Source organism: Orcinus orca, chromosome 8, assembly GCF_937001465.1.
Source record: "Orcinus orca chromosome 8, mOrcOrc1.1, whole genome shotgun sequence".
Classification (NCBI taxonomy): Eukaryota; Metazoa; Chordata; class Mammalia; order Artiodactyla; family Delphinidae; genus Orcinus; species Orcinus orca.
The window spans coordinates 20,374,965-20,519,143 of NC_064566.1; the positions used below are offsets into that span (position 1 = coordinate 20,374,965).

General features: G+C 34.9%; 3 long non-coding RNA genes across 3 annotated transcripts; 2 read left to right on the forward strand and 1 right to left on the reverse strand.

The window, feature by feature from the left end:
* The first annotated feature begins 7,531 nt into the window (after positions 1-7,531).
* On the forward strand, positions 7,532-36,889 carry LOC125965118 (uncharacterized). Its single transcript, XR_007478650.1, has 3 exons — positions 7,532-7,627; positions 23,809-24,017; positions 36,817-36,889. It is a non-coding gene; the product is annotated as an uncharacterized LOC125965118 (long non-coding RNA).
* A 5,414-nt stretch (positions 36,890-42,303) lies between these two features.
* Positions 42,304-88,485, forward strand: LOC125965117 (uncharacterized). The gene is made up of 3 exons (XR_007478649.1): positions 42,304-42,388; positions 44,133-44,168; positions 88,148-88,485. It is a non-coding gene; the product is annotated as an uncharacterized LOC125965117 (long non-coding RNA).
* On the reverse strand, positions 69,197-109,920 carry LOC125965116 (uncharacterized). The gene is made up of 3 exons (XR_007478648.1): positions 109,839-109,920; positions 89,161-89,213; positions 69,197-71,857 (listed from the first exon to the last, which is right to left on the reverse strand). It is a non-coding gene; the product is annotated as an uncharacterized LOC125965116 (long non-coding RNA).
* Between the last annotated feature and the right edge of the window lie 34,259 nt (positions 109,921-144,179).

A 144,179-nucleotide genomic window follows, 5' to 3' on the forward strand; every position in this document is an offset into this window, starting at 1 on the left:
ATGCTCCAAAAAATTTAGCATATTCTCACAATATGCTCACAATACATTTAAAATTTCCAAGATGCATTCCAAAACCAGTTGATATACAAAGAATCAGGAACATCTAGCTGCTCAAATAAATCTAATCAATTGATTAAATCTATGTTCTTAAAGGAAAAGTCAGTACCCAATGATGATCCAGATGTTTGAATTATCAGATAAACTCTTTAAAGTAGCTATTATAACTATGCTTTATAAGGTAAAGTTGAACACCCTTGAAATAAATGGAAAGATAAAAGCTGAAAAGATATTATGCAATGAATAGGTATTATACAAGAGGACAAAATGGGAATTTTATAACTGAAACTACAACATATGAAACACATCTAGGGAGCTCAAAAGCAGAATGAAGATGGCATAAAAGAAAGATAAATCAATAAAAATATCCAATCCGAGGAGCAGGGAAAAAAATGAAAAACATTAAACAAGCCACAAGGATGTGTGGAATAATATCAAAAGATATAACATTTGTGTCACTTTAGTCCCTGAAGGAGAGGAGAAAGAGATCGATACAGAAAAAATATTTGAAGAAATGATGGTTGAAAAAAACCCCAGATTGGTATAAGACCTACATTAAAGATTCCAGAAACTAAGAAAACCCATAAGAGGATAAAGTCGAAATCACACCAAGATATATCAAACTAAAACATCAGAAAACCAAAGGTTAAGACAAAGATCTTTTGACCATCCACAGGAAAAAATGTTATAAACAGGAATAATGAGTGAATAAATAAGGATTTTACACCAGAAACTATAAAAGAAGACAATAGGGCAATATCTTTAAAGTCCTGAAAGAAAAAAAAAGTCAACACATTCTATACCAAGTGAATATGAACTTCAGGAATGAAGAAAAAAAAAAAGAGGCATTCTTGGATGAAAGAAAACTAAAAGAATCTGTCACCAGTGTGCCTGCTTTAAAATAAAAGAGTTCTGGCTGAAGGGAAATGATAACAGAGGGAAATATATATTTTTATGAATGAAAGATGAGCAATTCACCATGAATATAAAAGACTGGATAAATAGAAAAGACTGTCTTAATCTTCTTAAATTCTTTAAAATATGTATGACTATTGAAAGCAAAAAATATAACATTTTCTGGTGGGCTTCAAGATATTAAAAATAGTATATATGAAAACTAAAACTAAACAGAGAGGATAAAGTGATTGATACGACAGTAAAGTGTCTACATTTTCTTTGAAGTGGTAAATGATAACACTAAGTAGAGTATAAATTAGGTGTGTATAATGTAATCCTTAGAGTAACAACTTAAAAGAAAATACAAAAACATGAAGCAAAAAGTAAATAGGTATATTAAATTTGGAATAGTAATGAAATTTAAATAGCCCCAAAGAAGGAACAGAGGATGAACAGCATGGGAAGGTCAAACAGAAAAATAACAAAATGGTAGACCTAAGTTTGCACTTTATCAGTTAAGTACATAAAATATAAGTGAGCTAACTGCTAACACAAGCAATGGGAAGAGTATGCAAATTTGCCATTATACTGAAAATTTTAGCACTCCTTTCTCTACAGTTGATAGAAAAAGTAGACATAAAATCAATAATAAAATAGACCTAAATAATACTATCAACTAACTTTTATTATGTGACATTTTAAAACATTTAACCAAACAAACATTGAATACATGTTATTTTCAAAGGCACACAAAACATTCACCAAGGTCAATCATATAATAGCCATAAAATAATCCCAGAAAATTAAAAACAAATTGAAGTCAATTAAATTTTGTACTCTTACCATAATCAAATTTAACTAGAAATAAATAATAGGAAAATACCTCTGAAATTCCCAAATAGGACATTAAACACATTTCTAAATAACATATGGGTCAAAGAGGAGTGCCAGGAGAAACCAGAAAATATTTTGAATTGAATGTAAATATATCATATCAAAATTTGTGAGATGCAGCTAAAGCAGAGCTTAGGGAGAAATTTTTTTCACTAAATGTTTACATCAGAAAAGAAGAAAGGTCTCAAATCAATATTCTAAGTTTGTACCTAAAAAGAAAAATATATTTTAAAAAATGAATTAAAGGTAAAGCAAGGAGACTATAGAAAATAATAAATATAAGAACATAAATAATAAAATTGAAAATAGAAAAACAATAGAGAAAAATAAATAAAACCAGAAGTACGTTCTAATGAAAGATCAACAAAATTGATACAGCTCTATCCAAACTAACCAAGGAAAAGAATGGAAAGAAAATTACCAATATCTGGAATGCAAGAATTGATATAACTACAGACACTGAAAACTTTGAAAAGATAATTTAAAAAATATATCCATAAATTTTTTAAAAACTGATGAAATGTACCAATTTCATGACAGGCATAAAGTACTAAATCTCTCTCTTTTTTAAAGTAATCTGAAGAGCTGTTTGAATGTGCATTCCCCTCATGAGATATGATGTGCAACATCTTTTCATATGTTTATTTCCATTCTCTATGTTCTTCTTTGGTGAGGCATGGACTTTATACATTTTAGGTGTATACATCTTTATAATTTTATATTCTCTTTACTACCTCATACCTTTATCAATATATAATACCCTATTCATATATTTATGTGATTATTAATATAACCACCCCATATTTCTTATGGATACTATTAAGATAATGTATAATCTGCTATTTGCTTACTTTCAGCCTATCTGTATCCTTATATTTTAAGTGATCCTTATGGGTGGTCCTTATTATGTTAGGACTTGTGTTTTGTTTATTTGTTTGAGTGTTTGATCATGTTTTTTTGTTTTATTTGGTTTATGTCTTTGGCTTTTAATTAACATTTTAAGTACCTTTATAATGCAATTACTGATAAAGTTAGTTTTCTAGTACACTTCTAGTACACTGTTTGTGTGTGTACAAACAACAATTATGTGTTTCATCATTTTTTATTGTTGTTTGCTTAATATTTCTTTAAGCCAGTATTTTTAGTATTATATTTTAATACTTACTGTGACTTTTTCAATATGCCTTTTAATTTATATTTTTTGTGGCCACTCTAGAGATTTTAAAAAATCATTAATTCATCATAGTCCATTTTGCATTATTTTTATATCACTTCAGGAAGAATGTAAGGAACTTACAATAAGTATACTTTCATTTACAACTTGGCTCCTCTTTATGTATTATTTAAATTTATTTTATTTCTACATATGTTAAGCACCCTGATCTATGTTAATTATATTTGCTCCAAAATTTCAATAGTCTTTTAAAGGAGATGTTTATACTTGTCTTTCATATTTAGCCAGTTTTTCCCTTTTCTGGCTCTTCATATTTTTTCTTACAGATTCAGTCTTTCACTAAGAGATAATTCAGTCTTTCATTAAGGGATAATTAGGGACTTCCTTGTCAGTCCAGTGGTTAAAACTCTGCACTCCCAGTGCAGGGGGGCATAGGTTTGATCCCTGGTTGGGAAACTAAGATGCCACATTCTGTGTCCTAAATAAATAAATAGCCATAAGCAAAAAAAAGGTTCTCTACTATTTCTTATATCATGGGTCTGCTCAACTTTAGTTTGCCTGACAATATCTTTCTTTTGTCTTTAATATTGTAGAATATTTTTACTTGATAATTAAAGGTAACTTTTATTTTTTCTTTCTAATATTTTAAAGACTGCTGCCTTGCTTACAATGTTTCTGGGAGAAGTCAGCCTTATTTTTTATTGCTGTCCCCTTCAAACATGGGTTTGAACTGTGTGGGTTCCCTTACAAGTGAATTTTCTTCAGTAAATACAGGACTAAGCGATCCACAGTTGGTTGAATCAATAGATGTGGAACTGTGGACACTGAGGGCCCACTATGGGACTTGAGCATCTGTGGTTTTTGGTATTTCTGGTGGGTCCTGGAACCAATCCCCCAGGGATATTGAAGGACAACTGAATTATTCTTTGAATATTTTAAATAGTTGTATCTTTATCTATGGTTTTCAGTGATTTGACTGTGATGTGCTTAGATGTTTTCTTGGTAATTATTCTGCTTGCAATTTGCTGAGCTTCTTGGAGCTGTTGATTGATATCTTTAATTGTTTTGGGAAATTCGTGGCCATTATGTTTCAAATTTTTCTTCTTTCACTCTGTTCTTCTGAGATTTCAGTTACGTGTGTTTTTGACCATGCAAAACTTTACCAACACATCTCTGTCTCTGATATTCTTTTCTTCTTCTTCTTCTCCTTCTCCTCCTATTATTCTCTCTTCAATCTGGGCAATTTCCATTGACTTGTTCTCAGTCAGACCTTACTTGTTCTTTGTCATTTCTGTTATTAATTTCATCCAATTTAATTCTTCATTATAGTTATTTTATTTTTCAGTCCTAGAAATTTGGTTTACAGTTTCATTTTTCTGCTTTATTACTTCATCTTTCCATCCACATTTCTCCATCCTTTGATTTAAACCACCTAACATATTTAAATAGAGTCTTTGTTTTCTAAATTCAACATGAGCCATTTGAAGATGTGGTCTACTGATAATTGATGGCATTTTTTTTTATTATGATCTACATTTTCCTGCTTCTTTGCACATCTCACAGTTTTTTGTATTTTGTACTAGACATTTTATATGCAAAGAACAGTAGGGACTGAAGCAGATAATAATTTTCCCTCAGAAAGAACTTGTTCTTTTCATTGTCAGGCAGCAAGGGTGAGGATTTGTTTACTTCCTCCTTCTAATCAGAATTTGAAGTGGCTCAGACCTCAATTAGAACTTTAATTATTATTAATTCCCTGATGATTTACAATATCTTATGGGTGGTTTCAGGCCATTTCCTCCAGCCAGGCTGTGGGATGTACGTACTATGAGACTCAGGATCTTTTGCTGTTTTCCATCCTACTTCCCCAAATTCCCCTTTCTCCTCTTACTCAGCAAAAGTCCCATGGCAAAAATTAGGAAGTGCAGAGAAAACTAGCCCTATGGTTTAGACACTTCTGGATTCAGGTCTTTCACGCTAGTCCACATGTGACCATTTTTCATTCAGCTGATTTCTCCTAATTGCAGCAAGATTTACTTGCCTGGGATAAACTTACTTTTCCAATGTTTCATGCCCCAGACCCAGTAAGCCCTCCAGATTTTAATGTGGCCTCTCATCTCTGCTTGCCTAGTAACAGTTTGTCCTTCTCTGGAATTTGATTATTTGCTTCAACAGCTTTTCTCTATCTACCCTTTTTTTCTTTTCTCTTTTTCGTTAATTCATTTGTTCATTCGTTCCTTCCTTCCTCCCTCCCTCCCTTCCTTCATTTCTCTCTCTCTCTCCCCCCACTTCTTTCTTTATGATATTTCAGTTTATCTGGTATTCACTTAATTTTACAGCTGGTAATACATACTGGTATTTTGCAATCTTTTGTAAGCTATCTAGAAGGGACAATGTCAAAATCACTTTGATTTTAAAGTTCATTATTTCTACTCTGTAAATATATGCCTTTTCAGTGAACACGGTGCTTACAGAAGTTCTATTTGTTACCTAACCAGTGGAGTAAGCAGGTATTTTTTTGTATCTATACATTCATACAGTTACTTATTCTTGGAAATATTTATTTACTATCCTATATCCCAAAGTCCTCTTTTAGGTATTGAAAATGCAATAGTAATCAAATCAAAGGTAAAACAAAACAACAATCACAGTGAACAAAATGTTAAAAAAGAAAAAAGAAAACAACAGCAAAATGCCAACACAGTGGGTGATTGGTAAAATGCTGTTGATTTGGGATACTGAGTTAGCTACCTCATCCTTCTGAAAAATGCATCCTGTAGCATCTATTTATTTACATATTGTTTCTTTCCTTTATTAGACTTAAAATTTAACCAGATTAATATCTTTGTTAGTTTCAATAAACATTTTATCTTTGCTGCTTTGAGGGCCATTATGCTTTCTGTATACTAGCAATCAAATCATTGTGTAAATATTTGCTGGATGAATGAATTTAGTCAGGGTTGAAACCAAACAACTGGGAGTTTATAATTAAAAAAAAAACTGAATGCAAATAGTCTTAAATAAATGTAATGAGAGTGGATGCAATAGTATTGTAAAAAATGTGTTGATATAATGTGTAATTTAGAGTGTGACATCTGTAGTCTGATTGCCTCAGTTTTAAGACCAGTTCTACCACTTATTACCTTTGTTATTTGGGTAAGCTACTTAATATTCATGTACCTCAGTTTCTTCATCTATATTTGAAAAAATTATATACCTTTTCTCTATGTTGTTATAAGCAATGATTGATGTTTGTGAAGTGTTTAGAAGCGCACCTGGCATTAAATAAGCACAATATGTGTTTGCTATTTGTAGTAGTAGTAGTAGTAGTAGTAGTAGCAGTAGTAGTGTTTCTAAATATTATGCTACTTTTCTATTGCTGCTTGGAAAATTATCACAAACTTAGTGGCTTTAAATAATACCCAATTTATTGGTTCACAGTTCTGTAGATCAAAGGTCTCAGTAGTGTTACTGGTTTCTCTGCTTAGGAGTTCAGAAGGTCAAAATCAAAGTGTTGGTCAGGCTGGGTTTTTATTGGAAGCTCTCGACTCTGAGGAAGGATCTGCTATGAAGCCTATTCAGAGTATTGACAGACTTTAATTACTTATCTTTGTAGGATTGAAGCCCTAATACTTTGCTGGGACTGCTCTCGGATGCTATAAGCTATTCTCAGATCCTTGCCTCATGACCTCCTCAGCAAAGGAAATTTTCCATCCCATCAAATCCCTCATGCTTGAAATCTGTCTTTCTCTTCTGTAACCAGCCAGAGAATACTCTGTTTTTAAAAGACTCGTGAATAGATTAAATCTACCCAGGTAACCTCTATGTCTTAAGGTTAACTAAGCAACATTAATTACATTTGCAAAATCCCTTTTGCTGTGTAACATGACATAATCACGGTTATAATATCATGGGGGCCATCTTAGAATTCTGCCTGTCTATTCTCACACCAGGCATCTCACAAAAAGGCTTACTCAGATATTTCAGTTAGAGAATTGACTGTAGTAACGACTATCCAACCTACCCCCCCAACCCTTGTTGTACTTGTTCCTTTAGCCCAAGTGGAGAGTTGGCAGAGATGAAATGACCTTTTTTAGGGAGTGGAATGTTTGTAAGGAAAACTTATTGTTTCCCTTTACTCACACTACCATTCTTCAGAGATTACGTAAGACTTCCACGGGCTTACTTAGTGAAGTTTGAATTGGTGCTCTCCCCATGGTCAGACTAATGAGCATCCTTCATTTGATAGTTGGCTAAGCTACTAGAACTGCAGTAAACTGAGGATGCTGGGGGTCTAGGGAAATGGGCTGCAGAGATGGCTGAGATCAGAGGTGAACTGCTTGTGAATCAGCCAGCAGTTCTGCTGTTGGGTTGGGCAAACATATAAGCATTTCTGGCCCAGTAAAATCTTGTATAAATATTTTCCCATATCTAGGTATTGCCACAGCTTGTGACTAAACATCAAAGAAATTTTTGTTGCTTGGTAGAATTGAAATATATTCCTGGTAAATCAAACCCAACTCTCTCAACAATAAAAGAATTTTACTGACCAAAGCAAGTTAATGATTACAAGATACCATGTGAAGAGCCACACAGGACACAGAGGTAGATAAAACTTGGTTGCAATCCCTTAAAGTATTAGATTAAGCCTGTGAAAATAATAAGTGACCTGTCAATAATTCAGATACTTTAATGAACAATATGCAATGACTATAAAATTAGGTGTAATTATAGTATATACCATTAAAGTGTAGATGAGAGGAGTTAGTAGGTGCATCAGGCTAGAGAACATTTCATTGGAAATGTTAATTCTTAGAATTTTATAGTTTTCTCAAGCATTGATTAGAATGGAGGATATTACATTACAGCCTTATATACAGTTGGCGTTCGGTAATATTTAATGATATAGTTGATTTACTTCTATGTGCCCAGAAGCAAAGAGTTGTGTGTTGTTTAAAAAAAAAAAAAATCAGGATTAGGCAGTGAAAGAGAATAGCAATTTGCCTGAAGTGGATGATTTCTATTTGAATATAGGAATGAGTCTATACCCTTAGCAGTATAAGAGTAGGAAAGGCAGGAAGATCAGATCCGGCAGAGGCTGTAGAAGACCATGAGTGCCAGGCACCAAGATTAGATATAGATAATTCATAGACAAAGTGAGAGGAATAGGGAAGTGGGAAGGATGAAACTTTTTGACCAGGGAATTGAAGTTTGGATCAAAGTACAGGATAATAAATCTCTTTGTGAACCCATATGGTGTAATACAGAGGGAAGAAATGAAAGTATATTCAGAGAGAAGAGTATTTAAACTGATTATGTATTAGGTATAAAATAGTAAAAGTGATCCTCATTTATTAGGAAAGGAAGTTCATTGCTTAATCAAAGAATATTATCCTCATCCTAAGATCCCCATAAGAATGCTTGTAAAATAATTGACTTAGAGATTTAAATGCAGCACGTGCACACGTTTTAGCATAAACTTGTTTTTTGTATGCAGGGCTACCCAATCGAACTTGCTGTAACTAAAAATGTTCTGTATCTGCACCGTCCAATAGTGTGGCAGTCACAAGCCACATGTGAGTTTTTAGCACATAAAAGATGGCTAATGTAACTATATACCTGCATTTTACATTTTATTTAAATTTAAGTAATTTAGAGTTACATATAAGTGCCACGTGTGTTTTGTGGCTACCCTGTTGAGCAGCACAGGTTGAAAATAAAACATATAAACTCATAAGTCCTAATTCTGAAACTTATTTTTTTAGGGTAAAAAATTAATAGGTGGACTAAGAAAAGATGCAGGTGGCTTCTAAATTTCAGAATACTCAAATCTAATGAGCTAGAAAGCATGAATTATTTCCTGATTTATAATAGGTATTGTGGATTTGGTATTAACATTACCTGCCACTTTGCTGTACTAGAGTTTTTGGCTCATAGCTTCATTTTTTCCCCAGTGTCACCAGGCCTTTCTTACTTGAGAACCCCATATTGTCCTGAAACTGGTAGCATAAGGATTTCTCTTATACCTAGATTTAAGTCCAGCTGCAACTTTCAGATGCCTAGTCCAGCGGTCCCCAACCTTTTTGGCACCAGGGACCGGTTTCCTGGAAGACAGTTTTCCTACCAACCGGTGGCGGAGGCGGGGGTGGGGAGTGGTGGGGGCGGGATGGTTCAGGGGGTGATGTGAGCAATGGGAGCGGCAGATGAAGCTTCACTCGGTCGCCGCTCACCTCCTGCTGTGCGGCCCGGCTTCTAACAGGCCGCGCACTGGAACCGGTCCACAGCCCAGTGGTTGGGGACCCCTGGCCTAGTCCATCAATATTTGGCAACATTATTTAATTCTTGCTTTTATTTCCGCAGTTGAAAATCTTTCCCAGAAATCAAACTCAGAAACATGTTCTCTTACTTTGTCAGTGTTAAAAGAGATTGCTGGATTTCTGAATTGCTTCTCCAACTTTTTGGCTACATCCCTCACTGTTACCTTTTTCACAGTATATATTCCCCATGGAGATGCCAACATGCTGCTGATGATTATTTTTTATTAAAAAACTTAAAGAATTTCTTAACTGTTTATAAATTAGTAGTGATAAAAATAGTCATCTTAGCAGCAGCAGCAACAATGCGGAAAACGAATGCATCAACAGCAAGTTTTGCTTTGGATTTTCAGTTCCCAGCATGCAAAATGAAACTTTCATACAGTGTTTTAAATTTCCATTATACATCAGAAAATCCTGGATAAATGTTTCTAGCTCCCTAATGAGTGAGCAGGCCTTGAACTAGTAGATTGATTTCAATGGCATACTTTTTTTTAATCGATGTCTGGGGTCTTTCACTACTTTTTAACATCTAAAACCCTATGCTCAGTTTAACAACTTTCCCAAAGGAGGTATCAAGTTGTCTCATAGGTTTAAAAATATGGCACAGATGACATAAATAATATATAAAAGGACCTCTTAGTGAGACGATGTGGGAAGAGGGAGAAAAAGTAACGAGTAAAATATTATATATAGAATATGTTAGCATTCTCAGCATCTTCACTGAAATACTCTCTTAGTTTATCCACCAAGCTAAGGGCAATGCTTTGAAGGGTACAGCACAGGTGTCATATCCTTCTCTGAGGCATTTTTTTTGTTTGTGAGACAAAAACATAACAAGTTGGGAAGTAAAATATATCCGAATACTCCCACACGTCTACATTAAGGCCATAATAAATTCATGTGGCAAGAATTTTTCTCAAATTTTAAAGCTCTATTTTTTCCTTCCTTTTTCATATGTAAACACATCCATTTAGTTATTCAACACAATCAGCAAATATTCGTTGAACAATTACCAAATGCCAGGCACAGTGCTAGACATTGGGATGTACCAGTAAACAAAACTGACAAAAATCTCTGACCTTTAAAGTTCACATTCTAGTGGATTCCAAATATTTTCATTAAGAATGTTTGGAAATATTAATTTCTCAGTTCATGGAGTTTTTAACTTTCTAAATGTATAAAGTTTGGAGAACAGAAAAAGATGGCCATTTAACTCTTCCCTCTCTGTAATTAAATATGGTTCGCCCTGAGATCTTTGAGAAGTTAAAATGAACATTTTTAGTTGGATAACCATGTGTTAGTATGAGAGACACTGTGGGTTACCTACCTAACAACTACCGTCCTCACTTTCTTCATTTACAGAATCCCGTATTTGGTGGCCATGCAAGCTCTCCCAGGGAATAAATTGGGATTGATATTAGAAAATCAAAGTGGTCTCATTTTTCTCTCCAGTGTTTTATTTAGGAATGGACATGTGACACATTTCTGTTCAGTTCCATATAATGGAAATCTGCTCAGATGTTTCTTTGAAAAGTTGATATAAAATATTAGTTTCAGGTTTACAATGTAGTGATTCAACATTTTTAGACATTATACTCCATTTAAAGTTATTACAAAATAATGGCTATATTTCCCCTGTGCTGCACATATATATCCTTGTGACTTATTTATTTTTATACATAGAAGTTTGTATCTTTTGACCCCCCTACCCTTATCTTTCTCCTCCTTGCTTCCCTCTCCCCACTGATAACCACTAGTTTGTTCTCTTTGTCTGTGAGTCTATTTCTGCTTTGTTATATTTATTAGTTTGTTTTATATTTTAAATTCCACATATAAGTGATAACCTAGGGTGTTTGTCTTTCTCTGCCTAACTTATTTTACTTAGCAAAATGCCCTCCAAGTCCACCCATGTTGCTGTAAAGGGCAAAATTTCATTCTTTTTTTATGGCTGAGTACGGTATTCCAGTGTGTGTGCGCACACGTGTGTGTGTGAGTGTGTGTATGCAAACATACATATGTACCACATCTTCTTTATCCATCTGTTGATGGATACTTAGGCTACTTTCATACTTCGCTGTTGTAAAAAAATGCTGCTATGGACATTGGGGTGCATATATCTTTTTAAATTAGTGGTTTTGTTTTCTTCCGATATATACCCAGGAGTGGAATTGCTAGTTCTATTTTTAGTTTTTTGAGGAACCTCCATATTGTTTTCCACAACGGCTGGCTGCGCCAATTTACATTCCCACCAACAGTGTACAATGTCTCCCTTCTCTTCACATCCTCGCCAACATTTGTTATTTGTAGACTTTTGAATGATAGTCATTCTGACAGCTGTGAGACTTTGATGTGCATTTCTCTGATGATTAGCAATGTTAAGCATCTTTTCATGTGCCTGTTGACCATCTGTATATCTTCTTCAGAAAAAAATGTCTATTCAGGTCTTCTGCCCATTTTTTAATCAAGTTGTTTTATTAATATTGAGTTGTATGAGCTGTTTATGTATTTTGGATATTAACCCCTTATTGGTCATAGCACTTGCAAGTATTTTCTCTCCTATTCTGTAGATTGTTTTTTCATTTGCCGTGCTCAATGTGTTTTCTATTTTCAGTATATTTCCTCATGAGTAGGCTCTGCCATTTTAAAGGAGTACCTAGTGGATATTTCTGAAGGTCATAAGAACTCAGACCAACACAATTCTATAAATTCTCATATGTATTCTCCTACACCCATAGACGTAGTGGGTTTTGGGGGGGGCGTTTTTGTACTCACCAGAAATTTAGAATGCGTAAGGAATTTTCTCGATTTCACTGATTGACTTTTGTGCCCCTTACCCAGGTTTCTATTCATTATGGGCAGAAACATTCCTTTATTTGGGGATGTGAGCATATGCTGTATTACATTAGTTTATAGGGTCCATTCAAGAACCTCCTTTCACTTCTCTCTGATCCCCAGCAGATGACTCCTGATCTTAGGATGGTCTTACTGCCCATGTTCTCAAGTTTGTCAGGCTTTTCTACCATCAAGTTTTGAAAGTATCATTTTCAAGTTGCTGTTTCTTTTGCTATCTTAGTTGGTCTATTACTTTTTTCTGGAAAATTTTGTGTCAATTCAAAAACTCTACTTTTGCCCTCACCACACATCTGAAAGGCTTATGCATTTTTTTTAAAGTGTAGAAAATTCAGGAGGATGCTATGTGATTACTTTTGGAGAAAGTAAGAAAGCTGAGAAGTCAGAAGAATAATATCTATCAGCTTAGTGTGTCTGAGAGTGAATGGGCAAAGGTGAGCACAAGAATATTCTGGTTACTGAGAAAAAGGAATACAAAAATGTCTGAATAACTGACAGCTATGAAAAGAAAGAAAAAGAAATGGTTGGGATGGTCCTCAGAGACAATGAAGTTTCCCCAAGGGTGTAACTGTAAGCATAGCCTTTCTCCAGTAAACATGGAGATTGACCTTAACATTGGTCTAGTATTTTTAAACCATGATCTAAGTCATATAATACTATAAATTTATTTTTTGTTGCTGTTTAATTTCATTAAGGTCTCTGTGCCTACATGAAAGCATTAGTTTGAAAACAGTTTCTCTTCAATCTAACTAGGGTTTTGTGTTTAATGATTTTGTTTGAAGAATCCTGAGCACTTTTGTCAATGGCCAGTTCAGTGATTGAGAGAGAAAGGCAATTTTTCACAGATTAGACTTAGATACTGATTTTATTTACCAGCCCTTACTACCTTGTTCAATTTTTCACTAATTTGATATTTATTGCTTTCATCTCACTTGTCTAAGAGTTGCCAAGAAATTTCCCAGAAAATGATGTCTATTTCTCACCTAGTGAACCTTTCCTTCTGTAAGCATAATGGGAAATTATGTGCATACATTTTGTTGCACCATGTGAGACTGAACAGAAGTAAAATTTTTTTGTAATGGATTCTTTCTCTTCCTCCTTGCTTGTGGTATTTCCCTTGCCAGGAAGTTTGTGAAGGAGAGAGTGAAAATGACAGAAGTAGCAGCTTCTCCCATTGCAGCATATGCCTTCAAGTCATCCTCCTGCCAAAGGGTCTGGAACCAAACTAGCTCTTCTTACTGTACTAGAGTGACCTCAACATCTCCAAGCATGGTGTTGGTGCCTTACATCAGCTGATCTCCTGCATAGAAATGTCTGGTCAAAAGCAGAGAAAGAAATGCACATGACCAAAAAAATAATCAGAAGTAAAATCCAAATGTTATTACTGTAATGTTAGATGGAGTCTCATACATAACCACAAAATGAGCCCAACGCGCACATTGGATGGCTAAATTTTATTTGAGCACAGTGGCTATGTTCCAAATGATTTCCTAAATTCAAAGGGAATCACAGCCAGACTCCTTGAATTTTCTCAAGCATTCCAATTTCAATCATGAGCTAGTTTAGCTGGAAGTTAGATTCTTCCCACCTTCACTAGAAAACTTCTTGGCTACAATTTTAGACATTCTGGCCAAAACTTAAGCTAGGTAGGCAAAGTTAAGTTTCTTCTATGGTTATATTATCATCTTTGTCACTTATTACCACTACTTGAATTTGCTGATGAAAATCATATGACTGATATTAAAAATGAATTTGAGGTATTTTTCTTATTCATTTTATTATTTATTCTTTCAATAATTTGTTTTCAGTGAGTTCTAAAGTAAACAACTATTTAGAGTTCAAGAACTGAGTTCCTCCAATTAATCTCAGTTTAGGTGCTTGTTAACTTTGTTTTAACAGACTTGTTAAGAGATTCTTTTCGAAAGAGATGATGCCACTAAGATGAATGAAAATATCACACCCACAGACAAAACAGTTTACACACATATATCATAACTTTTCCTTCACATACATTTCAAAAAATTACTTTTCTGAATAACAGAAATGTATCCACTTGGGGTAAGAAATTTTTAAATTATCTTTTAAATTTTAATCATTATAAGTGAAAAAAATCACTCAAAATTATTTCATACATTTTCCTGTATTCTTTATCACAGAAAATAAGCCTATATTTCACATTTTTTGGCATTAACAATGTTAGCACCATGCACATCAGTTATCATTAAAATAATATACTTGAAACTTTTTAGGCACTAAGTTTGAAATGCTTACCTCTTCGTTATGTAACAACGTTGAATATTCCAGACTGCTAAACTGAATGAGTAGTTATATGTGTTAATAAGTTGAGGGTAAAACCATTGCTGTTCAGTTGCCTGAGTTATCACTGTGCTGGATCTAGTGATCCCCTACCGTGAGTAGATTCAGGAGATTTAATAGAGATTTTTGCTGTTGCACTTTGGCTACTAATAGGGATTTCTACATCCTAGTTTCAAGCTAGATATTTGACACTATGCATGAAATACTAGGGAATATACAAATGACTACAGTGATGGTTGTTGTTTTTATTCTTCACTTTTTATTTTTGCCTAAATTATGTCTTAACCGTCTTGTAAGTGAAAGAGTAAGCATGATGGGAAGGGAACATTGGACTTGCCCCCAGGACAGGAAGTCAGGGGAACTGAGAAAAGATTTTAAAAGTTTCCTTTAGGAAGAGAATGCTGTGATTACTGACTTTGGGAGGTTAAGAATTCCAAGACCAAGATAAGTTGACCTTTCAGAACTCATCAATAAAATTACACAGGTGTCTCTTAATGACACTACCAAGAGGCATAGTATTTTGTAGTCTTAGTGGCAATGGACTGTGTCATATTTATTTCTGTAATGCCAATGTTTAGCACAAAGTCTAGCACAAACAATACCTTCACTTAATGACTGGAGAATGAATGGGGCATTATTTATTCATATTGAAGCTAGTGTTGTAACAGAATTCTCGCTAGTGGAATGTAGCTGTACTGTGACCTAGAAATCAATGATGTGCTCTGAGCAGACTAGCTTCCAAGTGGCAGAACCAAAGAAAGGGCCAAGGTGTATATTTCCTGGGCCTGGGAGCTCAGTGGAAGGACAGAACTCTGTTGGGACTCCCGGCTGAGGCTATGTAGAACCGTTTGTCTGCCACTATCCACTGCCTTAACACCTGTACTCTTTGGGAAGAAAAACACTGTTTTTACAACACAGGTGGGAAAGCATAATTTCTCTAGTGGCCTGAAAGTTCTGTTTGAAAAAAACTGTAGGTCTGGAAACTTTCCTGTTGGATGAAAGAGAAAAAAGGCCACACAGCAAGTTAGAGAGAATAATGGGAACTATCTAACAAACAAAGAAAGTGGCATCCTAGGAGATAGTCATTTCAGAGGATTGCATTTATACTCTTTGAGTGCCAGAAAGTTGCATTTTAATCCGCAAACAACTAACTTCTCTGTTGTAAAATAGAATATAAAAGTAATTAGATAAACCAACAAAGACTTGGGGTTTCCATATAGTAAAAAAGAGTTGTTCAATAAATGAGTGAGAGAGGGATCAATGCATACCTCTCTTTATAGATGCTAGGGCCATAAAACAAAACAGAAATGGGATACTGCACCTAAAATGCTGTTTTCTATGATTCCATATATTGGTGCTCACTATGCTAAAGGTAAATCAAGAATATTCACAATATTGGCCATTCTATTTTATAAGCAGCCAAGTGTTATCTCATAGATACACTATCTCATTTAATCATCAAAATATTCTAATATTGTTATTACAATATTAGATAATATCATTTCAGTTTTTAGATTAGGGAACTGAGTCCCAAGGAATATATGTCACTGTAACTATGATGTTTATAAAGACAAAGGATGTGTTTTCCATTTCCATCAGTCATCCCCAGCACATGGCATGTTTTTTAGTCCCTGGAAGGCACTTAGAAGATATTTATTAAATGGGTGGATAGATATTTATTAAATGGGTGGATAAAAAAACAAACTTTCCCAGATGATTATGTTCGATTCAAACATATGTCTTTAATTCCCCAGTATGCATTTCTAACAGAAAGAAAGAAAGTGATTTTCTTGGTTTGTGAAAACAACTCTATTTAGAGAGAAACTTGATAAAATTAATATACACATCCTCCAGGAGGGACCTTTTTTTTTCTACCAAGGGTTTGAGGCAGATTACTGAGGTTCAGCCTCCTGTCTACATACTTACTAGTTAGAGAAACATGTTCATATAATCCCTTTTTGGATTTTCTTTCATTCAGTCATTCAATCATTCATCAATTATTTATTGAGGGCTTCCTATGTGCCAGACACTCTTCCTAGCACTAGGGATACGGTGGTGAATAAGAGTCCCTGTCCTTAAATGACTCACATTCCATACTCTATGTACTCTGACCTCTTAGAGATGTCATTCAATATAAATTCATGAATGTTACTTAATTGTAAGAACTTCATTTTCCTCATTTACAGAAGAAATGGTAATACCTTCTCACAAGGTTGTTATGCAGATAATATATAAAATGTGTAAGAAACTATATAAATTGAAACAACAATGGCAATTGAATTTTTAAAGTTTACAGATGGTCGTCTCAAACATTATCTTGTTAAATTTTCGACTAATAAGATTATGATAATATCAAGATTATGAAACAATATGGTCAGGCACACCACAGTTGGAGTCCTTCCATTGATATTATTAGCTATTTGACCTTGAGATATATATTAACCTTATTGACAAAAGTTTCTTCATCTGCCAAGGGAAAATTTCATTCTACTTTGCAAGGTTGTTATGAAGATTATTGATAATCTATGCAAATTGCCTACTCACTGAACAGTAACTATTATAAGTGCTCAAAAATGATAGAAGTTACAATTACATTGAGCAATGAGAATTCTCATACTTTACTAGTCAGAATATAATTTAGTACAACTATTTTGGAAAAGTGTTTGGCAGAATCTTTTAAACATGAATATATGCATTTCTCATAGCATAGAAATTCTACTGTACACATGTTCACCAGAAGATATGTCCCAGGATGATTTTGTTAGCATTAATCATGATAGCCCAAACCTGGAAACTGCCTTAATTACCATCATCAGTTGAGTAGCTATTCACACAGTGGAATGGAATTCAACAATAATATCAATGAATCTCAGAAACACAATGTTGAGTGAAAGAAGCCACACTTAAAAGAGTACATACTCTATAATGCCATTAAGATAAGCTACAAAAACATGTTAAATTATGGTTTCAGAAATCAAAATTGCGGTTACCCTTAATAGGCTCTGGTAGTATAGTGATTGGAAGGGAACATGGAGAGGGCATTTAGGGTTCTAGAAAAATTGTTTCTTTTTTTGGGGTCCTGTTTTACAGAAGTATGTTCATTTTTATGAAAACTTAGTTGTCTACCAGTGCACTTTTCTGCATGTATATTTTACTTTAATAGAAAGTGAAAAATAGCAAGTATATTCAGTAAATATCAATACTTACTTTTTAATATTAAGAATATGAAACATTCATACACAATCTAAAGATTTTTTAGAACATTTTTAATCAATTTATTTTTATTCTAGCTAAAATTCTAGAGTAAACATCTAGATGTAGGAGACACTCATCTCTCACACACTTGAAGTCTCCTTCAGTTTATTTTTCCAGGCAAATCTGTAACAAGTGCCTTCTAAATCCAAAGTACTATGTCACAAGATCTTCTGAGACAAGGATGCCATTGCTTGACATGACATGAATGCCAACTACCCTGTATACAATTGAGCTTTTTAAAAAGTACATGGGAGAAACTATTACCAGCACCACAATAGACCTTTTTTAAAATTCTATCTCTTGCCAATTTTTCAGAAGAGCAAACAAATAAAAATCATTCATCACATACTGCACTTGCTATATTTATGACCACTGGTATTTCTAGTTCTTTGTAGACAAAAATGTACATAGCAGCAACAAGTAATTTTCAGTATTCTATTTTAAGATATTCAATATTATCAGCCCCAATTGGAGTCCAACTCACATGTTATGGACTGAACGTTTGTGTCCCCTTTAAATTTTTATATTGAAGCACTCCCCCCAACACTCACCCACCCCATGGTACTGTGTTTAGAGGTGGGACCTCTAAGGAAGAAATTAAGGTTAAATGATATCTTAAGAGTAGGGCCCAGGGCTTCCCTGGTGGTGCAGTGGTTGAGAGTCCGCCTGCCGATGCAGGGGACACGGGTTCGTGCCCCGGTCCAGGAAGATCCCACATGCCGCGGAGCGGCTGGGCCCGTGAGCCATGGCCGCTGAACCTGCGCGTCCGGAACCTGTGCTCCGCAATGGGAGAGGCCACAACAGTGAGAGGCCCGTGTACCACAAAAAAAAAAAAAAAAAGAGTGGGGCCCAGATCCAATAAGATTGAGTCCTTGAAGAAAAGACATCATAGTCCTTGCTTAATTTCTCTCTATCATGTGAGGACAAAGCCAGAAGGTGGCCATCTACAAGTGAGGAAGAGAGCTCTCACCAGAAACCAACATTGGCTAGCACCTTGATCCTGGACTTTCCAGTATCCAAAACTACGAGAAATAAATTTCTATTTTTTAAGCCACCCAGTCTAATATTTTGTTATGGCAGTCCAAGCTGACTGAAACACCACAGAAATGAGTTTTGACTGTCAGGTGCAAATGAAAGAGAGAGAGAGAAAGAGAAAGACAGTAAGAGAGAAAGAGAGAGAAAAAGAAAAAAAGGAAGGAAGGTAGGTCACTGAGAGTCTCTGAAATAGGTCATATTAAATGCCAGCCAAGGGTCTTCCCCAGTGCCACAGTGGTTAAGAATCCACCTGCCAATGCAGGGGACACGGGTTCAAGCCCGGGTCCAGGAAGATCGCACATGCCGCGGAGCAGCTAAGCCCGTGCACCACAACTACTGAGCCTGCACTCTAGAGCCCATGACCACAACTACTGAGCCCATGTGCCACAACTACTGAAGCCTGTGTGCCTAGATCCCGTGCTCCACAACAAGAGAAGCCACTGCAATGAGAAGCCCGCACACCCCAACGAAGAGTAGCCCTCGCTCACCACAACTAGAGAAAGCCCGCGTCCAGTGATGAAGACCCAATGCAGCCAAAAAATAAACAAATGAATAAAAATTTTAAATAAATGCCAACAAATATTTTCGAAGTTTTCAACTATAAAAATAATAATAATAATGCTACACTACTTAGTTCAGAGGGATATTGTAATGATAAAAATAAGTATTGTAAGAAAAATATTCCACAATTTAAAATGTTATTCCTAACATATGTCAGATACTGTGGAATAAAAACATGAATGAAGAATTGTCACTAATATAACTTCCAATCTAAAACAAGAGACTGAAACATACCAATACAATTTCTACATTTTCTATATGTCTAATAAAAAACTGGATTTCTAATAGAGACATATTGGAATATAATATGTGGGACATTCTCATCCAAGTCTGAAGGTAATTGTATAACAATAGTTATCTGAAAGGAAGTCAGAACATAGCAGGGCACTAGATATTTCCTATAGGCTAGGTACCAGCTTCACTCACACAAGAATTTATGAAATAGCTATTTCCTCTTTCCTTTGACGAGAAAACTTAGGCTTAGAGAGCTTACGTATTTCTATCATGTTACAAAGTTGGCAATCAAACCAAAGTTGGTCTGTTTATAACTTGTTTGCTCTTAATTCAGCCAAAAGGAATCTAGGACCTCAGAGGAAGAAAAGTGAGACTATAACAAGATAATTCAAAAAAACCAAATTTATGTACTACGATGAGTAATTTTATATAAAATAAATATGTTTAAGGCTCCAAATAGTATAAGAGAAACTCCTAGGTCTGTTTGGGAAGCTCAAGCTTTGTACATTATTTCTTTGTTTGCTAACACAGTGAAACCAAAATGAGAACCAGAATAACATTATGCAGGAATGTATAAATTTAAAGAGCCCATTATTTGAACTCAGCAAAAATTAATAATGCTGCTTGGATGAATATCATCTTATGTTTCCTTTAAAAATATCGTAATCCACTTGATCAAAAAATGTCATGAACTTTATATAGTTTTTGTGACTGGCTTACAATCAGGTATGAACTTTTACCTCTACTAACAAAGACAAAAGCTATTTTCTTTCAGAGTGTTATGGGGTTGATACTGACCTTTTATGGTGTGGGAAAACAAATGCATAAGGATAGAAATGTCAATATACTGATTAATTTTTTAAGCCAAAACTGACATGGGAACTTTCATACCATGGTGATAATTTCTGTCTTAAATTAACCAGGGTGAATTAACTAAATCCCCACAGCTAGGCATTTTTGCACTCTAATTTTGGAAAGACATAGGTCACAGGAAGAAAACAAAATACCATCAATTCAGTTAACTTCTTGAAGATGATACAGGCATCTCAAATGTATGTATGGAGCATAAACTTAGTCAGTAGCTCCTAAGTGGTGTCACTAAAATTGTCAAACATTTGAAATCTGCAAAAAAACAATAGTAGGTTTCTTTTCAATGAATGGCTAGTCATATTATAGATTATCCTTCCAGGGTTTCTGATATTAATACGGCCTGAAACTTTCATTGTCATTGAGCTATTTTACAACTTTGTAAGTTGTAGAAATTTGTAGTAATACAAAATTTTCTTGTCCATATGAATGCAAAAAAATTGTGTCTGGTGGAATGCCGTTGATCATTATCTTGTGGTTATTGGCTAGTTTTGCACTCTGTGTAAATTCATTTCAGCATTCCATATTGCCTATATATGTGTGGTTCTTTAAATTCTCCTTTGAACCCATCGTAGCATCTTACTGAATCTCATTTTACTTAAAGGAGTAAATCAAATAATTAACATATGTCGATTTTATATTTATACGGGAGCCATAATTTTACCATTTGAAACAAATTTTCCTTTAATAGCTTGAATTCCTCTTCAGCCACTGATGGTGCTAATCCATGGTGTAATTAATTAACCTTTAGGCCCAGGTTCCTAATCAATAAAATGGATATTAAAAAACCACCCTCACAGGGTTGATAAGAACTTTAAATGAGGTAGGTACAGTGCTTAGCACAGTGCCTGTTACCTACTTGTCACTCAAGAGTTAGTTTCCTTTATTTCCTTATATACCAAACAACTAATTTTGTACCAGACAACTAACTTTAGTTGTTTGGGATGTAAAAGATGCTCAATATCTATTTATATTTTTATTGCTGATGAAGAGAAGTAGGGAAAATTTGAAATTTTTGAAGGCGATAAAAGAAATAAACGTACATGGGTAAAAGGGTGGAGTGAGTGGTTAATATAGATTTCACATAACCTACTAGGCATTTTAGAGGCCAAAGCCACCAATCATTCGAGACTTCTCTATTTCCCTCCCCAGCCTCAGTTCACAAACATAAGCACATAGCTCTTTCTTATCCAAAATAAAAATGGTCTGGAAAGTATGAGTCATATTCAGTTTTTCTTTTTTGCAGTGATATAATACTACAGAAAATATTTCTGAATAGAAATGATCTTTTTTTTTTTTTTTTTTTTTGTGGTATGCGGGCCTCTCACTGTTGTGGCCTCTCCCGTTGCGGAGCACAGGCTCCGGACACACAGGCTCAGTGGCCATGGCTCACAGGCCTAGCCGCTCCGCGGCATGTGGGATCTTCCCGGTCCGGGGCACGAACCCATGTGCCCTGCATCGGCAGGCGGACTCTCAACCACTGCGCCACTAGGGAAGCCCTTTTTTTTTAGTTTTTACAAAGATTATATATACATTGAATATGCCAGAGTAACATAAACCAGAAGATATTAAGCATAAGTAGCCATAGGGCTGGAAGAGCCTGGAGCACATGAAGACACTTTTAGAACATAAGTGCCAAAGATATGTCCCAATTAGATTGTAAAGTGTCTAATATTTCACAAATCATGAACGCTAGAGATGGGAAAACTAGCCCTTCAATATGGACTACACCAATAGGGCAGTTCTGTTCCTCCACAACCTTTCCTGAAGAATTAAGTCCTGGTTGTGAATTATTAATTAAAATTTAACCTGATTCTTTTTCCAGTCATTAATAGAAAGTGCTAGAATTATCTAGGTATTTATCTGGAAAATCAGTACTATGAAAAAAATATATCAACAAATGCAAAAATAAATAAGTGGGAGTACATCAAACTAAAATGCTTCTGTATAGCAAAGGCAACCTATGGAATGGGAGAAAATGTTTGCAAATTGTATATCTTATAAGTGGTTAATATCCAAAATACACAGATAATTCTTACAACTCAATAACAAAAAATCAAACAATACAATTAAAAAATGGGAAGTGAATCTGAATAAACATTTTTTCCAAACAAGACATGCAGATGCCTAACAGGCACGTGAAATAATGCTCAACATTACTAATCATCAAGGAAATGTAAACCAAAACCATGATGAGATGTCACCTCATATCTCTTGGAATGGTTATTATCAAAAATGAAAGACATAACAAGTGCTGGCAAGGAATGTGGAGAAAAGGGAATCCTTGTGCACTGTTGGTGGGAATATAAATTGGTGCAGCCACAATGGAAAACATTATGGAGGTCCTTTAAAAATTAAAAATAGAACTACCATATGATCCAGCAGTTCTACTTCTGGGTATTTATCAAAAGAAAATGAAAACACTAACTCAAAAATATATATGCACCCCCATGTTCGTTGAAGCATGATTTACGATAGCCAAGATATGGAAATAACCTAAGTGTCCAGCAGTGAATGAATGGTTAAATACAAACACAATGGAATATTATTCAGCCATAAAAAGAAGGAACTCTTGCTGTTTGCAGCTACATGAATGGACCTTAAAAGCATTATGCTTAGTGAAATAAGTATACAGAGAAAGACAAATATTATATGATTTCACTTGTATGTGGAATATAAAAAAATTCTGATAGATACAGAGAACAGATTGGTGGTTGCCAAAGGTGGGGTGATAATGATTGGGTAAAAATGGGTGAAGGAGGTCAAAAGGTACAGACTTCCAGTTATAAAATAAGTAAGTACTTGGGATGTATATAGCATGGTGACTATAATTAATAATACTGTATTGTTTGAAAGTTGCTAAGAGAGTAGATCTTAAAAATTCTGATCACTAGAAAAAAAATTATAACTATGTGCTAATGAACGTTAACGAAACTTATTGTGGTAATCATTTTGTGATGTATACATTTGTCAAATCATTATGTTGCATACCTGAAACTAATATAATGTTAAATGTCAGTTATATCTCAAAAAAAGTATTTAATCTTAAAAATACATATAGTCAATGAGTATTTGCTGCAAACACATCTGTTCTAGGCATATGCAAATACATACATACATACATTCATTACCTCACAGTGTAGTCAGTCTTCTTGGCAAGGCAGAGATGTAAACAAATACTTGTTGCATACTGTAATGCCAACAACAGAGATATACCAGGTATAAGGAGAGAAGAGTGGATGAATGGTTATTTTTCTAAAGGATGGAATAATTCTGGGAAGAAGTGACCTAGAATTAGAGAGCTGGAGAATGCAGACATTTTCCTTTCAAAATCTTTTCCTTTTCTTTAAGCAACTGTATGCCAATAAAATGGACAACCTGGAAGAAATGGACAAATTCTTAGAAAAGCACAACCTTGCGAGACTGAAGCAGGAAGAAATAGAAAATATAAACAGACCAATCACAAGCACTGAAATTGAGACTGTGATTAAAAATCTTCCAACAAACAAAAGCCCAGGACCTGATGGCTTCACAGGAGAATCCTTTTCTTTATTCAAAAGGTAAGTATAGTGTTCCTCTGGCTTCTTGTTAGAAAAATATAATCTTAATTTAACAGGAGCTCTTCTCAAATCTCTTGGGAAAAATTTCTTGTGGGGTCAGCAAACACCAAGGTTAAAATTTTGCAAAAAAGCATTTCAAAGTAGCCCCCATTCAGAAAAAAAGTTATTAGGAAGTACTCTTAGAGATTTTTTTTTTCCCTTCAAATTTTCGTCTCAAGAAAATTAGCAAACAAAAGAAGCAGCAGATAACTGAGTTCAGCTGTAAATGTTAATTAATTTATGACTTTTACCCTTGTCTCTGGCATGTTAAAAAGCTCTGATGTATGAATTCAGTTACAGGTAAAAGGAAACTTGTTATGTAGCCTTTAGTAATAGGAAAATTGTAGACACCAATGGAGAACTTAGTGCATTTAACATCTAAATCAGGCACTTTAAATACCCTTAGTGCATTTGACATCTAAATCAGGCACTTTAAATACCCATTTCTCTATATAAGAATCATTTTCCGTAATAATCATGAAGTGCAATGAATAATAACCACAAAAGAAACTGAGAAAGTGAAAATTTTCTTTATTGGGTGTCATATATACGTGTGCCTGTAAAACAAAGAAATGAAATAAAATTAACAGTACAAAAGAAAACATCATTTTTAACATTCGATATTTTAAATTAGTAAACTTTGTTTTTTAGAGCAGTTGTAGTTTCACAGCAAAATTGAGTGGCAAGTACAGGGAGTTCTCATATAGCCCCTGATCCTACACAGGTATAACCACACCACAGGGGTACATCTGTTATACTCCATGAACCTATATTGACACATCATCATCCAAATTCTGTAGTTCACATCAGCATTTTTTTTGGTGTTGTATATTCTATGAGTTTTGACAAATGTATGACATGTATCCACCATTACAGTGTCACACAGAATAGTTTCACTGCCCTAAAAATCTTCTGTGCTGTTCATCTCCTCTCCCCACTAACTCATTGCAACCACAGCTCTTTTTACTGTTTCCATAGTTTCACCTTTTCTAGAATGTCATATAGTTAGAATCATGTAGTACACAGTCTTTTCAGATTGGTTTCTTTCACTTTAGTAATATGCATTTAAGTTTTCTCCATATCTCTCATGCCTTGAAAGCTCATTTATTTTTAGCACTGAGTAGTATTCCATTAGATGAATCTATAAAGTTTATTTATCAGTTCACCTGCCAAAGGACACCTTTGTTGCTTCCAAATATTGGTGATTATGAATAATGCTATTATAAACATTGCCATACAGCTTTTTGTGTGGATGTATGTCTTCAACTCTTGGGTAAATACCAAAGAGTATGATTGCTATATCGTATAGTAATATACATAGTAAAATACAGTTTTGTAACAAGCTGCCAGACTCTCTTCCAAAGTGGCTGTACCTAATTCCCACCAGCATGAATGAGAATTATTCCACATCCTAGCCAGCATTTGGTATTGTTAGTATTTTGGATTTTGGCCATTCCAGTATGTGTGTATCGGTATCTCATTGTTTTAATTTGCAAATGCCTAATGATATACTAACATCTTTTCATATGCTTATTTGCCATTTGTATACTTTCTTTGGTGAGGTGTCTGTTAAGCTCTTTTGCCCATTTTTTAATCAGCTTGTTCATTTTCTTATTGTTGAATTTTTAGAGATCTTTGTATGTTTTAGATAACAGGCCTTTATCAGATGTGTCTTTTGCAAGTATTTTCTCCCAGTTCGTTGCTTGTCTTTCTTCTCATACTCTTGACATTGTGTTTTGCAGAGCAGAAAATTTTAATTTTAATGAAGTCCAGCTTATCTATCATTTCTATCATGGATTTGCCTTCAGTGTTTTATTTAAACAGTCATAGCTAGACCTAAGATAATGTAAGTTGTCCCCTTTGTAATTTTCTAGAAGTTCTATATTTAGGTTTATGGTCCATTTTGAGTTAGATTTTGTGAAGTGTATAAGGTCTATATTTAGATTCTTTTTTTTTTTTCCTGTAGATATTCAATTGTTCTAGCACTATTTGTTTAAAAGACTATCTTTTCTCCATTTTATTCCCGTTGCTCCTTTGTCAAAGATCAGTTGGCTTTATTTATGTGGGTCTATTTCTGGGATAGTTTTTTTAATACCTACCTAAGATTTTGAACTTTGATCTCTTGACTGTAGTCTTGTATAATAATACTATATGAAATACTTATCTGGTAATAACTGGATTTTAATAAAACTAAAATAATTTCAATAGATAAAATTTTGGAAGTCAGTAAATGTACCATTGATGTAACATTTAATTTTCTTAATTCATTCTTCAGTTTTAAACTAATCAAAACATTGAAAAAAATTTCTACTTTATTTCATCTTTAAATGTTTTCAAATTCAGTAAGCTATGTCATTTATAAACTAAAATTCTAATAATATTTCAGTTTTAGCAAATAAAATACAGGATACCCAATTGAATTTGAATTTCTGACAAATAAAAAATATTTTCTTTTTAGTATGTCTCAAATATTGAAAGGGAAGTATTTATATTAAAAAAAAATCACTGTTTAACCAAATTCAAATTTAACAGGCCATTCTGTATTCTAAGCTCTTAGACACTTACCAAACAAAAATATTTCACCTTACTCTTCACATTTCATTTAAGTGTTTTACTTTTTTCACAAATAAAGACACCAAGTATTAGCATAGAATGGCAGAATTGATGTGAGTCAAGTTCTAATGCTTCATCTTCAAAATCATTGTATTATCACTGTTTATTCTAAATATCTTATTTAAACACAGAGATATGTAGAATCATGATGTTAGAGATATATAATGTGCCCAAAGTGAGCTTGAAAAACTTGACAATTGCAATCTTATTCTCAAAAGAAATGAGACTTTCTTGACACATGCCTGAGCCTGCATGTGTCAAGGAGTCAACTGAATAAAAAAGTGTTTGAAGTTAACTTTTACGTTGAGTTTAATTTTTGCTAAAGGATGTGTTTGAAGTTAACTTTTATGTTGAGTTTAATTTTTGCTAAAGGATAAGTAATAAAACTGTAGCTAAAATGTAGCTCACATATATATTACTGACATTCAACCTCAGTGTAACCAGAGCCATTGTTTTGAACTTAGACCAGGGAAACTCCAGACCCCCTTATCCCTCTAGTGTTTTTTTTTTGTTTCTTTTTTTAACACTGACATTGTTTAGATTACCAGTGCATTATATAGATTGATAAACCGCTGTTTAGATTGTTACCAGGGAATAATCAAAATCACAGCAACTTTTACTCAGTTTTATTGTTGTTTTTAAGTACTGTATAGATAACCACCACTTTAGTCATTCTACACAAAGTGGACATTCTCAGCTGACCCTCCCACCACTCTAACTTTCGAAGGTCACTGACCAAGACCTTATACTTGTATCATTTTTTTCAAATCTATCTGTGGAAGAATGGATCTATTAAATAATATCCTCAGCTTTGGCAATGTTCTTTGAAGCTTTCCTGTTCTGGGATGAGTAATGAGGGATTTGGAACTCTTTGGTTGGTTCACTGCGGTGCAAATTGTGATTTGAAAACAATGTGGATAACATGATAATACCCTGTTTGAAAAGCCCACTTGAAATTTGTGATTTTTTTTTTCCTGTGGCTAACCCACCCTCTCCTTTCCATCTTTGATTAAAATCTTAGCACTCTTTTAACGTTCTCGCATAGCATCTTCATTATGGTTTTATCATCTAGAGTTGGAAGATTGCATTTAGATTGATGTAAATTCTTCCTTGGAGGTCATAGTCTCTAGAAATTTATAAAATTGTAGTGCTGAGAACATTTAAATATTACAGGCTCGGTTCTGTGGAAATGGATAAAGATTACCCAAATTAGAACAAGCAAATGCTGTTTATTCACAGCTTGCTATATATAGCAAGGAAGTCAGCCACCATCACCTATGTTTGACAGACTTATAGGCAGACAGGGGAGTATAAAAGTTTTATAGGAGAAAAAAGAGAAGGCTTAAGGTATGCCCTGATTGGAAGTGGTTGCCATGAGGAAGCTGGAGGTGGGCTGACTAGAGACAAGACACCCTATGGGGTTGGTTAAAGAAGCATATTTGTCTTTCTCTGGTTAGTTCTCAGTTGGAAGAGGAGGCAGAAATTAGGGAAACTGGTAGTTGGCTAAGTTCTGACAGTTTGGAGTCAACTGCTATTCAGATTATGGTTTGGCATCCTTACAAATTGTTGCAGATTGTGGGTCAGAGTTCTATTTTTATATACCGTCTGGCCGTTATTCATTTGTACATCAGTTTCTCCCTTGTCTTTGTCTGTTTCTACAGATGAAGAAACTGAGACTCTCAAGAGCAATGTTACTTAGGATTTATAGAGAGCCTTCCTTCTCAGTTTGTGTGTTTGTTTCATTTATCACTTAGTTTTTTTTATCCAGTTCTAAACTTAAGAACACATCTAGGCTAAACAAGAGAGACAACGTCTCTACTATCATGAAACTCACATTCTTTTCACACAAATAAATATGTAATGTAATATAAGGTAGTTTCATCTTCTCAACCACACCTCACTATGCCGTGTCTCAGATACGTTCATTGTTTTCTGTAATATTTTCTCAGAAAAAAGAGAATAATCATATGTTGTTGACAGGTTTTTAACTGTACAGTATTAAAGGCAGCTGTGTGTCTATTCAATTAGAGCCTCATATCTGTCATTGCTCTTCCCCAGAAGTGAATTAAACATTAACATCAGCTGCTGAGGAAATGTGCTCACATAGGCACTTCTATTCTTCACCTGTATTGCTTTTTAAGTGTATCAAATGGAAACACTCAGGGAAATGAATTTGTTGCCTTGCCAGATCTTTTGGCATATAAACTCATAAGATGATACTGATATCTTGGCTGTAAACTAAGCAGAATAAAAATGTCTCTAAGATAGGTTTTTCATCCTTGAGATTTTGAAGTGCATGTGTTTGATGAAGCTACCTTGTCTTTATAGAATGTGGGTGAAAATGGAGTCAAAGATGTTTTTGTGGGGAAGCTACTTTTTTTTCCTACAAACCTGAGAAAATCACAGCATGGGTTAATTGGGGGGCTATGAATGCTTTAAAGGCAATATTAGAAAAAATTAGAAAACAGCTATGGAGGCACATTTGTCCATAATGGCGAGTGGTGCTGATTTGCTGAATAAAGTAGAGCAGTGGTTATTAAACTCCATTGTGAGTCAGAATCGTCTTCGAATTCAGTAGGTCCAGAGCAGGGTTCTAAACTGCATTTATAACATGTCAACAGGCAGTGCTGGTAATACTTTTGCTGCTGGACTGGGAACCAAATGTTGAGAACCATTAGAGTAGAGGACTCATTGTGCATTATATTCCTGTCTGCCTTGAAAGTCCCACCATTCATAATTGGTCAAGTAGCTTAAACCAGTTTAGGATTGGATGAGGTAAAGTACAGGCCCTAAGGATGAGATCAATTTCTTTGGCTTGACATTGCGAAAGAAACAGGATTTTGCCTTGTGTGGAAAATTAAATTTTCAAAAGTTAGTATTTAGAATAAATGTGCTTTTGAGGTGAAAACCAAGACTGTTTTCTTACTAAAGAGATTTAACACTGTATTTATAGAGGTGGAATTAATAAACAAAGCCATAGAGGTCTTAAACGTTAGATTAATGTCCATAAGCCTAACGGGTTCATTTTATAGCTCGAGTATATCCAAATTCTTATAACATTTAAACAAATAAACTTTCCATGTTAAGCATATTGTAACAAATGTGATTTCTAAAATAAATGTCTTTTACCAATTGTGTGGGTAATAGAAGATTAAAACAAACTCTTGAGAGTTCAAATGGTAATCTCAATAAACTGTTGCATATCTCAAAGAGTTTCATTCCATTACTTAAGAAACATTGAAAGAATTGTGAACATGATTACAAGGTGGGGATATAAATTTTAACTCAAATAAAACCTTTGGCCAATCTAATTAATAGTCTTCATTTCCTGAGCCCCTGAGACAATTGGAATATAGATATTACCCAAGCATCTCATCTCCATTTTAGTAGTATAAATTTCCAAGTCCTTTCCTCAATAAGACTATCCATTTTCAAAATTAAATACCATTGTGACTTTTGGTTTCTATTTTCTTATAATTTCACCCAAAGATAAATAACTTGTAGACTTATGTTTATTTATTTATAATCAAGTATAAAGTAAATATAAGTGACCAGATTGAATTCAATTTCTTAGCCCGTTTTACATTGTTGGTTCTTTTTATCAAGTTTTATTCAGTAAAGAGGACTTTTCTGAATCTCAAAATTTCCACAACCTGAGGATCACTCATTTGTGAAAACCAGTAGATTATTAGCTTCATGAAAATTTCAGTGCACTGGGGGAAGAATGTGTTCCACAGCTCTGGGTGTAAAAAACAGTCATATTTTTTAAGGGTTCTGAAGTGAAAAGTGACTCTATATACTTATCGTAGAGGATTCTGATAAATTCAATCTTATTCATGCTGTGTATAGCCCTTACACTTAACTACAGTGCCACAAACACATGGAGAGCTTTCATGTTGCCTGAGTGAAAACAGATTAAGAAACTCTAAACATCCACCTTATCTTCCCAACTGGATACTCATTAGACCAATCCAAGCCTCCAGTCAAAGTCAGCCTTCTGTAGCTCTGTGTTCAAGTGCTGGCCTGAGCTTCTTTCCGTGGCTCTAGGGAACAAGCCTCCTGTTTAGATTCTTAGCATCTCTATTTCTCTACAGCAGACATCCTGAGCCTCTCTGGGTACCCTCTGGAAATGGGTTACAGCTGAAATCACCCCCCAACACAATAATTTCTTCTACTACTATCATAGGGAAGCAATCTCTATACTGTGGTGACTTTAGTCCGCACACTTAATAGATAGCAAATGTACATTTTAAATGGTTTGGTTCTGAATCTCAGCATGTTCATTTTCCAAAAGGAGAACTTATTAGAGCCTTGCTTGTTTGCTTTCTGGTTCGGTGAGGTTAATAAGAAACGGGGGTGATGAGGAAGGGAAATATGAAACTTTTTCCATTATTCCTTGTGTGTGTGTGTGTGTGTGTGTGTGTGTGTGTGTGTGTGTGTGTGTGTGTGTACTACAGCCTAATGGAAGGGAGGGAGGAGGAAAGAAAGAAAGAAAAGAAAAGAAAGGAAAGAAGAAAGGAAAAAAGAGGTATAAAGACTAAGTTATTCTACTGAAGGTCTTCTATCTCCCTCTCCTAAAATAAAAGCAGCTTCCCGTATCAAATAACTTTTTGATAGAAGAGTTTCCTTTTGAAGGGACCTGAGGGAGATATTCACTAATTGAGCAGTTTTTCCACAATAACTCATAGCTAGAGGCCTTTATTCTTCACTTAAATTCAAAGTTTCTGTCCTTTTCAACAAATACAAATACGTCGTAAGAAGTGGGACTCCCCAGGAACCTGTATTGGAAGACAAGTGTTTCCTGCATCTCAATACTGTGCTACACAGTTCACTGTAACCACACAATTATTTACAATCTTATTTTTGAAATGGCTGAAAAGATGAAAGAAAATATGCTCACCCTGCTATTTGGTATTTTTTAAATGATTATTATGTGTTTTTTTTTCCTTAAGGTACAAAATTCTAGGGTATTTTCCTGATCAGTGAAAATACAGGCATTATCCCTAACAGATAATACATTTATCTTATCTTCTATCCAGAAATATCAGTATGATTAATAGAAATTTCACAAACTTTTGTCTAAAACTGAGGTGATCTTTTTGGGTATAAACCTGATATCCAGACACTTGGCATTCAATTCTCTTTAAAATTCTTACCTTTTAAGAATTTCTGTTTTTTCTGAAGTTATACCCAATTACACTGAGAGCTTAGCAAAGTGTTTGGCATGTTTTGTAAAGGAACATAACATTTTATGAATGAAAAATTAAATAAATAACCCTGTGTTCAGCTAAACTGAGCCATCTTCTGTATCCCAAACCTATACTCTCACTTCATGGTTTCTAGATAGAACAGCCGTTATTGGTTATTTGAAATAATTTGCTTTATGTTTGTCTTCTCTGATTGATTGTAACTTCACAAGGGCACACCTGCATCTGTCTTCTTTACTATAGTGTCATCAGAGCCCCAAAGATAGCTGATGTTCAGTAACCATTGAATAAATGCACATTGGCTGATTCATTAACTGAATGAATGAATAAATGAATGAAATGAGCAAATAAAATAATGAAAAGGAGAATACCAGGGAATAGGACTGAACAGGTAATTAGAGCACAGGTTATTGTAAGTCTAATATGTCTTGCTTTACCCTTCACCCAGTGTTTCTAGACAATTGGAAAATGAGCAAAAAGAGATGAGCATGTCTTGTTACTCTCAGAGGTAAGATGAAGAAGTGGATAAGGGAAAAAGCAAAGGTCAAAATCACAGAGGTGATACTGACTTTGCATTTTCCTGACACATTTTAATATAATTTCTCTCACCCTACTCTCTTTTGCCAATACAGATCCTTTTCATTCTTCCATGCTCTCCTCAATCTTGTTTTCCTAGAGTGGTTCATCCAGTCACTTGTGGTCTTCACCCAGTTGAGACTTTTCCAGCATTTATCATGTGATCTAGTTTCCTGTCAGAAAACATGTACTTCTTTGAAAAAAGTCTTGAATATATCCTTTTATCTTCTCATGTATTCATGCTTCATCTCTCCAACTCAGTCATAAGCTCTTTAGAATTAATTTTGATTTGACAGCTTTCTAAGACTTCACTCAATCAACAGCCCACCTCTTCTTCAGGTGGGTCTGAACAAGGAACAAAACATAACAGAAAGTTAATGTAAAGGCCATTATATAATGATGATACTGATATGGAGTCCAATTTGTCAGGAGTCTGGTCAAGATAAGATTTATAGAATGGAGGAGCAGAGAAAAACTCCTTTGTTGAGAGTCATCCTCCCAAAAGAATGGAACTGTTGCAGTTGAGATGAACATGTCCGCTCTCCAGATTTACAATGCAGATATATTTTTCACATTTCCTTAAGGAGTAATGATCAAAGGATGGAGAGAATCCAGGAATGCATCTAGAGAAACTCCTTATGGAAACAAGAAGTACATAAAAGTGTTTTATATAACACTTAGCTATACAGATGGTCCCCGACTCAGGATGGTTTGACTTACATTTTTTTTAACTTTATTATGGTGCAAAAGCAATAGGAATTCTGTAGAAACGGTGCTTTGAATTTTAAATGTTGATTTTTCCCAGGCTAGCGATATGTGACCACATGCTCAGCCACATGATCATAAGGGTAAACAACTGATACACTTAAAGCCATTATTTACCCATACAACCATTCTGTTTTTCCACTTTCAGTACAGGGTTCAATAAACTACAGGAGATATTCAACATTTTACCGTAAAATAGACTTTGTGTTAGATGATTTTGTCCAACTCTAGGCTAATGTAAGTGTACTGAGCACTGTTAAGTTAGGCAAGGGTAAGCTATGATGTTTGGTGTATGAAATGCATTTTTGACTATTTTCAGTTTACCGTGGGTATATCAGGATGTAACCCCACCATAAGCTGAGGAAGATCTGTACTTTGTTTAGTTGATCTCATCATCTTCTTAAATGGCACTTATTTAAATATGAATCACATACTTCTTACAATTTAGTCCCTCCCTTTTGTTTCAGTCTTGCATATCTTTTATTCAAATTCTCCACTTTAATATCTAGTGGGCATCTTAAATCAAAGAACTCTTAATTTCTGTTTTCACTGCCCCAAGCTTCTCCTCCATGGTCTTTCTCATATCTTTAAAGTGTAGCTCCATCATCTAACCTCTTGAGCAAACCTCAAATCCTGAGGGATACACATAAACCCTCCTGTTCTTTTAGCCTTCGTATTTCATCAGTCACTGAGTTCTTATGGTTCTTCTTTTAACTTATATTAAAATTATGTTGTTTTTAAATTTGCATTTCCACTAGCCATTGTTCTCTGAAAGTTTCTGTATTATCACCATACTTATTTTATTCATATCACAATCTAATCACAGTCTGAATTACCCTATGCATTTATTGCTTTTTTTTTCTCTTTTGATCTCCCTGACTAGAATTTCAGTTTCATACTGGCAGTGTCTTCCTCGATTTCTACATTGCTCTATCCCTTGTACCTTGATCAGTGCCTGACACCTAGTAAGTACTCTGTATATACTTGGCACATGACTGTAAATAGTTATTTCATATTGAATAAATATATATATTATATATTATTTCATAGAAAAATTAAATATAAAGTTATATAACAGATATTTGCATTTAAACGTGAGTTAGTAACTATTTTAGGAATGATTTTATACACATTTTTGTCTGATATGACCCATTACTTTTATTATCATTAAAAAGGGTGTAAATACATCTTCTTTTAAAGAAATTCAAAATAAAACTAAAAATTAATTTTTTTTAAAGCTTGGGAGATTTTTACTCAAATTGTGGTTAATTTCCTACCATATACGTGGTTATGAGGAACATTGATGTATACTAATTCAATCCAGAACAAAAAAGTAGATAGGAGAGTAAGTGATTTTCTAGATCTGCACTTACACTAATTACTGTCTTTTTTATTTATATCTCTTCTTAGATTCTGTTAATTCCCCTTCTACTGAGCCACTAAGCAAATATCCTTACACACTGAGAAGGATATTCTTCTATGTGCCTAATACCAAAAAATACTTCTAACTTTCTCCCTTCCATTTTGAGGCAACTCTCCCTTACCCTCCAAATAAAACCTTTCTAAATGCTAGGTTTTTTATCCTAAAGGTTCAGGCTCTATATTTTGACCTTTTGAAGTCTCCATCAATTCTATTAAGTGTATAGTTTTTTTCTCCCAATACACACTAGCACTTGTTATTCTATCTCAAACTGTATAAAATATGTTTACTTATTTTCTCTATTGTAAACATTATGTCATCATGAAAAGACAATATGGAGAGTTAAACAAGTGCAGGGAATCTGTAATCACATATACAGTTGACCCTTGAACTATCAATACATGAGTTTGAACTGTGCAGGTGCACTTATACACGGATGATTTTCAATCGTAAATGCTACAGTACTACACTGTCCATGTTTGGTTGAAACTGTGGATGCAGAGGAACCATAGGTACAGAAGGCCAACTATAAATTTTATGGGGATTAGCCCCTGTGTTCATCTGGTCATGACTATACACATCACTGAGTACACTATATTCAACTCTACAAGAAGAATTCTATGAATATTTCTTAGAATGCATTTTGAATTTCACCTACCCATAATTGATGAGATGAAATAATCAAATATTTATCATAAGTTTAGCCAACAGAGGTGGCTCTTTTTATGTGTCAATCTTACTGAGCTAGGGGGTACCGAAATATTTGACCAAACAGTAAGCTGAATATTTCTGTGACAGTATTTTTAGATGTGATTTCCATTTGAATTAGTAGACTGAATAAAACATTGTCCTCCCTAATGAGCATGAACCTCATCTAATCAATTGAAGTCCTGAATAGAACAAAAAGGCTGAGTAAGAGGGAGCTTCTCCTGCCTGACTGCAAGAGCTGGGAAGTAGGTCCTCTCTGGCTTTTGGACTTGGACTAAATAATCAGCTCTTCTTGGGTCTCAAACCTGTGGGCTTTCAGGTCAGAGCTTAACACCATTGGTTCTCCTGGTTCTAAAGACTGTGGACTCAGACTGGAACTATACTACGAGCTCTTCTGAACCTCCATTTTGCCAACTGCAGATCTAGGAACTTTTCAGCCTCCATAATAACATCAGCTAATTCCTTATAATAAATTTCTTATAGATAGACAAATGAATAGGGAGATAGATAGATACATACATACATACATCCTCTTGGTTCTGTTTTCTGTTTCTTGGGAGAAACTTGACTAAAACACCAAATGTTTCAAATAATTTAATTTATTAACTAGGAATTGAGAAAATACAATCAATTCTTTGTTATACAGAATGTGGGAGCATGAAGACTCAATTTGATGTCTAGCTTCTACTATTTTTTTTTTTTTGAGGCAAGGAATACAACTTTATTCGGAAAGCCAGCAGACCGAGAAGATGGCAGACTAGCATCTCTGAAAAACCATCTTATCTGGGTCTGGATGCCAGTTTCTTTTATAGAATCAGAGAAGGAGAGGCGGTGAGGAAGTCAAGTAAAAAGGCAGAATAGAGAGGAAGAGGCAGTGAGGAAGTAAAGTAAAAGGGCCATCAGTCTTGCAAAACATCTCATGGAATGACCAACCTCCGTGAGGGAATGTGTTAATTTCTTTTTTCTTGCTTTTAACTCTGTGTTATCTGAGAGTAAGATTTCTCTGAGGCTAAATCTTTCATTTCTGAAATGTACATTGAAATTCCTTGCCTATATCACAATATTGTTAGGTTAAGAAGTTAAGATATTTGAGATTTTATGATATACTTAAAAATCAGCCTTAATATTAAATAGTTAAAACATGCAAAGGCAATAAAAGTTTTTAATTTTAGAACAATCATAAACTTATTTGTATTCCTTTTTTTGATGATTATTTAACTCTGAGGTAATTGATTGTGATAAATCATTGTTATGGAATTTTCTATTAGACCTGTGAGTAGGTAGCTTCTAACACTATCCCTATTTCACTTAAACCTAAATGTCAATGAATATAAGTAGAATTAAAAGCAATAATCTCTTAAATAAAAACCCAGTTGATCTTATCTCTACAAGAGAGTGAAGGCATCCTTTTTTCTTAAGAACAAAGTCTTGAGGGAAAGACTAAAATCTAGCTTTTATTCCTTTCTTTTAGGCCCATACCTTTTTTATGGACTAATGATCTCAAAGGGAAACAAGACAAGGGAACAGAAAACAACAGTTTTTTTCTAAAGAACTAGAACAGAGGTCTGCGGGCCGAATCTAGATTTTACCTGTTTTTTTACGGCCTCTGAGCTAAGATTTTTTTTTTTTTAAAACAGGTGAATGTTTAAAATCAGTTTGATCACAAAGAATACTAACTTTAAAGAACAATTAAGCAAAATATTTTTCAAAAATTGTTCAATTCTTCTCATTATTGGACTTTTTTTACAACAAAAAATGTACAATTATAAATACTTTGAATTCCATCAATTACAAAAATAGTGGAAATTTGTTTTCTCTCTTGTTATATAAGTACCTACATAGTATCTTAGATTTTACATCCTGGCTCACAAAGCCTGTAATATTTACTGCAACTATGTACAAAAAAATTTGCCTCCTCTTAGACTAGGGCAATTAGTCAAATTCATTTATTTCACTTACTGTTTTCTTCTGACATCAAGCTATATCAAGTTGGAAGGCCACTGCTTCTCTGAATTTCCAAACACAGGAAGAGAGTGGGTGACTTCTTCCAAAGAAAAGAGGCACTGGAACCTCTATTTGACCAAACAAAACTCAAGGGATAACAAAGTCTCCAAAGGAAGTAGCTTCCAAATGAGAAAAATCCGACTAGACCAGGAATCCAAAGAGATTTAATCTAAGGAGAATGTACCATTTAAGATCTTTCTCTTCACCCTGGTTTTGTCAGCCTTTACTACCATCTCCGATAGTATCTCTTGGGAGCCAATTTATCCCTGACTCATATCAACGACTGTCAGAACTATAACAAGAACATGAAGGAGTCAGAGAGGAGCTTCTCCTAGTTAGTTACTAGCACAGATTCATAAATTATAAATATCATAAAGTTCATGTACTTTCATCTAGCAACCACATTTTTGAGAATTTATAACAAGGAAATAATTTCAGAGGATAAAATTTTATGTGCAGATAAATATTGGAATACATATATAATTGCCAAAAAAACCCAGAATAATTCAAATGTCTAACAGTAATAAAATGTTTGAATTAAGGTAATTCTGATAGAATTTTATTTAGCTATTCAATTTGCAGTTATGAGGACTACCCCCCAAAATTAAACTTTATGATTTGATGTTGTTAAGTGGAAAACAAAACTGAAGATAAAGTGATATTGAAGTCATATATTCCATATATAGGTTACAGTAGAAAAGGTACTATGGAAGGGACTTCCCTGGTGGTGCAGTGGTTAAGAATCCGCCTGCCAATGCAGGGGACATGGGTTCCAGCCCTGGTCCGGGAAGATCCCACATGCCGCAGAGCAGCTAAGCCTGTGCACCACAACTACTGAGCCTGTGCTCTAGAGCCCGTGAGCCACAACTACTGAGCCCATGTGCCACAACTACTGAGCCCGCGAGCCACAACTACTGAAGCTGACGTGCCTAGAGCCCATGCTCTGCAACAAGAGAAGCCACCACAGTAAGTCCGCGTACCACAACAGAGAGTAGACCCTGCTCGCCACAACTAGAGAAGGCCCATGAGCAGCAATGAAGACCTAACACAGCCAAAAATTTAAAAAAAGATAAATTTTTTTAAAAGATACTATGGAAGTAAAGTAACTTTATTTTAGAGAGGTAGATTTTGTTAAAGTAGGGTTAGTTCTTTAAATTTCAAAATTTCATTAATGGTACATTAAAGTAACCTTAAAATAACAAAATATTATTAAACCTTAAAAGTAACAAAAGCTGATTAAAACCTACATCTTTCACGAAATTTGTAAATTTCCTTGTATTTCTGAGACAGGCAAAGAGGAGAGTTACTGCCAAACTGAGACAGCTAAGCAGCCAGAGGCACCATGAGAAAAAAAAAAGGAAAGAAAAGAAAAGAAAACTGCAGGGATAGCTTGCTGTATCTGATTTATTTAAGAACAACTCAAAGGATTTGATGGCTTACAGTGGTTTTAGTAATAGTCTGGTGAAAGTGAAGGCATGACTGTAAAACAGAAATCCTAAGAACACACCAAGATGAACTCTAAGGAATGACAGATCCTGATGCTGAGGAGCAAGTCTTTTTGAAGAGTTCAATGGCCCAAAATGTAGTAGGAACGGAAAAACACCACCACCACAACCGCCACCCAAGGCATAGCAGCTGTTTACCTTAATGTACTCTGAGTGTCAAACGGTGAGTTTCAGATAATATGTTGTACTTCTGGGGATGTGTGAGTCCACTGAGTAATGTTCTTAACTTGAGAATATGCCAGTGGGCATTACAGAGATTTATCCAGATCTGTGTTCTTAGGCTTGATACACTTAAGCATACTAACAGTAGATAGCATTTGCTTACAGATATATTTTTACCTTTTATAAATGTATTGGTTTCAGAAAGCCCCAGGCCTACGAAATAGAAGGATTTCCTGGTGAAACTGCATTAAATGGTAGGACAACTCTGTAAAATGTTAAGCAATGGCCTTAGCAAGTTTTCCTGCTAAAAAAAAAAATAAAAGCCCTTATGAGTAATAGCATACATAAACTAATTTCATCAATTTCATCATTTAAAAATCCTGTCACTTTTGTTCTTTCTCATGTGTGCCATATATACGTATACACACGTATATGTATAAACATATACAGAAACATACATATACATGTTTATATATAAGAGAGAAATGTTAGATTGATTCCAGTGAGTCTGGAATCCATTGATCAATATCCTTAGTGTTTCAGAATCATAAATTGAACAAAAAACTATGTGTTACAAGAGAGTGTGAATGGGTTGTTAGATACCATCTCCCTCTTAAAACTTGGTGGATTAAATGGCCTCAAATTCTAGAGGGCGTGAGCTCTTTCTTTTCCCCATGCCCCTACCTGAAATTCAGATATTATCTAAAAACAAAGCAAATGAGTATCTGAATTGTGACTCAAGCATTTTTTTCCCTTCCTCCTTCAGTTCCTCTGCATCTCTCAATTATTAGACTCCTAGCATCAGGCTTTGTATTCTTCTGCATAGTGTGCATTCACAGTAGGAAAACCTCTAAAAATGTTGAGTTTGGGGCTTCCCTGGTGGCGCAGTGGTTGAGAGTCCGCCTGTCGATGCAGGGGACACGGGTTCGTACCCCGTTCTGGGAAGATCCCACATGCCGCGGAGCGGCTGGGCCCGTGAGCCATGGCCGCTGAGCCTGCGCGTCCGGAGCCTGTGCTCCACAACGGGAGAGGCCACAACAGTGAGAGGCCCGCGTACTGCAAAAAAAAAAAAATGTTGAGTTTCTACCAAGAGATGATCTACTAATTTCCCCTTAATGCTAGCTATCTATAAACAACAATTGATATGATATTCTTTTGCCTATATTGCAGTATCCTCCCCTATAAGATCCAGGGACAGATGGAGAAAGGGATTTTTGTGAGTGAGTCTGTTCAGTTGTAGCTTGTGTTTAAACACCCATGAAATAATATGATGAAGTCAAGAAGGGAAGGAATAATTGCTTTCAAATATGAACAGTCTCTTTTACTGTACTTTGAATTAATTGTGGCATTAGGATAAATGATGAATTGATTGAAAAAATTAAAGTGAGTTAGTATGATTCTTGAAGGTGAATATATCCCACTTGAATTGCAGCCTTAATGGTTAGATATGTGTAATTTACATAAAATGTTATTTATGTATCTATATGTATTATATATATTATTTATCACATAAAAATATTTGGTGTTTATATTCCTTTCTCTCCAATAGTTAAAATATAATTTCTGCTATGTATAATGATCAGAAACTTGATTTAGCTGATTGATAAGCTATTTAAAACAATACACTATCATCCTCTGTACTTTTATGGGAAAAATAAGTAATATTGGAAATAGAATACGATCTTCTGAATCATATCATTTTATTTTTTTCACTGGTGATTCTGAGTATACTGTATTGCTGGATAGTTCTCTACAATATGTTTATTTTTTCTACAATTGATGGGCAAGGGACTATTTTCAATTTTTGGCAATTAGAAAAAAATGTTTATATGAACATTTTAATTTTTGTTTTCTTGGGTACACTTGTGTGAGTTTCTTGAGGTGGTATGCCTAGGAGTGTATTTTTCTGGGTATCTTCAGCTTCGTTAAATAATGTCGAAGGGTTGCATGTCTGCTTGTAGAATGTTAGAATTTCCACTGTTCTCTATCCTTACTAACACTTGACATAATCAGGTTTTTAATGCTAGCCAACAGTAATTAATCAATTAATCAATGTTAATTTTAATTTCCTTTTCTCTGATTCCTCACAAGATTAGGCACCGTTTGATTTTTCTCTTTTGTGAAATATCTTTCAATGATTTTTTACCCTTTTCTTTAACTGTGGTTTCTGTTTATGCATAGTGATTTGTGAGAAGTCTCTATATGGTCTGTTTAAAAGTCCTGTGTTTTTTCATGTGTTATTTCCTCAAACTATGTCTTGCTTTTTCACATCCAGTATATACTTTGAAAGATAAACTCTATGAATTTTAATATACGTAAATATAATAATCATTTCTTTAAAACTTTACCTGAACTGATAACATGAAAATATTTTCTTGTATTTCAGAAGCTTTATTGTTTAAAATTTTTGTATAGGTCTCTGTTCCTTCTGGAATTGATTCTCATGTGTGGCATGAGGTAGCAATCCTATTTCATTTTCTTTTCCTTTTTTTTTTGGTGTGGGTACCAATTGTATCAATTTTGTGGAAAATACGTTCTTTGTCCAAGTGCTCTACCATGCTGCATGTCAAAAATCATTGTCTATATGTGTGTGGATATGCTTCTTGTTTCTGTATGCTATACCATTGGGCTATTTCTGTTTTTTCTTTTCTTTTTTTCTGGTTTCAGTGCAGTTGCTCCTAATTAAAATTTTAAAGGGTAGAAAAACACGAAGGATAAAAAGAAGAGTCACCAATAACCACTACTAATATCTGAGATATATCTTTTTTTAACTCCCATGTATATATTCATAATTTTTTCTTCTATAACAATTTTTTTCTTCTATAATTTTTTTCTTCTATAAAAAATTATAGTTTACATAATTTAAACTGCTTTTAAATTTACAGTAATTATCTTAATTTTCTCCTGTCATTAAATAGTTTTCTAAGTCATAATTTGTTACATTGGATACATTCTCACATAGAGGGTACCATCATTTATTTAACTAATTCCTAATTAATGACATTTTCGCTTGCTCTGCAATTTTGATTGTTGAGCCTTACTAAAACCTTTTGAGGCAGGCAGTGGGTATATTTCTATTATTATTATTTTACTGATGAGAAAATTGAGGTTCATTCAGTAAGGTGTCTTACCAAATGTCACACATTTAGGATGAGGCTGAGCTAAATTTCAGACTCTAAAACCATTCCATTTACCATCTTCTGCCTCTCATAATGAACACTAATTATCTTCGTGTTGCAGATGTAGATTCATGAAGTGTCAACTAATAGAAATTAAATCCTGGTCAGAATCCCACTCGAGAACAGTATTTCCTGTGTTTATCAACTCCTTGTTGTCATCAGCCACCCAAACTAAGTAGGAGCCAATCCATAGGTCAGCGTCAGCTTCATTTTTATTCTTGACGAGACATGTCTAGTCATTTTTTGTGTCTGACATTAGAATCCCTGCATAGAAATAATTTGCATAACTTTAATTTTGCCCCCCATTTAATCCATCACACACTGAGTCACTTGATATTTCCACTGATCAACCTGTGAAATTTGTCAACTTTATCTCTGATTTACAGCGGATTCTGCTAATAATAAATGTCATTGCTGAATGTATTCTAACTTTTCTAGAGCTGCATGATCAAAGCAAGTGTTATTTTCTTTTTTAATCAGTGCTTTTTTGTTAGATGAGCACAGAAAACACTGGGTATGAAAGTATCCAACAGCATATGCTACAAAAACCAGTAGTTTGATGAATGCTGAGAGAGATGGTACCATATTATTCTCTTATTACAACTGCATGTTGGTCTTACCCAGGCCTCATATACATCCTTTTGTGACTGACTTTCCTGGGGAAGATAACATCAACTTTGAACTTCTTCCTGTGGTCATTCAGGAAATATTTTATAAGTAGATGTCATGTCAATCAAATAGACACCTTTTGTTGCTTACAAAGGGGTTTAAACAGCATGCAATAATAATGTATAACATTTAATATGTAATATATTTAGTATATGAGTATATAACTTAATAGTTATGCTCTTCAAATGAAAGAGAAATGGAAAAAGCCTCAAACAAGCAACAGTTGATTAAATATCATTAGCAGACATTAGGGCCAATTACCTCTTGAAAACCAGCAATTAAAAAAGAAAGAATTTTACATTTATCTTGTGTGTCCTATATGAAACTGTTTTTCAGTTGATGAAGGAAGGAATTCCAGCTGGTAAATGTGGAAAGAATGATAAAATTAGAAAATCCCTATCATGAAATATGGATTGTTTATTTCAGCTAGCAGTCATCAATGAATGACACCAACAATAGAGGGATAGCTGTCACTCCCTCAACCCACTGAACATTTGTAGTGTCACTAAATCAGTGCTACCAGATATTGTGGGCTTCCTGAAGGAAAACAGCAAGAAGCACACAGAAACAACTACAGTAGCCTTGTCAAAGTCAGAGTCTAGATCTAATCAAGCTTCTTGATTTAACTATCACAGGAAATACTGAGGATAGAAGAACAAGTTTGAATAAAAGTGCAAAGAGGCAAAAAGACAAATTCAGAAGGCATAACATTCCACAGGAAATTTTAAGTCAGTGGCATAAAGAGCAAGAGGAGGTTCTAGATTTAAAAGGATTTAAGAGACATGTAGCTACAAGTTATAATAGATGGATTTTGTTTGGATAGTGAATCAGGCAAACTTACTGTAAATGTACTTTTCTGAAGCACTTGCGAAAATGTTTTTATGTACTGGGTATTATTTGATAGCAGAGAATTTGCATTAATTCTCTGGGGACTATATTAGGATGGTTATATAAAAAATGTCCATATTTTCAGAAATGTGTAATGACTGAATGTAGGAGTAAAATGACATGATCAAGATAGAATCCTTCCATCTTTTTTTGTTGTCCATCTTAAAAATGTAGGAGGATCACACACAGTATCTAAACCTCTGCATCTGGTGGTGGCTTAGCAAACTTCCACCAACATTCCATTGGCCAGGACTTTGTCATGTGGTCCTCAAGCACTCTACAAAGGAAGATGGAAAGTGTAGTTTTCTTGAATGCCAAAGAAAATCAATAAAATGTTAAATATATATCATTATCTCTACCACTTCCTTTTTTCCTTATAGGTAAACTTATCTTTTTCCACAGAACAGGGCATTACTGTAAGTATTAACACGTTAGCTAATTTACACTGTGTTTACTATAGATCTAGCCCTCTAAGTTCCTTCATATGGATTAACTCATTAATTCATACCCACACCTATTTTAAGACAAGAACAATTAGCTTAAAAATGTGCTGCAGTTAGGGATTAAACTAGGATGTGAAATCAGTCTGATTTCTTCCTAATACCTATGCTAGGATAATATATTAGCATGTTGCAATATGCTTCTTTTTAAAAGAATTATACTTTTTAAACCTAACCTTTACAATTAAAATCTATTAATCTAATCAAGATTCTCAACCGAAGCCCTGAATTTTGGTTTCTACACTAATGTATAAAGGAACATATTATCCTTTATAACATAACTCTTACTGAGGGGTAATCTTGAAGTAAAGGTCTCAGACATCAGAGTAAGACAAACTTTGGTTTGAAGCCTTGCTTCATCACTTATTACAAGTGACTCAATTTCTTGAGCCTTTAAAAAAAAAATCTATAAAGGGGATAATAAGAGCCATCTTATAAGGCAGCTGTGACAATTAAGTGTAACGTAAGCCAAGTAAATGTTTCCAAGGTAAATGAGAAACAGATTCATTATAATAAGTTCAATTTATATTTAATTTGAAATACACAATATTAAGTATGCATTGTGTTATTCATTCCTCATAAGAAACTCTAAGAAATAACTACAGAAACTATTATGATTTGCATAAGTTAGATAAGAAAACCAGGTCTCTCGGGGCATAAATTATTTCTTTATGATGACACAGCTATAAAGGTTGGGCATGGGGGTCACTCTGTTTTAACTTCTATTGCAGTGTATCTCCTTTTCCACAATATATCCTTGTCCAGTTCTTTCTTGCACATTTTCTTATGAAAAGTAAAATCTCCAGCTCTTCTCATGTACCTGAAATAGTACCTAGAGAACCTAAGTGCACTGAAAACTGCTAGGGAGTCTTTTATTAGCTAAGTAGGTACTCAAAAGAACCTGGTCAATATCCACTAAAGCTACAGTATAAAAGGAGAAACTAAAAACATAATAACTGTAGATGCTCAATCAGAGTCTCTTGGAGTTAATAGATGTCAAACCACAAAGAAGTTTTAACAACCTGAAATCAATCAGCATTCTAAGAACTTTAGGCCAGTGTTTGAATCAGGATATATAATGCATCTGAGAATACTGATAAACTATTATTGGGACAGATTTAATTATTTTAATGAAACAAAAACTCTTTTAACAGAGTTTTCATATATACATATATATGCATGTTATAGTGTGTGTATATATTTATATATAGTTTTTTTTCTTTCTGAAAACTTCCAATCTAATCGCATGTGATTCTAAAACTTGATAACATTTATTGAGCGCTTCCTATCTGAAAAGCACTTTCCAAGTTGATAATTTAATTGTCAGAACAATTTTATGGGGGTTGTTTTCATTTTACATATAAACATATTTAGAATAGTCAGGTGACTTGAAGTCATACAGCTCATTGGTAGTGAATGCAGAACTTAAACCAGATCTGAAGCCAAAGACCTAGGTCTCTACCACCAAAATATAAGATCTTGTTTTGAAAAACTATTTCTGAAAAAAAATAGTTTAAAGAATAAATATATTTTTTAAATGGTTAAAAATTCTACATTTATGACCAGGTGCAAAAATTGCACAGTCGTGTGTACCATGGCAGCTTAGATGATCTGAGTGTCTTTTGAGTTTGAGACTGTATTGGATGTATGTTTCCATATTGATCAATTCCAATAGTAAAAAGAGTTGCAAGATTTTTTTTTTCAGTATAATGTGCTATAGTTTGAAACTTCTCCAGGGTAAAATACTGTGATTTTAACATTACACTTAGAACTATGATAAACATTTAAAGTTATTAGGAAATATTTCCACTTTTTTAAGCTACTATCTAAATTTTTATTCTTCTAATTTATCTTTCTGAGAATTTTATTTTATTGTAAAAGAATTGTAAAATTGTATTTTATTCTTTGGCCATGCTGCGTGCCTTGCAGGATCTTAGTTCCCCAACCAGGGATTGTATCCGCGCCCTCAGCAGTGAAAGTGTGGAGTCCTAACGACGGGACTGCCAGGGAATTCCCAGTTTATCTTTCTGAGAATTTTAAAACCTGACTTGGTTGTACCTGCATGAACTGATGGTATTATAATGCTTGTTGCTGATGTGAATTTGGAAATTTCATTCTTTATCTGGATGATGCACCTTTAAGCTGTCTACTTTGACTAGCCTCTATTGTTTTATAACTCACATTTGGTTTAGTTTGGTTTTCAGTGTCTCACAGAGAAGTTCACTACTTCTTATAAATATCAACACAGTTGTTCAGCCTGATATTTCATAGGTCATTACTGAATCTGACTTTCCAAAATAGAATAAGACCAACAGTCTCAGGACTTGTTTCCTTTGTTTTCTTTGGTAAATAATTTATTTGGTCCCCTCAGTCCATCCACTCCAAATGCCCTTGCTTCACCCTCATAATCGTCTGTGAATACCCTATAATTCTGTTGTACCTTCTAGTCCATTACCTCTCAGGCTTAAAAATTAAATGTGAAACTCTGAAGTTTTATGCATAGATATTCTTTTCGTATTACTGAGTTATGTAATTATTTCATGAGGTTTTACATGTCTTTAAAACTTGAGTGGGAGCAAGGACCATGTCTAAATACCTACTGGTATTAGTAATTCCAGTTCCCTGAATGTTAATTAACACAATTTAGACATTTGGTAGAAGACTCGCCTGATGGCAGGAGAAAGTAAGAGAAATTAATCCATTTTATCTTTGTGCAAAAATTCTACTTAATTAAAATAACATTATCTTAAATGATTATAAAATATTAAGGATGCCAATAATTTTGATATAATAGAAAATCTAAACAAGCTACTTATAAGTGATCAGTAGGCTAATATCCTAAAATTTATAGAGTCATATTCTAAATAATAAAATGTAATACTTTGTTGAATATCTACTCTATCTACTACAGATACTCAAATGGAGAGACTTAGTATACATACTCCTAATAGCTCTGATCTTCATAGCATTTTGCAAGGAGGATATTGTTGATTTTTAATGGTGTTATGCCTGTTTTTCTGAGAAAGTATTTCCATTCAAGATGACCCTCACTTCACTTTGATATTCCTGGTGATATGAGGCACAGTGCCTAATACAAAATAAGACAGTAGATTAGTAGTTCTCAAACTTTGTTTTGCCTTAAAAAAAATCACATGCTCTATTGATTAAGAAGGAAATTCCCAGAAACTCAGTGGTTTTTGTGAGATGCCCATATTCCCATTTTTAAACACATGGTACAGGTAACTTTGAAATTCAAGCTCCATGGACCATACTTTGAGAAATGTTATAATTTACTGCAAAGCCTTGGTTATAATATTATTTAATAAATTGGCAATGAAGTTTGATAAATAATTCCTATGTTTTGAAGAAGATACAAAATTCTAAAAAGAAAAAACGCTTAAAAGGTAAAATACAATGATTATTTAAAAGAAGCAAGAGAAAGTCCTGGCAGAAAATGGGAAGGATGCCATTCAGCAGCAGTATAGTGGTTGGCGTTAAACCATCATATTTATTCCACTACAGTAATTGTCAGCATTTTCTTTTATAGTATTTTTTCCCTGATAGAAGAAAGCCCTGGGTGTTAGTCACAGCCACAGAGCCAGCGGGTGCCATCCTTGGGAGCAAGCTGCCTGGCAGCATCAGTGTCAGTCAAGAATGATGTCCCCGCAGTTCCTGCAAAAGGTCAAAAAGAGAAAAGTGACAGTGACTCAGGTTGAGAATGGGAGGATGTGTTGTGTCATGCTCCAAAGAGCCTTATCCCTGAGGTGACAGGTAATGAGAGAGCATCATTCATGGTGTCTTACCAAGCCCTCAATGTGGATTAGCTTTAACCATAAGGAAGACCTGAGCAGAGAAAAGACATTGAACCATTTCCTGCTGAAGAGTATTTTAAGAAGCAGTTTTCTTAAATACAGAATATATCTTAATTTTCGTCTTGGCCTCTCAGAGAAAACAATTCTGATGTTGTTGTATCTATTCCGTTCATGTTGTTGTATCTATTCCGTTCTTTCTTCTCATGTTGTGTTGGCAAGGTATGATTCTTCTCGACCTGAGGTGGCCTCTTCAAACATAGGTGATAGAATTCTGACAAGGCAAGACTAGACTATTTTTAAATAGTCTAAGAACTGCAAAGCAACCCCAGTTTCTGCTAAAATATCAAAATGGCTCCAAGAAATGTTGGAAAATCTGTGATGCTTGCTTTGAGCATCCCTCTCTTTGACGACCTTGCTAGAAGCCTTCTTTGTCTGGCTGCCCGCTGACTCCACTGGAGCCAGAGACCCCCTGCTAAGGCCCAAACATACTATGTTCCCTGCTCGGTTCAGGTAATTTGAATAGCCACTCATTAAACATCAGCTGTAAGCCAGGCATCAGCTATAAGAATTAAATAAGACAGACACTGTGGCCTCAGGAAACATATTTTAGAGGGAGATACAAGCATCTGAACATACAATAAACTGCACTTTAAATCCTCTGATAGCAGAAAATACACAGTGTTCTGATTACTAAAGGAAGAATCTCTGCCATTAATGCTTTTTAGAATAAAAATTATAGGAAAACTAAGTCCAAGTTGGCTTAAGTAAAGAGGAACTTACTGAATCACATAAGAGAAAGTCCAAAAGTGGGGCTGGTTTTAGGCATGGCTTTGTAAGAAAGTCGGATAATATAGTAGGAATATAATTCTCTCTGTAATGTGACTTGACTTCACTTGTGTTGCCTCTGATTTTAAAATGGACATCGCTCATGGCAACAAAAAGGCTTCCAGTAGCTACAGAGCTATCTCCTTTCAGCTACAAATAGTTTAATAAGGTGAAAACATTTTTATCCCAGCATTACAAGAAGGAGTTTTGATATTCATGCTGTTTAGAATGATTTAATCAGTTACCCACATTTGAATCAATCACTGAGAATGTGTTGCATTGGTTGACTTTGGGTGCATCATATGTGCCTGTCCTCAAACTGGGGATAGGTTCACAGAAAGATCTTGTAGACTGAAAAGGTGCTGTTACACTCCTGAACAGAAAGTATGGATGTTGGCATTAAATTCTGAAATGATCACAGCACAGGCGTCTAACTCAGCCTATGAAGTTTCAGAACAGGGGAAGACAGCTATGTTTTATTTTCAGGCAGGAAGGAATTGACTACTCTATAAGAACAAACCACCCCCCAAATCTCAGTGGCTTAAAAAATACTATATTTCTTGCTTACACAACACCTATTATGGTGTTCTGATGAATTCTCCAGAGCAGTGGTATATCCTGAGGTTGCTCAGATTCTAGTCTGCATTGATTTTATTGAAGCTCCATTGCAATATATGCTTTCACAAGAGGGCTGGAAAGTGTGGAACTGTCAATTAAAAGCCCCATTTAATCACCACTAAATAAATATGTCATTTCTGTCCACAACATATTGAACAGAGTTGAAAACATGCTACACAGAGATGTGTAATCCTCCCATATCAGACATTTCCAGAATCTGCTTATAATCCATTGACCAGAGCTAGTTGCATGGCCTCATGTAACTACAAGGGGATGCAGAGTGGTAAAGTCTTCTCCTATGCCCAGAAGGAAAGGAAAACTAGACATGAGTGATCATTTGAAGCCACTGCAACAGTCTAGAGTCATCCAGGTGAGGGGACAGCAGGAACAGAGACATGGAGATTGAAACAGTGTAATGAGTTCTGGGAACAGCACAAATTCTGGCATTTTTGAAATGAAAAAAACACAGAGAATGTGGAAGAAGAGGCTAGAAGGTTGTACTTTTATTGTGTTTTATTGTGCTTCACTTTATTGTGCTTTGCAGATACTGTGTTTCTTATAAATTGAAGGCTTGTGGCAACTCTGCGTTGAGGAAGTCTGTTGGCGAAAGTTTTTCAACAGGGTTTGCTCACTTAGTGTCTCTGTGTTACATTTTGGTAATTCTCACAATATTTCAAACTTTTTGATTATTATTGTAGTTATGGTTGTCTGTGGTCAGTGGTCTTTGATGTCACTATTGTACTTGTTTTGGGGTGCCACAAACCACGCCCTTATAAGATGGCACACTTAATAAATATTGTGTGTATTCCGACTGCTCCACCGACTGGCTGTCCCCCCATCTCTCTCCCTCTCCTTGGGCATCCTTATTCCCTGAGACACAACAAAAAATATTGTGATTAGGCCAATTAATAACCCTACAGTGGCCTCTAAGTATTCAAATGAAAGGAAGAGTCACACATCTCTCACTTTAATTCGAAAGCTAGAAATGATTACGCTTAGTGAGGAAGGCATGGTGAAAACCAAGATAGGCTGAAAGTTAGGCCCCTTGCACAAGCAATTAGCAAAGTCTTGAATGCGAAGGAAAAGTGCTTGAAGAAAATTAAAAGTGCTATTCCACTGAACACACAAATGATTAGAGAGCAAAACAGCCTTATTGCTTATATGGAAAAAGTTTTATTGGCCCTCTGATTCTGGGGTCCATATTAGGATCCAGCATAGTCTTTATCATTTCGTTAGATGTATCATTTCATTTGCTGGATAACTATAGTTTCCATTCTGTCAGTCAGGCACATGAATCAGGATTACAATTCATTTTAAAATGTTAAAAAGGTGAAAATTCAGAGATAAATGCTAAGAATGAAAGGTCACATTTGATTATGTTTTGAACTTGCTGCAAATTTTGTTGAGGAATTAAAATTTACTCACAGAGAATAAACTTTTTTAAAGGACCGCTCATCCACTAAAGAAGATTCAGAATATTTAGCTTTCTAGAAGAATGAAGGAAGTTAACAGGGAAAAGAAATGTAGGGAGAAGTAGAGGAGGTTTTGTAAAAATTTTGCTAAAAGTGAAAAGTCTTCTGGAAACCTTTTTTGGCTGATGTCTAAGTTGGGACAATGGGTATCAAATGTGTACAAATCATTTACTTCTTTGGGTTTGTGTTTTCACATTTACACATGAAAGGTATAGGAATGGACCATTTCTAACAGGGATTTATGAAGGCATATATTTTCCTTTCCAAGTTTAATATTTATTGAGCACTAACAATATTTTGGTTTGGTTTGGCTCTGAGTTTACCTGGTTAACATCTCCAGCTATGGTTTGATTTGAAAGAAATTTTCACCAAACCTCTGAATGACCCCCTCCTTGCTGACTGAGTGTGGTCAGTATTTGGATGTCTTTAGAAGGGATGTTTGTATAACTTGACTATGTTCTAGGGCTTCACTAGGCTTGGTTTCTGCATGGAGTCATTACAAAATTTCACATTCTGATAAACAAACAAAAAAAAAATCACAAGGTACTTCTTATCATTATTTGTCTCTTTAAGAGCATTAAAGTGTATATTAGCAAACCAGAGTAAGAATTCTTAAAAATCTTGTTTTTCAAACCCAGGTCTGCCATAATCCATGGTTGCTCCAGAGATTCCCCCACAAAACCCCTCTAGTGTGGTCTGACTTTTCTCTTTCTTTATTCCCCCATGCATGCTACAGCTGCACCATCTCTCTGATAGAATGGCTACTGGTAGCCTCACTCCTGCCTACTGATGGTGCCTGGCTACTCCAGGATGGCTCTACCATTCTTACCCTGTTCCTCATGGACAGCAATGCAGAGGACCTCCTGAGATGAAGCACTTTAATTTATTTCTCTCTTGAGATGTTCTTGGTGAGAATTTCTGATGACAAGAAAAGAGACACAATCTCCATCTCACTCGTGGGTTCCTCTAGTGAGTGGTAGATCCTCTTCCTGCTTTTCGTTTTGTATTACTGGGATAGTAGCCATTTCCTTTGAACAGTTCTGGGAGCATAGTCAAGCTTAGACTGGCTGGTTCTATTAGATAATCCCTCATAAACTTGCAAAAGGAAGAAAGGAAACTTGTCAGTGAAAAAGTTTAATTCCTGCTCACTTAGCAAGCAATGACTAAGGCAAGTGAGGAAAGATGGTATATTATGCCATTCATAGTTTAATTATTTGTCACTTCCACAGTTGAAATCGTCATAAGATTATCTTGCATTCCCCCAATTCTGGGGAGTACAGGTTTCATTATCAAATTTGTCCCACCTCTGCTGTTTCTTTAACGGGCCAGAAAATGAGCAATTGAGAAGTCAAAGTTATCTTGTTAGTTCCCCTTTGTTCACACTGGTAGCAGACTATAAATCTAAGATCTGGGTAAAACTCCATCCTCAGAATTGGAGAACCCATTTATGCTTCCTGCTGGGACCTCACTTTGGGAGATCTACCTTCAAAAACAATTGAGATATTGTTGTTTATATGTCTCCCTATCCAAATCTGTCCCAGTGATTAAGATGTAAGATTAAGTGTGGTCCTGGTCTCCTTGTTTTTCTTCTTTGTTCTCATACATTCACAAACAAGTGCAATTCATCTGTCCCTCCAGTGTTACCTTTCCTTTCTTTTTAAATTAAAGCAAGATTGTATAGCAAACCTTGCTATGGAGAGCTTCTGCATGGACCTAACCTGATTCCCATTCATCAAACTGTTTTTTCTCTCACCTTACAAAAATTATTATCTTATTATTTTTTTCCAATTTGAACTAGACAGAAAGAACAGTTTTTCTTTTCCTGCTTATCTATAAACTTAACACATAAATGTTAAATGAATTCTGCTGAGCCAAATATATCTCCTATGAAGTGAGTCCACATGGAAATGGAAACCATTATGTCATTATGTCTTTGAGTCCATGGATGACTTTTGTAGGCTTCCACTTACATAGTGGGCCATATAAGCTTCAAAGAATTTCTAATGCTGAATTATGCTAATAGAAAATTTTAACTACAGTTGAAAAGCATTTTCCTTGACTTTTGGCACTGTTACTTTCTGTACATCTCTCTAGAAACTATGGTCGATGGAGCTCTCCAAACCATTTTTGTGAAGGTGTAATACATGCCAAAATACTGCTCCCTTCAGTCCTTAGGGAGGGCAGGTAAACTCTGAGGTCGCTTTTAGCTAAAAGCAACCTTGTTGCTTCAGGCTGAAGCAACCTTATGAAGCAGATTGATAACTGTCTTCTCATACCTTTATATCCTGTGCCTGGGAAACACTTTGTGCACATGACTCATAGCCTTATTCCTTTCAGTGAAGCTTTCTCTGACCATCCCATATAAATTAACTCCTCATGCCCGTATGTCCTAATGTCCATACTCTGCTTTATTATTTGGCATTACATTTGTGACACACGAGACTTGGTTATATCATTTTTTTCCCCCTACTAGAATATACATTCAGAAGACATGGGCTCTGTTATGTTCATTAGGCTATTGCTGAGTTTAGAACAGTACCTAATCAGGAAATGTAGAGTATAAATACAAAATGGATATCGAATCAATTAACTTGTATTTCTTTTCTTTTGTCAAATATCTATTCAGCTGTTTACCTTTTTGTTGTTATTGTTACACTTTCTCTAATAAATGTGTCTGGGGCTTTTATACTAATGATTATTAATAGTTTGTCTAAAATGTGTTAAATTCCCCAGAGTGCTGATCATCTATTCTTATTATTTGTGATATATGATGACACCGATATTTTAGATTTTTATTTATGGGTTTGTAAATAGTCTACTTATAGCTTCTTTCTGTGATTCTGTTTTTAGAAAAGCCCTTTGTTTTCCAGGATGATATAACTATTTATGTTTGTTTATACTTTATTTTTATAGGTTATACTTCATATTCATACTTTACTTTTTATAGGTTATACTTCACATTTAAATTTTGAATAATGATGAATTTTTGTTTTGCTATGTAGAGTAAGAAACATAGCAAGTTTTCTCAGTAGTGTTTATTGAATAAACTATTCTTTTTCCACACTTTGAAATACCACCTTTACTACATTCTAGATTCTTATATATTTTGGGGTCTGCCATAAACATTCCTCTTATGTTCTTTTGCATGATCTTTCTGTTCCTGCAGCTGTACCAAAGTCTTTGCAGTATCCTAAATGTATAATGTTTTCTTAATTTAGGGTTAAAACTCATCCCTGTTTCCCAAATTTATTTTAAATATGATAATATTTAAATAAATGTATTTATTTAAAAGTGATAATTCTTCCAGATATAATTTAAAATAATTAAATTCTCCCTAAACCACCCACAAGAAATCTGGGAATTTTAATCTGTACATTTGGTAGTGACTTTGGTGAAAACCAACATATTTTCAGCATTACATTTCCCTATTTAGAGATACGGCATGCATTTCTATTTTTAGGGTATTAAATAATATTTTGTCCTTTAAATTCAAAGTTTAGCATTAGATTCTTCTTAACCACAACAAGATTATTATTGCAGAACACAGGAAGTAATAATCAAAAACCTAGCGAAAAGAACGTGAAAACTAAGTGGAACTTAAATCCTTTTCCTCATCTCTTAATAAGCCATGGAAAGTCCTGCCCACTCCTCTGAGGTGAACACGTGGAACATTTTATAGTGTAGCATTCTAAACTTTTCTGTATGTTTAAGCAAATATGGGTACATAAAGCATATATCAAAGCATTTTGGAACTTGTTTTAAACTTGAAATAGTTTTTTATAGATAATGGACATGATTATAAATCATTACCTGTAGTTCTGTATCATATGGTTAATACTCAGTTGTGTATATCAGTGGTTCTTAACTCTGGCTGCGTATCAGAATCCTTTGGCAATGTTTGCAATAATACCAAAGCCTAGACCTTATCCTGACTACCTTTAAATTTCTGATGATACTGGTGGGTGGTGAACCCCAAACACTGGTCTTTTAAAAAACATTTTTAGTGATTCTAATGTGTACCTAGGGTTGGTAACTGCTACCATGCATGAACCATGATTTCTTAACCAGTTCTCGTTTAATGAATATTTGGGCATCCCCCTGGATTAACTCTATGTAAGGTTACAGTTGATCCTTCAACAGCTTGGGAGTTAGGGGACCCAGCCCTTCATGCAGGCAAAAATCTGGTATGATTTATAGTCTGCCCTTTATTACAGGGTTCCGCCCTATCTGCAGTTCAACCAACAGTGGATCGTTTAGTACCATGGTATTCACTATTGAAAAAAAATCCACTTGTAAGTGAACTCATGCAGTTCAAACCATGTTGTTCAAGGGTCAACTGTATTTCTTGCTTATGTTATGTTTCTAGTACAGGGACGTGGGCTAGAGGCTGTGATTGTCATTAGTACTGGTCACAGATATCTGGTGCTGTTTGTCCAGGCAGATGGCAAAATTGCACTTCTCCACCCCCTGGAACTCAGTCATCGCCATATAAATTGCTTTGACCAAAGCAAAGTGAACAGAAAATTTAGGAGCCAGTCAGCACTTTGCTCTCTTTTCCTTCTTCCATAGTTACAAGCAATGCAGCAGGTGGTAACTGCTCCCTCACTTCCAGGTGCCGATGTAAAGATGATTACAACATGAAGCAGTAGCCCATGAATATTTTTGCATGAGTGAGAAGTAACTCTTTATTGGGTTAAGCCATGGAGAGTCTGGAGGTGTTTTATTATCACAGCAAATTCTGACCTGGCCAAACTAAAAAGCGCATTCTCTTCATTGGAGTTACTCAGAAACCCAGGTTGAAAAATGCTTCATCTCAACCGCAACAGTCACACAAGAGTGGAAAGGGGATGGAGTGAATTGGCACTGTTTTTTTAAAGTTTAACCCGGAAATAACACATGCCACTTAATCTCATATTTCACTGGGCCAAAGAACAACCTAACCCTCAAAAAGTTTTGAATTCCTTATGTGTTTGGAACATAGAAAGCCAGATATCTTTTGTGAGCAACAGTAATGACAACCACAGGTCAATGCCCTTCCTGTGTGCAAGAGGATAACAAACAAAGGATGCATGTATTTACATCTACATGTTTAGATTGTGACATTAAAAGAATTAGGATCTTTTTTCAGGGATGTCAAGTATCCCAGCAGCTGGTGGTAAATTGGTTGAAAAAAAATATTAGACATAAGGTGTTATTCTTTTTTTAGGAAGTAACAAATAATAATCAATAATGATTTGCCTCAAAATTAAATACATTGTATAGGCTTGAATTACCATAAAGTAGGAATGTAATATAAAAGAAGTAAAAATGTATGGATTATAGGGCCTGAAAACTTTAGGCCCAAATTTCACCTCCTTGTAGTTACTAATTAATAACATCAAGCCATGAACTTCTTACCAGGATGCAGGGTAGCTCTTTCAATTATGTGAGATAACGTATATAATACACCAAGTACACAGTCTACTCCATAGTAAAAGCCCAAGAAATATTGTCCTTTCCCCCAACCCCCATCTTTCTCCCACTCCTCCTGACCCTAATACCCCTTAAATAAATAAATAGGAATGTGATTATCATCTCAGAGCTACTTCAAAATTCAAAAAGTATTCAGTGCTTTGTTGTATATTTCCAAAAAGGAAGAAAAAGAAAGAATAACGTGAGCAAAAGTAAATTCCCTTGGCACGAGAAGGTCAGGCCACCTGACAATAAATACCCCTACGAGACATAGGACTTCCTCCACCTTTTAAATTAGATTGGTTTATTTACAGACATAAAGAATCAACAGAAAATGCAGACCAATATGTGCAAGAGAGGAAGGTAAGGTCGAGTGATAGTTCCACGGGAGCCACTGTGACCTGTCCTCAGTCCTGACAAAGTGGCGAGACATCTGAGAAGTCTTGATTCTGATTGTGCCATGAAGGCAACCAGCAACATACTTGGTATAAAGGCAGATGACACCTTCTGTTTATCACGTATTTCTTTCAATACTTTTTCCCAGTACAGGCAAGGACACAGAATTAGAACACCCTCTTTTCCCCTCTATATACATCGTGTTATTTTGCCTTTGTTTGTGACAAGGTCTTTTTCTTGTCACTTCAAGAATAATTTCAAAAACTAGCTAAAAACCAGCTGAAACTGATTAACACTGTGTCTGAATCAAATCTTGCATGCTTTCTGTTTGACTCTACATTTGTGAGGCACATTTTCCTCATAAATGCAACAAATGCTTACAATTAGTTCTGAAAATCTGATTGAAGAAAAAAATGAAGTTACACACACAATTAAGGAAATAACCTCACTAGAGTTTCATCTAAACATTGAATCAGGAAATAAAAAACAACAGCAATGAGTTTTATTACACAAAACATGAATAGGCATCTTTACTATAGTAGGACAAGTAGTAAGTACTTTAAGGTTATTAGATGTTCGGCAGTGATAGTTAATGACCAGACAATTTAATTAGGCTGCTTTGGAATTCTGTCCTTTGTATCACTAATATTTTCTCCTAATCATTGTCTTGCTCGAAGGTAAAGATGGCTTATTTATTAAATTCCTTATAGCATAGGACTTAAGAGGAGAATCAGTGTGTGAAATTGCAAGACAGAATTAGTGTTCTATATCTCCACCTGCTGGAAATGAGGGCCAGGCCAAATAACATGAATTGATAAAGATAAATTGATAAAGATACTAGATCAAGGAATTTCAGAGCAGGAGGGGACTTATAAGATTAGGTAACAGGGCTTTATTTTTTTTTTTAAGGTAACAAAATTGAGATGAGAAAGTAAACCACAATTCTAGATGTAATATAAAAAATTAGCTTTTTGAGTTTAGAAGAGGAAACGTATTAAGACAGAAAAGGTAAGAAAGTGAAAAACTGCTCAAAGTGAAAAACAGTGCTAAGCAACTGGCTATAAGGTCAGTTGGTGAAATTTGAAATATTGGGTTGGCCAAAAAGTTTGTTCAGATCTTACGGAAAAACCCAAACGAACTTTTTGGCCAACCCAATAGAAGCATAGTATCCCAAAAGAGAGATGTAATAAAAGTCCTATTCTCTTTTGCAACAGGATATCTGTATTCAGGAAGTTCTGGGTCACACTTTTGTGAGGAACATTAACAATCTGGACTGTGTCTCAGAGAACGATAACCAGGAAGATGCGATTGGCTCAACTTCACATTATGTGTGGGAAAGCTAAAGGAACTTAGACTAAAGAAGGGTAAATTTTTTTAAAAAAATGTTGCATTCAAAAAGTGTTAGGGCTGCCTTTTAAAACAAAGACTATATATATATATATATATATATATATATATATATATATTTTTTTTTTTTTTTTTTTTTTTTTTTTGCGTTACGCGGGCCTCTCACTGTTGTGGCCTCTCTCGTTGCGGAGCACAGGCTCCGGACATGCAGACTCAGCAGCCATGGCTTACGGGCCCAGCCGCTCCGCGGCATGTGGGATCTTCCCGGGCCGGGGCACGAACCCGTGTCCCCTGCATCGGCAGGCGGACTCTCAACCACTGCGCCATCAGGGAAGCCCCAAAGACTATATTTTTAATGTAAATTCATATTACTGAAAATCATGGAAACTATAGGAAATGAGTCTGACTATAATTATAAGGGAAATGCTTTAAATAGGATGATAGATAATATGCATTGAGAGCTTATACTGTTTGTGGCATCTATCTATAAATTTTAGATATATTGATTTAGATCCCATTTCAGCTTTATGAATTAGGTACTAATATTTGTGCCATTACACAAATGAGGAAACTGAAATTAAATGGTGTTAAAATATTTGCTTAATGTCACACTATATGATAGAGCCAGGATTTAAACCAAGGCCATCTGACTGAAGAGATGGTGATTTTTAACTACTTTTTTATTCCAGCACTTGATGTAGTCAGGGTGATGAATCCAAGACGGTTAACTACTGAGCTTAAGCCCTATTCAGAGTGAATATTTGGTACACTTTCAGGATAAAATATAAACTTCTAAGTAAAAATTTTTTCTCTAAAACTATAAGGTATGCCTTAAAGCCCATGTGACAAGGTGCAATCCCAAAGGTAGAGAGGACGTCCTTCCTTTCAGTTGTGCAAAAATTCTAATTTTTTCATGTTGAACCAAGGATTTCAGAGGCTATATGAGCACTTACTCAGGCCCATAAACTTATGTGAGTGACTTTCATCTTTAGTTAATTGAATTTTCCAAACAACGCCATGAAGTAGGTGTTACTATCATTCTCCTTTTATGAACAGAGAAACTGAAGCACTAAAGAGCTAGGTAATTTGTCCAAGTTCACACAGCTAGTAAGTAGTGAGGCCAGGGCACAAATACCTGCTTTAGAGTCCTTAAGCTTAACCACCAGGCTGGATTGTATCTCACTATTTTCAGCTTTTCTGGAGTAGCCAGCACAACGGTGATAAAAACGCCTGGGAGAAAAGGTATATATGTGCTAGCCAAAGTTGACAAGACCTAGTGGATGAGAGCTCAAAATTACAGCTACCATGGGGAGGGAGGGAGGTAACTTTTATTGGGTTCTGAGACAGTGGACACATATATTCTGACATTATGGAAGGTAGTAATAATTCTTCATGTCAACTATATATAGACTGCCTTAATATGTTGACCACAGATACCACATTTATTAGTTCTCCTAGAGTGACTGGAAACCATTGGAGCTAGAGATGAAAAAATCACAAATCCTTTCAAGAAAATCTGTAGGTACTCACAGAACACATGGACAAGTGCACAAATAATTCTCCAAAGGAATTGGAACCCTAAATAGCAATACTCTTGGAATTCTTGAACCCTTGGGCATGATCTTTCCTGTGTCGCCCCTCTCTTCTTCTCCCTACTTAAAAACTGCATTGAAACCTTGTTAAGGTTGTAGAGTGTGAGAGCTGGGATGGTTCATATAGCTTAAAGAGCCATGTCCCTTAGTGATGTGGGCATCCAGTGAGTGAAGTGGCATGTTCAAGGAATACAGAAATACAAGAAAAAGGACAAGAACCCCAGAGTCTTGAATCCCAGGCTGACAGATTTTATTTTTCCTTATCATTAGTATGTTCTATTCTGTTTGCCTCTGTTGCCTTCTCTGACTTATCTACATGGCACCGTTTAAAATACTAAGCCATCCATGACTGAAGAGCAAGAGGTGCTTAGGAGTAAATCCAAGGGACTGCTCAATGGCATTGTTCAGTATGCTACTAAGAAATGAGAAAAAGCTCACCAAAATAATCTCATATTACTGAGTCTGTATGAGCTAAAGATTGTTAGACTGTGAAAGTCTTTAGAATGGAGGAAGGAGGCTGTAGTTTCTTATGTGACTCTGATATTTTAGATGGTATGCAGAACCAGACTATACCCGGTCAGTGAAATCAAGGAAGAAGAAAAAAGACAAGGAAAAAGAAAAGGTAGGAAAGGAGGAGTATCTAAGGCAAAAGTGAGCGTGGAACATCTAGATTTCACCCTCCTCACTTCTTACTCTGAAAACTACTTCGTCTTCCTTCTTTCCTCTCTTCAAAAACAATACTGATTTAACCAATAATATGTGCCAGGCAGAGGTAAATATGTGAAGAGTGCAGACCTAAATGATTCAGTTACCTTACTGTAGGAAGCAGCTACAGAAAATGACAAAATATAATTTAGTAGTAGAGGTATGCATATTATATACAAAATGTTGCCCTCTCCCTATATTGAAATTGATAGTAAATAACATGATTATTTCAACAAATATGGCATAGCATTAGCCTGAGTACAGACACAGTCCTGGCTCAGGTGGCAGTAAATAAAAGAAGTATTCTTTTCCACACAAAAGTCTCACAAAGAGGAACCTCTCAATTTTGTCACTTGTAATTGTCTGGCTGCATCTTCATGAAAAGCATTTTTTTCTTTTTTCAATAGTTTAATAGATTAAATTCTGTTATACCACTATACCGTTTTGGTACAAACTGACTGCCCTACAACTTGTCACCATAAAAGTCCCTATGTATTGCATCAGAACTCTTCATAGTCAGCTTGGTATCTGTATTATGTATCTAGGAACTAGTACTTATCCTGGGGAATGGTATCATCAAATATAATTGTTAACCATATTTATTGGTGATACATGAACATTCTTCTTGGTAAGACCTGTGGGAGTTGATTCATCCCGAATTTAGCCAGAAATTGGAAGAGTATTAGGATTTCATGAGCAAAGTTCTGGATCTATTTTGCAACTTGACTGAATTATCTATCTTCTTCAGTAAGAGAGTCAGAAGAACATGCAAGAAGTATTAAGAGCTTCAGAAGGATTTGGGGTTTCAATGAGGTCAGTTAAATGATAGCAATCAAGGCAAATTTGTGGTGTGGGGAAGGAATTTACAAAACTAGGAATCTGGGTGTTGGGGATGTTATCACAGCCCAGATATAGGCATAGAAAATACAAGGTTTATTTTGCTTCTATAGGTTGTAACTTTAAAAATAAAAGAAATTGTCTAAGGGTTATGCTGCAGTAGTATTTCTTAGAGGAAACTGTTCCTTAAAGCCAGGAAAGGGAGTAGGCTTGTGTTGGCAAAGGTGTTAAATATAGCAGTAGAGTCTGTTATGCTAATAGTGTAAGTGATATGACTGTTTTTCTTTAATCTTCTCATGGTTACATGTATGTAGTGCATTGTCTTTTATTTGTCCTTTTTTTTGTTAAGGAAATTTGCATTTCTAAAAGCAAAAAAACGCAACCCCATTTCAAGTTGTGCATTAATTCTGTCACAGCTTGAACATTTTAGTCATTTGTAAATCTCTGCATACTGTAGTGTTTTCTCCTTTTTTAACAATACATTATCCTAATTATGAGGTTATTTTGTACTTGTCTTAACACTTTGAGGGTAATAAAAATGGCTTATGGAAAAAATTGTTACATGCAAGTAAAAACTTTGACCAAAAACTATTACATAAACTTGGAGTAGAAGGAGAGTCAACCTCATCCTGAATTTGTGAGTAGTTCAAAGAGCTTCTCACATGCTTTCTTTCTACAGCCAGTATTGACCCCAGAGACAGTTGCCTGCTGATATCTGCAGGTGGTGGTCAGTGCAGGAGTTATATCTTACTTATCTGTCTATCTAAGAAGGCAGGACAGCACTTAGTACATAGTAAATGCTCAAAAAAATTATATGGAATAAATACTAAGCAGGTGTGCCAAATATAATAATTAACCATATGTTGATCCTGAGCTATTGGGAAAAGAAACAAACAAGTCAGTCTGAGATGGGTCTTTGAATAATCATTACCATCAAGATGATATGGAAACCAAAAAGAAAAAAAAAATAGCAACTAAAGGGGACAAATCATATACATGGCACAATCAAGTCAGGAGGGTGATGATGGTAACTACATCATTACATAATGTGCTAAGTATGTTATATAAGTTATGGCATCTAATACAAAATCTTATTACAAAGGAAGGTAATATTTTATTTATGTGTTAGGAAATTGGAAACTTTTGAAACTAGAATACTCACCCATGGTCACTAAGCTAAAAAGTGGCTGACCCAGAAATCTAACCCAGATTTGTCTTACTTCACAAGTCTGGTCAGAGTTTACTCGTCTAGAAGGGGAGATCTGCATTTCTAATCAAACTTGAGGGCCATTTGGCAAATGTAGACTCTGGATCTCACTGAGAAACATTGCGTTTCCTGCTGCTGAATGCTGTGTTTTCAAAGTGCTCTGTTCCAGAAGAAGTCAGTTCCTCCATAGCTACCTAGGCAGCGAGCTGTATGTATTACGACTCAAAAGCAAAGAATCTCTCTTTCACATAGATAAGCTTCCATCTGAGCAATGCAGGAGAAAAATAGGACAAAGTTAAATATGGCTGAGGGCATCAATAGGACAGACTGCTCAGATACAGAACTAGAATAAGACTTGTTAAATCACTATCTCTGAGTTCTAAATGTATAGATAGACATTTTAATGGTATATATTTCCTTCTCAAATTTGGCTTTTGAGGGGACAGAGGTTGGAGGAAATGAACTAGTGGTAAGTGGCTAGTTTTTTTTTTTTAATTCATGGAAGACAATAATGACAGTGTAGTAGTATGATGGAGGTTGTGGTTGGCAGATGTCTAAGGTAGCCTCCAATGATCCCTTCCTGTGGTAGTAACACCCCTTGTGGAATCCCTCCATTTGAGGGTGGACTAAACCCAGTGACTTGTTTGTAACCAATAGAGTACAACATAGGTGATGAGATGTCACATGATTAGGTTACAAAAGATTATAATGTCTTTCTTGATGGTAGACTCCCTTCATTGCAGTTTTCACTTGTACACCTTGATAAAGCAAGACATCATTAGGGAGAGGTCCACATGGCAAGAAACTGAAGGAGGTCTCCAGCCAACTGCCATCAGAAACTGAGACTCTGTCCAGCAGCCGTTGAGGAACTCAATCACGCCAACTGCTACCTGAGTGTGCTTGGAAGCCTGTGCTTCTCCAATGGAGCTTTCAGATGGGACCACAGATGCTTTGTGGCACATTGATTACAGCCTTGTAATACACTATAAAACAGAAGATCCAGATAAGCAGTGCCCACATTTCTGACTCACAGAAACTTGGAGATAATAAATATGGGTTGTTTTAAGCCAGTAGATTTAGGGTACTTTGCTATGCAGCAATTGATAACTAATACAGAGGAGTTTACTGATAATGGATGGTTAAGTCAGCAATCCTAGAGTTAATTGTCTTTCTCTGGATTGATTATGTATCAAGCCCAATTTCAACCATCCTCAAAACCTGGTGTGGACTCAACAGCGATTGCAAACCACTTTCAACTATCTTCTGTGTGTATCTTGGAAATGAAATATTTCTTTTCCGTCATCTCCATTTTGTAGCCTAACCTGAACAAAGCACACAGAGCCTTTAAAAAGGAGGAAGATTGAAAACGGAAATGAGATGTGAAAGCATGAATTCAAAGAGAGAATATCCCATGTTGTAGCTTGTAACCGTGGAAACAGTAACTCCAGTACTTGGGGTTCCTTCCAATCATTTTACCATAAATTATAATTGGAATGCATTATAAAAGAAAAATTGGAGTCAACTTACATCACTAATTTGGAAACACATTCTTTGTGTAGAATTAATTGAAAAATTACTTTTAAACAACAGACAGTTGTCTTATTGTGTTCATAATTGAGGAAGTGCATAACAAAAGACATTTCCTCTGTCAAAGAAAAATTGAGGTGAGTTAAATATTTGATTATATGGATATTGTCCTCTTTTATTTTTTTGTACTAAATCCATTTTTAACCTATTATAGGAAATTATATAAATAGTAAATGAGCCTATATTTTATGGGGTTATATAATTTAGTTTCACAGCCCAACAGTATCTCTTTGCAGTTTCCCTTACCAATCTAACTTACCACAACAGGCAAAACTTTTTAAAAAGCTTAAATGGATAGCCTTTTTCCTTCAGAATTTCATAGATCTTTAAATATCTCAATTTTCATTGTGACAACTTAAAGGAATACGTTTTTTTTTATGCAGATTCTCCAGAGTGGCTCTCTCAACAACCCTCTGAAGTAGTATTTTATTGATCTCAATTTACATATGAATTGGCATACAGAGGCATATAGAGAATAAACAACTTTCCAAGGTCAAATAGCAAAGGATAAATTCATGCACAGGCAGCCTGTTCTCAAAGCCCATTGACCTAAGCTTTATGGCATACTGGCCAGTATCACACATTGAACACTGATTTTTTTTACCTGTGCTGCTTCCTCTCTCTTGATCGCCTCTCCTTCCCTCCCCTCTCCCCCGCCCACCCCTTAATCTATGTATCTATTTCCACCCCCCCTTCTCTGCAGTTTGCAAACTTTGTAAACATCTCTTATTTTACCTATTTTTCCTGGTTATTTCAGACTGTCAGCTTTTACCAATAATGAATAAACATGATCTTACAAAAGTTTCTACCACCAACAATATTCATGCTATTTATTTATGCTCTTTATTTTGATATCCACCATTAACTAGAATCTTAAGATATTTTAACTATGAGCAGACCCTGGGCTGAGTTAGTAAGGAAGATAGCAGTTTGGTGTTTCTAAAAACTGAGTAAAGAATATTATAAATTACAAACTCTGCCCCCACCCATTACGTCTACTTGTGTCCCACTTCCAGCTCAAACAGCTAGTGCTCCTGTAACCTCTCAAATACCCTCCTCTTTCAGATATTTGAGCTGGAAACCTGAGAATAGAGTCTATCAGGGATAACCTCTAAATCTTGATGTAGGTTTCAGCCTAATGAACATGCTTGGCCAAAGCAGTTGTACAGGTCAGTTATTAAGACCAGGAATATGAAGCTACACTGTCTGGGTCTAAATCACAGCATCTCCCATTCTAGCTGGGCAACCGTGGGCAAACTACTTAACCTCTCTGAACCTCATTTACATTTATAAAATTAAGATAATAGTCTCTCCCTCATAGTTTCATTATGAAGGTTAAAAGGCATTGATAACAAGTGCTACATAAGTATTTATAACATAAAAATATGAACTTGTACATGATGAAAAAGTAGAAGAGATCAGTGAGAGAAATGGACATGAGTAGAATACGCAGCCCTTGTAAGATGGGCAAGTAGATTTAGATCCCAACTCTCCAGTTTGTGAAGCCAAAAGATCTAGTACTGGACTCTTAGGAGCTTCCTTTGCTCCACTACAATAAATTCTCCTTTTTTACAATTTAAGCTATCATGGATGAGTTTGTCTTACAACTAGATAGGATTTATTGGAGTAGAATATTACTAATATAGAGTGAGAGGATTCAAATTGTTAATGTTGATAAAATGCTTAGCACAATATAAAGCACATAGAAAAACTGTAATAAAAGACAAAGTGTTGTTGCTCCCAATTCACTTTACTAATAGATTCATCTAACGTAGAGAAACAAAATCTATGATTTTGTCATGTCCTGCTCAAACACTGCAGTGTCTCAATATGGCCTAATGAAAAACATATAATCTTAGTTAGGTTTTCAACAATCCATTTCCTGTTAACTTTCCCAGTAGTTAATCTTTTTTATTTCCTTAAAAAGGGCTCAATTGTGCGTCACCTGTCCTGCTCTGCCACACATTCTGCTTCTTCACCTAGTCTTGATTTTTGTGGCTTCTGAACAAGAAAGACATTTTCTTTGTTATTGCTGTGCTGTACCTTTGTGCTCTTTATCTTTGACATAATTTATGCACCTTTCCTTTACTAGAAATTAAAGTTTATTGTTCTTAGCCACACATCTAAAATGCCTTGCCCAGTCAAGTCCAAATAGTAGGTGGTTGTCATATTGTAAATCCTCAAAACCTGACTCAGCACTGTATCTAACATCATATTGTGAATAGGACCAAGGCATAATCAAGAGATTTCACAAAGGACCAGTCATTTCATTGAACTGTTACTCCTGGTAAATGCTTGGAGGAGGTTCATTTATTTTTTAATGTCCTCCTACCATGGGTCTTAGGTTATCAGAAGGTCTGGGAAATCAGCATGTATACTAAGCTGTAGTTCTCTCCCTTAACTGTACTCATGAGCGTAATGAAGTTGGCATTACGAGTGCTTGTAATCAAGAAGTTGGCTCTCGAGGGCGTTTCAGAATCTTGAGCATCTGCTTTATTTAACTGCTCACAGAATGTCATGTTAGCATTAGCAGCTTTATCCATTTATAAGCAAGATTGTTTTTCATTAAAATCACAATTATACTTGATCCAGCTTCCTTTTTCATTCACGTTATATGGTGATTTATTATTTGAAAGTATTTAATGAAAATATTTATGGAAGTGTATCAGGAGGTAAAATCAGAATTGCCCAAACTAAAAACTATGAATGAATAAAGGTGATTCTTTTTAAAAAAGCTATGAAAAAACAACCTTTCCCAGATGGAACTTATTTTCTAGTGAAAAGCAACCTCATGGATTGGTGAAATGCAGAGGTCTGTTTCTTGATTTGGCTGAATTCTTTATTTTTCTGTGGCAAGTAAAATATCTTATTTTGAAAGTTGAAAATGTGTCCAAGTCATGTCAATCTACTGGGAAAAAATATAAAAATACAGATGCTAAGGATCATGAAGCTAACTGAGTAATCTGACTAACTCTGTCTGGACAAACAACTTTTTTAAACCATTTAGTCACAGTGATCTAAGATGGGGATGACAGATCCATTTATAAATAGCTCTTTCCTTGGTCTGTAGCTCCTCTGTGATTTCTGCAGCTCTTGATTCGATTCATTCAGTAATTATTAAATGCAAATATAAAGGACAATTATTCTTGCCCACATTACTAAGTTGCCCACTTTGACATTACAAAAGAGTAATTTTGATAGTTTTCATCCAATAATACTGTCCTTAAAAGACTAAACCACTGTAGATGTTTTTAGAACATTGGCTAAATATGTCTTTATCTTTCTTGTATCCCCAAGCTTAAAAAGCATCATAGAAGAATTTTTTGGAAACTATTTATTCAACATTTTCTTAAACCATCATTATATTTTCTAAGGTATATATTTCACATTTCTTGTCAGATCCCAGAACACATCAATCCCAGTGATTTCCCTTTTATTTCTCTTTATCTTCCCAGATCTAGCTTGTATCTTTGGGGATTTTCCTCTTTTAAAATTTAAGTCAGTGCTTTTTTCCTTGTTATAAAATAATATTGGATATCTTTTTGCAAACTCATAATTAACGTAAAATTTCCAAGGAAGAATTTCCCTTCTAGAAGTCTTGGATTTCCTAGCTCATCTGCTTTTATCACCCATTTGCAGTTTGTATCTGTTAGGAAATGACCAGAAACATACAACATACACTCAAAATAGTTGTTAGAATATTTACATTGTAAATAATATACATATAGTTTTCTAAGACAAACTATATGCCTCACCCACAACACACACACACACACACACACACACACACACACACACACACACACAGCCCTACCAACCAATTCCTTAGATCTATGATACCAATTTTACACTAGAGTAAAGGGTGTATATTTGCTGTAGAAATGATATTTAGCAATATCCATTTGCCTGATGTGTATTAAGAAAGCAAAGATAAGACAGTTCTGCTCCTTTCACGTATATCTGGTACAGCTTTGTCAGACATGTGAAAGATTAAGCACTAGGACTGAACTGAAATTTCTAAGGCTAGAAATAATAACAAACTTGTATGGTATAGAGACCAGAACCATTTGTTTTCAGCTTTTACAATACTACCCATATGGTATACACACTGTTCTGTTTTCATGTTTACATTTTTCTATTTCTTCCATACAAATGGTGTGTATGGACCTACTTTGAAATGTACTTACTTAACATGTGGCTGAAGAATATGATTGAGACAAAATACTATTTTTTAGATGAAATAAATCCAAATAGCTCACAAGACAGCGTAAAACCACCGCATTTCAGTGGGTGGTTTTCCCAAACATATACCTTACATTTATATATGACAGAAGAGTATTATCAATGTTATTGTATATCATCTAAATGGTTCCGCCCTTTGATAAATATGTAACTTAGAAAGATACTCTTGTTTTTTAAATTTATAATTCTTGCAAATCATTTTGTAATAGAGTTTGGTAGAGTTTGGTAAACTGATGTCTGATGAAGGAGGTTTCTATAGGTGCATGGATTTGGCTCGTCAATGTTTTACATTCTGTTTTATCAATTATATCTTTTCCCCTAAGGGCAATATGATTCCATTTTAAAAGTAAGGCACCTTTAGGGAAAGTAGCAGTGGAATAGGAAAAAAGAAATCTTTCTTCAGTCTCAAAGGAATCTGAGTTCAAATTTTAACACCACCAATGCCAATTGCCAATGTGAATCAAGTCACTTGTTCTCTCTTATCTTTAGTTTCATTAAGTGCATAATAGGGCAGTGGCATGGGGGGGGTGGATTATCTCCATATTGGAGGGCTCTAGCAGAATCCAGTGATTATCTACAGAGTTCCTAGCATAATCTCCTGTTCATAAGCAGTGTTCCCCAAACGCTAATGCCATATTTGCGTTTCTAAGGAATTTTTGAAAAACCTTTTTTTCTTTATGATTTTATGCTAAGAGATATAGAGGGGATGTTTTAGTTTATTCTGCTTTGCAAAACAAAACAAAACAACAAAAACAGTAAAAAATATACTCCTTTCAAACTTGAAAATTGAAATTAGAACAGAGTACCAGCCTTGGATTAAAAAGAGATCATGGAAGTTTTGTCAGGGCTTTCAACTACCCTCTCAGAACTTGTAAACAAATTCCATAAGATCAATGTGTTTTAAGAAATGAAATTCAACATAATATGACAGCCTTTCTTGCGAACTCTTGGATTTAATTAACCAGTGAAACAAATTTACAGCCAACCTGTTTATTGACTGTATCCCAAAGCTTTGCCAAAGCACAGTACAGACAATATAAACCTCCCATAGCAATATCTTGCTTCACATAACATTTTTTCAGTTCCTTGGGGAATATTCATGAAAGATTTTCTCTGAATTGTATTTATTTGTACTGAAACATGTCGCTATTAAAATGATTGCATCATCGGTTGAGTTATGAACAGTGCCATCACGTAATTATGCGGGCTCTCAGGAATCGCAGGTAAACCTGAAAAGCATCAATATATACTGTTTTAAAATAACTGTACACACAAATACACAACAACCCGTTTTACACATGGAAACTACCCACTGCAGGCTTACTACTTTGAATTTAGGAATAGTGGTAATAAATATTGTTGGTGTTAATGCTGAGAATTTCAGTCTGACAGTTAAACTCAGCACTTTGGTTTTAATGGAATGTCCTGAAAAACAGCCCATACTTTTTTGGCTGATATAGCTCCAGTTACTAATTGCTTTAATTCTGCCATCAAAGAAATCCATCAACATCCCCTAGTCCTATATACTTATTTAAGCTATCACTTTGGGATTCACACTGGCACAGAGATATAATAATTGAACTTAGGATAAGAAAGAAGGATAAGAAAGAAGATAAAATAAATCATATGCCAACTGAGTGTAGGGATTGAACATGGAATGTCTACATGTTATTACAGCTTATCTTCTGAAGAACGCTTATATTAGATAGGTATCATCATCCGATCATTCTGTAAATATAAACAAAACACATTCACAGACGTTTAGTAAATGGCCCAAGATCATATAGTTTGTAAGAGATAGACACCTGATTTAAATGTGTTTCTTTTCAAACAAATGTATATAACAAAACAAACAGTCTCACAGATACAGAGAACAAACTAGTGGTTACTAGTGGGGAGAGGGAGGAGGGAAAGGGCAAGATAGGGATAGGGGATTAGGAGATACAAACTACGATGTGTAAAATAAATAAGCAACAAGGATATATTGTACAGCACAGGGAAGTATAGCCATTATTTTCTAATAACTTTAAATGCAGTGTAATCTATAAAAATATTGAATCACTATGTTGTACACCTGAAACTAATATATTATAAATCAGCTGTACTTCAACAAAAAACAAATAAATAAATATGTGTTTTTCATGTGACTCCAAATATTAGCTCTACCTGGCCTTGATCTTAAGGGAAATAGAAATAGGTAGAAGATGTGGCTGGTAACAGACAGATACCCATACAGAAAGAAACTAAGAATGTAAATTAATACTGTTCTATCTGGCTCTTTAGCAATGAATGATTTGTTTCAAAGCTTCCTCAAATAAGTAGACTGAGGGTGTGTAGACTAGCTGACTGAGATGGAGACAGGTCCAAGATTACCTGTGGCCTCTCCTAGAGAGGAAATGTGAGGTGGTAAAGTGGGCCAGGGCTCTGAGTCAGATGGAAGTGAATTCACGTCAGTGATGCAGTATGTGTCCTTGGGCAAGTGACTTGACTTCATCTGCCTCTATCTGCCTCTATTAAAGCGGAGGGACAATGTCAGCAAGAATTACTGATAAGTGTCTATCAGCATGTTTGAGAAAGAAATGAGAAATATTTGCAGCATCTTACACAATCCATTACACAGAGTATGTATTTAAACTATATTAACTAATTATATTAGCTCTTTCCCTGCTCCTTTTGATATTTTTTAAAGTTGTTTCTTTCTTTTGGATCCTGTGAGATAGCTACAGTTTTATCTTTAAATCTGTTTTTTTTCTCTTGGCAAGCGAAACAGCAATCACACCTTCATCTGACTAATATGCACATGTGTCATCCAAATAGTTATTTGTTCCCAATGACAGTGCTTACTAGAGAGGTGTGATTGTCAAAATACTAGCCATTTGGAATAATACATCCACATATTACGTAAACACCTCTTGTTCCCAAGTGTTTGATACATATGTTTAATGTATGAAAGTGAGAGACTGATATGCATATATAATTGTAGCAACTCAGATATGTAAGAGAAAAAAATGCCACCAGAACTACATGACTTGCAGCTGTTGTGTTTCCATTCTGTGAATAAGATATGGACAAAAACAATAAAGAAAGAAAGAAAGTAGGTTAGCATGAGTGGCTAGAATTCCCGAAATTCTATCGGTAAAATAAAAAGTACAGTTCTATGGTTAAATTAAAAATGCAGAGAAGGTAGACATGTTTCAAATGAAGTATGGGCATCACTAATTTCATATTCTTGTCAGTGTTCTTCAAGCACTATTGCTGAGAATGGTTAGGAAAGAATTGAGGATCAGGTAAATTGGCATGTATGGGGGATAAATCATGGAAAACGGAGTGAATAAAAAGAAGGAAAAGAATGGGAGCAGGAAAGTTGAATAGACTAGATAGACACACACTGAATGAGATCCCAGTGACAACAGAATGTACTTCCTACGCTCAGAGCTCCTTTTTTCCTTCTGGAGACATCCATCAGCAGATCCCTTCATGCATTTGATCAGCACGTTTGAAAATTGACACCAATCTGTTTAGATATTAAAGAAAAAGGAATGTATCAACAAGTGTCAGAAATGAGGAATTATGTGACATTAAAATGATTCCCTTATAACATTATTACCAAAGGGTCTTGATTATACTAATGTTCATCACTAAAATCCAAAGTAGATAAATAAGATGTGGATTTCTAAATTTATTCGAAACAAAATTCTTTCACTGCAGTGCTTATGATGGAAACTAACAAATATACTCTAAGACGTGCATTAGACACTTAACTTACAAACATTATGTGTAATTGCTGTATGCTAGAGCCCTTGGTTCTCGAAAGATGTTCTGTCCCCTGCTATCCACCCCCACGTGAGGGCAACTAGAAATGCAAATTGCCATTTTTTTGGATTGTCACAGTGACTGTTGGATGGGGATGGCTAAGGGTATATATAGTTCTCCAAGCCACAGATACTAAATGTTCTGCAGTTCCATCCATTAATGAACTGACACCCCTGCCTTCAACCCCTAATGCCAATAAGGGCCCTATTTACAAACAACTTGCTAAACACATATTTGAGGATGCTTTTTAGTGGAAAGTCCCACTTAAAATACATTGATATTTGTTTGGGTCATTTGTTAATTCTTGTGTATATCTCTTAAGCAATGACTGTTTATATCACATAAACAATATACATATTTGATGCTCAGCGATGCAGGTTAAAAATTATTACAAAAGGCAGAAAAGTATATTCAGTGTATAGTAAACAATATACATATTTGATGCTCAGCGATGCAGGTTAAAAATTATTACAAAAGGCAGAAAAGTATATTCAGTGTATAGTAAGAGGGTGGTACCACAGAAACACTGGGCTTCCTAAATTGCTTTCTGATCATGTTAATCCACTTCTCTGAATCCATCACTGAATCCTTAATATTTATATAAAAAGTGAAAATTACTTAAACTGATATATTCAAGGTTCTTCAATCTGCCTTTGCAGATCTGTTGCTTATTAGCCTCTTCCCAGAATTCCTGTACTCTAACCAATTCATTGCTTCTCTTAAATACTTTTTATTTTCTTGTCCTGTACATTTGCCTGAATTGTACTTTCTGCCTGGAAAACCCTTTCCCAGTCTTCTATACATGTCTCAGTCCAACCTATTTTATCATTCTAAGCTTTGCTAAAAAGCCAAAATCTTCATGAAAATGTTCCTCATCCTATTTTCTGAAAATGGAAAATAATTTCTTACTTTTTGAAAATTACTATTGTTTTCTGTGCTTATGATATTTGTTATTCTCTATATTGTATTATAATTACTTTTGCATATCTCTTTATTTCTCTATCTAAATTAAAAATACTTATAGAAATGGATTTGTATCTTGCTCATCTTTGCAGCCTCATAGCACCTTAAAGCCTCCACACACATAGTTGACACTTAATGAATAATTGCTGAATTAATTACGAGGCCTTAAAAAGCAGGTCTAGGGGACAGAAGTAAAAGAAGTGACTTAGGAGGAAGGAAAGGAGTTAGTACTGGATAGTAAACACACTTCTATGCATGGTTCAATGGCTTCTGAATTCACTGATGTTGAATTTAAAGGAATTTAAAGGAGTTGAATTTAAACTCTTGTCACCAATCCTTAGATCACCCAGTTATCATCCTAGGACATACTGTCTTGTCCAGAACTGACCAATTTGCTCTCATTTTGAAAGGTATTCATCTTTTGTCAAGGCCTTTCAATCTCTGATCCTTGATCTTGTGTCATACTCAAACAACTATCAACCCTGAATCAATCTTCTCATAAATTGTTTCATGAAGTTTTCCTCTTATTCTGTAATTAAACAATTAGTTATTAGTAACTCCTTTCTTCATAGGTTATTTTCAGTCCTTTATATAGTAACTATTCTCCTATTTGAAAATGCCAAATGGTCTCTTTTTCATTTCTTCAAATAAATTAACAGCCCTTTCATAATTTTTATTATACTAATCCACTTTTAAATCTTTCAGTCATCTGTGCTTCTCCCATATGCAAATGTACAGTCTATTACCTGGGACATAAGGTTCTTAACCAGGTATGGTGTTGTGTGACTCAGACTTCAATTGGATTCTGAAAGCTACTGGTTAATAGCCAATAAATTGAGTGATTATCCCAGTCACAGAGTATATCAAAATAAATATGTTCTAGTAAAACTTTGAAGTCATCATAGGAAGTAAAGCATTTTTCAACATTCGATATATTTCTCTTTTTGACATTCATATTATTTTTCAGGTATACTAATCTTGTTTTGTTAAGCTGGATACGTAGCTGGCACACACTTCTCCCCTTAATAACTGTTAGTTCTGTATGGCTGAACCTAAATATCAAAAATGATGGGAGAAAGATGGGGTGACAGTATTGGAAAGAACTGTCTAAAAGGTTTTGAATTGTGCTTCAAAAATAAGGCAGCAAATTCACTCTTTCTCTTGTTAGTAAACCATGCCATCCAATAGAATCAGTACCTTCTGTTCATTAATCTCAAGGTTTGCTGTCCAGCATGGACCTCTTTGCATTTTGTAGGTAATGCCAAAAAGAAACAAAAATAAATTCTCTCTTTAGCATCCAGTATGGTTTATTGCTGTCTGCTTTTTGACATTTAACAATGATCTCACTCCTACCAGTGATAGGTCATTGAAACAAAACACGTAATATACCCAATCAAAGTCTTATTATCCTCCTTTAACGCAGGCTCTTTACATACTGTCTCTCTGATATTTGCAGCCTCTTGTATGGAAAGAGTCATTTTGTGGATTCATAATACAATAAATCTTTGTAAATAACTTGATTTCTATCTGTCTTTCTTGAATTGGTGATATATTTATACTCTTTTGTATTATTGTCAACACAAAGTAGGAAACATATATAGGGGGGTGAATTGTGGCCCCAAAAACATAAATCCAAGCCCGAAATCTGGTACACAGAAAAATAAAGGGAAGGTCATGTGACGACAGTGACAGAGATTAGAAGTATGCAGCTACAAACCAAGGAATTCCAAGAGTTTCCAGGAGCTACCAGAATTTGCATCAAGAAAAGATGTACTTTGAATCCTAGCTTGGATGTCTTAGCTCAGAACCTTAGATAAGTTACTGAAATTGTCTCTTTATTCATAAAAATGAAATTTAAAAAATCATTCTCATGGAGTTATTGTGGGGATAAAAGAAAATTACTTACATAACTGTCTAGAATTTTGTGGTTTTATTTAAAATATAATAAATATTTCTTCTTATCAAAAATATTTTTCTCAGAACTTTTCAATATTTCATTGAAGCACAGTGTACAAAATGCACATGCAAATTAATACTCTTTTCCTTTAAACTCTTTTTAATTTGAAAATAATAATTGCCAAGTCAATCACTTATCTCAAAGTGATGCTTCAGTTGAAGTCTTTTCTAGATAGTAAAGCATTCATGCAGATAAAAATGTTTCTTACTTCTTAGCCACTGTTTCTCACATCTGATTTTGAATATGCTTGGGAGATGATATAATTATAAGGATTAATTAGTAGTCAGCAGAATAAAGTCATATTTCTCCACATTAGCGATATGTCAGTACAAAAACACTGAAGCTTTCAGAGAAATGAGATCACAAATGTTTAGTGCTTGTTAGGTCAAACAACCCAATGAAAAATGTACGATTTTTGTGTGTATGCTGATTTACAAAAATGTAATAGAGATAGTCAGAGGAAGGGGTTGAAGATTCATTAAGTTTGCAAAAAACTCTTTAATTGCTAGTTAGATAGGAGTACATCAAATTCAAATTAGAAACAATTAGCTCTCTTTCTCCTAAGCAATTAATAATAAGAGAGAGAAGATACTTGAAGGGATAATGATATTTCGAAGCTCTCTTTTGGGTAGATTTGAGTATCAGGTATTTCTTTCCATAAAAGTAATTTAACAGCAACAACAGCAATAGGAGGATTGTTTCTTCTGGAAAGACATCAGTTAGTCTATCTTGACAGCCCTAGTGATGGGAATATGTAACTCCAATGTGCCCCAACACTCCATTTACCTGTACTTTATTTCTTTGCCTCCCCCTAAGCTGAGATCCTTGAAAGCACAGGCTGTGAGCAGTTCCACACTGAGTTATATTGGAGGGTGAAACAAAAGAAAAATCAGTAATACTTGTCCTCTCTTTTAATACTTGATATTTTGTTCATCACAGATTTTTTGCACTGGCTTTCATTTTTTTTAAATGCTGCCTTAAAAACTATTATTTATCTCGAGTACTGTGTTTTTGGTACCTCCTTAAATGCCACACTTTAGGAGAGAAATTAAGGCAAAATTCAGTGACGTTTAGAATCCTCTATATTGGATTGGGGTCCCCTGTTATTTGCTATATGCATTTTGATGAAAAGAAAATTTATTTAATATGTTGATCTGTAAATTTGCTTTAAATAGGATTAGGGATTCTTAATGAATGCAAATCTAAAATTATGTTCCGCCTAGGATGAATGTTGTATACAATAGTGTAGCATCATATATCTATTGAAAAATTAGTCTGTGCAAGAAGCAACACATACTCATTCTAATCTAACTTGGCTAATACAGTAAACTTGTAAAAAAATGATTTGTCCATGCTAGTAAAAGAGCAAGCTTACGGGGAAATGTGATTTGAGGTTTGCATTTATGGTTCACTACAGATTGTACATTATATTAAAACTACATTGAATACTAAAACTGGTAAATCCTGTCAGCCACTAGTAGTGGCTTTCAGACCAACATACCTAGCGTCTTCTCTCCTAGTTCAGTTCTGGCCTCCTTATTGACTTGTATAGGTCAGAAAAATTAATATTAAAAAAATGGAATCACATATCATAACTACCTGACATTAAATTCGTTCATTTAGTCAAGAATTTTAAGAATAGACTCTGAGAATAGTACTCACAAAAACATATATGATATGATCATAAACAAATGTTCTGGAAATAGAGTGGTGACGAGTGGGAGGGGAATGTTTATAGTATTGTATACAAAGTAACAAATTGTTTTTTCTAGTTCAGAGCAGTGTCTCTAAAATGATTCTTGCCTTGGAATATCATCTCTAATTTCAGAAGTCAAGGAGGTCTGTAGTCTTTCCATCAGAGAGAAACCCAGTTTTGCAATAGTATTAGTAGTAGTAGTAATAATAATAATAATAATGTACTATTCAATAACTGCAGGTGATTTTGCCAAGTGCATTTCAGCAGTGAGTGAGCGTTCCTCGAATGCAGCTCTGCATGAATCTGTCCATTTATTAAAAGGGAAAAATAGCTATAAACAGAGTAGTATGATGTATTTCTCCTTTAAATTCTGAACTTTGTGTAGTGTGAAGAGAGTGAGAATTTTGTACAATTTTAATACACTAGTTATGGAACTAGAAAGTACAGACCAGACTAAGGTATGAATTAACATGATAGGAAGCAGAAAAGTATATCTATAAAAAAAGAATAGAGTCCGGACACAAAGAATCAAATTTTGGCTGAGATTTTCACAAGTGATATAATGACAGGGATTGAAAATTAATTTAAGAACCATATCATGGACGTTGACTGTGTAGCTTTTCTATTGCTGCATTATAAGCCATAACAAAACATAAGGATGTAAAACAAAAAAAAAATGTTCTTCTCTCTCACTAGTCTGTGAGATAATTTGACTGAACTTTGCAGTTTTTCTGATCCATGTGATATTGGCTGAGCCAAAGTCAAATGGCTGTGGAATGTCAGGCCATTAGGACAATCCCAGATTGGCCTGGAACAGTCAAGATTGTTCACTACCATGGTTGGCTGCTGGCTGAGAGCTCACAGGGGACCTGAAATAAGAGCAAGTTAGTTCTCCGTATGTGACTTGGCCTTCTCACACTGCAGCTTCAAGATTCAAGAGGAAGAAAGGAGAAGCAGTCAGTCATCTTAAAGCCTGGGTTTCTAGAATGTCACTTCTGCCATATTCCATCTGTCAAAGTCAGTCAAAAAAGCTAGCCCTGATTTAAGGGGAAGGTAAATAAGTTCTACCTCTTGATGTGAGGTGTTGCATAAGCCTAGAGATCAGAGTAATTGTTGGACACTGCCATTGGACAGTGTCAGCTGCCACATTACTTAATATATGTTTATCTTTAAGTTGACAGTTTAATAGCCTGGGTCTGTTTCATTGCATAGCATAGGCCCATATTTTCTAAAATTGTCCCGTTATTTTTGTTTTTATTTGAAAACCTGAAATTAAAATAACTCCTTTATTGATTTTTAAAGATAGCTGTTTGAACCATACAAAATCAGTTAATAAATCCTGTAATGTTAGAATGGGCAAACCAAGTGTCTATATAATAGTATGGCATGTACTATCCATGGCAGTGTAGAAAATACAGTCTTTTTTATGGTGTTGGAAGCTACAGGACTGGAGTTATGAAAAGCTGCAAGTAGAGAGTTGGCTTTAACTCAGGGTAAACATTGTTAAGTTGCTTGATTTCTTAGAACCTTTGTTTCCTCTTTTATTAAAGAGAAATCCTAACATACTAGTGAACATTTCTTATCTAACAATGTAGCCACTATTTTATAACTATCCTCATCTAATAGCACCCAAATTTTGTTAGGGTAACTACTCATTCCCCAAACAGCCCAGTGTGGGCTTTTTGTGATTTAACTAATTTTTGCATTTCACCCTTCTGGCCAAAATGATGGAGTCAGGAGTAAACTTCTAACTCAAACCAATCCAAAGGGAATAAATTTAAGAACAGTTGGAAGACTGAGACAAAGAAAACATTTCTTTCTCTGGACATAAACAAAGATCATGTAGCACTAGGAGTTGTTACCAGTGCTACTCCATACTGAAGGAGAACTGTCTTACCATGAAGATGATGATATGGAGTTCAAAGAAGAGGAAATGAAAAATTCCATCCTTAGTGATGCTGTTGTGCTACTGGACCTACGTTTTGAAACTGAAGCTACCTCTACTTTAGGACATTTCACATTTGAGAGTCAATAGGAACCTTATTGTTCTGAATCTCCCTGTATTGGAATTTCTGATACTAGCAAAATTAAAAGTCTTAAAAATGTATGTATTTTTCATAAGGTTGTATTGAGGATGAAATTTAATAATTTTTACAAAACATTTAGCACAGTGGCATATAAACAAAGAATCTTTTAGGGTTTTTTTCCTTTTATTCAGTATGTTGAAATATGGCAATATTTCTAGTCCATCAAACTATTTTAATGTTTTCTCAAGAACGAGATTAAATTTTTTTTATTTAGCTATTGAACAAAAGAAAAAATCCTGAGAGTTTGACTCCATTTGACTTTAATTTAAATACATAAGGTAGAGCTGTCTGCAGTTACAAGCTTACCTACCAGATGAATACGGTATAAATAAAAAACACAGTAAAAATGTAATTACAGAAGCTGGTTAATTTTTTTGAAAGGAATTTATGTTGGATAAGAAAGAGCTGATTTCTGCTACTTTTTATGATTACGGTATTCTATTTATATTCTCAGCACTGAATTAATTTCCTTGTCTAACGCTCACCTTGCTGAGGATCCTTATAAAATACTTTAATGACTTGAGTACATAAATCATCTGTGAACACAAATACTCTGCAGGGAGCTTTTTTAAGATTTTAGAGTGGTAGATAAGTCACTCAAAGCCTTCATGCCCCATTTTTCTTAATATATCAAAGTGAAAAAATAACAGTTGCCCTTTTCATAGACTTAACAGTGGTGAAACCTTAAAAAAAATCAAAAGTAAAATAAAGCATTGCATAGAGAGCTATGTCATGTATTATAAACAAAGTCTGCCAAACATAGGTTTAGCATTAGTGTTCACTTTTGTGATTTTTAACCATAAGCTAGCCTCATTCCTGAATTGTTAATGAACTTTATGCCTATAGGCAAATATCCCTATTATGAATGAGAATTTCCTGAAGGCTGTACTATAATATAGTTGGGCTGAAATTTGAGAATTCACAGCTACTTGTTAAAAACCAGACTAAAAACTAATTCATTCACATCTTTCATTAACTGTAGATATCACATACATTGTTCTGAATTCTAATTTTTAAATATTTTATATATTTTTATTCTGATATAGAAGAAAAATTTCTTAAAATGCCCAGCCTTTCTTAGTTTTCTCTGCTTTGATCACCAGAATCAGAACCAATACAGGTGAACATCAATTTTAAAATAAATAAGTAAAAGTGTTGTAGTTCTGTAATGTGTGTGAGTCATAATTAAATACTTAAATTTATTAGAGGTTCTCACACATGTAACAAGTTCATTCATTCAGGTGGCAGATACTTGTCAATCACAGGGAGAGTTACTAGGTATTGAATAAACACTCCTTAATTTACTAGTTGGTAAAACTTCATTTTCATACATTGAATTTGCTTAAAGTGAATCCCATCTATATTCTTATTCAGCAGGAGCATCACAAACTTCCACCTGCATAGACACACCAAACTTTTTAATCTAAATTAGAATCATTGAAGGGAACATAAAGACTCATCTATTATGTAATTGGTAATATAGTTGTAATTTTCAGTTTCTTTAAAACCATATATCTCTTGCAGCCTGCACATCTAACTCATTGTTTGTTGGAGAACTGAGGAAAGCACATTTGTATAGGTTGCTTTATTCTCACCATTCATCATAGAGATAAAATTAGGAAACATCAAAATCCCATCAAGACAGAAGGGAATCACAGGTCAAGATCATGAAAAGGAAATTGATTCAAGAACCATGATTCTGATCTGAGATCTATAACAATAATCTAGCGTTTGTGGAATTTAATTTCTCTAAGCCTGTGTTTTACTTTTGTTAAATGAAAAATAACAGTAAACTTTTTAGGCTCTCAAGGTAAGTACATAAAGAATTATTAAGCCAAAGATGAACTAACCAACAGAATAACTATTCAGGTATAAATCAGAAGGTAACATACCAAAAAGCTATTTGCAAGTTCTGTATTCACACTTTAACTCTCTAGGAGAGCTTCTGGGTCTTAACTACGTAAAACATTCTGCCTCTTTGATAATCTAGCTAGGTTTCCTGCTTCTTTCCACTCTACAATAGCACAACCGATTCTTAGGACTTTCCACTGACCACCACCACCATCATGTTATTCTGGTCCCAGTATTTAAATCAGTCCTTGTCTACTGCCTGATTCATTTCTTCATCATACACTTTGATCAATCCATATCATGAGCTCTGGCCATCTAAGAACATAATTATTTTGTTATAACTATTACAGTTTAATTTTGATGGCTAATGAGAAGACCAAGAGAAAGAGAAATATTTTTCACTAGATATGTAATATTTCATCTTCGTTTTCTCTTCTCCATATAAATATCTGAAAATCATTATTTTGTCATAAATGACTCCATAGAGATAAATCCAGTGCCTTCAAAATTTCCTTTCCATGATATGGGATATTTGAAATGGCTTTTACTGGTACCTGTGGCCTGTTAAGAAAGCTCATTCCTTAAAAGGCTGAAGAAGAAAATATGTAATTATTAAGGATTCTTTTCTCATGTTCAGATGAGGTGGAAGGAATTGAAAAGGAATAAAAGCTTACTTACACAAAATGAATTTTTTACTTGAAAAATAATAAATATCAATGAACTGTATCATAATTATTAAAATAACCAAATCTAATTCTAAAGTTTTCTGAACATAATGGAAATCATCTTAACCTTTTTCCCTACTGATAACCTTGCTTTAAAAAAATTACATCAACTTTGAAACAATCCCAAAGTATGTGGAATAATTAACAGAACTGTAATCACTGTTGTAAACCTCCTGAGAACATTCACTGTAATAAAATTGGCATATTAAGTATACAGAAAAAAAAATCTGGTGCAACTAAACATGATTAATGATAAACCAACTAATTTCACATGCAAAGAATATTAAACAGCTGTGGACTTTGACTAGTATCAAACTTCCCATTAATCTGATCCTTTGATAAAAGCAGACATACCAGCATATACCTTATTTTGCTCAAATATTCGAATCTTATAATCTCGCTGTTTTATAGTGGATTTTTATTGGCTACTTAGAGTGGAAATAGACTCTCAAAATTTGATGAGGCCATAGTACAGAAGGTAGCTTCCAAGATTCTTAAGTGTATTTTCCAATGCTCAATCCTGATAGAAAAATTTGGAAATCCCTCATTTGTCCCAATGTTACTATGTAGATAATCTCTTCTAAGTGACTTCAACATTGTGGTCAGTGTGTCTCCACGGCCTTGCAATTTTTAAGTAATTTGGTGACTAATGGTTATGCCCTTAGCTCTTTCATAAGCTCCTTTTTAGAAAAATTCTAAAATTGAGAGAAATAAATTTCATAATGTCTCACCCATGTGTTTTCTATTAACCGTGGAACTTTTATCCAAATAAAGGACAGGAAATGGGCATAGTCATTATGTTAGAGGAAGGACAGTGCCTCTTTATTATGCATCTTAAGTCCTATGATTCAAAAATGGTCTTTTTTACTGTGTAATGAACTACTTTTGATTCCAGTGATGTTTTCTCTGAGGAAGCTTCTGCTTTTGCAGTGACAATAACTAGGACCATGATATGAGTAGGCAGAATGCACATTATTTATTTGGCCTGAGGAAGGTACCACCCAAGATTACTCCCCTGTATATGCCTGAAACATAACCATCAACTGTACATTGCTTTGTATTTCAAGGATCAACTTTTTGAATTTCTTGCTCTTATGTTCTTTTTCACTGTACTTTTTTCTTTGCCTTTCCTTTTATGTTTCTTAATTTTCATAGCCTTAGTGTTAATCTCTTTTAAAGTCCATAAACGTATATTGGGACTACACATGGGAATTGCACAGACATCTTTAAATTACATCCTTAATATTACTGGTAGCTGCCTTTGGATTTTCAACATGCAACCTGGTCAGCAGGAGTAAACTTGGGACTCTAGCTGAGGGACTCAACCCAAGTAATAGCAGCAATGACAGCAAACCTTAACTGAGAAATTAATATGCACCAGACACCTTGGTAAACACTATAACAAGAGTTGCCTGACAGTTATTAACTCTACAGGAAATGAAGGCTTAATGGGCTTAGCTATCCTGTCTAACTCATAGCTGGTAAGTGGTAGGTCCAGATCTTTCTGAGGCCAACTACTACCCTAAATTACTGACCAGCATGACTGAGCCAGTGTGCCCCATGCTTGAAGCAACCACTCCAGCCTTTACAAGTGAGTCTTCATTGTAATTGAGGCTTGCATATGGGATTCCAGTAGAATGACTCATAAATAGGATAACCTCCTTGAAATTAATTGAGTATATCTTGAAATCGAATATCTCCTCTGTGTTCTCTCTTTTTTTTTTTTATAAACCCTGGTGCCTGCTTACTTCAATAAATGGGATCTTTCTTTAATACAAACTAACAGTTTTTACTGGGATTCTAAATAAATAACAGTTTTTACTGGGATTCTAAATAGTGTTGACTATTTAGCCTGTTTTATATACCTGTGTACTGTGATATCCTTTATACTTGCATAGAAGCTTATTTTATTTTTACCTTTTGCTACTATTTATTAAATATAAGCGATAACGTTGTTGATGATGATTATGTTGTATAGGTCTGATTCTTTTCTAGATTTTTAAAATTAACCTAATTATTTTATTTTATTTTATTTTATTATTTTTTTTTTTTCTGTAAAACTAATCTATGGTAAAAGGAAGATCAGATTGCAATAATGTGAAAGGAATTGAGCATATTCTTTTTTTTTTTTTTTTAATGTATATAATTTAATGTGTTTAGAAATATACACACACCTGTGATACCATCACCACAGTCAAGATAACAAACATATCAGTCACCTCCAAGTTTCCCTGTGTCCCTTTGCTTTCTTCTTCTGTGATGAGCACATTTAACTTGATATCTACCTTCTTAACAAATTTTAGGTACACAATACCATACTATTAACTATAAGCACTATATTTTACAGCAGATCTCTAGAAATAATTCATCTTGTATAGCTGTAACTTTACACCCATTGAACAATAGCTCCCATTTTCCCTACCCCCATCCACTGGCAACCACCATTTAATTTTCTGCATCTACACTTTTGACTGTTTTAGATACCTCCTGTAAGTGGAATTATGCAGTATTTGTCCTACTGTGACTGACTTATCCCACTTAATGTTTTCAGATCCATCCATGTTGTTGAAAATGATGAGATTTCCTTCTTTTTAAAGGCTGAATAATATTCCATTGTATGTGTATACCACATTTTCTTTATTGACGTGCTTGTCAGTGGATGTTTTAGCTGTTTTCATACTTGGCTACTTTTTTTTTTTTTTTTTTTTTTTTTTTTTTTAAAGCTTGTGTTTCCTTATTTATTTTCATTTTGGATGATCTGTCCATTGGTGAAAGTGGGGTGTTAAAGTCCCCTACTATGAATGTGTTACTGTCGATTTCCCCTTTTATGGTTGTCAGTATTTGCCTTATGTATTGAGGTGCACCTATGTTGGGTGCATAAATATTTACAATTGTTATATCTTCCTCTTGGATCGATCCCTTGATCATTATGTAGTGTCCTTCTTTGCCTCTTCTAATAGTCTTTGTTTTAAAGTCTATTTTGTCTGATATGAGAATTGCTACTCCAGCTTTCTTTTGGTTTCCATTTGCATGAAATACTTTTTTCCATCCCCTTACTTTCAGTCTGTATGTGTCTCTAGGTCTGAAGTGGGTCTCTTGTAGACAGCAAATATATGGGTCTTGTTTTTGTATCCATTCAGCCAATCTGTGTCTTTTGGTGGGAGCATTTAGTCCATTTACATTTAAGGTAATTATCGATATGTGTGTTCCCATTCCCATTTTCTTAATTGTTTTGGGTTTGTTATTGTAGGTCTTTTCCTTCTTTTGTGTTTCTTGCCTAGAGAAGTTCCTTTAGCAGTTGTCGTAGAGCTGGTTTGGTGGTGCTGAACTCTCTCAGCTTTTGCTTGTCTGTAAAGGTTTTAATTTCTCCATCAAATCTGAATGAGATCCTTGCTGGGTAGAGTAATCTTGGTTGCAGGTTTTTCTCCTTCAACACTTTCAATATGTCCTGCCACTCCCTTCTGGCTTGCAGAGTTTCTGCTGAAAGATCAGCTGTTAACCTTATGGGGATTCCTTTGTGTGTTATTTGTTGTTTTTCCCTTGCTGCTTTTAATATGTTTTCTTTGTATTTAATTTTTGACAGTTTGATTAATATGTGTCTTGGCGTATTTCTCCTTGGATTTATCCTGTATGGGACTCTCTGTGCTTCCTGGACTTGATTAACTATTTCCTTTCCCATATTAGGGAAGTTTTCAACTATAATCTCTTCAAATATTTTCTCAGTCCCTTTCTTTTTCTCTTCTTCTTCTGGAACCCCTATAATTCGAATGTTGGTACGTTTAATGTTGTCCCAGAGGTCTCTGAGACTGTCCTCAGTTCTTTTCATTCTTTTTTCTTTATTCTGCTCTGCAGTAGTTATTTCCACTATTTTATCTTCCAGGTCACTTATCCGTTCTTCTGCCTCAGTTATTCTGCTATTGATCCCATCTAGAGTACTTTTAATTTCATTTATTGTGTTGTTCATCGTTGCTTGTTTCATCTTTAGTTCTTCTAGGTCCTTGTTAACTGATTCTTGCATTTTGTCCATTCTATTGTCCATTCTATCTCCAAGATTTCGGATCAACCTTACTATCATTATTCTGAATTCTTTTTCAGGTAGACTGCCTATTTCCTCTTCATTTGTTAGGTCTGATGGGTTTTTATCTTGCTCCTTCATCTGCGGTGTGTTTTTCTGTCTTTTCATTTTGCTTATCTTACTGTGTTTGGGGTCTCCTTTTTTGCAGGCTGAAGGTTCGTAGTTACTGTTGTTTTTTGTGTCTGTCCCCAGTGGCTAAGGTTGGTTCAGTGGGTTGTGTAGGCTTCCTGGTGGAGGGTACTAGTGCCTGTGTTCTGGTGGATGAGGCTAGATCTTGTCTTTCTGGTGGGCAGGTCCACGTCTGGTGGTGTGTTTTGGGGTGTCTGTAGACTTATTATGATTTTAGGCAGCCTCTCTGCTAATGGGTGGGGTTGTGTTCCTGTCTTGCTAGTTGTTTGGCATAGGATGTCCAGCACTGTAGCTTGCTGGTCGTTGAGTGAAGCTGGGTGCTGGCGTTGAGATGGAGATCTCTCGGAGATTTTTGCTGTTTGATATTATGTGCAGCTGGGAGGTCTCTTGTGGATCAGTGTCCTGAAGTTGGCTCTCCCACCTCAGAGGCACAGCACTGACTCCTGGCTGCAGCACCAAGCACCTTTCATCCACAGGGCTCCTTAATTTGGGATGATTCGTTGTCTATTCAGGTATTCCACAGATGCAGGGTATATCAAGTTGATTGTGGAGCTTTAATCCGCTGCTTCTGAGGCTGCTGGGAGAGATTTCCCTTTCTCTTCTTTGTTCTCACAGTTCCCAGGGGCTCAGCTTTGGATTTGGCCCCGCCTGTGCGTGTAGGTCGCCGGAGGGCGTCTGTTCCCTAATTATTTTTTTTAACATCAGATCATACTGGGGAAATGTCATCTATCTTTTTATGAGAAACTGAGTTACAAAACTATAGTGCCCAGAGTAGTTTTGGCAGAAAATTCATAATGTATAGTTGTGCTGAGAACTGAGTCACAAGAAATTGTCACCACTTACCACAAATTAAACATTGTCTTACCCATATATGCTTTTTTTGTATCTCAATATATTTTTAATCTGGCCAATTTCTAAATGTAAATACAGACTCCTTGTTTTCTTTTTAAATTATTTTAAATTAAAGAGGAAAAAAATCAATTTAATTAGACTATAATGAATGTTTACAGTTATTTCCTTGTTTGGTTTACAGCATCAAACAAATGTATCAGAATGCAGATAATAGGAAATCCCATCAAAATTGATACTATCTCATTTATATAAATTGGTATACTGACAAAATTAAGTTAAAGTGGTTTTTTATCTTTATATCTCCTTGAGTCTTAACTCACTTATAGTGTCTACTTTTTATCACTTTTTAAAAAAATTTTTACATCTTTCCTAGTCTTACTCTTTTTAGCTGCTGAACTGGAAGGGTAATTTTTGAACTGCTACTTTTCTGTTTCTTCTTTCAGCTTGGCTCTTGTTTCCTTCTCTCTGCACCATCACATCACTACCTGTCACCCTCATCTCACTAAAACATAGCATTCCTTTTTGTGAAACTGTGGTCAGATCTCTTTCTTGTGATCCTTAGCTCGAGTAGCGAAATTTCTCCAAATACACAATGATTAAAATAAGAAAAAAAAGTTCTCAGATAACAAAAGAGACATATGACAGCCAATGAGCTTAAAAAAATTAATATAGTAGAATTAAAGATGAGAATAGGAAATGGATAGGAAGCCAGAAAAGAGCTGAAAAGGTATTTGGTGAAAATTCATATTACTGCCTATAAGAATTAGGGAAAAAATCAAAATGGAAAATATGTACCATACCTGCTCAACATTTTTTAAGCCTCTCAATGAATTCAAAAGTGAGAATCTTTAAAGCATTTGCTCCTGAAATTTTCAAAAATATAAAGAACTATCACTGTATTTCTTGGGAACTCCCCAACAGTGAAGCATATTTACTGCTGTAATAACAAAATGACGGTTTGCGCCAGCCTAGGCTTTGTGGCCCATTCTTCAAGTATACACAATCAAAAGTTGAAATCCAGTAAGAGTTAAGAAGGTAGCTTTTCAAATAGTTTCAGGAGCTGCTGGAAAGCAGACTACTTGAAATTGGCTTTAAAAATAAATAAATAAACAGGCAAACAAACAAACAAAATCCAAACACCACATGAAGGTTGTAGAAGGGTATAGATGTTCAAGAGCAGAGGAAATTAAATTACAGCCAAGCTAAAACCCATGCAAGATCTATCATTTGATGGCTACTCATTTTATCTGTACTCTCAAAATGTATGAAACAGAATAGGTTAAAAATAAAATGGCTCGGAAAACAGAATTCTCCTGTTCTGGTTCCTTAACAGTGTACTTCGGGCATTCAAGTTAATACAAGAAAAAGAGGAAAAGAAAACAGGCTATAACCTAATTAGTAATAATATATGTTGCTCATTTATCCTGTTTTACAATAGAGCATGTATAAATTAAACCACTTTAGGTTTTCTTTTTTCCCCTCCTAAAAAATTTGTACATGAAAGAAAAGCAAATCTAGGGTCTGATTCTTTTTCTGTTTATTTAAAAATACAATTTATTTCCATATACTTTGTATGAGATAAAAGATTAAAAATTGAGATTTATATCATATATGCCTCATTTTCAAGTAACTTATCTATTCTTTTTTCCTTTGTAGGAACAAAACTATTGGATTTAGTTATTTTCAATGTGGCAACAGAAAGATGACTGAAAACTAGAATATCATAAGGTGAAGTTTATCTCTGCTCCCCCTAAATCTGGACTGACCTATGACTGCTTTGACCAATAGAGTGTGGCAGAAATAATGCCACACCAGTTTGGGGCTTAGCATTTGAAAGAATTGTAGCTTCTGCTTTGGTCCTGTGGAGCCATCAGCCAACATAAAAGTATGACTGTCCTGCTGGAGAGACCACATGGAGAGGCCTGAGATTACATGGTGAAGATGAAGGGGCCAGCTGAATCCTGCCTTCTAGCTGTCACCTCCAAGATGCCACACATGTAAGTAAAACCATCTTGGACACTCCAGACCTGCCCTAAGTCACCCTAGTTAATCTCAGGTGAGCAAATAAATTGCCCAACAAAGTGTTACCTGCATTCCCTGACATACTCAACTTGGAGATACAAGAAATCATATTGGTCATGCCACTGAATTATTTTTATTTTTGGTTGCGTTGGGTCTTCATTGCTGCGTGCAGGCTTTCTCTAGTTGCAGCGAGCAGGAGCTACTCTTCGTTGTGGTGCGCGGGCTTCTCATTGTGGTGGCTTCTCTTGTTGCAGAGCACAGGTTCTAGGCATGCGGGCTTCAGTCGTTGTGGCACGTGGGCTCAGTAGTTGTGGCTTGTGTGCTCTAGAGTGCAGGCTCAGTAGTTGTGGCGCACAGGCTTAGTTGCTCCACAGCAGGTGGGATCTTCCTGGACCAGGGCTTGAACCCATGTACCCTACATTGGCAGGCAGATTCTTAACCACCACACCACCAGGGAAGTCCCAGGCCACTGAATTTTTAATTAGTCTTTCGTGCAGCCATATATCACCAGAACACTGGGCATACAGACTGACTTTAAGCAAAGGAGAAAGCCATATCTGTAAAATTATTTCAGAGTTCAGAAAGAAAAACCTACTTCATTGCCCCATCTCAAAATTGGAATGAAAACAATATGGTTCTCTCTTCACCTGTTTAATCCAGCTGGAAGTTCTTTTAACTCTGAAGTAAGATGGATTGGCTCCTGTCAGAGATAAGGATAATTTGTCAAGTTTTACAATTAATGTATGCAAAAATTTAAAACACCTCAATATATTATTGTTTCTAAGTTGTAAATTTGATTTAGAAAAAAAATGAGTAATAGTACACCTTATAGATTTTGCAATAGTGTATATCAAAATGTATGTCCATATCTAATGAATTATATTAACAAATATTTATTGACCTCCCACTACACACAAGCCCTACTCTAGGCAATGCAGATCATATTTTTCTAAATATAACCAATATCACTATGGTAGCTAAATGCCTCATATGTGTCCAAAACAGTAACAGTGACCAACTACCAACCATATGTCATTATATTTCAGTGACTTTAGTAATATCATTTAACTCCCTTCTCATTTTAAACATTTTTTACAATTATCATGTATTATTTATATATATACAAGAAAACAAATACATCTGTGTACTTTTAGAAAGTCAACTGAGGAAAAAGCACGTAAGTAAATAGTAGAAATGTATGTGATGATTTTGTTTTAAACCAGAATAAATTGTAGTGGGAATTGCTCAAATGATCCCAAGAGTAGAAAATGGTTTGGAAAGAAAAGGTTAAAAAGGGAATATTACCCATACTTTTTTTCATCCTAGACCAACCCCAGAAATGCAGGAAAACATTTTTACCTACAGCCAATGTATTCTAATCAGCTTGGGAAGGGTGGTTTGCTTGAAAAGAGTGTCAAAATTTCATTTAATAGACTTGCATGAAGTAATGTCTCAGTGCAGACATTCACATTAGTGATATTAATGTCCATACTTTTATGTGGAGGAACAATATTGGTGTAACCTGGTCACTCATGCACATCAGGAGACTCCCCTTTTATAATAATAACTTCTCACTGCAATTTGATCAGGCTCAGTGACCTGGAGGTAATAAATAAGTAAACAAAGCAAACAACAGATAAATAAATCCCCTGTCAATAATGTTCTTTCAAACCATCCAATCCCCTGGGACTGATATTTTTAATTAAGGAAAATAAATTGTACTGTGCTGAATCACTAATGATGTAGAGAATCAAATAGTATTTAAATGATTTGTTTTGCAATATTTGTGTACTAATTATATTATTCAATACTGTATGAGCAGGCAAGATAAAGGAAATAGAAATAAGATTTATTTTATCATGTGGTGGATTTTGCTTTATGAAATCATGAGCATTTATTCACTTATTTGAATCAAAACAAGAAAATGAGAATCATCATGACACATAAAAATTATATTTGTTTAAGTCACAGTTGTAGATTTAGGGTGCCATTTTGCAATGAGCCCACCAAACTCATAACTTTGGGTCATTATGGTGAATACTTTTCATTCTCTCAGTGAACACACTGTGATTATATTAGGATGATGAGTTCCACCTGACTTAACACGTTAACAAATGAATAAACAAACAGAATAGAGTAGACAAAATAAACAGAAGAACAGTAAAACCACACACAATACAACATCTATTGGCTCCTGTAACTAAAATGTGTAGAGATTTGGGTAAGGTTTAATGCATAAACCCAACATTGTCTTAAAGGAATACTTTTCTATCCATGTTTTCACTGACTCTTACACTATGACCGCAACTCCATATGATGACCTGTTATATAGGGTAAATAGTTAGGAAGTTAGACTCTAGAACCAATGCCCTATATTTTAATCACTGTGTAGCCTTGGTTTCCTTATCTCTGCCTTAGTGTCCTCATCTGGGCCCTAGTATCCTTATCAGAAAGAGAAGACAACAAAAATACCTACCCCGTATTATTGTGAAAATTAAATTAACTAATAATAAACGTAAAGCTCCCAGTTCAGGGTCTGATGTAATGGATTGGCCAAAAGGTTCGTTCAGTTTTTTCCTTAAGATGCTCTAGTAGCACTTAGTTGTCTTTAACTTCATTCAAAACAATTTTGTTAGATTTCTCAATTTCGAATTGGAGAATATGATACAGCATTCTATGTTGCAATTGATGCAAAAAATTGACAAAAAGAAATCTTTTATATGAAGATAGTAAGAACGTGAACAAGACTGCAATAGATAGTGTATGTGAAATGTAATAGAAAATAAAGTTGAAGGAATATTTGGCTTTGCAGTCAAGAGAGGGAAATTGGACTTGATCCCAAGTGGGAAGCCATAATAAGTCCTTGAGTCTTTTTCTGACATGATGAAACCAATGTTTAACAAGAATTAGCCTGACTGAAATACACAGAGACTGCTGAAGGTAAGGGAACTAGTTAACGGATTGTATAGTAATTTAAGATTGAGGTGATATAGAGCAGTAGACTAAAGTAGCAGCAGTGGAGCAAGCAGGAAACAAGGACAAGCCTTAGTGAAAAATTTAATTTAGAATATGAAGGAAAATGTCTAGACCAATATTTTAGCTTAGTAATGAAAAATCATGGTAGTATTAATGCAAAAGTGGGGAAGGAGAAAAGTTAACATTGATATGTTTGTTATGTGTTGAAAGTAGGAATTTTAAAGTAGAGAAATTCCAACACCAGTTGAATATATGAGAGGTCAAATCTGGAGCATCTCAAAAGAGTCATCTATTTCTTCACACATTTCAAAGGTAAATTGAAGATTCCAAGGAAAGGTCATTTAAAATGTGTCCTCTTGTTAGGTCACCTTTTATTGAATCCTTTGAATTATCTGGTAAAAAAGAAACAAAATGTCTTCTCACAGAATGATTCCAATGATTAGATTCAGACTTATAACTTACACATAACTGTGTTGTCATTATTTTGATTAAATTTGGTTTATTATAATAATGAGTGGTAAACAAGAGGTTGCACTCTATCTCCAAAATTTGTCTTTTTAAAGTTTTTCTTAATCATCAAAGAAGCCAAGGGCATGGTCTAAACTGTGGAATCAGCAAGTTTGCTTTGACTAAAGTAGGAGAGAAATTAAGTCATAATCCATTTAATATCTTCTCTTGTCAGTAGGAAGCAAGAACTTCTTACTGTATGCTGAATGCAAAACAGATGTTGTTCAGTAGGTTTGACTGTGGACTCTTTCAATTTTTTACTTTTAAGACAACATTTAAAGGTGCCAGATTGCTCTAATCACAAGTGTCAACCATTCATTAGCTTAATGGAAAAGGGTAACAGATTATGTATATAATAGTCACCAAGGGAGAAGATACATATTTACAACCACAACACTTATGTAGATAGATTGTAGATATAATAATCTTCCACAGGAGGGAGAGAGACAAACAATTACTCTAATGGAAAGCAAAGAACGTGATTAACATTAAATGCCACCCAAAGACAGATATTTGTGGTGGGAATGACATGCAGGATAGGTGTGTAACTTGGCCTTGAGTTTTGGGCAATAGAGCTAGGGAAGATAATAAATGTATTGAGATGCTGCAGTCTGAAGGAACCATTGTAGACTTGCATTTTACTTTTTGAAGTAATCACACTTTTTTTTTTTTTCCTGGTGTGAATTTATAAAATGGCTTCCAAAGATAACACACCTTAATTCCCTGTAAATATGGTGAGATATCACTCTCATGATGATGTTAGGTTATATGTCATAGTTGACCTTAGGATAGGGAGATGATCTCGCTGGGCCTTATCTAATTATATGAGCCCTTAAAAACAAAGAAATGTATTTGTCTGATGGCAGAAGTCAGAGAGATTTAGAACAAGGGAAGGGCTGGATGTATTGTGGGATTTAGCATAAAATGGATGATGTGAGAAGAAATGTGGTAGTCTTAAGGAACTGAGAGAGGCCCCTGGGGCTGAAAGCCAGCAAATTAAAGAGAACCTTGGTCCTATTACTGCAGAGAAGTGAAGTCTGTGGAGAAAAGGAATGAGCTTGGAAGAGGACCCCAATTTCCAATATGAATACAATTGGCTGACACTTGGATTTCAGCTTTCTGAGACACTGAGCATAGAACCCAGCCAAGACCCCTGGACTTCTGACGTATAGAACTGTGACATAGAAAAAGTGACATCAGAGAACAAATCCATGATTTTCTTAGAGCTGGAAAACCAACAATTTTGCTATATAGTAAACATCTACAATATGGATTTAAAAAATAATTTCAGATATGCAATATGGATAGCCATGAATAGGCAAAACATAGATATGCCGTTATCCAAAACTGATTTAAAGTGGAGATGGTTGGGAAAAGTGTAATAATACATCCATATTCATTTTGAATAATGGGTGTTAAATTGAGAAACTGAGAATTTCAAGAAAATGTCTTTGGTTTATACTGTTGGGCTTATTAATCTATAATGAAATGCAATATGTGGCCGAACATAAATTTTGAGTTTTCCTTTTCTTTGAATTACTCTGATATTATTTATTAAATATCTGATTTATTTGTACTTACAAATGAGAGAAAGGATTGCACTTTTTTTTTGAAGATGTTGGGGGTAGGAGTTTATTAATTAATTTATTTATTTTTGCTGTGTTTGGTCTTCGTTTCTGTGTGAGGGCTTTCTCTAGTTGTGGCAAGCGGGGGCCACTCTTCATCGCGGTGCACGGGCCTCTCACTATCGCGGCCTCTCTTGTTGCGGAGCACAGGCTCCAGACGCACAGGCTCAGTAGTTGTGGCTCACGGGCCTAGTTGCTCCGTGGCATGTGGGATCCTCCCAGACCAGGGCTCGAACCCGTGTCCCCTGCATTAGCAGGCAGATTCTCAACCACTGCACCACCAGGGAAGCCCAGGATTGCACTTTTGATCTATAGTTGTCTCATGTAGCATTTCTTAATGAGGAAATAAGTATATGAGAAATTTCCTCTTTATTTTACTCTCCATTTTGATTGTGAAAATGATTACATGAGATAATAAATACTCATTTCCATTTAAGGGACTGCAATTTCAGATGTACTATGGCAGGTAGCAATATGGAGCTTTGTAAAGTTGTAGATGAAGAAGGAAAGAAAATAAACCACTTTTTTTTGTTTTTTTTTTTTTTGCGGTACGTGGGCCTCTCACTGTTGTGGCCTCTCCTGTTGCGGAGCACAGGCTCCGGATGCGCAGGCTCAGCGGCCATGGCTCACGGGCCCAGCCGCTCCGCGGCATGAAACCACTCTTTTTTAATAGAACACTACCATCCATGTATACGCAATCAGACTAATGGGGAATTTCTAGGTTTGAGTAACTATTGTGGTATTCCCTCATGCTCTTTTCTTTTGTTGGACACATTGTGTTTCCTGTATTTTTTTCATTTCTCTCCTATGATTATTGCCACTAATTTCTAGGAAAATATGTCCATTACTATTGAATTTGTGGTAGGAACTCATAATTCCTTATCTCTTACTTCATTTTTTATTTTTCCCATTTTTTCTGCTATTATTATAAAGCTTTGTGATTTTGTTGAGTGTGAATTTTTTCTATATGATTACATTGGGGGGCATAAAAATATTAACATTACTTTTGTTTTTTCTGTAACAGTTGTTTATTTTGATGGCTCTAATATTAAGTGATCACCGTTTTAAATCATAAATCAAGAGTAATAGATGTGACTTGATCTCTAGTTGACTGTACAAATGAACCGTGAAAGTGATTCAGTGTGACTTCCAGATGGCCAAATTAGAGAACATTTCGAATTGCTACATAGTTGATGCCTCTGAAGGGAGCTGATAAGCTGTTCTACACTCACTCCCTCTCTCCACTCTCTCTAGTCTTTTCAATGGACTCCAGTTTGGCTTCCTCCCAAAATAATACACATAAGCAATTCTCAGTAAGGTCAGAAATCTATGTTTCTAAATCCAACATGCTTTTTTGAACTTATATTATGGGATCTTTCAATATCTGATACTATTGACCATACCTTCCTCCTTAAATCACACATTCCTCTGAACAACTTGAGTTCTTCCTACTCCCCACATCGCTTCTTGTCTGTATTTCTTTGTGTTCCTATCCTCTTCTTCCCAGCCATTCAATGCTGAAATCCCCAAAGTTTCTTCATAGGCCTAATTTCTTATTCTATATTCTTCCTGTAGGTGATTCAACTACCAGTGATATGCAGGTCACTCCGTATTTTGCATGTCAAATCCAGACTCTCCTCTCAGCTCCCGGTGGATGTACACAACTGCCAGTTTCTAATCTCCTCTTGGATATGTGGTGGCCGCTCAAACTTAATATGCCCAAAGCCAACCTCAGAGACTTTCTGCAGGTGTTAGTTATCTAACTCTGTGTAGCCAATTACCTCACAACTTGGAGGCTGAAAACAAATCAAACATTTACTTTCTCTCACAGTTTCTCTAAGTCAGGAATTTGGGAGTGGCTTGACTAGGTTATTTTGGCTTGGTATTCAGTCAGATGTTGCCCATGACTGCAGGCATTTAAGGCTTGAGGAAAGGTGGAAGATGAGCTTCTAAAGTACCTTATTCACAAGTCTGGCCAATCGGTACTGTCAGTTATCAGAAGGCCTCCCTTACTCTCCACACGGGCTTCTCCTGAGGGCTGCTGAAGTGTCTTCACAATATGATGGATGGTCTCCCCAAGAGACCAACACAGGTGCTGCAATAACACCTCCACAGTATTCTCTCAGGTACTCAAGTCAGTCATGATTCAGAATGAGAGGGGGGTAATACCAGATAGTAAGGATTGTTGGGGGCCATCTTGGAACCTACAAGACATAAGCCCTTTTGTTTTTTTCTAGATTTTTAATGATAACAAATAGGCAAGCCAAAGATCTAGGAGTCACTCTTGACACCTCTCTCACCTTAATTCAAATATGTTTTGAATCCACTGTTTTATCAAATCTACTGCTGCCACCTTAACCATAGTGGGTCCAATTGCATATATTTTCATCTTATAATCGGTTATTTGCACTGCAGTTCAAGTAAACTTTTTAAAACAGAAATTAAGTTGTGTCATAATTTTGCTTAAAATATTTCCCTGGTTTCCTGTTGATCTTAGCTAAAGACCCTAACATGACTTTAATAGTACTTTCAAAATCCTATGTGGTTTGGCATCTACTTACTTCTATAGCTATGGCTCATATGATATTTCCCTTTCTGTCTGTTATTAGACATACACTAAATTATTCAGTTTCTTTGTCATGCCATTCTTCTGCACATGGGGATTTAGCTATCCTTCTAACTGGATAACTTTTTCCTTCTATCTTTTCTTAGTTAACTAATATCATATTATTTTTTTATATCCTACTTCCTCAAAGAAAAGTTCCCAACCTCTCTGACTAGTTTAAATCTTTCTGTAATATGCTGCTATTTTATCGTGTACCTCACATTCGTACTTCTTATTGGACTATAATGCTACTTTCATTTTTATGGTTTTCTGTTAAGTACTTTACCTGTTTAGCTACATTAGTGTTCACTGTCTTAAGGCTTATCTGTCTTTGTAAACCTCTACTGAAGCAAAAGCCAATAGGAAGATGAGAATATTGTGAGTTCTTTTCTTCAGTTTGATAAAGCTGAATTTCAATACACTAACAAATACTGAGTAGAAGCCCTGGCTGGTACTATGATGAATACAAAAAATGAGTTATTATGTCCACTTGGTTACAAAAAGGTTAACATAAAAATGGAAGAATCAGGCTTAGGTAAATATGTTAAGGTAGAGGGAGATTGTATTATGAGTGAGAGAAACTAGAATATCTCCCCTGTATTCTAGTCATAAAATTCTAGAAGCTTATGGTAGTTAATTCAACTTTCTTTGTTTTTGGCTATATTTGTACAATACCATGTTAATATTTTTGGATTATTTAGACATTTGGTAACAACTATTAAAAAATGAGAATTATAGCCTGCCAACCCACAGCCAAAATCAATCATCATAGCTATATTAATATTTGATCTGGTGGACTAATTAATCAGTTAACTCAAGGTAGCAAAATAATCTTATGAAGACACTGAACTCAAACGCTTAAGCACCTGATATATGTAAAACATTAGGTCATGTGTTGAGCTGCATAAAAGACCATATGATATGTTCATTCAAGTTGCTTAAAGTTTATTTAGAAATATAAATTGAACATAACTAACTGTAATATAAGTTAAATTGTGGAAAGTGTCCTAATATGACATAGGGTGTCTCCTTTAAGTTCAAGAACATTTTCTAGAAAGTTTGGGATTGTCAGGCTCTTCACTTGCCTTCTCCCATCTTATCAATTCAACAATTCTACCATTTCCATTATACAAACACAAACCAGAAAAAAAAATTTGTCTCAGTTAATGAGGTGTTCACTTTTATTAAAACGTCACAGAAACTGTTGTGACAAGAAAGTCACAGAGTGATATCTGACCCTGTAGTCCTTAGCCCCAAATTTCTAGAGACAAGTTAAACACTCTGCTGGAAGCCTGCAGTTGTGTGAATTTTCACAGGCAACCTCTTGACCCATCTCCCCAGGCCAAAAACATCTCCAGCAGAGTACCTTCTTGCACTCAGTGACTATCATGAAACTTATACTTACTTCCTCCTTTATCCCACATAGAAGAAATTGCTAGAATATTATAAAATTCATTCACATCTTTTAAACTATGGTAGATTTTTAAGTTTCTGATTGTTGTCATTATATTTATACTTTATATTTATATTTGTATGGTGAGTGCTGGCTGCCTTGTGAAACATGATTAAGAGGGTTCTTTCCCAAACATAAGTTTAATCAGAAAAATGAAAAAAACATAGTGGAAGAAAAAAGGGGGGGCCACAAGAGGAACTGAGGGGCAAGGTGAAGTGACTGATGTGATTTCAAGTGGATTCAGAAAAGCTACCTGAAAGAGATGGTATGGGAGTATTAAGAATGGGTTATTCTATGGAACACAGACATACATGGAAGAAGGTGTTCCAGGCACCAGGGCTATCCTGAACAGAGCACTGAGTTAAGAAACTGCCAGGAACATTTGGCAAACAGTATTAGCCTCAACTTGGTGACCCTAGAGTATTCTATATATGGCACTGTAAAATCAGAGGCAGTGCTGTAAATGTGAGTTATTGCGATATCATGCCATGTGTAAAGAAATGGATTTTTTCTAAGGCACATTTCATTATGAGTACATAGCCTTGGAACCTGTATACCTCTGAATACAAATAGTATCAAAAATTTTGTAAGCAAATCTGTTGGTTAACATTCATCTTTTAGAAATTTAACAATATAAAATTAGATATTCTTACTTGATTTAAAAAAAATGTTTGTAAGGCTTCCCTGGTGGCGCAGTGGTTGAGAGTCCGCCTGCCGATGCAGGGGATGTGGGTTCGTGCCCCGATCCGGGAAGATCCCACGTGCCGCGGAGCGGCTGGGCGCGTGAGCCATGGCCGCTGAGCCTGCGAGTCTGGAGCCTGTGCTCCGCAACGGGAGAGGCCACAACAGTGAGAGGCCCGCGTACCAGGAAAAAAAAAAAAAAAAATTGTTTGTAGAACTTAAGCTAACCCTCACAAGAAATCAATTTGTTGTTATATTTAGCCTAAATATACTCTGGTTTCTACCTTGTTGTTAAGAGCAGAGTAGAAGGAGGCACTAGATTAAAGAATGCTTGTTTAAAGTCTGTCAACATCTCTTCTTCAATTTGTCGATCCCTCCTCAGCATAAACTAAGAGCCCCATTTGTCTTCTCACAACTCTCAGAACTTCTTAGAACTGTTTAATCACATATTATATGATTCTAGTGGGTTATAACAGTTAATGCTAAAATTAGTCTTTTGTGCTATCCAAAATGTTATTTCTCTAAGCAAAAGGTAACTTGTTTTATCTTGGTTGTGTCAAAGTAAGCCAGAGCTGAACACTAGTTAAAGTGGTAGAAACAGCTTTTATTCAGGAAGTACTAAAATAGAGGGAATGAGACCCCAGTATAGAAGCGGGCTCAATTCTGAACACAAGGAAAAGTGTGAATTTATAGTCAAGGAGCTGGGTGGAGGGGTCAGTGGATGAAAAATTACTGGGAGGAAGCATCAGGGGTAGAGGGGGTTCTAGCTAAAGGGACTTTACAGGATTCTCTCTGAAAACAGGCCAAGGTGAACTGTAGGGATAAGATTTGATCAGATATTGAGGGAGATCAGATATCCAGGGTAGGATTTCTTGCTAAAGTGACTTAGTGAGATCCTTGCTACCTTTGGGTAATGTAAAGAGGAACACAGAATTCCAAACATTGAAGCCTCCAGGAGAATAGGATTCAGAGGAGACTGACAAAGCTTGGTCAGGGAGGTAATCTTGTCATTTGAAACATACACATCTAAGTCAAATGCAGAATACTAAGGCAAGATTGACAGTACTTTGCTAAAATCTCAAGAAAACCGCACATGCCACTGTGAGCATTCAGTGATATCAAATGTTATACATTCATCCTTGGTTTATCTTTAGATATTTTTATGGAAAGTTTTTTCCTGCCTTTCTGAAAGGTTCTATGAGTCTTAAGTAATTAAAAGCTGATTAATCATATTTGTAGTACCTCATTTGGTTGATATTTTTTTCTCTGCTGAAATGAATTCTACCTTTAACTAATGGATGATGGTGTTGATATCAGAGGACATTTTAATCACTGTGCTCTGATGATAGATGGTCATTCCATTTAATCAAATGTTATTTGACAGAGTATTGTCTTTGGGGTTTGCTCAGGTAGTGATTCAGAGATGGGCAGCATGTAGTGGGGTAGAGGAAACACTGTAAGTTTCTTTAATAATATGGTTAGGCCATGACGTGAAAAACAAGACTGAATCTTAGAAAATTTCCAAACCCACATTTACTATTAGTAAAGTGAACTATGATTTTTTTAAAAATCCTATGAGAAATACTTAAACATTAAATGCTGAATAGCTTTCAAACCATATTTATATTTTTTTCTTTAATTGAAATTCAACCATATGCTAGGAAAATGGTCAGCATCTTATGAATTCATTTCTTTTGTCATCTAAATACTTTCTATATGTTTTAAAATATGTATTTATTATATATTAAATTCCTGCTGTATAAATCTTTGTCTTGAAAACTAAAGATTTTATATCATACATGGTATACAATTTGCTGAACAGCTCTTGCTTCAAATTTAAGAGTGCTTTAAAATATTTTTTTCATATCTAAAGAGAGAGGTACTACCATGTTTAAAATAACTGTGCAGCTTGTTTAACATAGTAGAGTAAAACCACAGTTCAGAACTTCCAAAATCGAAAAAATAAATGAGCAAAAAGCACCAACAGTACTAAATCAGTAGCTAACAGAAGAAAGAGTGATGTCATACAAAAGATAAACAATCTTTAAAGTTTGGCTTGATGCATCCAAGTGAAATACATAGGAGCAGAGCCTAAGCTTATATCTTCTTACAGAAATCTCCAGGGACCCATGCTAAACCAGGATAGCAAAATCTCTGGCCATAAAGGAAAAGGATTTGTCACTGTACAAGTTATTCCTTGAAACAACAGTGCTGTGTAAACAGGCACCTCAAAACTCAAACATAGAACAGATAGTCATTTATTCTGATAATGCTTCTGCAGTTCAGTGATTTAGGGGTGTGGCTGTGTGGCTCATCTGGTGCTGGAACACTCATATATCAGGCATTCAGTCGGCTGTAGTCTGGACAAAAGGGAATGGAGACAATGGTGCCTGTGATTCTTGCTTTCCAGCACATTAGCCCAGGCATGTCCTCATGGTAATGACAGATGGAATAAGCCCAATCACCCAAAGCTCATGCGTGGAGCAGGATTTGAGAGCCTGGGAGGAAAATGACAAAGCTATTGCTTGAGTTACAGTTACCAGTATTGCACTGGTCACTAAGTCAGACTGAGAGAGTACAATCAAGTTGCATGGCAATAAGGGATGCCTGGGGAGTGGTGAAATATTGATAGTATAGCTATTAACTCAGTTAGCTGAATCCTCTACCAAGTTCCCAGAAACTTGTTAGAACATACTTAGCAGAATCACAATGAAGACATAGTGGAAGGCTTGACTTTCTCACTGCCCATTTTCCCTGCCCTGTTCTGTGAGGTACAGAGAAACTGGTAGAATTTAACATCTGGCACCTCACATTGTAATGCCCTGAGGAAGATACATACATCTTAGATAAAGTGTGAACAGAGTAAAGAAAAATCCACTGAGCATTATATCAGTGAAAAGAGAAGAACTAGACAGGACTGTGTTTGTTCAGTGTGGTCATGAATTAACAGCATGAATTGAAAGCCTAGGTTGCAGGGGAAAGGGAGGAATGGCATCTTTAGAATTAAAAAAAGAAAAAAACTAAGAAAATATTTGGAAAAGAAATGTTAAGAATACACAGTTGAAGAGAATATAAAGCAATAAAATGAAGACCGTCTTTATTTGGATTATTTGCAGTATGGGGCTATAATGAATAAAGCTGCTATGACTTAAACACAAGTTTTATACAGCCATATGTTTTCAATTCTTTGGATGAATGCTTAGGAGTGGGATCTCTGGATCATATGTTAAATGTACGTTTCCCTTTGTAAACAAAAACTGTCAACTGTATTTAAAATTGTCTGTGTCATTTTGTATTCCAACTAGCAATATACGAGAATGAGAGTCCTAATTGCTATATATTTTTACCAACACTTGGTATTGTCAATCTTTTTTACTTTTGCCATTCTAATGAGTATAGATTTAATATGAATTTTACTAAAGCTTAAGGATGTTGCATATATTTCATGTGCTTGTTTGCCATCTTAATATATTCTTTAGTAGCATATATGTAAATATTTTTCTTATATCTTAAAATTGGGCTCTTCATCTTATAGAGAGTTGTAAGATCTTTTTGTATATTCTGGATACAACTCTTTAACAAACACATGATATGTTGTGAATGATCTCTTCTAGTCTGGGGTTTTTTTCTCTTTCATTTTCAAAATAGTGTCTTTCAAATGGGAAAAATATATATATTTAATCTTTAGGAAGTCTAACTTAGTGGGTTTTTTTGTTTGTTTCCTGTATTTGTGTACTAACAAAGCTTCACCTATCAGAGGTCACCAATGTTTTCTAGACAATTGATACTTGCAGCTCTTACATTTAGGTCTATTATCCATGTCATATGCATATTTGCTGTATATGTTGTAAGGTTCATTTTTGCTGTTGAACTATCCAATTATTCAACACCATTTTTTGAAAAGACTATTTTTCCCCCATTGAATTCCTTGACATCCTTGTCAAAAGTCATTTTATACTGTATATAATCACTGCATTCTAGATGGTAAATTTGTTTATTTAATCAGGGTACAGATTAGCACTTCTGAAAGTACTTTATGTGTATACTGAGACTGAACAGATAAGTAAATAAATTATAGATAATAGGAGGCATATTTCTCAATGTCTCAGAAAAAAATAACAAATAAGTAAGTAGAGAGGCTAAACTTAACCCTATTGTGCTGATTAGATTACGGGGTTATCAGTATAAATGCATGCTTATTTTTATTAATACACATGCAGATATAGAAATAATTACAGATACATACATATGTTTTCTAGCTCTGTCCACTGAGAGAGCCTAGAGGTAATGACATCTCAGTAGCAATTAGCATATATAGCATTCATTTATTACTTTCTAAATACCATTTTACAATAAAAGGAACCTTGGTTCCCTGGAGGAATGGCTGATTCTAGGGCTGGAGCAGAGAAAATATAATATGATCTTGGGGCACCTCACAGTGTAAAAAATAAGGCAGTGCTAAAAGAAAGAAAGAAAACGTATGAAGACATGTTAAAAGAAAATAAAAGTTCCCAGTGGCTGAAGATGGAACAATTTGAGCAATAAAATAAACAACAATAGTATTGGTTATAACCAAAGAAAAAATTAATACCATGAGTCCATATTGATAAAAATAAAATATTAAATAAAGAAGAGGCATAGAAAAATATTTCTTAGAGAAAAATTCCAAGTAATACGAATGATACATGTAAAAATCAAAATTATGAGAGGAACAGAACATAGTAATTGCTATAGGCAGGTTTCACAGAAAAAAATGCTAAAATTAGTGGGTGAAATTGTAAAGAGAAATGGGATATTTGCATGACCTCACATTATCTCCTCCAGAATTTACTAACTACTATGGTGCTCTTTACATATGATTTGAAATTATTTGATACTCCTCTTTCCCATGAGTGTGGTCCGGACCTACAGGCTTGCTTCTAACAAATAGAATAAGGGAAGGAAAAAATAGTAACTTTTTTGGAAAATACAACTTTAACCAAGTGATTAATTCTAGTATGACCAGTAATAAATCATGTTGATACATATCCCCTGATATAATGCTATGAGTGTTATTCTTCATCTCTGCATTATACTTCCTAAAATTCATAAATCTATTCTAACCATGAGAAAACATCAGAGAAATCCAAATGGAGGGATATCCTACAAAATAACTGATCTGTAGTATTTGAAATTCTCAAGGTTATAAAAAAAGAGCAAGGAGAGACTGAGAAACTATTACAGATTAGAGGAGATAATGGGGGCATGGGGACTAAATTCAATGTGATATTGTGAATTGTATCATCAGAAAGTTAAAAGGACATTGGTGGAAAATCTGTTGAAATCTGTTTGAAGTCTGCAGTTTAGTTGACACTATTGTACCAATGTTAATTTGTTATTTTTGATAAATGCCCCATGGCTATGTAAAATATGAATTTAGGGGAATTTGGGTGAAGAGTATATGAGAACGCTCTTTAACAATAGGTAAGTTTGGTAGATTGGACACATCAAAGGTGATTCTTGAACTGAAAGTACCAAACTGAAATTCAGAAGTAAAACATACAGAATATTTTTCAAAGAGTGTAAGAGACATGTGGGGTGCAATAAAAGTTTTTTAAATGATTGAATTTTTAATTCCAGAAAGAAAGTAGAGAGAGAATGGGACTGATGTAATATTTGATGTGATACTTTTGAGAGGTTTTCCAAAAATGGTAAAAAACATCATTCTGTAGAGTCAAGAAACACTGTGAATATCAAGCAGAATAAATACAATGGAAACCATACCCAGAAACTCCAGAGCCAGTATGCTTAAAACTAAAAGTAAAGAGAAAAATTTTCAAAACATTCTGGAGTTGAGTGGGAGGGAGCCAAATAACATAAAAGCACAGCAATAAGACTCAACAGAAATGCTAAAAAGCAGAAAAAAGGAATGATAGGTGAAGAGAAAGAGCAAGAGAAGAAATTGCCAACCTAGAATTCTATACCCAGTGAATATGTTCTTCAAAACTGAGGGCAACACTATTTTTTTTTTTTTTAGACAAGATAAAACAGACATTTTGGCACTGGCATGCCTCCATTAAATCCAAAAGGAGGTTTTTCAGCCGTGTGTGTGCTAGAGGAATAAAAATGATAGAAAGGATAATTATATGAATTAACATAAATAAATGTTGACTATTGCAAGCAAAGTTAGTAATGTGTCATAATGTTTAAAATGTATCTAGATTGAAAATACATGATAACAGTAATGTAAAAGGTAGCACCAAGGTTTCAAATTGAGGAAGAGTGCTGTTTCATGGGTATGAAGTTTAATTATGCAAGATGAATAATTCTAGAGATCTGTTATGCAACATAATACTTATGGTTAACAAATATGGTATTGTATACTTAAAATTTTGTTAAGAGGGTAGATCTCATGTTAAGCATTCTTACTAGGAAAAAAAAAACATAAGAAAACTTTTGGAGGTGATGAATAGATTTATTACCTTGATTGTGGTGATAGTAGCATGGGTATATACATATGTCCAAATTCATCAAATTGTGTGCATTATATGTGCAGGTTTTTTGTATATCAATTATACCTCAATAAATGATTCTAGCAGGAGTTGCATTTAGAGTGCCGTAAAATTCATGTTTTAATCTCCAAGATAAAAACTAAGAAAACTATTATATAAGAAGTTAATAAGAAAGATTAAATGATAAAAACAATAGATCAATTTTTAATGGCCAAATGTTTAAACAAAACTTTTTAATTGGTCTAATAGAAACGAAACAGAAGAGTGTTGATATAAACACACTGTAACAGTAGTTACAATAGATGCAAGTGAACCACATACTACAAGTAAAAGAATAAGATTCTCAGCCTGTAAAAAATGCAAAACCCAAATATATATGCTTCTTATAAAAGGTATACTAAATATAAGAAAACATAAATTGTAAAAGAATGGAAACTGATATGAAGTACAATGGCACTCCCAGAAAAACTGGCATTTCTGTACTAATTTCATCCAAAATTGAGTTTAAGGCAAGAGCATTGTTAAAGTCAAAGATGATATTGTAGAACCACAAAAGAGCCATTTCATTCTGTATAACACTTTTAAATATGTGTGCACCCAATAATACAGAGTAAAAATAGAAACAAAAATATGAAAAATAAAGAAAAATAAATTCACTATCATAATGAAATAATTGAAGGCATCTCTCTTAAAAAAGGAAAGAACAACCTCATCATAACCTGAAAGTATACTGAAAACTGGAGCCACAAAGTTAACATGATTGATCTAAATGAAATATATTGAATTCTGAAACCAGAAACATAACCCCCATTCTTTCATAGTGCAAATAAAAAATGTACCAAAATTAACAATATGCTAGTTCATAAAGCAAACTTCAAAAGTTTCAAAGACTGGAATTATTCAGAGAAACTCTGACCACTGTGAAATTAGGCTAAAAATCAGTTCAATTTTACAACTAGAAAAATCCCCGTATATTTTGAAATTAAGCAAAACACTTTTAAATAAGCTATAAGTGACAAAAAGCACAAAGGAAGCATGGAAAATGGGAAATATAGTTAACTAAGTAATGAAGATATGACATAAAGAAACTTGACGGATGACCATAGCATAGTAATTAGATAAAAATGTGTAGCTTACAATGGATAGATCATAAAAGAAAAAGACCTGATTATCAATTATCTAGATATCCACCAAAAGAAGTTAGAAAAAGAAGATCAAGTTAAATTCTCAACAAAATTAATAATGTGCAGAAATTACTGAAATGTAATAATGGATAAGAAATAAAGTGAGTAAAGCCAAAAGTTGGTTCTGTGTAATATTAATTGAAGAACGATAAAGAGAGATATGTTAGAAAACCTCAATTGTCAATAGAAAGAATGAAAAATGGATATTGCCACCAGTGATACAGACATTTAAAAATAGAGGATATTCACAAGTATTTGACAATTAAACAAAATGGACAACTTTGTAAAAAAACAATACCAAAACTAATGCATTAAAAAAATAGGAAATCTGAGTGTTACTAAATCTAGTTTAAATAATTAAATCCACTAGTTAAAACATTCACACAGAGGAAATTCCAGGGTTTTGCCAGGAAATTCAGCCAAACATCTATGAAAGTAATAATTATGTTTTACACTAGCTCTCCAGGAGAATAGAAGGAGAGCAGATTTAAGTGTGAAGGTAAAACAAAGAAGCTTTTAGAAGAAATTCTAAGAGAATATCTTTATGACATTTGGTTAGGGTAAGCAGGAATGTCAAAAACAGTACACACAGAACTGGTAAAATAGGATGCCGTAAAAATTATGAGATTGCTTATTCATTTTTACAAAATACAATCCAATTATCTAATTTTTGATAGTTGGCATGAACAAAATGCTATGGAAGTATTGGGAAAGAATTGACAAATTCCACCTGGGATTACTTGAGAGAGCCAGGGAAGACCACAGAGAACAGTTCACATTTGAACGAGACTTTAAAGATGAGCAAATATTCAGAAGATGGGAAGTAAGAGAAGGGATATTCCAGGAGGATAGAATAACATGAACAAAGGCACAGAGTGAAAATGCATTCACATTTAGAGAACATATTTAGCAAATAGATTAAATTGGTTAAGTGTAAAATAGACTGGGTGTATGTCTTCCAACCAGGTTTTCATGAAACACATTGAATCATATTATTTTTCTGTGTTGTTATAGATCCAAACAAGTTAAAGCAAACTTTAACTTCAATAAGCTGAAACGAAGTGAGAGAGTGGTATTGACATACATACACTACCAAATGTAAAATAGCTAGCTACTGGGAAGCAGCCACATATAACAGGGAGATCAACTCGGTGCTTTGTGACCACCTAGAAGAGTGGGATAGGGAGGATGGGAGGCAGACGCAAGAAGGAGGAGATATGGGGATATATGTACATGTGTAGCTGATTCACTTTGTTATAAAGCAGAAACTAACACACCATTGTAAAGAAACTATACTCTGATAAAGATGTTAAAAAAAAAAAGTCAAAGGAAACAAAAAAAAAGAAAAAAAATAAGTAATGCAGTATTTCCCTCAGAACTATTTCTAATACAGATTGAATTATTTTATGTAGATTAAATGATAGAAAAGAGCTGCCTTCATCCTAGTCATCAATACTCATTACCAAAAGAAAGCAGTAGACGATTAAAGTAAAAGAACTAAGTGTTGGCCTTTTAAGATGTTCTGAGCAATCCAGAGAGAGCATCTAATTCACACCCTTTCATAAGATTTTTTATAGTAAAATTCCACTTGGTTCTGTCTATGTTATAAACATCTCATCTTCTTTCTTCCTTTTAAATCCTATCTATGTTATAAAACTCTCATCTTCTTTCTTCCTTTTAAATCCTATCTATGTTATAAACATCTCATTTTTTTTTCTTCCTTTTAAATCCATAAATGAGTTATAAGAACTGATTCATTATAAAAATTATATACTCACTATCTGTTCTCAATAGGTGTGTATTTGTGAGTCTCCTGTTTTTCTATTTTCTTAATTATAAACTCTTCAGAAATAGAAAAATAAATAAATAAAATACATAGGAGAAAACACTGTATCAAAACTATTCTTAGACAATCGGGGACATTTTAATAATGACTGGATGTTAGGCAGTATTTTTAAAAGTTGTAATTTTTAAAATGTCATCATTTCACAGGTATATTAGCAGATGCCTTTATTTTATTTTTCACAAAATTATTTAAAAATATTCCCTGAAGTATTTATGGGTGAAATGACGTGATGTCTGGGATTTGCCTTAGAATTCTCCTATAAAAAAAATAAAAGGGAGAGAAAGCAGTAATGATGAAATATTTTGCTACAGATTTGATGGTTAAAATCATATGGGGGTTGCTGTATTTTCATTTTGGCATATACTTGAAATTTTTAATTACGACATATTAAACCTAATACCTATCATGAAAAAAATGAATAAGGAAAATAAATATTTTACTAAATATTCTAAGCATTCTATTGCTGCATGAGTAATTGTTATTTAGAGTATTCTTAATAATACATTTTAAGTTCATGACTAGTTATTATAAAATATTATAAAAATCAACTGAACCTCCTAGAGTTTATTTCTTAGAAAATAGAATAATCTTTATGATGTAATATTTTTTTTTTTTTTTTTTTTTTTTTTGCGGTACTTGGGCCTCTCACTGTTGTGGCCTCTCCCGTTGCGGAGCACAGGCTCCGGACGCGCAGCCTCAGCAGCCATGGCTCACGGGCCCAGCCGCTCTGCAGCATGTGGGATCTTCCCGGACCAGGGCTCGAACCCGTGTCCCCTGCATTGGCAGGCAGATTCTTAACCACTGTGCCACAAGGGAAGCCCTATGATGTAATATTTTTTAATGAAATATGGCTGCTTCTTTTGAGACAGATCAAGGCATGTATATATTTTTTAAATTTTGTGTTCCCAGTAAACAGTAGAAATATCATACTCTTTTCTAATTTACATTCAATGAGTTCCTTCAGTTTATTAGCACTGTTGCATATATGCAAAGAAATATTTCCTCACTCCTGGGAAAATACAATCCAAATTTAAAATACACCATATAAGAATACAGTAAGAATGTTCAATCTTCAAAAATCTCATATATATATATATATATATATATATATATATATTAGTTTCTTTGAATCCTTCAAAGATCGAATTGCCTTTGAAAACAATCACCCTGGGTAAAAAGTATAAATTTCAATCAGATTTTAAAAATGGAGGGTGGTCTTTAGTAATTCATAGAACTTTAAGAAAAAAAAAAAAGACCTTGAGGTGTTATTTAATATTTTCTCAATAACTCTAAAAATCAATGTTTAAAGTAACTTCTATTAAATTTTCTTCATTTTTTTCTGAAAATACAGTCCAGTGATGTTGAACTATGTTGGTCCAGCCTCACTTCAATTACATATCCACAGCGAACATTGAGGGTATTTGAATTATCTCAATCATTCAGAGTGCTATTACAACATGCAAAGTTATGTCCAAAATGCAATATTGTAGTATGTAGAAACACAGCTGGTTTAGAGAATTGGTCCAGAGTTTCTTACCACATTTGGATCTAATAAACTATATAGAACAAATCTAAAGAGGTGTGATAATTTTCTCCCTCATGGAGTTGAAACCAAGGAGGAATTGAGTAAGAATGGGAACAATATCCGAACTCTTCATTTAACATCTCCAAAGCCAAGCCAAAATATCACGGGGATTCTTGACTAGCTTAGAGGTATTTAGGTTGCTTTAGCATACAGTTGAAGATAGACTCTATGTAACAACTTGTTAAGATATATTTGATTTGGTCTAAGGTTAACTTTTATCACAGTAACTAAGTGCAAGGTTCAAATTCAGGACTACTTGTATGTCTGCCATCATGTAGCTCAGCACAATGAAGTCTAAAATGCACTTCCCAACTGCCATTTCTTAAACAACCTGCCTATGAACATACTAAAAATTGTACAGCATTTGCATACCTTAGCACAGTATCTTGTAGGCAAAGGCATCTGGGAAAAGAAAAAGAACCAGGGGTCAGCTTCTCATCTTCTTCCTGCTGAGCCCATCCAAGCACAAAGCTTCCTTTTGAAGACAGTGGGGGCTTTGTGCTTGGATCTGCTCTGCAGGGAAAGAGCCAGAGAACTGAAGTCAATAGATGCTGTGTGTGTTTGCGATTGCAGAATGCCCTCTCTAACTGGTGTCACATTTAAATGGAATCTGCAAGCCCCTTGTTCTTTCAGGTGATTCTCAAAATTATCCTGTATTCATTCTCTGTGGCTTACCCACCTTTTCTCCCCTTTGATGAAAACTCTGCAGCTCAGGACTAAAATACTGAAAGCTAGAAACAGGTGACTGAAAGCAGAAGTTGATACAAAGGGGTTCACCATGCCTGTAACAAGATTTGAATTTGTCACAGAGTGTAGTGTTATTGTTTTTGTTATTGCTGCTGTTATTATTATTGTTATTTTTATTATCTTTTATGGGATGAAAATTTACCTTGCATCTCAATTAACCAACAAATATTCCAGAAGGGACTGTTATGAATTAACATTTTTACTTTCATTTTGGGGACCTTTACCTGGGTTTAAATTTCTGTCCCCAAGTCAGGCTTTCAAGCCAGAGCTATAGATAAAAATGACTAAACCTAAAGCTATTCTTCTCTTATAATAGTTGCTAGAAAATATGTAATGCTTATTAAGTGCCAAGTACTTTGTTAGGACTTTACATTTATTATTGAGGACATATGAATCAACTGAGGCTCAGAGAAATCAACTGAAGCACAGAGAAATCAAGGCACTTGCCAAAAGTCACATAATGTATAACTGGTAGATTCACACCCAAGATTGATTTTCATTTTTCTTTTCTTTTTATTTCCAAGTTGGGTTTTATTTTTATTCTGTAAGGGACTCACTTTCTTAATCACCACATCTTACAGTTAATATAGATAACATGGCATTTGCACAGTTCTTAGACTTAGATTAATTTAATGAAATTACTAATGTAATGCATTTGTTTTATATAAGAAATAAAATCATAAGTAGAGAATCATTCAGGATGCCTCAGTAACTCATTTTCAGGCATGCATTCATTCATGCCCCAAATTCACTTCAACTACTGTGTCCCAAGCCTGGTGTTAGTCACTGAAGGCATTTATCCTTACCTCCCAGAAAGTCAGGCTATTTAGTAATTTTCTCCAAACACCAAATAATTTTGTATTATTTCTAAATTACCTATAATTGGCTGGTTTGATTAAATAAAAACAATAGGCTAACATGGGGTACCTATTGCAATCTATCATTTCCTTTCAGAATATAAAGTGTTTCTCAGTGGTCCAAGTGGGATAATGCTGCCAGATATTTCCTATAGCAAAATACAGTGTTCAGTACAGGTATAGCTGCTGAAAGAAATGAGGAGCTTGGGTGAAGGGCACTGGCAGCAAATAGCAGCACAGGATAAACCTGGGGGTCAGGGAAAACAGGCTTTGAGCTATGCATAAGGCAGTGGAGACTATTGATACATCGGAGATGAAACAAGAGCAGGTTATAAGAGAAGAGACATGTTCAGAAATTTTGATTCAAGAATATGATCAATCAGTCATCAGGAACTTTAAATATTAGTGAAGGAGTTCTCAAACCAAAACCACAAATTATCTAGTCGCACTATTCCACACTTCCAAGGCAGGAAACTTCTACATAGGTTAAACAGGAAGCTTCTAGACGAGTCAGAAGTTGGTTTGAATTCTGGCTCTATAACTTAACTGTAGCATGGAATCTATTTAACTAACTAACCTCCTTGAACTTCAGTTTTGTCATTTAAAAAACGTATACACCAAGACCAACTGAAATTTATTCCTAAAATGCAAGGATTGTTCAACATGTGAAAATCAAATTAATGTAATGCATAACATTAACAGAATAAAGGGGGAAAACATGATCATCTCAATTTATACAGAAAAAAGCATTTGACAAAATTCAATACCATTTCATGATTTAAAAAAAAAAACAAACTCCCAACAAACTAGGAATAGAAATCACTAACCTCAATGTAATTAAGACCATAGATGAAAAGTCCAAAGGTACTATCATACTCAATGCTGAAAAATGAAAGCTTTCCCTCTAATATCAGGAACAAGTCAAGGGTATCCTCTCTCACCACCTTTATTCAACATAGTACTGGAAATCCTAGCCATAGCCATTGGGCAATAAAAAGAAATAAATACACCCAAATTGGAAAGGAAGAAGTAAAACTAATTCTGTTTCCAGATGACATGATCTTATATCTAGAGAACACTAAAGATTCCACAAAAATTTTGTTAGAATTAATAAACAAATTCCACACATTTGCAAGACACAAATCAACACACACAAATCAGTTGAATTTTCATGTACTAAAAATGAACTATCTGAAAATCAGCTTAAGAAAACTGTTCCATTTATAATAGAATCAAAAATAATAAAATACTTAGGAATAACTTAACCAAGGAGGCAGAACACTTGTATACTGAAAATCACAAAACACTGATGAAAATAATTTAAGAAGACACAAATAAATGGAAAGACATCTCATGTTCATAGACTGGAAGATTTAATATAATTAAAATGTCCATATCACCCCAAGCAACATACAGATTCAGTGAAATCCCTACCAAAATCTCAATGGCATTTTTGTCAGGAATAGAAAAATAATTCTAAAATTGTTGTGGAATTTCAAAGGACCTCAAATAGCCAAAACAACCTCAAGAAAGAAAAACAAAGGTGCAGATTTTACACTTTCTGATTTCAAAATATATTACAAAGCTATAGTAATCAGAACAGTATGGTACTAGCATAAAGCTAGACATCTTGACCAGTGAAACAGTATACAAATTGCAGAAATTAACCATCATGTAACTTTCAAATGTTCTTCATCATGGGTACCAAGGCTAACAAATGGGGAAAGGGTAGTCTTTTCAATAAATGATGCTGGGGAAACTGGACATCTATATGCAAACAAATTAAGTTTGACTCTTATTTTACACTACATATATATATATATATATATATATATATATATATATACACACACATGTATATATATACACACATATACATAAATTAACTCAAAATGGATCAAAGTCCTAAACATAAGACCAGAAATTATAAACTCCTTTTTAAATTATAAACATAGGGATATAGTTTTATGACATGGGATTTGGCACCAAAACAGCAGGCAATAAAAGGAAGAATAGACAAATGGGATTACATTAAACTTAAAAATATCTGTGCAACAACAGAGTGAAAAGAATGGAAGAAAAGATTTGCAAGCTATATATCTAATATATTAGTATATCTAATAAGGGATTAATATCCAGAGTGTATAAAGAACTCCTATACCTTAACACCAAAAACAAATAATCCAGTTTTTAAAATGGGCGAGGCATTGAATAGACACATCTCCAGAGAAAATACAAAAATGGCCAACAAGCATATGAAAAGATGCTCAAATTCAGTAGTCATCAGGGAAATGCAAATCAAAACCACAATAGGATATCACCTCTCACCGCATTGGATGGCCCCTTTCAGGAAAAAAAAAAAGAAGAAAGGAAAGGAAAGAGAAGAGGAAAGAACAAGTGTTGATGAGGATATGGAGAAATCAGAGCCCTTGCACACTGTTGGTGGGAATGTATTATAAAATGAATAATGTACTCCTATGGAAAACATTATGTAGGTTCCTCAAAAACTAAAAAAGAGAATTACCATATGATCCAGTGATTTCATTTTTTCATTTCTCAGTGTATATCCAAATGAATTGAAAGCAGGAACTCAAAGTGATTTTTTCACAACCATGTTCATTGCAGCATTGTTTATAATAGCCAAGAAGTAGAAGCAACCTAGATATCCATCAATGATGATTGGATAAAGAAAATGTAGTATACACATACAATGGTATATTCAGCCTTAATAGAGAAGGAAATTCTGCCATTTGCAACAGCATGGATGAACATGGAGAAAATTGTGCTAAGTGAAATGTAGCAGGCACAAAGGGACCTAAAAGAGGTGTCTAAAGTAGTCAAATTCTTAGAAACAAAGTAGAATGGTGGTTACTGGGGGCTGGGGTAAAGGGGAAGAGGGGAGCTGTTCAATGGGTATAGAGTTTCAGTTTTGCAAGATGAAATAGTTCTAGAAATCTGTTGTAAAGTAAGGTCCATATAGTTAACACTACTGTACTATACATTTAAAAATGGTTATGATGGTAAGTTTATGTCTTTTACCACAGTAATAAATGTGGCCTTAGCACTGAAATATTGGGAAGTTCTCAAACATTGAAACATAGTATATAAATTATGCATTTATATTATTCATAGGAATTATAATTTATGTTATTGATATTCATTTGAATGGATATTAAATACCTTTTATTTCTACTTATATACTCACACAATGTTCATCGAGCACTTGCCGTCACCAGGCACTGAATTAGGTGGTGGGTACATAATAAGAAACACAATGGACATGCTTCCTGCCCTCATGGAGCTTACATTCTAGCTTAATATATGTTGAATTAATAAAAGTTTGTTTTTTTTTTAAACACAGCTACCTGTATACACATGTATTTGTCATTGTTTTTTTTTTAAAAATTAGATAGGAAAAGAGAGTCACAGTTGAAAGAGCACAAGTTTTGTGTTATACAGCCCTGGGTTCAAGTCCAAGCTTTTGTTTTTATTAGACTTCAGACCTTAGACAAGTCATTAATCATCTGTAAGACTCAGTTCCTTACCATACCAGGCTAGTAGTGTAAGGAAAAAATGAGATAATGCTATAAATTTCCTAGCACAAAAGTAGGCTTTCACCAAATGTTAGTTTTCTTTATGCCTTCACCCTGAAAAACAATAGTTTTATTTTTCAAGTACTTGGCCATATTTATATAATAATTTTTCACAAATAGTTCTGCAAACTATATATCTTAACCAGTAATATCACATATTTCTCTACCATGTATCTGTGTATTGAATTTCCTTTAGATGTTGAAGGTACATTTATTTGAGACAAATATTGGACTCAATCTTGCATCAGATACAGATGAAAATGTCTGCATCCAGAACTTAATATACTTTAATGTTAAATCAAACTTAATCAAAATCTATCAACATTTTAGAAGGCAATAAGAGCAAAAATATTGTTTGGTTTAGACATCAAAGTGAGTGACTGGAAAACATCAGCGTGGACCAATGATTTTAGTATTTTCTAAATAAAACATTCTCAGAAAATGTTAGATTAATGGAGAATGACTTCTAAAGCAACTAGCCTCCTTGTCATGATTTCACTAACTGACATGGTCTCTTTTGTGTCATTTTTCAAAACACATCACTCTTCTGTGATATCAGAGTGTCACAAAGCTCTGGAGTACTTCAAAATTCCCCTGTATAAAACATGCTATAAAATGCTTGCAGCATTTCACAGTGAGATTTTTATATCATTAAAAAACCACAACAAAAAGGGAAAACCACAGATTTATCTTAATTAAACTCAAATTTCTGAGCTATAATTTTGTCTGAATAATTACAGACTGTGGTTAAAGAAGTGAAACCTTCTGCCTGTGCATGATTTTTGCCATAAAATGAAAACAAAATAGATATTTATAATGGAAGTGCCTGCTCAGCCATAACTCTTGCATCGCTGTTCTAAAGCACTAATAAATCATTGGCAGATCTTCATTTACCAGCAATAGATCTGTCTTCTGTGATTATCAACCCTCTATGTTGAAGTAGGTAATCAAATCATTCAAGCACTTTGAGACTTAATATCTTGTAGAAGAAATGAAAAAGTTCATGTTCATGCATAAACAGAAGACAAATGTCTCTCTCTAGCCTGTGAAGCAGAAACTCAGGCAGTAGATAACTATTGAAAATGAAGCCTCGAAAGGAAAGGGTTTTGAAGGGTTATCTCCTGGAAGAAATATTTTTGAAATAACTTCTTGGGTGGTTATATTCAGTTTGGTCATCCAAGGACAATTATGGATTGCTAGAATTTCAGAATAAGAAAGAAATTTATACTAACTAGAGGGCAATTTTCAATAATGTTTTATTTTCCATAACTTCTAATAAAACTCCCTTTGGTGGTAACGTATATAACTGTTTCCCCAGATCAAATTTCAAAGTTGAAAATTTCTTAAAGGTAGTATTCATTTTGACTTGAAAAATAAGCTCAATCCCTTAATTCAATAAAATTATATAACTTAGTAAAGCAAAATATGAATACCAAGAGGTTAAAAAGTAAAACTTTTTCCTGTAACCCCACCCCTCCTCTAATAAACTTACCTGTAAATGACTTTGTTTTTATATCTATCTATCTCTGTAAATATATCTATCATCTGTGTACATCTACATATAGATATAATCAAAACCTATTTAAATTATATATTTTCTGTGATTTACAGTTTTTTTACATATATATATGTTAACCTAAGTTTCTATATTAATATAAATAGTTAACCTCAGCCTTTGTAAAGTCTTATAGTATTTAACAATATTGGTGTCCCTTATCTTATTTAACCATTCATTGATTGATTAATGTTTACATGATTTTAATATATTACACATTACATTATAAACACTGCTACAGGGAGCATCTTTCATGGGCATCTTTGTTCATATATATAAGCACTTCTGTAACAAAAATTTTTTAAGGTATACCAAAGTCTGGAGTACCAAAGCTTATGCATTTACAATTTTGATAGATATTTCCTGTTGTCATCAAGGAAGTTATCAATTTACAAATTAGCCTATCATTTCCAGTATAATTTATAACCAGGCCATAAGTTTCAAAAACAGTCCTAAAGAACTGAAATTCATGCTTGCTCTTTGTCCTTGCAAACCTTAGCTGTGTCTTTTCCCTGCCTTTATAAGTATGGCCAATTGTTTTTATTGTATATAAGCATGGCCAATATTTTTGACTGGTAAATAGGGAATTAACAATTCAGAAATTTCTCATTGGGAAGGGAGGTTTTGTTATCAACTTTTGTGATTCTTTACAGAAGCAGGGATTCTGAGACAGAGACAGCAGTAGATAACACTATTACTCTTAAAATCCTGCTGCTGTATTTAGCAAGATTTTGTCAAGCACTGAAATTGGAACTGGATTCCATTTAAAAGAAAGCAAGTTATAGCATTTCCTCAAGCGAAATTCACACACAATGTTATATTACTGACTCCTGAGCGGTTTAAACTGCTGTCCACTCTTAGCTGTATTTGTCAAAAATATTTCATAGGTCTTTCTATGTGAGTTTTATATTTGGGGGATACCTACCATTTTGCTTACTTTCACAAAAATCATGTTTGTAATTCATTTTTCAAGCCCTGTGAAAAGCACTTAGTCTAATCTAGTTAAACTACCATCTAGTTCAAACTATGTATGTGATTTTGTTTAGAAACTGGTATAACTATATATGAGCACTACAATGGAATCCAGGAGATCTGTATTTTAATTCTGGTTGTATCATTCACTAACCACAGCTCTCAAATGTTCTGAGTCACCAAAATGTTCTGGATACCAGTCCCTTATTTAATATAGTTAGTTGGATCAAGGGCTATTTTAGGTTCTTTCAGCTCCAAGAAAATTCTAAAGGCTAGATTTATTCTTTAATTCTAAAAGAATGATTTTTCTTTATACATCTGATTTTTCTTTGCTACAATAAGAAATTCTTCAAAACAGCCGTGTATCAAACTTTGTAAAAATCGATAAATGGCAATGGGAAATCATTTGATTTTCTTAAACAGTGAAGTGCACCATGATCGTTAAGACCATGGACTTTTTTTAAAAAATATTTTTAATTAATTAATTTACGGCTGCATTGGGTTTTCGTTGCTGCACGCGGGCTTTCATTGCGGTGGCTTCTTTCTTCACAGAGCACGGGCTCCAGGTGCGCGGGTTTCAGCAGCTGTGGCTCGCGGGCTTAGTAGCTGTGGCTCGCGGGCTCTAGAGCGCAGGCTCCACAGTTGTGGCACACAGGCCTAGCCGCTCCACGGCATGTGGGATCCTCCCGGACCAGGGCTCGAACCCGTGTCCCCTGCATTGGCAGGTGGATTCTTAACCACTGCGCCACCAGGGAAGCCCGACCATGGACTTTTGAGACCCTGAGAAAATCAGTTTTAGTTCCCTGCTCTGCCACTTAGTAGTGTGCCCATTAGCTAGTTGCTAAACAGCCACTATCTGAAAAATCAGGTTAATAATGATAGTAACTGTCTTATAAAGATGCTGGGAGAATTAAATGAGTGTGTTGGTGAAACACAACATTCAGTACTTATCGGGTGCTCATATATGCTATTAGAATTAATCTGTGAGACATCAGAAAGATGTTACTCTTTATTATTCCCTGAATCACTAAGCCTAGTTAGTTTACCAAAGATAATAAGAATGTTACCCTTGGATGCCCCACTTCCTTTAGCAAAGCAGGACATTTGGTGAGTAAGTCACATTCAGAGCCCCAGATTTGCAAACCAAAGATCTCTTCTCAAAAAGAAAGTAAAAGCAAAAGCCCATCACTACAGACATCTGGTACATTCTCAGGACAGAAAATTATCTAGTTGGAAAGACTGCACTAAACAAAATCCTGAAGATATTTCTAACTTAAGCCTGTCCAGGTAAAGCTGAAATCTCTACCAAAGTCAGAAAAAATAACTTCAATAATTGGTGATTTGCTCTAGAGTTGGTGACATTTGTTCAAGGATTTCTACTCAAAAGTGCTGGAAACTGTAACAAATAAGGGATCGGAAACATCCCGAGAGTTGTAAAGAAATCTTGTTTTAAAGTAGTGGCAAAGTGCAACTTTGTGATATAACTTGAAAATACTAAGGTGTATGTTTGTTTGTTTGTTTGTGTTTCAAGTTTTGAAGTTTTAAAACTTAGAAAAAATTTAGGAACGATCAGCGCTTCAGTGCAGGTTTCCTCACATCCTGTTAGTATCAGAATCCAGCTGGTAGGTTGAGTTCAATTCAGCTCCTTCCTTTATTTCTTATCAGGACTATAAGTTCAGTTTAAATGACCTATCTTTCTGAGACACTTGGTGAGGTAGTTTCTTCTCTTGAGAATCCTACTGAAATTTCTCATACTGATATATAGCAAAGCTTCTTAACTCTCCTTATATAATTTTGGAGAAAAAAAGCCAAATTCAGGCTTATTTATGAAAAAATATAAATTGGCATGATAACATACAGTAAGAATGAAATAAGACATAAATGAAATCTTCCATTAGGACTTTTTACATAAATGAATTGGATAAATATGGCTTATAGCATGAAATATATTTTTGTCTTGAAATTTTGCTTGTATCCTGGACTCAGAGACTTTGTTAAAACTGACCCTATGTCTTTATCTCAGTCTATCAGGTTATGCCCAAACCGTGTAGTGAGACAATAGTTCATTGTTTGAAGTATAAATGGTAGAAAATTTTAGGAGGAAAATTTAGGGCCATGAAAAAAAGAGTCTTAAAAATATTTACATATTCTATCCAGAGAATTAAATTCAGAAATTCATGCTAAGAAAACAAAATAAAATACTCACCTTAAAAAATGTATGAACAAATCTATTTACCTTTCCATTTACTTATAATAAAGTAAACCTAGATGATCTAAATATCAATTTATCCAGTCTATAAAAGCTATAAAATCTTTATCCATTCAATGGATTGTTGTGAAATTATTATAAGTTCACCATCTAATATGAAAAAGTTTAATGATACATGACAAGTTAAGTAAGATAAAAAGTAAGGGGCTTCCCTGATGGCGCAGTGGTTGAGAGTCCGCCTGCCGATGCAGGGAACGCGGGTTCGTGCCCCGGTCTGGGAAGATCCCACATGCCGCAGAGCGGCTGGGCCTGTGAGCCATGGCTGCTGAGCCTGCGTGTCCGGAGCCTGTGCTCCGCAACGGGAGAGGCCACAACAGTGAGAGGCCCGCGTACCGCAAAAAAAAAAAAAAAAAAAAAAAAAAAAGTAAGATACATATACTACATGATTTTCTCTATATCAAGCAAGGAAATATGTGTGCAAAGTGACTATATTTTCTTTTTTCCTGTGAGATATTATTACAGGTAATTTTACTTAGATTAAGAAGATACCTTTCTATATTTTCAGAATTTTCCATACATATTATATCTAAAATTAGAAAACTTTTTTGAGAGTTTACAAAGATCAAAATTCTCTGAAAGCAAAACAACAAAGAAATTTAAATATTCCTTTATACTGATACCTCACTATACTACATATCATGTTAAGTGTGGGACACTACATTCCCTACTTAAAATTCAGACATTGCTATTCACTTGAAATTAAGCATTGCTATGTTCTACCTTCCTTCTTCCACCAGACACTCATACTTCCTACCTGCCATTCCTGGCACGTGACTCATCCTAGATACCCAGAATGATGGTATGTGTGGTTCCTCTCATTACCTGATTTGTCATTTCTAATATATATATATATATATATATATATATATATATATTTCTTTATTTATCCTCAGGAGGATGCTTACTTTTATTTGAGCCACTTGGCTTGGAACAGATTTTGTCTTCCTCAATCGCCCATATTTTAAATCAAAAATGCCTACCACAACTTAGTCATCAGACAGGACCCTGGTTTCAAACCTCGACTTGGTTAGTGCCACATGTACAGTCCTGTAGGTGTCTCCCAGTGAAAGAATACAAAGTTGACTTGCATATCAGTGTCTAAAGATTTAAATGTTATACATCGAGGGAATGTATAACATTCATAACAACATAGAAAGTCAGGGTTCAAATTCTGTATTTGTAGACACCTTGACACATGAAGCTGGAACATGACAGTACAGGAAGGGGCAGTCCTTAGACTCCCTCTGGCACAAGAGAAGCACTACTGACCCCCCACACCCCTCACCCCTCACTCCCCCCCAGCTCTCCCCTAAAATACTTCCAGTGGGCCACTCTGTAAGCTTCATGCTTTTCCACAAGGGCAATGTAATCTGCCCTCTCAGGCTTGGAAGTGTATACGGAGCACATGGCTAGAAAGGGGGACATGTGCCCTGCACGCCCACAGCTTGGTGGCACTCTGAACTCCTTGCCCCTGGTGGAAAACAACCAAAGGAGAGACTAAGTCAAGACCCCGAAAGGGCAGGGCTTCCTCAAACAAGTGGTACTAAGTCTGTGTTCTATTTAATTTGTTTAAAGTTAATGCAAGAAAATGTATCCAGAAGTGAAACAACTTTCCTAGTTAATATCACCAGTAATTAGGGGTTCATTATTTCTCTTTGTATTATGTGGTAAGTCTACATTATTACCTCTCACCATCCTTCTGTGTCCTGATTATCTGTCCACTGATCTGTGCTAACTCCTGCCTCATTCCCGACCCCTGAATTGACGGGAAATTAGAGGCTTCAGTTTCATAATTAAGATTCAAAAGAATCATCCTACTATCCACTAGGAGAACAGAATTTGGGGCAGATACCATAATACTTCAAGTCACAATTTAATATTTATGAATAGCCAGATAATGGATTCTGTGAAGTCCCAGTGTTAAACCATTTTTGGTTATTTTATATTCATGATGCTTTTCAAGGAAGCTAAATTACTTACAGATAGTGGGTGATGTGGTTAATAAGAAGAAAAATATTTTAAATGAAATTTGAAGGGAAATTGCCATTCTGTTTTATGTCTAATCACTTCTATTTCATCTTAGTAAAAAATAATTGATTCTAATATGTAACAGCCAGGACTGTGTTCTAGCATGCCTTATACTGAAAGTATGATTTGTGGTATTGTGGTCATTCTGTAACCAACAGCCTTTTTATTTGTTTATATTTAAATTTCCCAGTGGACTCACTTGTAAAAAAAATCTTTGCTGAAGCTTGTTGTAAAGAACTAGGATAATAGGGAACATACATTTATCCCAAGGAACTAGAAGAAAAACAGTCTAGGGAGAAGTATAAAAAAATGAAAGCAGCTTGAATTTGTATACTCATTATAAATATACATTGTATAAGTGTATACTAAGACAAGTCTCTCACCTTTGGACTTTGTGTTTTTAATCAGTTAACAGGAATCCTACATGTGTATGTATTTACATATGTCTTAGTTCCAGAACCAGGAGGTGGTCTGATAAGCTTCCATATGGCTTGATAAACTTTTTCTAATATATGGACTGAGATAAAGAAAACAATGGCAGCAAAAAATACTTCTGATTTGACTCTAGATAACTCTTAATTGGTCAAGGGGTATTCTATTTGTCCATTAGAGTTCCCTCTAATTTTATGGACATTGGGGTTTTCTGTAGGTTTGTAGCCCACTGATATTCTGCATATTTCCTGTGTCAGCCAAGGTTCTTGCTTGCCAGAAACAGGAAATATATTATCTTAAGAATGAAAGGATTCAAAAAAAAAAGAATTAGAGGAGTTTATTGAATATCAACAGCATGGAATCCAACAGTGTAGACAATCTGCCTGGAAAATGAGTAGGAACGAAGGCAGTTGTAAGGCAGATCCAAGGCATAGAAAGTACAATGACATCTTCTTAACAAGAACATTGTGGCCAGGATGCCACATTGCAAGGCATCTCTGTCCACCCCTGTAGTTACAGAAATCAAATTCTCAGTCTTTGTGTCCCTCATTCCATAATAAAATCTATGAGAGAACCATTCAGGGATTTGAATTTTGGCCACATGCTGCCAGAAAGCAGACTATGGGAGAATCTTTCCACTTCATTTCTTCAGGAGGGAATTAATATTGCTGTGTCCCTTCAGTATTACATATAATGAGAAGTCCTCCATGTAAGAAGGGGAATTCAGTGTTGGATAGCCCCAAATAACAAATATTTGCTATTTATTTCCTCTCATCACTCATTTAGGCTTAACTGTCCCAAATATACTTCCCTTTCCCCTCATTTCACCTTTAAGCCCAGATTTATATGTCCAGTTTCCTGCAAGACACCTCCAGCCAGTTTTTCATTTATTCGACAACTATTTTTGAGATGCTACTATGTACTAGGTGCTGACACTTCATTCTCAACACCTTTGAAACTGAGCCCATCATTTTGCTCTCTTGCTCTTTATTTTCTACGCTTTATTTCTTGGTCTGTGGTAACACCATATATTTAAGATTCATCCTGGAGTTTTCCCTTTCCCTTCTCTAGCCTATTACCAAATCATTCTAATTTTAATTTCTTAATATTTCAGGAACATATTCCTTACTCTTTATTTCTGCTACTGTTATTGCCTATTACCGAGTTATATCACATAGCTATAGGGCAACTTAACAGCTTTTGTCCAAATAAACTGAGTTTTATTTTACTTTAATTTCTGCATTTTTGGTCATATTCTATGCATTAGTAAATCTGGTAGCATGTAAGTAGTCAAAGGAAATGAATTTTACATTATGCTTGTTAAAGGTTAATTAAAATTTAGTCAAAAGCTATTGAATAATTAAACCTACCAACAATCCCAAATTTTATTTTATGTCCATTTTCTTCCTGTTTTCATTTAAATGAGTGGTTATGAGAACTAGGAGAATAATCATGTAAATCTTAATGTCCCACGACATATATGCTCTGTCTAGGGTAGTTAATGACACTTATGTTTTCATAATTTATATTATTTACATTTTTGTTTCCAACACCAGACAGTTTAAGTCAAGAGCAGGTGTGGCCAGCTCTGCACTAGTTCCAGCATCTGGAACAAAATAAGAACCTAAACTGTTTTTGAATGAAAAGAACAACAGAAATCTGGCCAACAGGCTCATTTCCTTAAATCAAGCCAGTAATACCAGCCATTAGATATTATTCTCATCTATGTGTCAGTTTAAATATGAACTACATTGCTGATATAAGGAGAAATCTGAGCTTTTAGGCTTTCAGTAATTTGTGAGACATTTTATCTAGTTTCCTATTGCATATTATCTCCTTAGAAGAATTCCTCACTTTCATCAGCTCAAGCATAGCTATTAAATGAGCCACCTTCATGACCCCAAATCTCAAACTACAGATGTTAGATTTTCTAGGTGAAGGCCTCAGTATGGTTGGGGAAACTCTGGCTGTCCCAAGGAGATAGGCAGTATCTGTCCTTGTCCACAGCACAGAGGTATACACAGCCCTATAACCATGTTGTATTTTATTTAAACTTGTGTTTCTTTATACAGAGGACATTATGCTGGAATTATTGGGGAAATCTCTAGCCTCTGAGTGTATAAAATGTAAGAAGAGAGATAAAATGTACCAAAATATGCTTAACAGACCTCTTATAAGGAAATGAACAAAAAATACACTTCCTCTTCCTTACTATATAAATTGACACTAGGCTTTAGCTCTGGCAAATTGCACAGATCCTGTCTATTAAATGTTAAGTCTCCACATCCTAAAAGATATATCTGTCTATCAGAGGATAAGACTACACTAATCCCCCCTTTAGGATTGGAAATGAAATTGAAAGGGTGCTCTGGGGGAATTTGCCCTATTGGTTTAGAGCGTAGATCTCATAAAGCCCTTTTGCTGCCAAGTAGGATTGCTTATTTTTCAAATGCAGAGGATAGGATAGACATAAACTATCCTTTCCTTCCCTTTACCACAAGAGTCTATGGTATTTATAAGATGATATTTTTCAGTGTCAAACTCCAGTGTTCATATATATTATAGATCTTTTGTCTTACGAGTAAGGGTTCCAAAAAGCTTTTCTAAACATATTTGCACCAATTTTAAGAAGTTCTAGAGAGCTGTCTAGGGACAATCACTTTACATTAAAATATACATTTTTAATGTGTTTAATCCTTTCAGTGACAAAAATAAACATTTTAAGGGCATGTTATGAAGGATTCAGAGAGTTATACTGTACTGTAAAAGACAATTAAGTGGTGGTCTATTTGTATAATTTTTCTGAAATTTTACATACTGATTTGGTAAACCTAAATTTAACTATTTTTTTAATTAATTAATTTATTTATTTTTGTTGTGTTGGGTATTCGTTTCTGTGCAAGGGCTTTCTCTAGTTGTGGCAAACGGGGGCCACTCTTCATCACGGTGCGCGGGCCTCTCACTATCGCGGCCTCTCTTGTTGCGGAGGACAGGCTCCAGATGCGCAGGCTCAGTAGTTGTGGCTCACGGGCCCAGTTGCTCCGCGGCATATGGGATCCTCCCAGACCAGGGCTCGAACCCATGTCCCCTGCATTAGCAGGCAGATTCCCAACCACTGCGTCACCAGGGAAGCCCTAAATTTAACTATTTTAATAAATTGACACTCTTCTGTTATTTGCTCTATTTTCTACTCTTGATCATGGTGCTGCACCATAAACTTTGAGCACTGATGGCCATGGTTAATTTTACTTGAGAATTTATTAGTAGACGGACTGCAATTGGTACCCAAAACTTAATCAAATCAAAAACATATTTAAGTGCTGCAGTGTTCGTTGCAGCACTATTTACAATAGCCAGGACATGGAAGAAACCTAAGTGTCCACTGACACATGAATGGATAAAGAAGATGTGGCACATATATACAATGGAATATTACTCAGCCATAAAAAAAATGAAATTGAGTTATTTGTAGTGAGGTGGATGGACCTAGAGTCTGTCATACAGAGTGAAGTAAGTCAGAAAGAGAAAAACAAATACCATATGCTAACACATATACATGGAATGTAAAAAGAAAAAATGGTTCTGAAGAACATAGGGGTAGGACAGGAATAAAGACGCAGACGTAGAGACTGGACTTGAGGACACGGGGAGGGGGAAGGGTAAGCTGAAATGAAGTGAGAGAGTTGTATCGACATATATACACTACCAAATGTAAAACAGATAGCTAGTGGGAAGCAGCCGCATAGCACAGGGAGATCAGCTCAGTGCTTTGTGACCACCTAGAGGGGTGGGATAGGGAGGGTGGGAGGGAGATGCAAGAGGGAGGGGATATGGGGATATATGCATACCTATAGCTGATTCACTTTGTTGTACAGCAGAAACTAACGCAACAATGTTAAGCAATTATACTCCAATAAAGATGTTAAAAATAAATAAATACATGTATATATCTCCACTCTAAAAAAAAAAATCATATTTAAGGTACAAATTTCTTATGTGTGACTCTTTTAATTCATATTAATTACTCCATTTCCCTGAATAAGATAAAAATTAGTTTCTTAAAAGCTACCCTAGGGCTTCCCTGGTGACGCAGTGGTTGAGAGTCTGCCTGCCGATGCAGGGGACACAGGTTCGTGCCCCGGTCCGGGAAGATCCCACATGCCACGGAGCGGCTAGGCCTGTGAGCCATGGCCACTGAGCCTGCACGTCCGGAGCCTGTGCTCCACAACGGGAGAGGCCACAACAGTGAGAGGCCCGCGTACGGCAAAGAAAAAAAAAGCTACCCTAGGTACATATAGGAAAGACAAGTGACCTTAACAATGTTCTTTATTCCAATCCCTAAGTTTAAGTGGTTCTAGGAGGCTTTCATATATTTTACCCTCTAAAATCTCAGCTTTTTGTTACCCAACAGCACCTTCTGGGATAAGGGATATGCCTGCTAATGGCGTTATAAAACATTTCATAGACACCATTTCAAATTTATACAAAGAGGAAAAATACACAAACAGGTTTTAAAACAGGATAAAGTGTGATTAAGTCCTAAGATGAGCCAGCTGGTTTGAGGCTGGTAGAAGACACTCCCAGCACTTTGATGACAGGGGAAGTCTTGTTGGGCTGGAAATTAGTAAATTGATGTGAAATTACAAGTAATTAGCTCTAGCATTTTTCACAGACCCTCTGAAAATTTAAAAAAAAAAGCTGTTGGTTAATAGAAATAGTATAGTTGCTGAAAAATGTTTAAAATGACATAAATTAAAATGCTGTACGGTTTCATGTGTAGATGTATATTTAAGGGTATTTTGAATGTGGAACTAGATCAATCAAAGAAAAAGCTAAATGGTGACCAACCCCTGGGCTCACAGTACCTATGTGTGTCCACATCAGTTGGCTGTGACCATTACTGGCTGGACATAGCTGCTCCTTACCTGGTTCAGCTTATTCACCCCAGGTTTGGAAACACTGATGTGAGAGAAAGAATTTAGACCAACTTGAAATGTTTAGAAAGGACGAAGAAAAACATCATAGGTCTTTTGTGTTTGGTTTCTCTATTGACTGTCCAAACAACATCTCAATTCTTTGGATTAACCATACCTAAAATGTCTACTTCAGCATTAATTTACCACAAAGGATTACAGTGAACCTTAAACCAGCTGTTTTAATATCTTTTATAAGTTACATATTTATAATATATTTAAGAAATACAACTTACACATACATATATGATAATGTTAGGGGATGAAAAGATAGGATATGGGAGTGATAATGTTTAGGGCCATCTTCAATGTAAATTGGAAAACTTGAACTAATTTTAATATCTCCATGGCAATTAACAACATGATAGTCACTAGTGAAGACATATGCCCTAAAATACAACATTTCTCAAAGTCAACAGCAAATTCTTCTTTCAGCAACATAGGTTTTTTCACATAATCCTGTCGAGTATACAGCGCTATTTGTATCCATGGTATTCTGAAAAAAAACTGAATGATATTGAGCTTTGAAATATAACTGGAAAAAACATGGAAAAAAGATTGTCGTAATAGAGTATTAACATTCTAAAGGACAATATTTATTAAATAGGTTTGTAATTAAATATTAAATTCATATGATACTTGATTACAAGATATATCTGTTCTAAAACAAGCAGTGAAAAGATGTGGCTGCAAATTTAACTTAGTTGCCTGTATCTATAACCAGCACACACTATTTTTTTTCCTAAAGGTAGGACATTAGATCCTCAAGACTCTGCCTTGAGATGATCAAAAACATATGGGAGTGACAAAATTGTTATAAAAGCTAGAACAATTAAAAAATATATTAAAATAATAGTCATGGTACATAACTTAGAATCCAATTTCCAAATCGACATTATAGTTGATTTAAGAAAGAGTATAAGAATGAGGATAAAGGTTACAATATGCACAGAATTTTCCAGAAAGAGTATTTAAAGCTAAGGAAGGAAATTTTGATAAAGACAAGTTAGGTTCTTTAGAGTGACTTCTTTCAATTAATAACTACTTTATGAAGCATTTTTAATACAAACTGTTAACACCAAAATATTTAAAAAATCAAAAAGACATCATTTTTATACTCCTCTTCATACCTACCAACTCTACTCTTCTCTTTGGACACTTTTTATCTCTTATTCCCTTCTTTTACCCTTCTCTTTACTCTTTATTTTATTATTCTTTATTCTCTCATTTTATTGACTAAGTTAACCAATGCCATACATCTCCAATCTACTTATACATAAGTAATAGTAAGCAAATTTTTAATGCAAATTTCCTTTCAATTCACATAATTTCTAATTAATACAAGATATATGTCATATAATGAAAATGGTTCATTATACCTTTCTATACCATGTGTCCTTTGTGGCCACAGGAACCCTTTCCTTTCTATTTTGCTACCATATTTTATCCAGATACAGAAACACACAAAAATCCTAAATGATTTTGGGTGCCAAATTTATTGCATCAACTTTAGAAGCTCAGAACTGGAGTTATAAACTCCATTGTTTACAGTAATATTAAGACCACTAGACTTTATTCAAATAACCTTACCAGAAACTCTCTTCATCTTTTATAATATTTTACATCATGAAACTTAGACCTTGACTTGTGGTGAAACTGATTGCTGGTTCCTAAAAGTCCTCTGATTTACTAGATATTCACTCATTATTTGTTGTGTCATGTGATATTCAGCTAAATGTTCCAATTTGGCCATATCCTTCATTAAAATGTTAAAACATTTTGAGTGTAAATAACATGTGTGTTTGTGTGGGGTGAGGGAAGTGGGGTAGAATATGAATCTTGGGGGAGAAGTTATTTACACTCAAAATGTTTTAATATTTTAATGAAGGATATGGCCAAATCAGAACATTTAGCTGAATATCAGCTCTGGCCTTGAGAAATAAACATTTCTCTCTAAGAAAGTGAAGACACATGGCAGACGAGTGTTACATTAAAACAGAAATATAGTCAAAACTATATTTGAAGGTTGATAAACACTGAAATTTTCAATAAATATTGTTGATATATATTATTTGGGAGGTGTTTCCCTTTAAACCACATTGATAAATTTGTAACAGAGAAGAACAAATCTGACTCCATCTTGGATCTATTCCTTTAGCTCTAATCTTTGTGATCTGTTGCCTGTGCTTAGTTATGTTGGGTCTGCACCTTTGTGAAAGACTGTTTCCTATAGCCTGAAATATACATGATAGCCCTTCTCAAGGCTCTGCTTCCAAGGTTAGACCTTTAAAGGTATAACACTTTTCAGTCATATAGAGGTAAAACGTTGCAGAACAGAAAATAGCAATTGTCTTGTTGGAGGCTTATAGGAACATTGTGACCAGACCTACCTGGACAGCTGAAAGAGCAAAGGACTCCAACACCAAGAAGTTTGCAACAACCAGCCACACCCCCTCCCTTCTTTGTATAAAGGAGGTCTGAGTTCTATCTTGGGTAAGATGGTTGTTTGGGACACCAGCCCACCATCTTCTCAGTCTGCTGGCTTTCTGAATAAAGTCAACATTCCTTGCCCCAGCACCTCATGGCCTGTCATGTGGCAAGCAGTACAAGTTGGAATTTGGTAACAAATTTATTCTGGAAACATTTTTTGAGTTATGATTATTCATTGGGGATGAAACCATAAACGTGACTGTCATAGGCACTGCCCCCTTGGAGCTTCCATTCTAATAAACACAGAAGATACATAAAAGCAATAACAAGTAACTGTGATAAAGTATTATGAAGAAAACAAAGTTGGTCCTGAGATAGACACTATAAAATAAAGAAAATATTTGAGATGCAAAACTTTAATGTGAATAGGAAAGCCACTGTGTACAGATGGCATTTAAGATGAGATCTAAAAGATAAGAAGGAAGTGTCTAGGAGCAGGGGTTTAAATTTCACTTTCCTTGTCTTTGAACTGGACTATAAGGAAAGTCACAATAAAAATTAACTGGCTGAAGGACTGTGTTTGTTTGTTTCCTTGGGACTGTGAAAGGGCAGTAAATAAATGTAGAATGTTTATTAAATCTTTAAAAATGTGTTCAGCATGGTTTCTATCCTCAAGAGAATTAAAATCAACTTGTGGAGACAAAATTACAAAACAAGAAATAATTAGAGGAGAAATAAAGCTCTGGAGATGTGATACTGAGTTGTAAGAAAATTAGATCTCTGTAGGCTGGAGTAATCCATCTAGAAAGTGATACAACTCCCTAGACACAGCTTTGAAGGAGATCTACTCTTTGTAGGGCAAAGATTATCATTTGTGAGCCTCCTCAAGAGAGTAAATAAGACTTGAATATATTCAACAGAGAACTCAAGTCAGTGTATAGTAGAGGGAACACTGTATTCAGAGGCTAATGATTGGGGTTTTGTTGGCCAATAAAAATGTGATCTTGGGGAAGGAAGTCATAACCATTCTTAACCATTGATAACCATTCTCAGTTTCCTCATCTATAAAGTGGAACAGTAACATCTTTCATGCCTAACAGAATGTGTGCTGTGAGAATTTAATGAGATAATGTATTTGTACAAACAGCATAGATATTAACCTATGCAAATTGTTATGGGAATAAGATTACTTGTTATTTATTTAGGATCAGGCTCTGCAGAAAGTGTTTTATGTGAATTATTCTTTTTTTTTTACAAATATTCTGTAAATAAGTTTGTTTATTTTCTGGAAATGAAGTTCAACACATGGAAGCTAAATAATTTCCCATTGTCTCTTGCCTATTAAGTGAAATTGCTAACACTTAGCAGCATGTTTTTCTAACGCCTGATTCATGGCTGTTCTCAAAACCTCTTGGATGAAGTTAAGGATGAAGACTTTAATGCTAATACTTTTAATTTTAATTTAATTGCTTGATTCACTGTTAAGTTTCACTGAAGAAATTCTACTAACAAATATATCTAGATTTTAGAGATCATGTATAAAAGTCTTTTCAGGTTGCTTAAGGAGAAATGGGAATTTTGTGATGGTGTAACTGGATTACTGGATGGTATAACTGGATTAATCTACTCAAAATGTACTAATGGAACATTGTTGATTTGGAAGGAGGGACTTGTGCTTAGGCTTGTCCTGATCAAAGCTTTTTTTCATCATTGCCTCATGCTCATTTATTGTGCTTATGCATAATGGTAGATTAGTATTATTCCTGATCCATTAGATTATCTAAACTATAATTCTGGCTCAGCCCACTATGTGGCTTTGGCAACTCAGGTAGTTTTTCACTTATCTTTAAAACTAGAGGGTCTCACCAAATAACTTCTTTGGTTTCTTTCAGCTTCTAAATTTCAAAATCAAAATTCTATTATTATCTTTTTCTTCTATTTCTTTGATTAGAGAATGTCATGTAAATAAAATCACCTCTAAAAGGAAATCCAAATATAAGGACAACGGCTCAGATATGTGACTGTATGTTAATCATGCACACACATATGCACACACATACACACACACACACACACACATCTTCCTGCATTCAGGTCCAAAATAGCAAATGTAAGTAAAATGAGAAGACATTTGCCCAGATTTATTCTAAGCTCTATACATTCTTGAATTGTTAAATATAAGTCTACTAGAAGGTAATCTCTATGAAGATAAAGCCATTTTCCTGTTTTGATCACTATGGAATCCCTACAACATAGAAAGCATTTGTGACATCTTAGGTGCTTGGTGTATATATATATTTTAGTTTTTCTTTTAATTTTTAAATTTTATTTTTTTTATACAACAGGTTCTTATTAGTCATCAGTTTTATACACATCAGTGTATACATGTCAATCCCAAATGCCCAATTCATCACACCACCATCCCCACCCCACCCCACCCCCGCAGCTTTCCCCCTTTGGTGTCCATACATTTGTTCTCTACATCTGTGTCTCAACTTCTGCCCTGCAAACTGGTTCATCTGTACCATTTTTCTAGCTTCCACATACATGTGTTAATATACAATATTTGTTTTTCTCTTTCTGACTTACTTCACTCTGTATGACAGTCTCTAGATCCATCCATGTCTCAACAAATGACCCAATTTCATTCCTTTTTATGGCTCAGTATGATTCCATTGTATATATGAACCCCAACTTCTTTATCCATTTGTCTGTTGATGGGCATTTAGGTTGCTTCCATGACCTGGCAATTATAAATAATGCTGCAATGAACATTGAGGTGCATGTGTCTTTTTCAATTATGGTTTTCTCTGGATATGTGCCCAGTAGTGGGGTTGGTGGATCATGTGGTAATTCTATTTTTAGTTTTTTAAGGAACCTCCATACTGTTCTCCTTAGTGGCTGTATCAATTTACATTCCCACCAACAGTGCAAGAGGGTTCCCGTTATTCCACACCCTCTCCAGCATTTGTTGTTTGTAGATTTTCTGATGATACCCATTCTAACTGGTGTGAGGTGATACCTCATTGTAGTTTTGATTTGCATTTCCCTAATAATTAGTGATGTTGAGCAGCTTTTCATGTGATTCTTGACCATCTGTATGTCTTCTTTGGAGAAATGTCTATTTAGGTCTTCTGCCCATTTTTGGATTGGGTTGTTTGTTTTTTTAATATTGAGCTGCATGAGCTGTTTGCATATTTTGGAGATTAATCCTTTGTCCATTGATTCATTTGCAAATATTTTCTCCCATTCTGAGGGTTGTCTTTTCATCTTGTTTATGGTTTCCTTTGCTGTGCAAAAGTTTTGAAGTTTCATTAGGTCCCATTTGTTTATTTTTGTTTTTATTTCCATTACTCTAGGAGGTGGATCAAAAAAGATTTTGCTGTGATTTATGTCAAAGAGTGTTCTTCCTATGTTTTCCCCTAAGAGTTTTATAGTGTCCGGTCTTACATTTAGGTCTCTAATTCATTTTGAGTTTATTTTTGTGTATGGTGTTAGGGAGTATTCTAATTTTATTGTTTTACATGTAGCTGTCCAGTTTTCCCAGCACCACTTATTGAAGAGACTGTCTTTTCTCCCCTGGATATTCTTGCCTCCTTTGTCATAGATTAGTTGACCATAGGTGCATGGGTTTAAATCTGGGCTTTCTATCTTGTTCCATTGATCTATGTTTCTGTTTTTGTGCCTTGATTACTTGATATTGTCTTGATTACTGTAGCTTTGTAATACAGTCTGAAGTCAGGGAGTCCGATTCCTCCTGCTCTGTTTTTTTCCCTCAAGACTGCTTTGGCAATTCGGGGTCTTTTGTGTCTCCATACAAATTTTAAGATTTTTTGTTCTAGTTCCATAAAAAATGCCATTGGTAATTTGATAGGCATTGCATTGAATCTGTAGATTGCTTTGGGTATTATAGTTATTTTCACAATATTGATTCTTCCAATATAAGAACATGATATGTCCCTCCATCTGTTGGTATCATCTTCAATTTCTTTCGTCAATGTCTTATAGATTTCTGCATACAGGTCTTTTTTCTCCCTAGGTAGGCTTATTTCTAGGTATTTTATTCTTTTTGTTGCAATGGTAAATGGGAGTGTTTCCTTAATTTCTCTTTCAGATATTTCATCATTAGTGTATAGGAATGCAAGAGATTTCTGTGCATTAATTTTGTATCCTGCAACTTTACCAAATTCATTGATTAGCTCTAGTAGTTTTCTGGTGGCATTTTTAGGATTCTGTATGTATAGTATCATGTCATCTGAAAACAGTGACAGTTTTAATTCTTCTTTTCCAATTTGTATTCCTTTTATTTCTTTTTCTTCTCTGATTGCCATGGCTAGGACTTCCAAAACTATGTTGAATAATAGTGGTGAGAGTGGACATCCTTGTCTTGTTCCTGATCTTAGAGGAAATGTTTTCAGTTTTTCACCATTGAAAATGATGTTTGCTGTGGGTTTGTCATATATAGCCTTTATTATGTTGGGGTAGATTCCCTCTATGTGTACTTTCTGGAGAGTTTTTATCATAACTGGGTGTTGAATTTTGTCAAAAGCTTTTTCTGCGTCTATTGGGATGATCATATGGTTTTTATTCTTCAATTTGTTAATATGCTGTATCACATTGATTGATTTGCATATATTGAAGAATCCTTGCCTCCCTGGGATAAATCCCACTTGATCATGGTGTATGATCCTTTTAATGTGTTGTTGGATTCTGTTTGCTAGTATTTTGTTGAGGATTTTTGCATCTATATTCACCAGTGATACTGGTCTGTCATTTTCTTTTTTTGTAGTATCTTTGTCTGGTTTTGGTATCAGGGTGATCATGGCCTCTTAGAATGAGTTTGGGAGTGTTCCTTCCTCTGCAATTTTTTGGAAGAGTTTGAGAAGGATGGGTGTTAGCTCTTCTCTAAATGTTTGATAGAATTCACCTATGAAGCCATCTGGTCCTTGACTTTTTTTGTTGGAAGATTTTTAATCACAGTTTCAATTTCATTACTTGTGATTGGTCTGTTCATATTTTCTATTTCTTCCTGGTTTAGTCTTGGAACGTTATACCTTTCTGAGAATTTGTCCATTCCTTTCAGGTTGTCCATTTTATTGGCATAGAGTTGCTTGTAGTAGTCTCTTAGGATACTTTGTATTTCTGTGGTGTCTGTTGTAACTTCTCCTTTTTCATTTCTAATTTTATTGATTTGAGTCCTCTCCCTCTTTTTCTTTCTTTTTTTTTTCCTGGTCAGTCAGTTTTATTGAAAAATATAACACATAATCTTTAGTGTTAGTGCAAGTGTGATGGAAGCAAAGAATGAGTTAGAAGGGGTAAGGACAGAGATCCCTGGAAGAATAAGACATAAAACATTTAAGAACAACTGGTTTAGGTCTATCAGCCAGAATAAACATCCATTACTTTGTATTCAGTAATAATTTTAGGCATGAATTAAATTATAACAAAGTAAGGTAATATATATTAACTTGTTGGGGGTTTTTGTGGGTATTTTAAAATTTTTTAAAAAATGTTTTCACACACACTGTATTTTATTTTTACAAGAGATAAACTGACACCAAGCACTGTAAATGGATGACCAAAACAAAAGCAACAATGATTGCAATTACCAAACACAAAACACACTCATACTATGTCATAATATTGACATTCCATCCAGTAATCCTCCACTGTAACAGCTCCTTTAGTTTGCAGTGAAAATTGATTTATATATTTTTTGCCTGTGAGTCCTTGTGGGATTTTTTTTTTATTCAAACAGAAACTCACAAAAATTATAATCCTCATCAGTTCACTCAGTCCCATGTAATTAATTTTTTTTCATCTTCATCTTTTGTTAGCACTTTTATGAATTCATCAGTTTTACATTAGAGTTCTGAAAATGCTTATTAGTTCAGTTCAGTAGTATAGTCAATTACTAGAAACCTGCACTTGTCAGAGTCTTTTCCATGAATTCCTTGAAGATGAAACCCTTTTATAGGAACATTTTTGCAAAAGCATCAGAGTACACCCAGAACTGTCTGTAAATGAGAAAAGACTTAAAAATGACCATGGTTAAGGATTTGATGAAAGTTCATAATAATGCAATTGACAAGGAAACTTAGTTATTACTGAGATATACATTTTAAAGTAATAACTAGAATTATGGCTTATAACATTATACCAGAACATATAAGATTTTTAGAAATTTCATGTAATGTCTGAAACATTTATGTTAACATATTTCCATACAAATAACCCATAGAAAGTCTAGTATTAGTTTTTTTGTTTGTTTTTTTATACTGCAGATTCTTATTAGTCATCAATTTTATACACATCAATGTATACATGTCAATCCCAATCGCACAATTCATCCCTCTTTTTCTTGATGAGTCTGGCTAATGGTTTATCAATTTTGTTTATCTTCTCAAAGAACCAGCTTTTACTTTTATTGATCTTTGCTGTTGTTTCTTTGTTTCTATTTCATTTATTTCTGCTCTGATCTTTATGATTTCTTTCCTTCTGCTAACTTTGGGTTTTGTTTGTTCTTCTTTCTCTACTTCCTTTAGGTGTAAGGTTAGCTTGTTTATTTGAGATTTTTCTTGTTTCTTGAGGTAGGCTTGTATAGCTATAAACTTTCCTCTTAAAACTGCTTTTGCTGCGTCCCATAGTTTTTGGATCATCATATTTTCATTGTCATTTGTCTCTAGGTATTTTTTGATTTCCTCTTTGATTTCTTCAGTGATCTCTTAGTTATTTAGTAACGTATTGTTTAGCCTCCATGTGTTTGTGTTTTTTATGTTTTTTTCCCTGTAATTGATTTCTAATCTCACAGCATTGTGGTCAGAAAAGAAAATTGATATGATTTCAATTTTCTTAAATTTACTGAGCCTTGGTTTGTGACCCAAGATGTGATCTATATTGGAGAATATTCTGTGTGCACTTGAGAAGAAAGTGTAATCTGCTGTTTTTGGATGGAATGTCCTACAAATATCAATTAAATCTATCTGGTCTATTGTGTCATTTAAAGCTTCTCTTTCCTTATTTATTTTAATTTTGGATGATCTGTCCATTGGTGTAAGTGAGGTGTTAAAGTCCCCCACTATTATTGTGTTACTATTGATTTCCTCTTTTATAGCTGTTAGCAGTTGCCTTATGTATTGAGGTGCTCTTATGTTGGGTGCATATATATTTATAATTGTTATGTCTTCTTCTTGGATTGATCCCTTGATCATTATGTAGTGTCCTTCCTTGTCTCTTGTAACATTTTTTATTTTAAGGTCTATTTTATCTGATATGAGTATTGCTACTCCAGCTTTCTTTTGATTTCCATTTGCATTGAATATCTTTTTCCAGTCCCTCATTTTCAGTCTGTATGTGTCCCTAGGTCTGAAGTGGGTCTCTTGTAGACAGCATATATATGAGTTTGTTTTTGTATCCATTCAGCAAGCCTGTGTCTTTTGGTTGGAGCATTTAATCCATTCACGTTTAAGGTAACTATCGATATGTATGTTCCTATGACCATTTTCTTAATTGTTTTGGGTTTGTTTTTGTAGGTCCTTTTCTTCTCTTGTGTTTCTCACTTAGAGAAGTTCCTTTAACATTTGTTGTAGAGCTGGTTTGGTGGTGCTGAATTCTCTTAGCTTTTGCTTGTCTGTAAAGCTTCTGATTTCTCCATCGAATCTGAATGAGATCCTTGCTGGGTAGAGTAATCTTGGTTGTAGGTTCTTCCCTTTCATCACTTTAAGTATATCATGCCACTCCCTTCTGGCTTGCAGAGTTTCTGCTGAGAAATCAGCTGTTAACCTTATGGGAGTTCCCTTGTATCTTATTTGCCGTTTTTCCCTTGCTGCTTTCAATAATTTGTCTTTAATTTTTGCCAATTTGATTACTATGTGTCTTGGCGTGTTTCTCCTTGGGTTTATCCTGTATGGGACTCGCTGCGCTTCCTGGACTTGGGTGGCTATTTCCTTTCCCATGTTAGGGAAGTTTTTGACTATAATCTCTTCAAATATTTTCTCTGGTCCTTTCTCTCTTTCTTCTTCTTCTGGGACCCCTATAATGAGAATGTTGTTGCATTTAATGTTGTCCCAGAGGTCTCTTAGGCTGTCTTCATTTCTTTTCATTCTTTCTTCTTTATTCTGTTCTGCATCAGTGAATTCCACCATTCTGCCTTGCAGGTCACTTCTCTATTCTTCTGCCTCAGTTATTCTGTGACTGATTCCTTCTAGTGTAGTTTTCATTTCAGTTATTGTATTGTTCATTTCTGTTTGTTTGTTCGTTAATTCTTCTAGGTCTTTGTTAAACATTTCTTGCATCTTCTCGATCTTTGCCTCCATTCTTTCTCTGAGGTCCTGGATCATCTTTACTATCATTCTGAATTCTTTTTCTGAAGGTTGCCTATCTCCACTTCATTTAGTTGTTCTTCGGGGGTTTTATCTTGTTCCTTCATGTGGTATATAGCCCTCTGCCTTTTCATCTTGTCTATCTTTCTGTGAATGTGGTTTTTGTTCCACAGGCTGCAGGTCTGTAATTATTCTTGCTTCTGCTGTCTTCCCTCTGGTGGATGAGGCTATCTAAGAGGCTTGTGTAAGTTTCCTGATGGGAGGGACTGGTGGTGGGTAGAGCTGACTGTTCGGTGCTTGATATTTATTTAATGAATGAATAATGGTGAACATTCATGTGTCTCCTGTAATGTAATTGGAACTCTGTTATTAATCATTTAAATCATATGAAAACTATGATACCTACTGTAAGGTAGGCATGATCCTTAAAGTATTATCTCAATTAATTCTTAAAATCTCACTCTGAAATATGTACTACTATGATCATCCCTGTATTATGCACTAGGAAAATGAGGCCTAGCATAAGATCCACTTTCCCAACATACAGTGATCAGAAATAAAAAATCGAGCCTCACAAGCTTATTTATATTTTCTCTTTCTTTTTAAGGACAGTAACACTTTAAGACATACATATAATCAGATGTTTCTAGTGGGAAGAGAGAATAAAGTTTTCAAAAGCATAGAAATCTATTAAGGACTTCATAGAAAAATATGAAGCGAACTTAAAATGCTCAAGGTCTTTCATTTTATTCATGGAAGATCCTGTAGGAAGTAAGACTGGTGAAACTATTTAGATGAACGGTTGAAAATTATGCATTGTGAATTCAGTTATGGTTTAGAGGAAAATTGAATCAACACAAGGCCTGGATCAATTAACGACTTCCTTTCCTGTATTTCTGAGGCACAAGTTCTAGAGTTTTAATTCTCTTAACAAATGTAAGAGCTTATCTTTCTCTCACTCACACACACACACAAACACACACACACACACACAATTCTAACTTAAAACAAATAGGTATATTTAGGTAAGTTAATTTTCCAATAGAAGTTTTGGAAAAGGCTTTCCTAGTACTTTAAATGCTTCTATGTTATGATAGAGAAGCCAGTAATTATTCCACTTAATTTGTAGTCTCTGAAAGTTGCTAAAAGTTTGTCAAGTCTCTTGAAATTGTGTAGAATGAATCTCTGTGTAGCATTCTCATTTCATCATCCAAATGAAAACCAGCCACTGAGGCTGTAATTTCCTGTTTGTTCTCAGTTTTCCCAAGTGTATGTGCCAAGTGTGTATGAAGAATATATGGGTATTAAGTCTCAAGATATATAGCTAACTGAGGAAAACGTGATGTAGTGTAAGCCCTGGAAGGTGATTTTCTCTCTCCTAAAACAAGTACCTGATTTAAACTTTGATTGCTGAGGCATCCTCTCCTAAGAGGCACCACTTCAAGGAGGCATCCACTTCAAAAAAGGCATCCATTTCAAAGATAACTATCACAAACAAACAGGTTTCCAGCCTCTTGACTAGATAAAGACCCTCCCTGGCTCCCCCACCAAGCTCCTTTGTTTTAGAGATCTTGGTTGATTTCCATAACTGACCATTAGAGCTCCTATTTTTTTGTTCTCTTCCTGCTTTACTTTCCTGTTCTTATGTTTTAAATTCACCAATAAAGAGTGAGCCCACAAAATCCTAGACAATTACCTTCAATCCCAATAAAAGCAAAGTCCCAGGCCCATGCTCTCTTTCTCTACCAGTGACCTGGCTATGTGGCTGCAGGTGTGCCACGTGCTTTCCAGGACCTGTGAGTAATAAACCTTTTTTTTTTTTCTTCAGTTTTCTGACAGTTATTGCTGAGGGTTTCTTGCAGTTGTAATAATCACGAAGATCTGTCCAGCCATAAGGTTATCACTAAGCTAAGACCAGCACAAAACACTTGAAATTGCTCTACATATCACAAATTAAAACTACTCTCAACTCCATAGGGACATACTACAGTGCATGCCGTTAGCAACTTAATTTACTTGCTATTTCATTGACTTACCTCAGGACAAACATCTCTGAATGAAAAAGCAAACCACTAGAGCTGGCAACTCTTCAAAGGCATCTAATTACAAGAATAAGTTGTATCATCTGAGGCTGTGTTCCCCATTTTGGCATTTGCTATTTATCAACAAGGTCATCTAATTCTGGGTAATCACACTGGCTTTTTATTTTGGGTAGAATACCATTTTTATTTTAAAAAATTAGTTTCTGGTTCCTATGTAAGAAGCTTGAAAGTTGCCACTCTGTCCTAACAACAAGTAGAAAACTGAAGAAATTGAAAAATCAGCAACTGTTCTTGGATTCATAAGAGAGGGGAGAACAGGGGGTAAACCATTGCCCCCAAGATGGAAGAAACAGACAGGAAAATACAGGGAGTCATGGCTTAGCAGAGACTCAGCAGAAACCATCTCAAGAATTAGAGCTGGGGTAGAAAACCTGAATTGTAATTGATGAGTTGCTAGATGCACAGTGTGGAAAGTTTGAGAGTTAAAAATTCCATGGGGACCTGGTAATAGAGAGACCCCTGCAATATTGTGAGATTTATCTTCTGGAACTGGACCAGATTCCCACAGTAAATATTAAAGGAAAATCCCTTGTGCTTCCAGCAGGGAGAAGAGGTAAAGAAACCATCTTGAAATATACTAGAACACTCTGTTCTCAACAAATCCTGCCCTTGCGGAAATTAATTAACCGAAACCTAATCTTCTGGGGGATTATCAGAGTTTAATTGACCTTGAGCAGGGAAATTACCAACTCCAGCTGGCTCTAGTCTTCTATTTGGGAGAAGGGAAATATTCGGTTTCAGCCTATGCCAGCCATCCTGGTCCATCTAGCCATGGAGAAAAAAACAAAAGAAACTCTCATGTAGTTTACAGTCTAGAGGCATAGATTCACTAAAAGACTGAGACCTAATCATAGGACTATAGAATGCTTCCCCTCCCCCCCATACTTACCACATTATTAAAGGCCTATTTACAACAGTTCCTTTTACCTAGTACATCATGTCTGGCCATCAAGAAAAAGTTGCAAGGTAGGGACTTCCCTGATGGTCCAGTGATTAAGAATCTGGCTTCCAGTACAGGAGACATGGGTTCAATCCCTGTTTGGGGGACTAAGATCCCACATGCCATGGGGCAACCAAGCCTGTGTGCCACAACTACTGAGCCCCAGAGCTACAACGAAGAGCTTGCACACTGCAGTGAAAGATCCCACATGCCGCATTGAAGACCTGAAGCAGCCAAATAAATAAATAAATAATTTTTTAAAAAAGGAAAGAAAAGTTGCAAGTATGCCAAGAGGCAAAAAAATTGGAAGAGATAGAGGAAGGATCAGAAACAGACATGGTAGGGATATTGGAATTATCAGACTGGGAATTTAAAACAGCTATGATTAATATCTAAAGTCTCTAATGGATGAAGTAGACAGTAAGTGAGAACAGATGGGCAGTGTAAACAGAGACATGGAAATCCTAACAAAGACCCAAAAAGAAATGCTAAAAATCAAAAACACTATAACAGAAATGAAAAATGCCATGCCTTTGAAAGGCTTTTTGGTAGACAACAAAATATCTATAGACTGTGAGACAACTACAGACTTTGTAACATATGCATGATGGGACTATCAGACGAAGAATAAGGAGAGAAAAAAACTCAGAAGAAATACTAATATTTGAAACAATATTGACAGAAAGTTTCCCTAAATTAATGTCAAACACTACACCTCAGATCCAGGAAGTTGAGAACACCAAACAGAAAAAATGCAAAAAAAAAAAAGGAATATAATTTTCAAACTGTACAAAAGTAAAGATAAAGAAAAAATTCTGAAAGAAGCTGTGGGCAGGGAGGGACAGAAACACCTTACCAATAAAAGAACAAAGATAACAATTATAATTGACTTTTCCTCAAAAACCATGAAAGCAAGAAGAGAGTGGAGTGAAATATTTAAAGCACTGAGAGAAAAAAGCCTACCAACCTAGAAATCTGTACCCAGATAAATTAGCCTTCAAAAGTGAAAGAGAAATAAAGATTTTCTCAGACAAAAATTGAGAGAATTTCTTGCCAGTAGACTTGACTTGCAAGGAACGTTAGATGAAATTCTTTAAAAGAGACAGGGAGAAAATTATAGGGGGAAACCTGGATCTACATAAAGAAAGGAAGGGCATAAAAGAAAGAACAAGTGAAGGTAAAATAAAACCTTTTATTCTTAATTGGTCTAACAGATAACAATTTGTTCAAAATATAATAATACCAATGATGTATTTGATTACTTATGTATATGTCTTATGCATATATATATATATGATGCTTGCCCTTCTGTCAGGACCAGCTAACCCATGTTCAGCTGCTGTTCACATAAAACCCTTCTCAACTCTGGCCTTCAAAGTTCTCATTTGAATACAGGCATACCTTGGAGATATTGAGAGTTTGCTTCCAGTCCACCACAATACAGTGAATATTGCAATAAATCAAGTCACACCAATTTTTTGGTTTCCCGGTGCATATAAAAGTTATGTTATACTATATTATAGTATATTAAGTGTGCAATAACATTTTCTCTTAAAAACAATATACATACATTAATTAAAAAATAATTTATTGTTTGAAAATGCCAACCATCATCTGAACCTTCAGCCAATCCTAGTAGTAACATGAAAGATCACTGAGGGTATTCCCTGGTGATCCAGTGGTTAGGGCTCCACACTTCCACAGTAGGGGACACAGGTTTGATCCCTGGTCGGGGAAATAAGATCCCATGTGCCCTGCAGCACAACCAAAAAAAAAGAGAAAGATTGCTGATCACAGATCATCATAATAAATAAGATAACAGTGACAAAGTTTGAAATATTGTGAGAATTAAAAAGTGACACAGAGACATGAAATAAGCAAATGCTGTCAGGAAAACAGTTCTAATAGACTTGCTTGACATAGGGTTGCCACAAACCTTCAATTTGTAAAAAGCACAAATTGCAAAATGCAATAACACAAAGTGTAGTAAAACAAGGTATGCCTCTATTTGCACCTGTGGCAGCTCCACCCAAGCCTGCAACCTAGGCTTCAAGGTTCACCACCACAGCCCTCCTACATTGCAGCTTAGTGTCCATGGTGTGGGGTTTGGGGGGACGTGGGGGTCCCACCTGCTCCCCCAGGGTCTTGTGCATGTCACTGACTGCCAGCAATGGCCAGGTATGGGCCCTACACTCCAGCATCATCCATTTTCAGGGCTAGTTGATTCAGCAGGTGAGTTGCTACACAGTCCTTAGTGGATTCTGACTTCAATGACCACTGTCCTGATTTTTATCTGAATAGTTTATTTCTGTTAATGATAGGGTATTTCCTCAACAAATTCAAAAAATTAATTTCCTAACAGGGAATGATAAGGTAAATCTAGAGAAGTTAACCCATAGCATTATCTTGAAATTTCAGAGAAATTTTTGTACATAAGTTTATATATATATATATACACATATATATATACTGAAGTTATATACATATGCATACATAGTCACATATATATGTATATTTGATTATGTATGCTTATATATAAGTGAATGAATGACCACAGTGATACAAGGAACAGGGAAGAGGAATTATTTTGTTATAAGATATTTACACTACCCATGAAATGGTATAGTGTTATTTGAAAGTAGACTTGGATTAACTGTCAATGTACATTGTAAACTCTAGGGCAACCATCAAAAGAAGTAAAAAAAAAAGTATAACCAATATGCTAAGAAAGGAGAGAAAATGGAATCATATAAAATGCTCAATTAAAATTATAAAAGGCAGAAAGAGAGTGGAGGACAAAAATATGAACAAAAAACAAGGATAACAAATAGAAAACAGTAGTGAATATGGTAAATATTATTCTAGCTATATCACTAATCACTTTGAATGTCAAAAAGTGAAAAACAGATTGTCAGAGTGGATCAAAAAAACAAGACCCAACTATATTCTGATTTCATGAAACCCACGTTACATATAAATAAACATGTAGATTAATAATAAATGGATGGAAAAAGATATACCATGCTAACACTAAGCAACAGAAAGCAAAAGTAGCTATTTTACTTTCAGAAAGAGTAGGCTTCAAGGTAAGGAAAGTTATCGAAGATAAAGAAGAGCATTATATAATGATAAAGTGAGCAGTTATCCAGGAACACATAACAATCCTTAATGTGTAGGCACCTAACAACAGAACTACAAACTAAGTAAGACAAAAGCTTATAGAATTGAAAAAAGAAATAGATGAGTATCATAGTTGGAGACTTCAACAACACTCTATCAGAAAGGAACAGGTATAGCAGGCAGAAAATTAGTAAGGATAGAACTCGATTAAACAATACCTTCAACTACTGGATATAATTAATAACTATAAACTTCTTCATCCAACAATAGCAGAATATACATTCTTCTCAAGCTCACATGGGGCACTGACCAATATAAACCATATTCTAGGCCAAAAGCACATCTTAACAGATTTTAAAGAATAGAAATCATAC